This window comes from Thermobia domestica, chromosome 10 (genome assembly GCF_964235325.1).
Source record: "Thermobia domestica chromosome 10, izTheDome1.hap1.1, whole genome shotgun sequence".
In the NCBI taxonomy this organism is placed as follows: domain Eukaryota; kingdom Metazoa; phylum Arthropoda; class Insecta; order Zygentoma; family Lepismatidae; genus Thermobia; species Thermobia domestica.
The window spans coordinates 232520895-232662336 of record NC_137463.1 but is presented as its reverse complement, the minus strand read 5'-3'; the positions used below and the strand labels follow the sequence as shown (position 1 = coordinate 232662336).

At 36.1% G+C, this 141442-nt stretch overlaps 3 protein-coding genes across 7 annotated transcripts; all 3 read right to left on the bottom strand.

Annotated features, from left to right (window-relative positions):
• Nucleotides 1-4793: 4793 nt before the first annotated feature.
• Nucleotides 4794-6407, bottom strand: LOC145661842 (uncharacterized). Its single transcript, XM_081727181.1, has one exon. The coding sequence runs from the start codon at nucleotides 6405-6407 to the stop codon at nucleotides 4794-4796; it is 1614 nt and encodes a 537-aa protein (XP_081583307.1).
• Nucleotides 6408-7901: 1494 nt separating this feature from the next.
• Nucleotides 7902-9188, bottom strand: LOC145661841 (uncharacterized). The gene has a single exon (XM_081727180.1). The coding sequence runs from the start codon at nucleotides 9186-9188 to the stop codon at nucleotides 7902-7904; it is 1287 nt and encodes a 428-aa protein (XP_081583306.1).
• Nucleotides 9189-29267: 20079 nt separating this feature from the next.
• On the bottom strand, nucleotides 29268-140034 carry LOC145663070 (uncharacterized). Of its 5 annotated transcripts, none has more exons than XM_081729257.1 (5): nucleotides 139446-140030; nucleotides 126453-126602; nucleotides 116824-117176; nucleotides 71059-72251; nucleotides 36367-36503 (listed from the first exon to the last, which is right to left on the bottom strand). In XM_081729257.1, exons 2-4 carry the CDS (start codon nucleotides 126504-126506, stop codon nucleotides 71063-71065), a joined length of 1596 nt encoding a protein of 531 aa, XP_081585383.1. In that variant the 5' UTR covers nucleotides 126507-126602; nucleotides 139446-140030; the 3' UTR covers nucleotides 36367-36503; nucleotides 71059-71062. The 5 variants fall into 5 exon arrangements, with proteins under 5 accessions (XP_081585384.1, XP_081585383.1, XP_081585385.1 ...); XM_081729256.1 differs by lacking the exon at nucleotides 36367-36503 and adding an exon at nucleotides 64139-64278 and having other exon boundaries at nucleotides 139446-140027; XM_081729258.1 differs by lacking the exon at nucleotides 71059-72251 and having other exon boundaries at nucleotides 29268-36503; nucleotides 139446-140034.
• Nucleotides 140035-141442: the final 1408 nt, after the last annotated feature.

Sequence of the window (141442 nt, the reverse complement as noted above, 5' to 3'; positions counted from 1 at the left end):
AAAATTAAGGGAAAGTGAGAAGTGTAAAATGAAAAAAGAACGAAGAGTTATAATGGGAGTTAGGGTTCCGTCCCTGTGAAGGGCTTAGCCAGATATAAGAGTATTCGGTTCGTTCATTATCTGTTCCTCTGACGGAAAGCCAGATATAATGGTAGGCGGTTCGATACTTGCTTGTTCCAGTTCGAGAGGAAAAACTAATAATACTATCGGGATCCGAACCTTGGATCTCTTTAGAAATCTTCTTTATAATACCATTCAATTGCACAAATTAATGGATAATAGTGAGAAACTGGTAACAAAACAAATAACCTCACTCCTACGGTCCTGGGATTCGGGTGTTACACATACCAGAGGCGTATGCCGTATGCCCAACGTCGCTGATGCGTCAACCCAAAGGTATACCCCTTACTACCTGTAAGAGAATACTAGGTGGGACAGGTATGTGTGGTTAACACCAGACGAGTTGTGGGAAACGAAAGGAAACGTTTGCAATACACTGCTTAAAAATACCTTACCTTGTTATACACTCTTTAAGTTGCATACATGTTAACCGCTAAAAAGAAGACATAGCTTCTTAAACGCACCTTATTATCATTATTTCCACTTTCAAGAAAAATAACAAGAATCGTAGGCAAACTTTGTATTAATATTCACTTTCATTACACATATCACATATAGCTTTAAAACATAATAATATTTTCAAAGGATTGATAATACTTCACTAGGCCCTTACATAGCGGTCACGGGACGACGTTTTTAACGCGCACGATATTCGCGATCGGCATACGTGATGATTTCGGAACGACGATGAAAGTTTATGAAGAAGGTTTCACTTCCATTAGGCTACAAGGGATTGCGACCTGTTATTTTCCATTGTTTTCTTTTGTTGTCCTCATCGTTCGCTAATAGTTGAAAATGTTACGATTTGTTCGGTCATATTTTAGTGTTACGCTGCTAAAACCATCTTATAATGTTTTGATAATTTAAACACTAAAATCTTAGACACTTTACTGATCTTTGTAGAGACAGAAACTTAGTACACTCAACTCACATGTCGAATAATAGGAATCTCTCGCGCTTCTCTTCATGCGTCACATAGTTGCCTGTCAAACAGCGTAAGAATACACTAGCAGACTAAAATATAGTTCGTAGAAAACATTAAGTTTTTGCTTCTTTATTTTACTAATAATGTATAATGGATAATCCAAAGGTTAATAAAATCACTATAAAGGCACTGATAGTGATTTCAATAAATCACGAAATTAATTATTATTGATAGATTTTACATTATCACGTAAAATCTGTCATCATCACATGAGTTTTGCTGCGTGGGCGTTCAGCACGAGAGTAGCAAAAATTCTTTACCTTATTTAGACGACGGGAGAAGCAGGGCTGTCTGGAAAATTGAGGTACCTTTTGGGTGACAAATTCCTGAACATTGTTCTCCTCCAAATGTTAACTGGTTGCGTTTCATTTCTAAGAATTGGAGTTGAGGAAATACGAGGGTTGATTTAAAAGTTTATGTCTATCCATATCGTTATAGAGTAGGAAAAAGAAGATGTATATACGGGAAAATGTAAAAGAAAATGTAAGTGTATAGAGATTTCATTCAACTCTTTTCCACACAAGCAGCACAAACACGAGACATTGGGATAACGGATACACTCGAACTTCCAGATTAGTGATGAGTCGTTACTTGCGGAGTCCTTACAAAGTAACGACTCTTTTTGAGTACTCAAAGGATCGAATACTGAAAACAACTCAAAAGACCCGGATTCATATAAAGTTAGACATACGGGGCCTTATACAGAGTCGTTTTGACGCATGATTAGCTTCGTACTACAGGCCATACGCTGCAGGAAACATATGTTACTTGAACTTTTTAGTATGCACTAATCACTCGTCAAAACGACTCTGCATAAGGCCCATGATACCTGGAATCAATTTGCGTCTGCATTGGAGAGAATGACAAGATTTAGTAACGAATACTCATACGAAACACAGATAGACACGTTGGAAGCATCTGCCCATTATAGTGCGCATGCGTTAAGAAAAAAAGAAACATCTTCATTGCTTGATTCTTCTGCTTGTTGAGTGCTCTCTCCTCTTCAACCTTATGCACGCTTCGTAACCAGGAAGACGAAGCTAAACTGTTTGCCTCCCCTTTCTCACGGCATAGAAACTTTTAACATCCAACGGTCAGAAACCACGGTTTTAGCCATACAAGCGAACAAACAACAAAGTAATAAAAAAAAAGTGTGGTGCCGTCTATTCTCTAGTTATATACTAATTGTTTTTAAATGTATTTACAACTATTTACACTGGCAGTCTTCCTTACATATTTGCATATAAAAACAGACTTTGGGAGACTTTGGAAGATTGCGATCACCAGCGTGCAGTTAGCACCTCCTTAAAAAAAATATTTTTATGTCAATCGTGTGATCAGGTATGCTCAACAATTTTTAAGATTTGTTCAGATTTACTAACATAAATATAAGCTATATTTAGTAGGGAGGGACTACCTACATGCTAGTCCACCTTCACGCCTGAGTCTGAATTTTTCGATGCCAATTCAGTAGCGTCATTTCAGATTTGGCTTAAGGGTACAAGACCCCTTGATGTAAAATTTCGCGTTTTTCATTGACTTACTTTTATTCTTTTGGTAAAATCTATATAAATCTCAAACTCAGGGCTGGCAAATGCCCCTCCCTGTCCCCCTAAATGACGCCCCTGTGCCAATTGTTCGATCAGGTTTGATCAACGATTTTCAACGTTTGATCAACTTTACTAACAGAGAAATAATGATTAGAAAATGGGGGACCAGTCCTCCTACACCACTGATTTGACTTTTTCTTATGTCAATCATTTGATCAACGTTTTTCAATCATTTGATCACCAATTTTTAACGTTTGATCAGCTTTGGTAACATAAATATAAGCCATATTTAGTATGGGTCTAACTACACTCTAGTCCCCTCTCCGGCTATGGCTTAAGGAACCAGATATTTCACAGCAGCAGAAACAAAATGTCTCAATCTGTTGCCATTTTGAGCAGCTCCTGAATCCTTATACGGCTGTGTTCTAATTGTCAAATATACGGTTGTGTTCTAATTTTCTCGTACTTTTATTACATTTGTAATAAGCAAAATCGTTTTGAAATACAATTATTAGAATTATGTAGATGTAATATCTTAAAATACCGCAAAGATAACACAATTTCTCATTTAATTCCTTTAAATTCATTGTTCCAGTCGCTTTCTTCACACGGGTTTTTTGAATAGTAATTTGTGGTAACACTGCACATGTCTACAGATATCAACGTTAATGGTTGCTTTTATGCACCTTTTCTGGTGCATACCACGATTATCTATGATTAAGGTTATTCAAATTCCAATATTTGCTTTCATTTTTGACAAACTAAGAGACAAAAAACTAAAACGTTAAAATGTCATCAGATTCGAAGTATTACCTGCTCTCAAAGATTCTATTTCATCCTTAGGATTATAAGATTAGGAATTAGGTTTCTGGGCTTTCAGTGTGGATAGGTACGTTACCCCGTCACGTATAAGGGATGACGTCCTCGACTAACCGGGGGAAGGGGAAGGAATTAAGCGGTCTACGACCTATATATTAGGTACCATCCCGGCATTTATCTGGTGTGAATAAGGAAAAAACAGGAAAATCCAATCAGGTTGGCTGGCATCAGAAAGGTTTTACACTTTTTCGACCGAGTGTCCCCACCGGAAATAGAACCCGGGACCGCTCGCACCAAAGGCGAGAGAGTGTTAGCGACTACGCTATGCGAGACCACTCTTACAATTCTTGTGCAGAAAGTACCGGTACCTTAATTTTTTGAACCTTGTCGAATTTGTCACTTATAGTCAGTATGCTAATTAATTTATTTAGGGAGGACAGAACCCAAGTTCTATTTAGTCACGGAAGATTTAAATTTTTCCGGGGGAAAAAATCCAAGGTATTCTCCAAGCAGTCCGAACACTGCTTGTAGCTGTTGTTTGTAAAGGCTTGATTTGTAGTGGAGGGCAGAAAGTTTTGCGTTCTACATTTTTTAATCTCAAATTTCATTATATTTTCCCGATATTTTCTTACTTTCGAAGAATATTATCTTAATTCACTTCAAATTCATGTAAATAACCAACACTATTTTAAAAAAAAGTATATTAAAATACAGTGAAACACAGCCCTTCATTCCTTGTCTTATTTAGCCTCCCCACAGTTATTCACGATAGTACTATCAAACATATGGCAGTTGTACGTTGGGTGTTCATTAAGAAAGGAAGAATGAAAACAACTATTTTCCACCGCTCGCTGGTGTCGTGTCACTCCCTCTAAAGAGGATGAAGCGAGAGGTGCTATTTTCTTTTAAAGTCAGTTACCTAAAAATATTATTTCCTTTTCTCCCTGTCACTCACCCGAAGCACAATTCTACAGTACTTGATTACTTAATGAATAGCATGCTGCCGAAGATATACGAACTACTACGAAGCCAAACTGAATACATTGACGAAAACGAGGAAGAAGCTTTCGAAAACGTGTTTGAGCACGGGCAATCAGAACTGAGGGTGTTACAATAAAACGTTAATATTATATCATAGAAGGCAAAAAATACTATTTTTATTCTAACATTAGCACTTGCACTCCAGCTGATAGAAAACAAGGGAAAGAACAAAAGAAAAACAAAAGAACAAACCTCGGTACAAATGTTGCCATAACAAACCCAACATCCTCCCACCTTGAGTTACATTGAGGGGACTAGTAACTCAACCACAACAAACATTATTTATTTTTAAGTATACACAAAAGATCTAATCTGGTAGGAGGTTTCACTTTTCTACCAGTTCGAGTTGTAACAGTTTGAAGTTTTGTTTCACACTCAGTCTCTGTGTTTTTATCACTCACTCCGTCCATTTGTTCATCACTAGGATACACTGCTGGTTCTTTCAACACCTGTGGTGTCTCATTTGAATGAACTTCCAGGGGAAAAACTCGTTGCACTGGTCTCATCATCAATCCGGTACGTGTCTTCAAGCGCACAAGTCGTACTTCACCGTCACGTCCAGGTAATATTTCCACAACTCTTGCTAAAGGCCATTCTAAACGTTTCAAGTTCTCGTTTTCTACAAGTACAACATTCCCTATTTTGATTTCACTATGGTCTCTTCTAGATTTCCAATGCTGCACCAACTGTCCCAAATATTCACTGCGAAATCTACTGCGCAACTGTTCCCTGAGTTTATGACAATATCTCAACCGTTTTTGTAGGTTAACGGATTCCAAGTTGTCGAGATCCGGAAATCCTACTTCTCTAACTTGCTGCAGAAACATAGCTGGAGTTAAAGCTAATAAATCCGAACTATCATCAGACACATAAGTTAACGGTCGACCATTCATGACAGCTTCACAGTCACACAACACTGTAATGAATTCTTCATAATTTAGCGAAGCCTTCCCAAGTATTCTCCTTAACAGTCCTTTCATTAATCGAATTAAACGCTCCCACCATCCACCCCACCAAGCAGCACTGGGTGGATTGAATTTCCACTTGATGCGTTTCACAGTTGCAAAAGACGTTATACATTTCCAATCCAGTCTGCTCAATAAATTTTCTGTGCCAACAAAATTCGTGCCATTGTCACTGTAAATGACCGAAGGACGGCCTCGACGCGCTATAAATCTTCTAAGGGCTTGAAGAAAGTCACTAGTTGATAATCCGGAAACAAGCTCCAAATGCACTGCTCTATATACTGCACAGGTAAATATACAAATCCAAGCTTTTCCTCCATCTCGTAGTCTAACTGGTCCGGTAAAGTCCACTCCCGTTACTTCAAACACTGCTGCATCTCTGATTCTATCTTCGGGTAGGGCTACAGGGATTGGTTCCAACTTCTCGGCAGTATATCGTTTACATATGACACATTGCTTTATTATAGATCGAATAGTTTTTCTTCCTTTGAGTATCCAAAACTGTTCCCTAAGAAGACTCAACAAACCTTGAACACCAACGTGACAAGCTTCCACATGTTTATCGTACACTAACATTTTTACTACTGGACGTGTGCTTGGCAATACAACTGGATAACGGAAGGTTTCAACATCTGAAAGTTCTGTAATTTTGGTTTTTATTCTGATGAGTTTGTCATTGTCTTCGAACGGACACAAAGATTTCAAATTCTTGTCGCCAACACCCTCAAAGGAATCTGTTTGGACAAGTCTAATAACAGTCCTCTCTGCTGATATCAATTCTTCAACAGACAATTCGTTGCTTCTTCTTTGCTTAGAACGACAATTATGAATAAATCTTTTCATCCAACCTATTATGCGAACTAATTTTTCGTACTTCGAAGGATACCGATAATACCAGTCACTGTCCTCCTTTCCAACATTAAGCATAGCTGATGAGACCGTCTTTTTCTTTTCCTGTGTAATAATTTCTTCTTTATACTCATACTTCTGTTCTGGCCATTCCTCCTTGGGTCTTCGCAGCCACGAAGGACCTTCCCACCATTTTGACTCAAGCAGTTGTTCTCAAGTACATCCTCTCGATGGTAAATCCGCCGGATTCATGGTTCCTGGTACGTAATGCCAAGTTTCTTTTTCACTTAATTTTCGGATTTCTTGCACTCGATTCCAAACAAAGTATTCCATTGCTCATCTCGTTTAATCCATGCAAGAACTGTTGTAGAATCTGTCCAATAATAAATCTGTATACCTTCAAGATTCAAGGCCTCAATCACAGAAGTAGCTAGTGTCCCACCAATAGTAGCTGCCAATAATTCTAATCTTGCTATGGTTTATTTCTTTATAGGAGCAACTCTTGTCTTGGCTTGTACTAACTGCACATTAATGTTTTCTCTTGTAACAGTTCTAAGAAAAACTGCCGTAGCATAGGCTCTTTCACTTGCATCACAGAACACATGTAGGCTACAATTTTCTGAATCTCCTTGTATACATCTAGGAAATGAAAGTTCTTTCAACAAAGGCAATTCACCTACCCACTGTAAAAATTTCTTCCTTACTGCCCCTGGTACTTCTTCGTCCCAACTTAATTCCAATGTCCAAATTTCTTGCAAAAGGATCTTTGGATACAACGTCACTGGAGAAGTAATCCCTATGGGGTCAAATATCCTGTTTGCAAACGAAAAATAACCCTCTTAGTAAGAACGTCTGGTATCAACCCGTCGCAGCATTCTGGTCTTATAGCCAAAGTGTCAGATTTCGTTTCCCACTGTAGACCCAAGACCGGTACTCAGTTGTCTTGCTCCATCTCGCCAAAAGAAGTGTGCTCCCACCCTCTCAGCTCAAATCCAGCTTTCGCCATTACTTGGGTACTTTCATTAATGAAGTGATGAAGCTCCTCTTCATTCCTTACGCTGGTAACGCAATTGTCCACATAAAAACACTTCGAAAGCTGAGCGATGACTTCTCTGGAATATTGGCTTTTTCCTTCTCTTTTTCCATTTCTAACTTAAGATGATGTTCTATCACTGCACACAACAAAAATGGACTACAGTTCACACCAAAAACTACACGCTTGTGACGAAATATCTTTTCGTTTCCCTCCTGGTCAACCCACAAAAATCTCAAAAAGTCACGGTCTCTTTTACAAACACTAATTTGTAAAAATGCTCTCTTGATATCGGATACAACTCCGATTCTATTTAACCTAAACTTTATTAAAATTGAGGGTATCATTTCGATCAAATTAATACCCTTCTCTAAACACTGATTCAATGAAGGATAATTTTTCTCCCTGGCTGATGCGTCGAAGACGGGACGTATTTTCGTCGTACTGCTTTCCTTGACTACATGGCGATGAGGTAAAAAATGCCCTTCTCTATCCTTTTCTTCTGGTGGAATTCTTCTATTACGCCATCATATATCCATTCATTCAACACTTGTTGATAGTCTTCGTAACGGTTTTTCCTTCTTCAACTTAGCAATAAGTGTATTCAATCTTCTTTTGCACATCTCAATATTACTAGGAAGTGTAGGATGTCCTTCTATCCAAGGTAACATTACTTCGTACCTCTTCTCCTCATTAATAGCTACGGTCTTATTAAAGTAATCCATTACTGCTTGCTGAGCTTCCAATTTTGTCTTCTTTTCCGCAGGATCTGTGATACCAGGAACATCTAACCACCATAAATCCGCTATAGATGCTTCTTTACAAAACATGGACATCGTTGCCATAGACGAGTATTTAACATCACCACGTACTTTAACTTTGCCCATTAAAACCCAACCAAGCAATGTTTCCATAGCTACCAATCCGGACTTCAACACAATTCTTTTCCCAGTAAAAAGTTTTCCTGCAATGTCAGAACCAATTAAAATTTCTATCGCGCCAGGGTTCCTGTCGTAAATTTCTACACCAAATTTTTCTAACTCCTGTATCCAAGGACATTCAACTACTGACGTCACATTGCTACATATTGTATCTTGGTTCAGCGCTTCAAAATTGCATGCATAATCTCCATTCAGACTATACAACCTAACTTGATAACAACTATGTTCATAAGGTGCAGAACAAATACCTCCGAAGAGTGCATGCGTAACACTTTCTTTTTTAACACTTTCGTATCCCATTTCCAATGCGGTAGCTGTTCGAATGTACGATCGTTGGGAACCGGTATCTATAATTGCTCTTACCTCCCTTTCTGTCTCTTGACCCCTTACTTTTACAACTAATGTTTGCAAAAACGTTTCGGCATACACGTTATTAGTTAATGTATTTTCAATAACCGGTTTCGTTACACTTTGTTTCACTGTACCGTCATTTTCCTTGTTACCTTTTGGTCCCTTGCACATAATGTATGAATGTTGTCCCTTGCACTTGGCGCATTTTAATTTTACTCTACATCTACTGCTAATGTGCCCCGGATTTAGACATTTGAAACAACAACCTTTTGCTTTTAACACCTTTGTTTTTTCCTCGAAAGACCAGTTACGTGCCTTCGAACACTCTTCGGTAACATGAAAATCACTACAAAAAATACATTTCTCTAGGTCACTTTTACAATTAACTAACTCTGCCGCTGTTGGAACAGTTTCTGTGGGACTACTTCGATCCTTCCTTTTCTTTATCGCACTGGAAGTATCTTTCAAATCAAAGCCTGCAACTGCAAGTGCTATTCGCTCTTCACTTTCAACTTCTTTTCTCACAAACAACATTAAATTTTCCAGTCAATTTTCCACTGTAGATTCTCCATAGTTCGTAGTTCCTCTTTGCCATGCTCGCAAAAGTTCCTCAGGTAAACACGATTCCACTAGTGGGTACAGCATTGCTGCGCATTTGTCTGTCGTCACTCCTAATGTATTTAATGCTCGTAATTGTGACTCAATTTTGTCGTACAAGGCACTGAGTTCTAATTGCTTATTACTGTTCAAATTGCTTAACACCAGTTTTAAAAGTTCCCTCACATACACTTCTACCAATGTATCTTCACGACCGAAACGTGACTTCAAACCTTCAATCAAATTCGGATAGTTTTCTTCACAACGGGAAACTTTCAACAAATTGGCGTGCTCTTGAACCGGGTAGAGTGGCCTGAACTAAATACTGAAATTTGTCACTGTTTGCGATATTCGTGTCCGCATCGATTCGATTGAACTGACTCCAAAACGGTAACCAATTCTTTAAGTCACCATCAAACTTCTTCAATTCAATTACCGGTAACTTAATACCCCGTTTCTTACCTTCTGTCGAAACACTGTCTGTATCACGAGTTGAATTTAATGCATGCTTATCGATCAACTCTTGAACTTTCGTACGAAGACTATAAAATGTCAGAACATACTTATCTTGTGCTTCTGTTTCCTGAACCAAATCTTCGAATTCTTCTTTTAATAACAGTTCAATGTATTCATTGTGCGCTTCATCAACTGCCCTGTATTTATCCTCCAATAATTCAAAGTTCACTTTAAGTTCGTCAATGTTCACATTCGCGGCATTACAGCACTGTTTCACATTTTTTGCGATTTTTGTAAATACAGCTCTCGCCACTGTTCTCACTCTTTTTGCCTTCTCCATTATTTAAGTCGTTTTTCAGTCGTGTCACGGTCGCCAGATGTTACAATAAAACGTTAATATTATATTATAGAAGGCAAAAAATACTATTTTTATTCTAACATTAGCACTTGCACTCCAGCTGATAGAAAACGAGGGAAAGAACAAAAGAAAAACAAAAGAAGAACAAAACTCGGTACAAATGTTGCCATAACAAACCCAACAGAGGGAAAGAAACCCAAAAGGCAACTGAGTACAGGGATTCAGAGGGACACATGAATCCTTGTAAAATAACGAAAGTAGTCGTTACTTTTTATGATTACTTGCACTCAACGAATCCAAAGGAATCGAATACCAGAAGGGAATCAGAATTCCCATCACTATTCCAGATTAACCAGTCTTGTCTTGAGGCCATTATCGGTCAAAAATGTAGGTGCACCAGCATTGACGTCATGTGTGCTACAATTGCAAAGTTGTCTTATGTGTACCTCACACGGAATATTTGTGATAAAGGAACAAAATTGAATTAAATACAGGACACAATTAGGAAGAAAGGACACAATCGTGGAAAAGGTCAAAGTCAGAAAAAAGTCAAAATCGGGAAAGAAGTTCAGACAGTGAAAAAGGGAAAGAAGTTCAGGCAGGAAAGACAAATTAAACAAACCAAAAAGTTAGAGAAAAGTGGAAAGTCTAAAATGAAAAAAAAGTATAAAAAAGAAGAGGATATATGTACATATAAATGTAAAAGAAAGTGTAAGTGTAAAGGACTAGCTCGGGAGAGTAATGCTCCCGGAAGTAGAAACGAGAACCACAGTTCTGATTGGTTGGCGTTATCCACTTCTTGCCACGTTGCATTAAAATAGCAAAATCAAACGATAGGTGCTGTCCGCCTTCGTGGCCGAGTGCGCTAGCGCTATATGCTAATGCTAAAAGTATCTTTTGGCGCGAGTTCAAACCCGGCCCGAGGAAAGTTTTTTTTACATTTTTTTCTACATTTTTATAACACTTATTAAATTAAAATAATATGAAAATAATACTTAAAAAGTGATTTATTTACTTTTTTGCAAATAAGTAGTTGTAGTACTTATGCCCTTGTACTCCATGATATTGGGCTCGTTTTGTTCCCCTTGTGCTTCATGATATAAATTTTGTGATCAACTTAAAACAACTGGCTAGGATAGCGCGTAAAACAGCTGGCTAGAGTAGCGCGCGGGAAAACGTACTTCCGGGAGTATTACTCTCCCGAGCGGGTCGTAAGTGTAATGTAGGTTTATAGGAAATCCCACTCAACTCTCTTCCTCATAAATTTTTACCCCACACGAGGCACTCGGAGTAACGAGCACTGTCGAACTCCTAAATTAACTATGTAAACCACAGATAAACTCTTTTTTCCTTTTCGGTTATTAAAATATTAAAACTATTAATATAAATTTAAGTGGCTGCCGGAGAAGCCATGTTCTCTATTACACTGAAAACTTGTTAGACGCTGAGTAAATTGTATTAATCATTGAAGTTGACTACACTAATAAAAACTTGGTCATGACTCATCATAACTAAAATAGCCCGAGTGAAAACTCGAATTCACCCGTGTTAATCGAAATTTTTATAAAGTAAAAACCACTGTAGAAAAATATTGACGCCAGGGGTCTCCATGCACTATAAAGATTAAAATCAAGTAAATTAATCCAAAGAACAACACTCATAGTAAACGAAAATTGTAACTAAAACGGGAGGTTGAGACAACCCGTGCAATACTGATACCATAAGGCCTCGAGCTCTTTTCTTCGGTATCATGTTATCTCAGCGAGAATTACGCTCCCGACAATTATATTCGGTGACTTCAAAAGACAAAGATAAATGAACATGATAAACCTTTAGAGGTGGTTATAAGATGCAAAATAAAGCACATCGTTGTAAAGGTAGGTATTAAGCTTTAAGAATAGATGGCGATTTAAAAAAAGAAACAATTAGAGAATTCCATAAAATGGACACGGACACAGGTATTTATGGAGTATAAAGAGAAAACGAAAGCGATGTTGTAGACAAAGAGAATAGGAGAAATTGTGATGATTGACAATGCCACCATGCTGATCATAACTACAGAGAGGAGTAGTACGTTTTCCAAGTAGAAATAACCGTCGGTAGTTCAAAGGATATGAACTCTGTTACGAAGGAGGAAATGGGGGAAAGAGGGAAGGAAGTCATGCTGAATGAACCAAGATGAGGAACGGAGAGAACAGAGATGATTCCAATACGAGCGCGCCGTAGTACAAGAAATGTTATAAACAATCCAACGTTGGAAATGAAGTGTAGTGAGGAGCGGAAAGAGATTTATAAGAGTAAGTTCCGTAAAAAAAAATTTTTTTTAGCAATTGAGTTTCCAAGGATACCGACATGCTATTTTCGACGAAACTAGGCAAGTAGTATACTTTAGGGAAGTACGACGAAAGTCAAGTAAAAATCATTACGTAAAATAATTTACAACCGATTTTAAATTACTCTTAGGTAATTGTGCTAGATTAGGCTCGTATCCAGGAGATTTGGGGGTGGCCCCCTAAATTTTTACTGGCCCTTTAAAATTTTCGCTGTAAGCTTGCATATGAAATATATGGCTGGATCGGGCCCCGCTAACTTCTATCGGCCCCTCTACATTTTTGGGCTGGCTACGGATCTGTGCTGGATTGTACTATTTAGATATATTTTTCTTATCGGTAAGAAGGCTGGGCAGTGCATACGTTTCAAGATGAATGTGTTTTGATGAATCAAAACTATAGGTATGGAAAATGTATGTTATTTTCATGGTGGGATTCAGGAGGGTCAAGCTAGTAACAAATGTAGTACGAATTTTATATTAGGGTTTCCTTTGGTTAAGCTGTTAGTTATTTTAAATGGTCTATCCTTATAACAGGGATGTAATGGTTGGACATGGCAAAAGTAGGTTCATTAGTTTCAGCAGGATGGAGGCTAGGATGGTAAAGATGAAAATGTATCTTCATGTGAAGTGCTGTGGTGAAACGGAGTACGAGCTACCTAACTGAAAAAACATAAGGTAGGAAGCGGTCTACATGGTGAAGGTGGCAGCTCTTGAAGGCTGCTGCATACTGTTGGAAAGTTTGATGCGTGTATCAATCTCAAGACCACCATTCTTAAGTTTGAAGACCAGATTAGGGAAGATGAATATGTTACTGGAGAAAGACTAGATGAAAGGAGTTGGGTAGGCCTACTTGATGTTCTGGACTGCAGGATTGGTTACAGGGCTGGTGGGCAGTGGGTTCATATTAGGAAAATATCTACGAATTGAAGCCGAAAGAAAGATTGAAGTGATCATGAGTAGAGTATTTGAAGTCCAGATGTTTCATGAATCGGTTCATGTATGAGAGGCCAACTGAATACCCATTGCACTAACTCTGGCTTCAATATAATGCTTCTTTTCAAATGTGAAATTATTCGTGGTTGAAACGAACTAGGCTAGTCGGATTAGGAATTGAGTACTTGGTATTTGAGAATTTTTCAGGCCACTTAGACTGAGACTGAAATATTTGAACGCCTAAAAGAGGTTCGAATGGTGCTGGACGTAGAAATTCGATGACGGAACTAATAATGGATAGGAAGTAATTTGTATCTTTGACATATGATCAGAAAATATTAATATGAGGCGGAAAATGTTAGAAAGACAAGTAAAAAGGAGTTCAATGGAACAACCAATATTGGAAACAATGGATCTTTGTAGCTTGCCGGGTTTACTTAATTTTTTACAATGGTTTGTCTCATACACTTTTCATTCTCATTTATTTACATTACTATATTTTAATTCATATTTTTATTTTTCCTCTTATTCGAATATAATAAGGTCGTCCACAAATCAAAGAAAATGCTTAAATACCACGGTCGGATTAAGACCCTTGGAGGCTCTAAACGCTTACAAAGTTTTAATGTTCCCACATATGCGTTACTCAAAATATAAACTGGAAAATAAAAATTTACTTATCAAATTTAAACAAAATTTACAGTAAAGGTAGAAAATGTTTACATTTGTATACTTTTACTTTATTTATATTGAGTCGCCCAATTCCAAAACATCTCTTGTCCATTCTTTCGGAATGCGATTTTTTTCATGGTTTTTGCTTTGTTAATACCTAATTTGCGGTTCAAGATTAAATGGTGCCGATATAGGACGGTAACAACTGGTCAATACAATAACAAACGCTAATACAAGAAACAAACAACTCAACAAAGATAACAATATGTAAACCTGACTAAACATTTCCCTAACGAAATCATTTTAGGCGTATACGTATGTATTCGATACTAAATATTACTACCAATATTTTATTTTTTAAGAAACAATGTAATCAAAAACTCGTCTTTATGGCTTAAATCTCGCCTGCTTTAAAGCGTGTTATTCCACTTGCAACTGGTTAATTTCTAATATTATTTTCACACTTCAATTCCATTGTTTGGTTTCTTACATGTTTAGAATATAATTGAGTAAGTTTCTCATCTAGTTACCATAGGTTTCACGGAGCCGTTAATATCACTAGCAGTTTTAATATCTGTATTACTGTCACGGAATTTAAACATGGTCTACTATCACCGAATAAATGGCACTGATTGATTACCAAAGAAAAGGAATTTTCCTGACAATATTTAAGAAAACTCGCGCTGAAATAAAAACGGAAAAGTATACAGTGTCTCAGTATTATAGATTCTAGTATCTGAGTATAAGGGAAAAGGGGGACGGGCACAAAGGTAACAGCGACAGATTTATAAAGATATTTTGGTAGGGGCTTCTCCTAGGAATGTTTCGTGTATAGGAATCCCAAAATTTTGGGAGAAGGGGAGAAGGGGATGAGAAACATTTGATTCGTTTCCTATAGAAATCCTAAAATTTTGGAGCTCAGCCTCCCCGCCACTGCAGGTAACTGTGCAACAAAGAGGGTCAAAAATTGTTAAAAGCGCTTTGTACTTAACCCTAGACAACAAAATACTTTTTACTTCATGTCTTTATTAACATATATAAAGAAAATAATAAATATAAAATTGATTTATAACGGTGTAATAGATAAAGTGTATTGGAATATTACAATAATGGAACGGGTAGTATAGTGGGATTATAGTTCTAGTGCATTGCCTGTTACATAGAGACCATTACCCAAATGATTTATGGCATTTTATTTAGATGTGACAGATAGTAGAATAGAAGAGATTGAATAAAAATAATAAGAAGAATACATAATGTAATTAATATTTAGAATAAAAGAAGCATATAGCTTATATATAGCATATAGCATATATTTAGAATATAAGTTAAATGCACAAATATATTACGGTATTAAAAAAGAAGCATACAATAATTACGAAAGCATGTAAATTGCTAATAAATAATTTTAACTTGTTATATTATACCATATATTAGTTATATTTTTGAGTTTATACTTAATGTTTTCACAGTAGCTATTTAGAGACTTTGTGTTAAAGCTTTAAATGAAACAAAGTAAATTCAAAATGGTAAAAGCCAAATGAATGATCAATTAATTTCAAATAATATATTTTTGGTTTATAAAATTTATTTTTTTATACTGGTAAACGTTTTTGTTCGTTACAATTATTTGGCACTATATTTTTGAATTTTAAACCAGTTAAATAATAGTTTTTTGATAAATATTATTATTATGTATACAAATATAAAATGTTGGCTGTTTTTGGTTTTTTATTTAGTTTTAAAAAATCCGTATATTTGTCCACCAAAACATCATCAACTATTTTAACTTTTTTGCAAACAATAAATTAAATTACAAAAACACATATTGAGGTTAGCTAAATGTTATGTTATAGCTGATTATGGAAAAGTTTATTTTTTAGTTTACACAACCTTGGCCTCACGTTATTTTTATTTTTAAATGCTTTGTTTTTATACCTTTTGCGTACCAAATATTTGCACTAAACTATTAATTGTTTATTTTCTTTTATGTTAGTAAAAAAACTATACATTAAGTGATAATTCACTTATTATATAATACTATTATATAATACAATAGAAGTATGCTATACGCTTTTGTTTCATACACTATAGACTATTAAAAATCATTTGAATGACCCGCGGAATCGCGAAGCATACTGGGTGTTGGTGACGGTATCATGAGTGTTAATGGACAATCTCTTACTTTCTTACAAGTTTGTGCCATCTATTAATTATGTCAGAAAAATTGTCTGAACAAATCTCAATTATCGATATTGGCCATAGCAGACATGAAATGTTTGGTTGTCAGAAAATGTTAGGCCAGGGCACGTTAAGAAGAACAATCTCTGAGAAGACTGAAATTGGGTGATAATGAGAATTGGGAATCTCTGAAAAGCGAACCAAGTAATTCAACTAAGAGCCTATCCGGTTTGTCATAAGCACCAGACTGTCCAACGTGATCAGGTCAAAAGTCACGTTGCGTGCTAAATCGAGTCTGAAGAATCTAAATCAAGATGTGAGATATTTCAAGCACGTTACCTCTGCGTAGGGTGACCTGGGTAATTCGAAGAAGACACATAAACTTTATTTTTATTATTGATTTTACTCAACTTGACTTTTGAGAACGTTCTACCCATATTTATCCTATGTGCTATACATCATTTATAAGCTCTTCACTATGTCTTTGTAATAAGCTTTCTATTAGCCATTTCCTTATTACAGTTTTTGAGATAAGGGGACAACTTCATTTTTTCACTGATCTTCCATTGATTTGACTTACCCATGTTTCGTGATCTTTTTTGACTATGTTTCATCCATTTCTGGGCAGTTTCTTTTTTTGAATATAGAATCTGCACAGTATGTTCAATATTTAATCTAATTTTCAGTCATCTTCCTCTTAAGGTTTTTGAGATAAGTGGAGGAAATACTTGTTTTACATTGATTTTTCCCTGACACTAATGTAAAAGTTTCGTGCTTTTTGACTATGTTCTATCCATTTTATGACAATTTGCTTTAGGAATATAGAATCTGCGTAGTCTCTTCTACATTTGAGCTTAATTTCAGCCGTCTCCCTGTTTTAGTTTTTGAGATAAGTGAAGGAATTATTTGTTTTTTGTAATTTTCCATTGAGATTGTTAATGTTTCGTGCTGTTTTTTAGTATGTTCCATCCATTTTAGGACAATTTGCTTTTCGAATTAGAATCTGCATAGTCTCTTCCTTATTTAAACTGAATTTCTGCCATGTCCCACAAAATCTGCTTACATCATTAAAACCAGATAGGCCCTTTATTGTTCAAGTACTCTTCCAGTAATTTAAAGATTTATGGAGTGCACTGGGTATCCAAACTGCTAGGCCTGGGTGTCCAAGTGCTGGAACTGGGTATCCACTTGGATACAAAAAGGTAGCTTTAAAAATGACCTGGCTATAAATGAGAAACTGAAATCAGCATTGATCATTTTATTTTATTTACCAGTGACTGTCACTTCTTTAAAATTATCGAAACAGATAAACAAAAGTATATTAATCTTTACGTGACAATTTTGGATTTAGAAAATTAAATTTATTCTTTAAACTTATACTTCAACTAGAGGTAATTGCTTTAGGAAATCCATTTTCATTCTCAATAAGTGTATAAAATTCCTTGCAAGTAAATTTCAAATTTTCCCTGATACAGTCCCTATCATTTCTTTAAAGTTATCTAAACAGATGAGCAAATATTAATCGTTGCTAGATGGTGAAAGGTAACAGTTTTTGATTTAAAGAATTAAAGTAACTTTTTAAATCTATACTTCGAAATAGATGAAATTGCTTTGAATTTTTATAGATACAAATTTTAAAAACCTGACATAAAGGGGCCGGTAAGAACTTTGTACCGGTACCAGGCTTTAATCAAGATAACAGCAATATACCCGGCCAGGTCGATCAAAAACCGGCCAGTTGGCAACCCTATCATAGGCTGCAATTTATAAAAAAGACAGAAGACTTTTCAAATTTGTTGCCTAATTCCGAAAAGTTTCTTATTTATTTAACAGTCACCATATACAGCTCGGAGACCATTTTATACTGGATATCTAACAACAACAACAATGGAAATGATTTGGGAAGGTACATTGTTTATTTCGTTCATTTTACAGAATTTTTGGGCAATAAAGTTTTTCTTGTCTTATTGTAATTTCTACACATGAAAATAAGCAAAGTAAGTTCTTTTTAAAATATAAAATAAATACCTAACACATTAAATGGGATGAATTAGCTGAAATTAGGTATTACTTTTCTTTCTTAAAATCACTAATGGTTTTAATTAATGCTGCAGCCACAAGTCATGTCAGCTATTACACTATACATTGTTAAAAAGTATAAAATTGTTTTAAGCAAATTGATAAACACTATGGTTTTCAAAACAATATGGCGCAGATATGTCCGAAAACGCCCGTGTTAAACTAATTGTTGTACACTGTAAACATTGTAAAAAGTAAGATTAACGTTGTCAGGAATGTCCACACTCATTTAAAATTTGTTTCACACTAAAAAGAGCTATAAAAAATATTTGTACAAAATTAAAATTGTATTAATCCGGAGCTCGAGATGGACCGTCCTATATCGGCACCATTTAATCTTGAACCGCAAATTAGGTATTAACAAAGCAAAAACCATGAAAAAAATCGCATTCCCAAAGAATGGACAAGAGACGTTTTGGAATTGGGCGACTTAATATAAATGAAGTAAAAGTATACAAATGTAAACATTTTCTACCTTTACTGTAAATTTTGTTTAAATTTGATAAGTAAATTTTTATTTTCCAGTTTATATTTTGAGTAACGCATATATGGAAACATTAAAACTTTGTAAGCGTTTAGAGCCTCCAAGGGTCTTAATCCGACCGTGGTATTTAAGCATTTTCTTTGATTTGTGGACGACCTTATTATATTCGAATAAAAGGAAAAATAAAAATATGAATTAAAATATAGTAATGTAAATAAATGAGAATGAAAAGTGTATGAGACAAACCATTGTAAAAAACTTAAGTAAACTCGGCAAGCTACAAAAATCCATTGTTTCCAATATTGGTTGTTCCATTGAATTCCTTTTTACTTGTCTTGTCTAACATTTTCCGCCCCATATCAATATTTTCCGATCATATGTCAAAGGTATATATATAAAACAATGACTTTAGGTAGAGTCAATAATGGACCGAGATTTTATCCCTTCACCAATTTTATTATGTCTTTTTTGTTTACAAAACTTGTAACAAAGTGTCTCTATAATGACGAATGTTTACAGGTTATAGGAGCCTCCAGGCTTCTCAAGGATTCGGTTCTAGGACATTCCGCTCATAGCAGCCCTCACGAGATATGGTATTTAAGGTGATCCCCTTAGCTTCATGGCAGCCTCCAGGTTTAGTTGTGGTTAGGATTATCCCTTAGCTTCATAGCAACCTCCAGGGTTTAGGATATGTTACGATCAGTTGGTCGACTGATGCCTGGTCCCTCGGTGGTCGGGCTTTATCTGTCCTCTTCGGATCCTTCTGTGAGGTCCATCATCTTTTGGCATTCCTCGGTGTCTTTCGTGTCGGCTTCTCGTCTGCTACGCTGTTTACAATCAATAACACGTGTTGTGTTGGCATGTGCTTTTGCCGTGATGTGGGGATCCTTACAGCCCCCACGCTGGAAAAAAATAATCTGGAAGATTATTTTTAAGAAAAATACACAATTGTTATTAAAGTTATCTGCACCACAACACTGATACATTTGGAGATACTGTATAGACACTAGACAACGCTATAAACACTATAATACACTGAGAAATCACTAATAGAAAAATTGTTATGAGATATATATATATATATATAGTGGTAATAACACTAGTTTCGTCCCATCTAAGCAGTCACTATCATTTCCCTCAGAGTGGGCAGAAGTGTCATAACTGTAATTAATAAATGTATACTAGTTCACTAATTGTTGGTGTCTATGTTTATGTCACAGCCGGTGGTATAGTCTATATCGGTTGATTCTCACGTTCGTAGTAGTAGTAGTAGTAGGTGCCAGTGAATCGAATATTTTCCAATGACGAAGATATACTTAGCCAATTGGTTATGTTTTTGTTTTGTAACGGGACTTATCAGCGTTTTTAGAATTTAAATTTCTTGTTACTCTGTATAATGTTAACAAGGGCCTGATTTTATGAACATCCTGTATAAGGAGAAAAAATGACGTATTAAGCATTCAGGTACTTCGTATTGAAGAGGTGATGCTAGAAACAAGAAAGAATTGTATTTCGACCTTGCAAGGATTAATGACTTTTGAAACTAAAAAAGAAAGAGAAAAAATGTTGATCTTGCATTTTGCTAGAAGAACGGAAATACTAATGTAGCGAATTTAAATAACAGAATGAGATACAGCTTATAATGGAAATTAAGAAGTGCGATGTTATGTCAGTGAATCTTTTTTTTTTTCGTTTCTTCTTTGTTAGTCCCTTTTCGGTTTCCAGTAAGTACTTGGAATTTTGTTAAATTGAGGGGGTGAGAGCAATGGTGGTCTAACCCACATTTTATAAAAATGGAGAAAATTCGAGTTAAACACATGTGCTTTTGTACAATATACCAAAAGCAACCACAAGTAGATGAATGTTTCATACATTGTACATATATATATTGTACGAAAAACCACGTGTGTTTAACTTGATAGACCACTGTTGCGCTCACCCCCTCAATTCTTCTTCGTGAATTTGTGCCTAAATCTTAATTTTGTGTTCCCTCAATTTGGTCCTCGTAAAATGGTTTTAAACGGTCCACCGCAATTTTCTGAATTCTGTGCTTGAATTTAGATGGTAATTCGACTCGATATAAATTTGAATTAAATTTCTCCACAATTCGTACTGGTCCTTCGTAATGAATAGTAAAGTGTTCAGGTAAACCAATTTTTCTTGTGGGGTAATATACTAAAACAAGGTCCCCTGGATTATGTTGTTTGTCTATGGCGTCTGTCAAAATTGCTTTTGTTTGTTATATGCCTGTTCCAGGTTATTTTGTACTTTCTACCCGATGGCTGCTAATTTCTCTCTGTCAACTTGTATATGTTGTTTTGATGCGAGTGTACATTCTGTCGGGATCCTAGGTTCGTATCCGAATAATAAGAAGCTTGCTGAATATTTGGTCCCTCCTTGTACGTAAATATTGATGACAAAAATAACGTGCGGTAACCATCTTTCCCAATTCGTATGGTGTTCTTGTACAAAAAATTTGAGACAATTTTGTATAATTTTGTTGGTTTGCTCTACCAACCCTATCGAAGCATGATTATATGCGGGTGAGTACTTATAGGTGAAATTGTACTTCTGCGCTAAATGTTGCAAACGAGCCGCTCCATGTACTGGATGTTGGTCCTAATACAGCGTTGTAAATGCTCGGAATTTGAAAATTATATTCCAAAAATTTTTCTATTTTCCGCGTTTATGGCGTCCACTGTTTTTGCAATCACATAACGTGTAGCTAATTATGTGGCTACTAGTATTATTTATTTCTTCCTTTACTTGGGGAAGGGCCCGAGTTCGTCATATATCCATGTTGTTGCTATTTCTCCTACTGGGTGATGTAATTCGGCCTATTTCTTTTGTGGTAGCTTCTTTAGACGTTGGCAGTCCTGGCACGTACGTATTTTGTGAGTAAGAGTTTTTGAGATGCGGCATATAAAATTTCTTTATGACGGTACGATTTTGAGAAACCGAAATGTGGGCCAGTTGCTTAGCGATGGAAGGTTCTGAATCACAAGTTGGCTAACGATTTGGGTATGCATAGAATATATAATAAACCATAATCAGGATGGTTTTGCTTTATATAATATGCCATTTTTAAGACAAAAAATCTTGCTGACTTAAATGTAGAGATATTGTCCGGTTCTTTCCCTTCTAAAACAGAAATGATGTCCTTGTAATTGTCGTCCTTACGCTGCTCTCTTGCTATGTTTGGGAGAAGGTTGTTCTTTTCCACTTCTATAGTATTAACTTGAAGACTATATTATTTGACCTAAAGGCATAATAGTCTTCGCCTTTTTCGCTATTTTCTTCTTTTTCTTCTCGTTTCTTTATATCTCGCGTTTGTACGAGCCTACTGATTATATCTGCTGGATGTTTGGACCCTGGTAAATACTGTATATCGATATCATAATCGGCTAAGAATAGCTTGTATCTTGTATATTTTCCAACTTTATCAGGTTGTGTGTTCATCGTCGCTATGCACTTTGCGTCTACGTATAGATTGAATCTTCTGTTTAGCAAAAAAAAAAAAAAAAAAAAAAGCGGAATTTACGCAAAGTATATATAAGTGCGTATAATTCTTTTTGCCATATGCTAGCTTTCTCTTCAGTTTTCGTCAATCTTCGAGAACAACAGGCAACTACCTCCTCAGTGTGTTTTTGGATCATAGCAAGCGAGTATTCTGGCTATTTGCATTTGACTGCTATCGCTACAGACGCGGATTTCTAACGAGTCGTCAAAATGAGCGAGTGACGGGCGTTTAATATGTCTTCTTTCAATTTTCAAAGAAAACATCGTGCTCCTCTGTCCATTAAAATTTAGATGTTACTAATTGCTAGAAAGGCTCGATTTTTATCGTAAAATCTTTCATATGCGCTCTAAGGTATGAACACAGGCCGATAGAACTTTTGAAAATTCGCTTTGTAGTCGGTCTCTTAAAATTTCATATTTTCTTAGCTATCTTTGGAGATAGTTTAATGGATTCTCTACTAACAAGGTGTCCTAATACGTTATGCTCATGGTAACCGATGTGTGTCTTCTTGGGTGATGCCCGAAAATCGTGTTTTCTAAGCTTCTGAAATATTAATTCTATATTCTGCAAGTGCTGTGGAAAGTTATATGCGTTGCTGACAAGATCATCTGCAAACCTTGTAATCCTATCGGGTAGTCCCTCCACAATCATCCTCGTCGCGACACTGAGACTTTGGGAGCTTGTCTTGTCCTCCATTGTGCACCTCAAAAATTCGTATGATTTTCTGTTATGATTGAGCTCGAAGGTTATATTTTCAGCTCTTAAGATGCAGCAAAATTTGGAAGTATGAATTGGAGAGATCAACGGTTGTTATGAAGGTTTTTCCCTTTATAGAGTTTAGAACGTCCTCTGTTGATTGAAATGGCACCGATAAATACTTGATATAACTGTTACACTTCTGCATATTAAGAACTATCTGGAATTCTTGCGTATTAGGTTTCCTGAGCACCAGAAGTGGAGAGCAATATTCATTATTGTCTGTGGGCCTAATTATTTTAGGCTTGATAAGTTCTTGAATCTGTTTGTCTACCTGGTTCCTGATATGCAATGGTATTGGTGGGGAACGGTCGTGAAATACAGCAGACTTAGAAATCCTAATTTTAGGAACATATCCTCTAAAATATCCGATGTCGTCAGGGGCACACGTAAAAACGTCCCTATACTTGAACAATAGTTCATAAACTGCTTGTTTTTGCTTTTGTCTAAGTTGGGGTTGACGTCAAAGAGCTCTTTATCGGAAAGTTTATCTGTGTATTTTAAGCGTTCTTCAGTTTCTTCTTTTGTCTTAAACTGGTGCGCATTTTAAACGTACATCATAGATAAATGGTTTTATTTTTCTGTATGGCACAGTTTTGTACAATGAATACATACTGTTACTGTTGGTAAAGAACCCGCGAAGGCTACAGTGCGTCCTTTTGCATAAGGCGCCCTTGCGAAACCACACCAAAGATAAACGGTTTTATTCTTCTGTATGGCACAGCTCTGTACAATGAATACGTACTGTTACTGTTGGTAAAGAACCCGTGAAAGATATAGTGCGCCCTTTGCATAAAGCGCCCTTGCGAAACCACATCAAAGAGAAACGGTTTTATTTTTCTGTATGGCACAGTTGTGTATAGATGCAAAGATCATATATGATGAACGAGTGTACAAGAGATACTCCATTTGACACAGAGATTCCTGTATAATGCGTAAATACATATTGGGCAAAAGTAAGCTGCATTAGAATGTTTCCTCCTCGTAATATGCTATTTCGTGGAATTTAATACTTCTGTGCACAGAAGCTACAAAAATTGACGGAACACGAGATGTTGTATATGTTGCATAACGATACAAAGAAATGCGCTGGAACGGTATATCCCTACTTAATTTATCCATTAGGTAAATCTTCTTCCAGGGATACTTTCGATGGGCTTTTTCCTTCTCTTGGAGTTGGCAAACCACCCCTTAATCCTCAGCTACGAAAAACTACATTCTTATTGTGAATATACCAAAATAATGTAGCCCACTTATATTTTGATGTTTTCGCTGTTGAAAATATTTTCCAAAAGAAAACACATGCAACAAATGGTGGAAAAACTTTTTCGAAGTTTTCTATGTACTTTGGAGCTGGATGAAATACCTACACGGAGGAAAGAAAATGTGGCACTTTTGCTTAGACGTAGCAGCACTTACGGAATTATCGTCCCTTGTGTACCATTTGCGAGTGGCTCGCAGAAGGCTGTATAGCAGTTTTGATGTCGAAGGCGTAAATTAGCGTGGCCGTGTTGTAGTGGGCATCTGACGGAACTTGTGAGTGATATACAGAGTGCGATGCTTTGGTATTATGTGTGGACTTTCTGTATAACAGGATAGAAAGTGTTGCTTACAACGGTAGAGTGTTGTGTCCAGGTATTCACGATCATGTGAAACTGCAGATGTTGGTATTTAAGTATAATTGATTATATTAATCTGTACGTGCCTGCGCAATGGTAATTACCCTGCCCACGAGCAGGCAGATATACACCTCATTTATGGAGATGCAAGGGGAAATAGCCCAGAGGCGAGGCGTTTATGTCGTGAACGTCACCCTCAAAAGAGAGTAACTGTCCCATTTTTTCCACGCCTCCACATTCACCTTCGAGCTATACGGTCTCTTCAATTTCTCCTATTTGAAATCGGAGGAAATCGCACTATGTGGACAGTTGAATTTAAAGTCAGCGTACTGGGGAAGATCAAAGACCGTTCTGAAACTAGCAGTAGCCATGTGTAGGGCGTAAAAATCCACATGCAACTCTAGTGAACGATCAGCAGAGAGATTGTGTGAGCGCGCGGTGCGGTATGGTGGATAATTTTGTGGTAGAACCTTATTTATTACCTGCCTGCCTGTTTAGGAGTACGTATCTTTTATTTTTAAGTAATGTTCTCCCAAAATGGTTCGAACATGTGTCCTTGAACTTAAGACAGCAGATGTGATCCCAACATGACAGTGCACCTGCACATTTTGACAGGAATATGAAGACCTAGCTACATGAAACACTCCCAGATAGTTGGATGTTGAGAGATTGACCTGTGTTATGACCACCTCGTTCACCCTACCTCACGCCCCTTGATTTCTTATTTGGGGGGTTATGAAACGTCTTTTGTATGCAGCACCAGCCACGACAGCGGTAGAACTTGTTGCTCGAGTTAATATAGCTGCGACAATCATCTCCGAAATTTCAGGTGTGTTTGACCGCACACGGAAAAATTTGCTTCGCCGATGTCACCTTTGCAAAGCGGTCAATGGTTGACAATATCAAACAGTGAACTGTTATTCTGCACAGCAGTCTCGTATACACATACTGCATTGTATACATATGTACAAGATACTTCTGAGTTTTTATAGTTACCCTACTGTGTACGAAACAATAATTCGGTAGTTCTGTGTTTCTTTGTATCATTGTCCAACACGCGCAACAGCTCGTGTTTCGTCGAGTTTCATTGCATCTGTGTTCGAAATTATAATCTCCCACGGAATTACGTATTACGAGGAGGTAACCTTTTAATGCAGCTTTCTTTTGCTCAAATTGTATTCACATAATCTGTGGAAATCACTGTTATCATGTCAAGAATCACTTGTACTCTCGTTCATCATACATGATCTTTGCCACCTGACTGTCGTTATAAACCTAATCTGGTTCAAAGTTATTTTTTTCCGTTTTCACACTCTCATAACTTGGACAGAAAACAGTTCATTTGACATCCATCACCATTAGCCTAGAAGATACACCTGTGATACGTTAAAGACTTCATTTAAATTCTTCTCCCAAAAGTTTATTCTGTGCTGGGACAAAATAGATCAATTACACATGTGTATCTCTCTTTCTTTCGAATTCCAAGTGTTATTCTAACTTGAACGATGCACTATTACTTTTGATTGTTGAAATCCTGTGCTTGATTATTGTCCATTTTCCTCATTCAACTTTTGATAAAATACTCGAAGAAATACTCGTTTCTTTGGAAGTCACCCTTGCACCGCCATTGCACATCTTATTATACACTGATGGAATCTACGACTAAAAATAATGGACATTCCCTTTTACACAATTTCGATCCGACATTTTGTTCTCGAGTATGGCTGCTGCTGCATTTTCTCGAAAATTTTCGGGTGGTTATATCTCAGAGGCATTTCTACACCCAGGTTGGTCTATACTTTTTGTTTTATCTCGGTACCAGGAATCACATCCCGACGTTTCGTATATTAATTAAGTTGTTACTATATATATATATATATATATATACGTATTCATCTTTCTATGAGCGCCCTTTTGGTAGACTTGTCCACCGCCCTCCTTAGTATTCCGGCACGGGCCTGGTAACGGGGGTATACAAATGCCACGTCTAAAAACAACAGAACGCTTAAAGTGATTATTTCGAAAATAATGTTAATTGGGCTATGAAGTAAAAATACAATTGGTGTATAGGATGTCAAGAAAGCATTGTTTATTTTCCCTCAATAATAATGGAACACTATAAGCGGACACGTAAAGTTACGTTTTTTGTGAAGTGACTCCAATACTCCGGAAGTAACTTTTTTTCGCGTGCTACCCTAGCCAGCTGTTTTAAGTTGGTCACAAAATTTATATCATGGGAGTCAAGATGGAACAAAATGAGCCCTGCGGGGCTTCTATCCTGTTCCTACTACTACTACTCTTACTATTATTAGTACTACTACTTATACTATGGATTCGTGTAGCAAAACTGCACGCGTAACGTAAGTAAATCAATTTCTTATTCATTTTATGTAATATATTTTAATTCCTATATCTGGCCAGCATTTGGAGTAGATTCATTAAAACTTACCTGGCTTCAGCCTACATGGTGTAAAAGACGGCAAAATATAAAACAATTTTAATGATATAAATAGTTGTATTACCGTTTCTAAAAATTTACAAAATGTTTCCGAAACTTTTGTGTATCAAAACTGTTTACGCCTTGCTTTGACATTAGCAAAATCATTAATAACGGCATCAAAATCAAGATTAACAGTCAAGTCATTTTCGGTATCTAAAACAGATAGATGAACCAGTCTCTTCTGAGAAAAAGTAGATCTCTAATAGTTTTTGATTCTTTACAGTATGGAAAATGATCTGGTATTTGTTGAATAAAAAAATACACGCCAATTTGTAAAAGTACGCGTGTCGAGCTGCCTACTGCAGCCCGTTTCAGCAGATCCACCGCAAACTTATCAAACGACCATAATAACCAACTGACTTATGGCAGTATTTGCTACGACTAATCTGCTACAATATTATCATAGTAACGGCCATTTAAAAAATGGCTTTCGTTTATTTTATTGACTCGTTGATGAAATATGTATTTTCAATAGTTTTATAGTTTTTTAAAATATTTTTTTTAAATTGCCGCCCCTCAAAATTTTAAATCCGGTCCTGTGTATATTGTTCTCAAAATTTTGCACAATAAGCATAAAATGCTTGAGATTGAGGCACTGTGAAGATAACAATCTGTTGAACGGCAACATAATTCTAATTGAAGCTATTATTCAAGAATCGGGGAGATGTGTATTAAGCACTTTTAAATCATTATAAGCTGATAGTACAAAATCTGTAAGGCTTTTGTCAATATGTGGGTTATACTTTCGGTTGCGAAATTGTAGATCATCGTTGGCTAGTGTAAAATCATTTCAAAATTACTTAAAAGTGCGACTCTAATAATTCCTCGTAATTCCGATCAACCTACAATCAGCCTCAAACTTTTCGAGGAATGTGCTGATAAGGTTACCATCAAATCGACCATTACATTTTGTTACTAATTTTCCCTTAACTGATTTTTTCAGGCTGCATTCCGACTCATTTTCCGAATTCGGAATAGTGTCATATACCAGAGAAGATAGTACATTCAAACAATCTCTATATCTTTGTGTGCTTTTATTGGCATTCAGTTCTAAATCACTCTCATCGTAATGCTTTACGGCTTTTGATGTTCATTACTTGCCGGTAACAGCTTCACAATAAATGTCCAGATTGGTTGATTGTTCACAATTCATTCTTTTGAGACACAATGGGGAAAAAGGAACCGTTACGTTTGACGTGCCCAGAGACAGAGATAAAGGAAGCTGCTGGATTTGTTGGTGTATGGAAGTGGACTATCCAACGTGCCTATTAGGAATGGTCTAACACGGTATGAAAACTGTGATCACGAAAAGATCCTAAAACAGAAGATCTGCCGATGATTTTTATGCATAGTCGTTCTCAAATGTGACAGAGTCCATGCAGTTCGTGAATGCAGGTAAATTCTAACCAATTTCCGAAAGAACATTACAAAGGGAAGTTCATGCATTGAACATTTGAAGTCTACTACCACTAAAGAAACCATTTATCGCTTGCCACGTTCAAAGCTCCACATTTTCAACCGTCTCAAGATCATAAAATTGGACAGTAGCAGAAAAAGTAACGTGTTCGAAGTTCAGTTCGAAGAAAGTGTAGTTCGATTAGTCGTATTTTCGTCTGTATTCTAATGGACCAAGGCATAGAATGCTACACCGGAAGCTCAATGATGTATTTTACCGACATTGTGTGGTTCAAATTGAAGGTTCTGTGATGATCTGGAAGTGTTTTGCATCATGACTTAGCAGGTGAATATGCACATGAGTTAGCATATTTACCAAGATATTCTCTGGAACCATGTGTTGTGATTTCTTTAACTTCATTATGAATATGGAATTGAAATCCCTATATCTCCAAGTGAAAACTGACATGTTCACAAGCCTCAAAGCGTTTGGACATGATTTGAGGAAGATCATTATACTGCACTTAGTTTGGTATGCAAAGCTTCCAGATTTAAATCCAATTAAACATCTCTGGAATATCTGAAACAACAGGTTAAAAAAAAAAAAAATTACTGTGCTGGAACCACGAAATTTATTGATGAGCGAATGCAGTCACATCGCTTACTAAACTATCTGTAACACATCGCGGAGTTATTTCTAAACAAATTCCAGGAGGTTATCCAGTATTAGGTCCGTTTAAAACAGTGATTTTTTTCTCTGGTATATTTATACTTCTTTATTAATTGTACATATTGTTTATAGAATCATTTCCCGAACGTTTCTGCTCTTCAAATTCTAATTAATAGTAAATAAATAAATTTAGTTGCTTATTTATTTGTTTTCTTTGTCATATCAGAAATCAAGTATTATTTTACCTGAACTATGAAAATAAATGGAACATATTATATTGCTACCTTAAGAAGAAAAATGGGTTAATAGAGCTCAATTTTTATTGCATCCTTAGATCATATTGGATTTATCAAAATACAAGGACCATCATATTTTACTGCACTCAAAATTGCAAAACTCATGAACACTATAAAAACAAGTTACCAGAATATACTTTTCAAATAGTATCTTACATTTAATAATACTTTTTGTATGTTCTATTACAACATGTAACATTATAAATACACTACTGACATTTAAAATGCAATACTAAGAAGAGAATAGGAATAGCATCGAATGCGGTAGACAGATAAGGTATTGGTATGAAATGTATCACTGTAATTTGACGCTGCAACATACTAGCAGAACGTCCTGCGTCAGCAGAGTGGGGGTCCAAAATGGACGTCAATAAAAACCGTGAAACAGCGAGGCGTAGAGAGGATGAGGATTTGGATGTCCTTCTGGAGTATGACAAGCCATCCATCTGCGATATGTTATCAAAGTTCATTATCTATAGTTGGAGGTGGTCACTGGTGTGCGAGACGTTGTGAAATCATAGATCAAACGTATTTAATTGTAGTATTCAGGAAAAAATGCTATACTGAAAGTGTAGAGGGTGGTCCGGAAACGGGCAACCCCCCCCCCCTTTAGTTTCAACACTATACTGTTAGTTATTGTAGAATGTCTGTACACAGTTACCTTGAAGTCTTAAGAGTCATAACATCGGTATGATCACCATCTATGTCGTAACACAGCTGAATTCTGCGCCAAGTTCTCGCAGATGTTTTGCGGAGATACTCCGGAGTCACGAGGATGATGGCGTGTTCCACAGCTGCTCGTAATTCCTGCGTTGTGTGATATTGAGTGTTTCTTACTTGTTGGTTTATGAAACCCCAGAAAGCATTGTCCAGCTCTGCAAACTTCACTGCAAATTACTATTACCAAGCAGAAAACAAATGAACATGGATAGCAATGTTGCCAGACAATGCCAAGCAATATTACCAAACAAATGTGGGTAAAACCTAAAACCGTCAGAAAACACCAACTAGGGGTGCGATCACTTTCGGACCACCCTGTAGAACGTGACGTGCTACATCCGGTCACGCGTTATCTCGTTGGAAAGTGGCTCCATACATGACATACAGTAGAGGAACCACAACCCTTCATCAATGTATTGTTGGAAGGTCAAAGACCCATCAATGCGTGCTAGATGCGATCAGACACGGAATTCAATGTTACACTATTCCATAAGGTCCAGTGCAGGGTCAATGTGGCGATGACGAATAATTTTGTCGTTCAGCCTGTTGCCACGGTAACATCATACTCATACGTTGTAATCATGATTCTACAAACAGAAATGGCATTCGGCTCTACTTGCGTCTTCGTATTCCAGCTGAATACACCTATGACGCGCAGTACTAAAAGAGAACCACAGCAATAAGTGCCGTCCAGTGTCCACTAGATGACGTCAAACTAATCGTAGGGATACTGGTCGCTACATAGCAATCTAAATTCGTACACCAATGCTCGGAATGTGGTGTCCGGTCCATCATATTCACGTGCATGCGAAATATGTACTCTCGTTACGTGGTGTGACGCGGCTGTTGATATCCTGCACATCGTTTCTATTATCTTTCTGGAACAATCGATTCCAAATTGGACCATTATAGTTGCAATTTGCCATTATGTGCACTAATAACTCGAAAGAATAATCTGCAGTCACAATTCTTTCGCGATCAAAGTTAGAAATCTGCTTGAATTGTTATAGTATTCGGCAAGGCATTGTTTTACCATGTAGATACTCACACCAACGCTTGGCCATCACTGAACTGTAGGTTTTCTTGTCTGTCTCCAGAGTTTTCAGAGGGCGTGGCAAACACACGTGATGCATTACATACATTGCGCGAATTACATTGAATTGGGAAAGTTCAATGAACTGAGACCCGACAGGACACAGAGATCCTGAAGGTGCAATAATCCCAAATGAGACTGCCCTTCAACAAATATGGTTAACTGATAACAGTAAAAAACAAAGAATTAATTAAATCAATACGCTTAGCAACAATAATTAAATAAATAATGAAATTTGACAACAAACTCAACCTTTTATCCCTAAACATGACTTGGGGAGCAGGAATAAGCTTCCCGGCAAGGTGCTTTAGTTTTTTTTTTTTTTGTTTTGTTTTTTTTTTTTTTTTTTCGAAGGGAGAGATTTATGTTAAAATCTGCTTGAGAGGGAAATCCCTCACATCCCCGGTAATTCGCACCCCTGGTTGCATATCTGCACTGGTAATCAGTTTTACTTTCTTTCCATCGTCTACACATTCCGCAAATGGATGTGGGGGTCTATCTCACGCCTCCTTCTTGATGTTGCATTTTAATGTTCCATAATATAAAATCTATTATCCGCGTATACTGCGCGTGGGCACTTTTTAAGTATATACTATCTCTACATACAATAATATGGGAATAACCTCTTATATCCGCTTTATAATTTTATTCAAGTTTATTTAACAGAAAATCTTCAGAGTTCTGTTCTATATACACTGTAAATGATATAAAGTTTGTAATGGTAAAATATCAAGATGTTTAAACAACTGTCGACAAAAGTATTTTTACTTTTCAGGTTTTTTGTTTATTTGTCTAAACAGAGGGACATTCTTCCTAATATTGACCAGATATACACATTTTAATGTTGCATGAGAATAGGTAAGTATGCGTCCACATGTGCTGAGTGTAGAATATCTGGTGAAGAATATCTGGTCGAGTGAAGACTCAACACTTAGGCCGCTTGCAGATTATGTGGCTTTCGTCGCGTTCCGCTCCCGGCATGGCGTCGTGATTGTTTGATTACCATTAGTATATACGAGGCTTTTCAGATAATCCGGCCACGGCGTTTCACCGCTTGCACCCGCCGTAAACATCACGGCGCCCTTCAAGACGTGTTGATTACTCTTGTCGCTTATGGTTCTCTGCAGTCTAGACGACGTGCGCCTGATAAAGTTCTGTTTGCTAGTTTATTGTAAGGTGCTATAAGGAGTTGCTTTTGGCTAGAAGATATAGAAATATTAATTAGTTTGGTGGAGGAAAGGCCCATACTGTGGGACAAATCTTTGGATCCATACAAGTTCAAGTACGAATCAACAGCTGCTTGGAGGGAAGTTTGCACCACATTGAATTCCAATTTTAAGAATTTGAGCAACAGTGAGAAAAACAGATAATTTTCTTTTGATGAGGCGCAATGCGTGTTTTGTGTTGCATTTATTCTTTGCATAAATTAAGTAATAATTAAAAAATTATATTATAGCATTTAGTTTAATCTTGTATTAGTAATACTTTGGAGAATGTGATTTAGATCTTGCTTTTTAAAATTAAATTTGAAATTGTATTACTTGGGATATATATTTCCAAAACCAAGTTACAATTGGATACAAATATGTAAATATGAAAATCAAACATTTTCGAAATTAACCAACTATTTATCTCAGAGCTACGGCAAGTCTTTTAGTCGATGAAATGGCATGTCTTAAGTGGGTAAAATACGTCCTTTTATTTTCTCTAACAACTCATCAACGGAAGCTATCGACATACGAAAATAATTTTAAAAAACTTCGTTTCATCACTTCTTAAGTTACTAAATAAATAGCACAAATGCACCAGCTACAAACACCCAACATACTACCTTGTTGTGGCAGTTGTGCACCGTGAACTTGCGTAAGAACAGAGTAAACATGCGACCTCCACAGAGCGTATATGCTGTACAAGTTCAAACTGGGATCAAACGCCGCTACATCGGGGCGGAAGATATGCCAGGCTTTTGGTAAGGGTATCGTGACTACGCGGACAGTGCAACGGTGGTTTAACAAGTTTAAGGACGGTGACGAAACACTCAAAGACGCATCACGAGCCGGAAGACCAACACATGTACAAATTAAGATCTTCAGGCAGCAGGCGAACAGTAACCAGACATATGAGGAACTGGACTACAATTCAGTGTGAGTGAAGAAACCATTCGGTAGCACCTCCATTAACTTGGGAAGCACTACAAGTTGGGTCGATTGGTCCCACATGATTTGACTCCGGGTCGGAAGGGAACGCAAGCAGACACCTGTGTTTCTTTGTTGTTGGGTGCTGACATGTGATGACATGTTGGGTGTTGACATGTGATGAGAAGTAGGTCCTTTACGAAGCTTTACGGCGTCGTCATCATTGGTTAGCATCTCATGAACCGCTTCCAAAACAGCCGAAACCAGCATTGTACCAGAAGAAGGTCCTCCTTTCTGTTTAGTGGACTGCTTGCGCAATCGTGCATCGGGAACTGCTACCAGCTGGTTAGGGCATCAACGCAATTGTGTACTGTCAGCAATTGAGCCATGTTCGAGAAAAACTCAAAACTCTGGAGCCAGCACTTCTGAATCGCAAAGGGGTCCTTCTGTTACAGGACAACGATAAGCTCCACGTGGATAGGATGACCGGGATACCATTCTACGCCTTCGATGGGAAACACAGAAACAGCGTGGTTTCTGTGAAAAGAGAGTGTACAGACTGCTTAAATTCACAGGCGGTTTGTAGCAGTGTGTGGAGAGTGCGCTCCGTCACGCAAAACTGTATGCAACTGGGTATGACGGCGAATTGGCCGCACATCAACGGAGAAGAGAATCAATTCTGGAAAGAAAGCGACTGTGACAACACCAGTAAACATTTCAAGAGTTTAGAGGTTTATTCAGGATAACAGGTGCATCACGTTCATGGAACTGGAGGCGGCCACAGGACTTGCCAGAACCACTCTGCACAGCATAGTGCACAAACATCTTAAGATGGGTAAGGGTTTGCCAGGTGGGTTCCCAAATCCCTGAATGCAGCACAAAGATAACAGCGCAAGGACGTGAGCAGTGATCTGCAACGCTACAGAAGGATCCAGAAGGCATCATGTCCGAACTTGTTACTGGCGACGAGAATTGGCTGCAGTACCATGAGCCAGAGACCAAAGCCCAATTAATGCAGTGGAAGCATAAAGGCAGCCCCACGCCAAAGAAGTTCTGTGCACAGCCCTTCGTAGGCAAACGCATGGCCACAGTCCTCTGGGACAAGGATGGAATCATCCTCATTGATTGGCTGAACCTGGGACTACCATTATCAGCGAGTCATACGTGACAACGCTTTGGAGTTTGCGCCCTGTAATTCAGAGGAAATGGCCAGGAATATGGGCGAAAGGTGTGCTCCTGCAACACAACAACGCTCGTCCCCACACGAGTCGGGCAACCCCGACTGCCATTAATGAGCTGGGGTTCTACGTGCTGCCACACCCATCTTGTTCTCCTGACTTGGCCCCTTCTGATTTACCACCTATTCAGGGCATTAAAGAAACTGCTGCGTGGACATTATTTCGCCGACTTCCAGAAACTGCAAGACGTTGTCCGGACGTGCGTGCGACAGACTCCGAAAAAGTGATTCGAAGACATCATATAGAAGTTGCCACATCGGTGGCGCAAATGTGTAGTTCTTAATGGAGACTGATGAGAAAGTGGATGTATCTGCCGAGAGATAAAGGTTCTTATAAGTGTAAATAAATAAATAAATAAATAAAATGTAAATAAATACAGAACGCCTCTCGTAGCTTAGGCGGTTTGGCCTGGGCGTTGATCAATCAGTCAGCACTTTTTCTTTACCTAGGTATATATTCAGAAATAGCTGAAATTTAGAGATCTTTAAGTATATGGGTTTCGTTGACTTTCCGTTACGTCCTTAGTTATTATCTGCACTGATGTTATTTAAGTCGAGACTTAAAACACACAGTGGGATTTGAGTCACTCTTGAACTCCTCCCTAAACTGTCGTATTCCCAGTAGGGTTTGAACTTGTGATCATGTATGGACAAAAAAGCTTTTGGTCTATGAGCGAGGCCAATTACGGAACTCAAATCCGGAATCTTTCAGTTACGAAATTTCAACCAGGGAACTCTGTTCAGTTTTCCCATGGCAATGAAATTTAAAAATATAAATTCGGATTTCCAATTCAACAATATATTCAATCTGTATTCCTGTATCAAATTAAAGGATACCTAGACGTTCTTTTGCACATGACAATGCTGAGCATTGCCATGTGTTTTCATGTGAATGCTGAGACTCGCTCCACACAAAAATGCTTTATTGCATATAGTACAGGAATAAGGCCTTTCTCCTGTGTGGGTGCGCATATGGATTGACAAAGGAGTTTTTTGACTAAATGACTTATGACAAATATCACATGTATGAGGTTTCTCTCCAGTATGAGTTCTAATATGTTGTACCAAAATATCTTTTCGCGTAAAAGATTTCCCGCAAAACTCACAATCGTACGGCTTCTCGCCAGTATGAATACGGTAATGGTACTTGAAAGCAGATCGTGTTGCAAGCTTTAGGCCACAAATATCACACGCATAAATCTTTTCGCCCGTGTGACTTCTAATATGAATCTCTAGCTTATATCTTTTCGCGAATATTTTACCGCACATTTCACACATATGTTTCCTGGGACCAGCTGATAAATGCATCTTCTTATGCATATGAAAAGGGCCTAATCCACGAAATGATTTTCCACACGTAAGACATACATACGGAGAATCTATAGAATTTTGATGCGCAATAGTTTGATGCATCTGACAAGCTCTTGCATTCTGAAATAGTTTATCACACAAGGAACAATAGCAGTTGTTACTTTCAACATGTTCTTTTATGTGTTCCAAAAGAGAATCTGTCGTTTTTCCACAAATAGCACACGTGACTGTATCTACTCCATTAAGTTCAGAAACATAAATATCTTCTACTTTTTTAGAACTGTGTACTCTCTTAATATGTTTCCGTACACCTGACTTACTTTTAAAAACACCGGAACACATTCCACATTTAAATATAGCTTCATTATTTGAGTTCACAATATTATTTGAAAGGCACACAAGATTAGAGCTTTCTTTCGCTGTCTTCAATTTTGTACCGTTATCATCCACACTCTCTTCTTTATTTTCCGAAGTAGAACTATCACCTGTGATCGTACTGCACTGCCTACAAAACAAGAAAGAAAAGGGGAGTGAATATATTTTAAAAAATGAATTTCCAAAAGAATCATTATATAAATCTGTCTCATTAGAATATTAAGCGAAAAATATGTTCATTATGAAACATTTTTCCACATTGTCCTTAAAATAATCAGAATTTCATCATTTTACCTAATTTATACAAAAATGACTTATCTAAAGATGATGTATAGAACATAAAAAATTCAGAAAAATAACCGAACTTTTTTTTTCCATTTACACTAATAAGATGCCAAACATTGTACGTAAATTCTTGCCAGCTGGAAAGAACGAAAGAAAAAGTTAACAATATAATTTAAGCTAAAGGGAAAAAAGCTGCATCACGCAACACTAAGGAAGGATGTTTAAATTATTCAACCATATTATTTGATATCATGAAAAGGGAAAGAATTTTTAAGACAACTATATTGAAATAAAATAACCTACCCTAATTTTTAAGTTTTGTTTAAGTACGTATATTCAAGTTACTCTACTGAACTACTGCTGAAGATTGGTGATTTCTTTAGTCTTGCATTTAACATCATTTAGGAAAAAACTGAAAAATTTGCTGGTGCAAACATCCATATTTCACATTCTGGTTAGCTACTTCACATTCTGACAATATTTTTAAAAAAACACTATTTCAATATAGATATTACATATAGTTTGAATTATTACAGAGAAATTTTTAAAAGCTACATGTCAGAATTTTCAAGATTAGGAACATTACAGCAATGTGAAATAATATATTTTAATTTTCTTCTATTCAGCTACTCTTATAAACAATTTCCAAAACATCACAATAAATAACAAATGAAGGAATTCTACAGTATATTATCAACAGAACTTTCATTGTAATACATTTTAAATTCAGGTAATTTGAAATATGGTATATTATCATATTTGATGTCTTATTTTCTTTAAAAAAATATCTACAAGGTTTCTCTATATATCTATCAAAATAATTTCAGAAAAACTACATTACCTATTTGCTGATTGTATAACTGCACAAATATATATTCACTTACTTTTATCATTATCGTTGTGTGTGGAAGCACTGCACACTAACAGAAAAAGCAAGCGTTGTTATTTCTAAATATTGTTATTGTATTTGGAGATAGTCTCCAGTAAAAATGCAAGTTCTAGAGGTAAAAAAAACTGTATTACAGCAACTCGCTAATGCTCAATCTGAACCTTTTTTTTTTTTTTTTTAACTCTGCATACATTGATTCAGTAATTCAATTCCTCCCAGATCCGTTTCAGCATGTTTCCATCAACAGTTTGCACTGCAGCAGAAGTGCGCTCTTGCAGTTCACGGACATCCGTAAACGTTTACGCACTGCGAGCCATACAGTTGTTCGAAACATTTGAAGTTATTGATTAGGCTTCACTGTAGACTTTTGAGGGTAGCGTCGAACTCTCTTGATGTCTGCCTCAGACGACTTTCCTGCACCCTGTAGCCTTGACTTGATACTATTTCGATATTCTTTGATGGTAGTTCTTTAAGAAATTTTGCACGAAACTCACGCTGAACATTCACAACACACCGACTAGCACGAAACTATAGAACGCAAAATGCCTGCACCACTATAGCCATTGCAAATTGTCATTGTCACCTTGGGGAAGAAATTCGAAATTATTATGACTGTGCCAAACAAATCTCGAGGATGTGGTCGAAAGTATTTCAATACAATTTTAATCGTCAATAGAGTTTTAATGCTCATGGAATGATTTCGTTACGCAGGATACGTAACTGCTGGACGAATTGATCAATTGAAAAACAAATAATATATAATCTGTATGCTTAATCACGTTTTCTCCACTTCAAAGGAAAACTCAATTAAAACTGGTCAACTCGTTCCGAAGTTATTAAGATTATGTAAAAGTGTATACTGTGCCAGTGCACATATTATTAGTCATATTATTTGGTGATCGTATGAAACCCATAGAATGAAAAAAATGCGCCTGGGTTAGAGATCGATTGGCTGGATTAAAGTTTAGCGTTCCTTTCAGCATTAGAGCTACACGAGACGAAGATGGAATCCGAACCACTGTAATGGTGTTCAACTCTTCTTAAAGGCCCTCATACCAGGAATCAAACCCGGGTCATCGTACATCGAAATCGGGCGCACTAGTCATTAGACTAGCAAGGGATCACTCTTAACTTTTTGAATATATAAACTTTAACTTTGCATGTATTCACATTTGTCTTATCGCATAAATGATGTTCAACTTTTCCATACAAATAATCACAATTCATGTACAAATATCAAAGTGTAGCAATGAAAAATTATTTTCTGAATAAAATTTTATGTTTTTAAGTGTAATAACTGAAAGTTTTACATTAAAAATAATTTCACAAATAAAAGTTTGAAGCTTTGGATAGGAGAACTTTTGTAACTAAAATTGTTTCCATATAAGTCTCAATAGTGTTTAACTATAAACAATTTTTCAAATATAATAATATTAGTTTTAATGTATTAAAACAAATAGTTCTCGTAAACTGTGATAACTGAAAATACTGTGTTAAAAAATAATCTTATATTAAAATTATGACCAAAAAATATAAACTATCTACCTTTTAACAAATAATCTTCATGAAGGTTTCTTTTTAACGTTAGTAGTAGACTAGTTTAACATTTACACATTTTAAAGAAATATCTACTCTTGATTTGTGTACAATGAAATTATTATTACTAAATTTGATTCCTAATAAAATATCATTTTCAAAATAAATAAAAAGTATTATTTTTTTCTTTAATGTTTTGAGGGATTCCTACAATTTAAGATTTAAATCCCTTCTGTACTTTATGCGTTCTAATATTTCAAGAGTTGCAATGTGTTACGAGTTCAAGATACACATTATTCACGCAATTAGGAGAGCCTTTTAATTCTGTGCTTTCGTGCTCATAGTTAAATTTCTACGTACTGAATTCAAAATATATAGTCATGTAAAGCCAAAGAAATCGAGCTCGGAAGATGTCATAATATGTGGTGACGAATAAACACTTGAGAAATGAGTTTGTAAATTCTTGGAGGATGCTTTGTTCTGAAATTTTTTATTTTGTTTTTTGACTCATAGTTGTTATAGAACTAAGATGAAGTTTACATATACAAATTTTATGTGCAGCGACCCAAGAGAGTTGAGTTGAGTTGATTTTAGTTTAGCGTCCCTTTCAGCAGCTAAGCTATAAGAGACGTGGGCCTACTGATTAACGTGGAATCCGAACCACATGAGCTCCCGCCGGGAATCGAACCCGGGTTTCCCACGCCAAAGGCGCGTACGCTAACCGCTTAGCCACGAAGGAGCGACACAAGAGATGAGGGAACATAGAATGAATCATACAGTACCGTCCTCAGAATTATAACACTTTTTACTTAAGCACAGCTGTTGTGTTTGTAAACAACAAGCTACAATATTGATAGATGAGTTAGTATTTAGCATTTTTTTTTCCTCTGTTAAAATTATATCATTCAAAATATTCACAAATCGTTAAGAATTATTCATAGTTTAATTCACTAATGAAAAAGAATTTCACGAACAAATCATTTCAATTTGAAATCCTATTATATATCTAATCCCTAATTGGAGGAGTTATTTTTGTTTCAATGGCGGCTTTAATGAAGGTGACAGAGGAGCTACTTACACTACGAGTAAGACACTGTGATATTATATAACAGCGTTGAAAATATAAATGAGTTTAAAAATAAAGTTAGTCAGTAAGAATCCTACTACCAATCAGACAGCCCAGATTCTCGTTCCACCCTTATTTCAATGAGGTTCATCTATCGTCTGTAAAATAGGTACCAGAGCGTGGTCCTATTGCTGTATATGTCGAGGCTGAGTGCGCATAGACCTCTATCTTCATAGCATTCACGTGGCTCAGTTCGCATATTCCAGATAGGAGTATAACTTCACCTTTTTTTTACATAGAATTAAGTAACCTTATAGTTACCTCGTCTAGTCCCGAGTTCGATCGCTAGAGGAACATATAATGTAGATTTATTTTTTATAATAATTTATCAGACTTATATCTAGAAAGCAGGAAATACCGAAACAACGTACGCTGAATGCGAATTTCTAGTTGATAACGACGTGTTCATATATTTCTTCAGGATTCTATAAATATAACGAAATAATGTGCACCAATAACACTGCAATTTTCACATAGTATTGCTGGACAATAAAAATTCAAGCTCAAGAAGAGTTAGCAAGTCGAAGTATGAAATAATTACGCTTACCTCTCTATGTGAAGAGAAGGGCCGCCAGAGGTTAACAAAAAGCTCAGAGGTTAATGGTGTGTTAACTAATGTTAATTATATATTTCAAATATGAAAAATTCTGTGTATGACTGTACTTTAAATCAGGGTATTTAAATTTAAGAAAAAAGATTTTATTTTAAACTATGAAAGATGAAGCAAATCCCAACTGAAAAACATTTCAAAAATAATCTACAAGGCTAGATTACGTATCAGTTGATTTTGGATATCACGCGAGTGAAAGTGGATTTGAACCAGCATATAAAAAGTGACAATGAAAAGCACATCACATCATACCAGGATCCGACGTGAAACTCGCCCATCAAGACAAACTACGTTTATCTCAGTGTAAACTTTGAGATATGAGAATGCTACCGCTTCTCTCTACTCATGGAAGTTTTGCATATTTTAAATTATTGAATTTGCCTTAAACTGAGAATGTGCCCTGTACAAGTCTCATGGTCGTCTCTCGATAGGCGCAATTTTAATAACTTCATTTTGTTCAATGTTCTTTCATAAAGCATTCAGAATCATGAAAAATCATTGCATTTTTAAAAAGTGTACTTACTTACTAAATCAGTTATGAACACGTCTGATCAATATGGAACATCACGATTCCATATTGTAATAAACAAATATTAATTGAATTCTTTGAAAATCAACCAATGCAGAATTCATGTTTAAAATGTTTTGTTTTTCTTATGAATAAGTTAACAGTTTAGGATACTTCTATATTACTAGCTCTTGTCTCAAATTGGAAATGTATTACTTAACAACATACCTAACTAAACTCAATAACTAAAACAATAGTATGTGAGTCCAATCTTGGCATCCAGAACAGATGCGTCACAACAAGGTATACAGAGCATAATACCTTGGATATCCCTCTAGAGCATGTCAAGCCACGCGTCTGCGATAGTTACTAAAACCTCATTGTAGGCCGAGGAGGTCTCTGGTATGCGAGGCGTTGTGCAATCATGGACGAGACGTGTTCAATCAGTGAGAAATTATTTACGAACATCGTGCTAATCCAGGAAGTAAATGGTGTTTCGTTCTACATGTAGTAGCGAATTACTCGGTTGAAAAATTGCCCTTCGCAGGACTGCAGTAAAGAAACCACAACCGGGCTGGGATAAAAACCAATGCATACCAGACGTAAGTAGGCACGGAATCCTAATAGCACCCTATATCATAACGCCTGGTGCTGGACTGGTATGACCCAGCGAATTGGCCATTTATTTGCTCTTGCTAGATAAGTAACATTTACATTTGATTCTTCGTTTAAATCAGTATGAACATCACTTGTTCACATCATTTAATCATTTTTCCATTCTTCTAACTATTACAGATGTACTATTACTTATGTAATATGATAACCTTTTAATCCTATCCTAGAAACGAAAATGATTTTTTTCTTTTATAGAAAAGTTGTTTTATCATATCTCTCATTAATGTGTAGTTTATCACATAATAGTATGTTTCTTAAATATCATGTGAAATGGTAATGCACGAGCAACGAATCAGGCTCAAATTATGTTAAACTCCTAAAATAACTAATTCTTCATAAATAAGAATAATATGCTTTCTAGTACTAAACTTCATGAATGGGTGATCTGACCCTAACTTGACACATTATGTTAGTTTTCAAAGCTTTCATTCATAGTCTTATTTCCGAGGGCTGTAGTACATGAAGCTTACGATCATCCTGATGATGAAAATTCAATAAAATATTCAGTTATCGGGATTAATAGTGACACCATTTGCGGCTTTCTAAATTATATTTATTACCTCTTAATGAATACTACACTTCCTCCTGCTGTAATGAATCGGGATTCTAGATTATCAACTCTCCTGGTGCTGACTCGTACAGCTTTTATTTCTGGTTACTGTAGTCTCCATGGAAGACTGAATTTCCACATGTCGTACACCCAACTGGATGATCAGATGTTATGACGTTGATTCTTAATGTAATTGCTTCTGGTTTTTAAAGTCAAAATCAATTACATCTTCTTCTTTATTTTTCTTAATGCGACAATATATGACAATTATACTCGGTCAAATGGCGCACATTCACCTAGATGGTGACTGGTGATAAGTTGTCACATCATTGAATTTACCTCAACAACATGTCCCCCGAATATAGGTGACCATATAGGGAGGTACACCAAAACAATTTACTTCGAATAAATTGAAAGAAAAATACATAAGTAATATGAATAGTTACAAGTAGTATGTGTATCACCATTACGAGGATAAATCAAACAACAATAAGATACAATTTGCTTCCTAATAGTGCATATTTTTCATAAATAGTACATAAATAAATATTTTATAGCAGCAGAATAAAAACTATCAACTGTATGGGATTAGCAACGAATGATGTACAAGAAGCAGTCAAAAAGTTCCCAGAATTTCGTTCTAACTATTTATTACCACAATATAGAGATACATATTCACTTAATCGCCTTCAAAATATGCTCCTTGAAAATACACACACTTGTTCCTCTGTTCCTGCTATTGCTGGAAACAATGCTGAAAGTTCTGTTTTGGTGTGTTCCGAAGTTCAGCCGTCGCTTTGGTTTGGATGTCTTCTACGGTGGCAAAACGGTTACCTTTGAAGCCCTTTTTGATCTTGAGATGAGCCACGAATCCGCTGGTGCTAAACCCGGTGAATAGGGAGGTTGATAGAGGAGGGGAATGTTCGTTTCTGCACGCAGTTTTGCCACCGTAGAAGACATCCAAACCAAAGCGACGGCTGAACTTCGGAACATACCAAAACAGAACTTTCAGTGTTGTTTCCAGCAATAACAGGAGTGGTGGAACAAGCGTGTGTGTTCTCAAAGAGCATATTTTGAAGGCGATTAAGTGATGTACCTATATTGTGGTAATAAATAGCTACAACGAAATTCCGGGAACTTTTTGACTGCCCCTCGTATTTTCTTGACGACATACAAATTAGCTTTCCTCAATATTCTCGAACGCTACACATGATATAATAATGGAAGGAGGAAAACAATTGATTTTTTTTACACAGTATCCTCTGTAGGTGTGAATTCAATAATACACAAAGTGAAAAAGTGAATGACTGGACCGAGACTCGAACCTAGGATCTTCGGCATATCATGCCGATGTGTTAACCACTACGCTACCCAGTCCGCTTCCCAGAACAGCCAAATTCTGTTACTCCTGAAGTTGGTGCTCTCCAATCAGACCACAGGGCTTGTACCACAGCCTAGCTGCTGTGCTTAGACAACCCAGTGTTCACATATTCAGAGCACCGCTTGACGGTTCTAATTTCATGTACATTAATGAAAGAAAACAACCGAATTTTTTTCACACGCTAGACCCTCTGTAGGTATGAGTTCATTTTTTTAACAATCGTCAAAAGGTATTCTCAATATATGGAGACTGGATTGTCCAAATACAGCAGTTACGCTGTGGTACAATCCATGTGGTCTGAGTGACGCACCGACTTCTGGAGAGTGAGAAAATATGGCTGTTTTGGGAAGCGGATTGGGTAGCGTCGCGGTCAACGCATCGGCGCAGTATGCGTAAGATCCTTGGTTCGAATCCCAGTCTAGTCATCACTCTTTCTGTGTTACTATACATGAGAATTTACCCTCAAACATCTCATTTTGTTCAGCGTGATATCATTACCGATTTACATATGTCTCATCTTTGCTTAATTTTATAGTCAAACAAGAAATAAAATTTCAGGGTTAATTAAAAATTTGGCTTATATCTCATTAACCATCTGTCATAGTGATAATATCAAAATAGAAAGCTTGATTAAGCTATACTTCAGATCACGTAATTAGTACGTAACTTTATTTTAATAGGTGACGCGGTTCTCGTAAAGCATCACTTTTAAATTTTAACTAAAGTTCTCAATAACTACGCATGATGATTTTCTCACCTATACTATTTTGTTCAGTTCAATGAGTTCTATCAATTGGTATATGTTTCATATATTTATAACCTTAAGCTCGTCACGTATGAGGAATGATGTTCTTTGGGGAGCACACTATCCGAGGAAGGAAGCGACTTCGGACCTGTACAGCTACCATCCCGATATTTTCCTGGTGTGAAGGAAAACCTCGCTTAGTATGGCTGACCTGAAAAAACTGTTGCACCTTTTCAATCGAGTTTTCCTACCGGGAATCGAGCACGGGAACGCTTGTATCAAAGGCGAGAGCGTTAGTTACATTTTTAATAACAGTGATATTTGAAAAATTATAGTATTATACTGATTATAGTTCAATTTGAATTTTTACAGTAATTTGATATAACAAGATCAAAATGTCATGAACTTTATTTTCTTCGAACGTGCTTAAAATATGATATTTCTAGACATAGTTTCTTTCTATCTTTCTTTCTTCGTCCCCTTTATAAACTCTTTTAACTCGCATGTCCCACTCATTGGTTCAGTTGCCTTCAAGCTGGGAACCATTGAACCACTGTACGCTATCACCTACCGTATAAGCCTATATAGTAAACGTTTTCTTAGTTACCTGTATAGTTTTGGCTTGCTTCTTATTCCAAGGGTTCGTCTGCATTAGATACTCTCAAATCCAGCACTCGACGCCCATGTTTTTAAGAAAATAATTTTTTCAGAAATGCAATATATTCTACAAAAGTATAGCGAACTTTTATAATCTCTCCGGATATGAAGTCATGGATTCTATATGAGTAGTCTTTTCATTGGTAATAACTGAAAACGTTGTTTAATAAACTTTCAAGTGTGACGACATACAAATTTTTTATCCGCAGACCTTCAGCCCTGCTCCACTGATCCAAAGATATTTGCAGTCGATTCCTAGAATTCCAATAATTTGAATTCTGATTATCTTCATTTGGAATGATGTTAATAATAGTACGAATTTTCTTTTTTATACCATGAACATTTAAACATTTCTTAGTATATACTATGGTTTTTACATTCGTACAACCAAAGCTCAAAGAGTGTTCTAGTTTTCAGATACTATGGGGTATCGGTACACGGTAGATGCACGATGAACTAATTGAGACGGAATGTTGAATTTTATATCCTTTGTTAAGACTTCTCTTCATCGACTTTCTTAAGACGTTTCCATTCAGAGTTACACATTTCTCCCTCTGTTTTTGATTTGTCTAAAGCTGTCACTGTAGAACACTGCAGATCGCATGGGAAAGCTTTGTTCCACCTCCATGATGACGTCATCTGTATTGTCAAAATGTCGACCTAGATAATTTGTGGGAACAGGCAAAATTCTTTTGGTGTCGGATCAGGAAAATAGGACGGTTTCGACAATATTTGAGAGCTACATGTAGCAGCTTCCACAGATGCTGCTTGGGATGTATGAGCGGGTGCATTGTCCGCAAGGACACGGATCCATTTGGTGAACACACACGATTTTGCTTAACAGAATTTCGTAACTTCCTCAGAAATGACCAGCAGTATTCCAGTAATAGTACTACTTTTCTGAAGGTGGTCTCTAAGAATGACCCCAGGAGAGTCTCCACGGTAGACTTTTGCACCTTTGCCTTTTTTGGGGTGGGAGGTGAGCAGGAGTGCTTTCAGTCCTTGCTCATCTCCTTTATGTCTAACATTCGTCTATAGTTATTAAACGGGCAAAAAATCCTCCTCATCTTGCTCCAAAAGATTCAACATGTCACGCCGTGATTGTTTCTAAAGAGGAGTCAGCAAACGCAGAACTCAACGTGTTGGCACTTTACACATATGCAATTCTTTATTAACAATTTCCACACTACCATAACTGAGTCCACTTTACTGCATGAAATTATTAATAGTTATTCATTGGTGCTCCATATCAGATTTTCAATGTGGTGTCGTCGTCCAGGTTTTAGCTCATCTCCAAAAGAGACACGTGATTTGTTTAAAAATTTCTCTTTCACCTCACAACAATGTCATAAGATGGACAATTATCACCATACACAAACTTCATTTCACTAGGAATTCGCTTGTCACTCTAACGCTTCAAATGCAAAAACTTAATCACGCTACTAGCTTTTATTTTCTCTATATTGGACTTTACTAACAACTAGTGCCATCTGTAAGGAAAGTAAATGACATATATGATTTAATTAAATCATACATGCCACTTAATATTCACACAGGCCAGGTTACTTCAAAATCACTCAACAACTCCTGGGAGATTATTAAAATTTTCCGATACCCTATTCTATGTGAATTTGCTTCCCTTATGTAAGAAAAGCAGTTTCATTTGAAACCAAAATTAAATTAACCTTTGTGGCATATTCTTGTTTGATAGCGGATTACCGCCTGGGCAGTGACGTTTTGAGTGTTATTATGATTGACTATAATAGATTTTAGGTCTAAGCCTGATGTAACCCTATTGGCATCATGATTGAGCATTACTCATCATTTGTAAGTGACCTAATCAAAAATGTTCAAGTACCTTCTCTGTTTTAATAACTGGATATGCTATATGTGATAAATATACTATATAACCTCGTGTGAAGGTATAGTTAGTCAAATATTATATGTAGGGAATTGGATCAGTTGCTTATGGTCGCCCATGGTCGAATATAGGTTTCGAACATGGGATTCTTTAGTTAAAATATTTGTTAACGGAGGAAATGAGAATATTCTTTTATATATGTAGAAATTTAGGGAGCATGGTGTCCATATAGTTGTTTCCATTCGGAGGGAAGGGGAGTGCTTGTACCTTGTTTTGTAGAAGTTCTATAAAATAGTGTACCAAAGCATGTATTTTCCCTTCGAATAAAGTATAATACTACACTAAGACGCACAAGTAGCTATTTTATAGACTTCCAATACAAAAAACTTTAATATGGAATTACCACATCCATAATATCTCAAAATGTTAATAGAATAAGTACAATAAGATCCGCGTTACATCTTATAAAGATACAGTAATATGTGAAATACAAATAAAAAAGGAAATGTTTAGACGTACGGTACAATGTAATTGGTTTCAGATTTCTCGAGTTGTTTGTATTCTGGAATAGAGTGTGTCTAAACTACTGTAGATTTGATATATAAATAGAAATAGTAACGTAAATTCCACAATATCAGCGTTGAATGATACATACGGTATATATATATATATATATATATATATATATATATATATATATATATATATATATATATATATATATATATATATATGTGCCGGAAAATGCCGGGATGGTACCTAATACTCACTGAACTGAACAGAAAAATGTAGCATCATACGTAGTTATTGAGAACTTTTTTTTTAACGCTATAAATGTCGGTAATGCCCACATATACGTATAAATAAAATAAAAATATAACAATAAACCCAAGAAAACAAAATTACCGAAATATTTTGATGTGACTTACAAAACGATTGTAAAAGTTGAATAAGATATAAGATCTACACAACATGATATTTTTGCAAATAATAGTGTCTCAAAAGTCTCAAAAATGTAATAAGTTCAGAAAAATAGAATTTCCTGCGATTTTTATCTTCATAATTTATTAAACCATTGTAAAACTTGAAACTGATTTATAAATTTCGCAAAAAACATGATTTTTAAAAAGACAATGCTTTAAAAATGTGAAAACAAAACTGAAAAATAAGTTCACAAAATTGTGATTTCCAAAACAATCCATATTTAAAAAATCAGATTGGCACATTGAAAAAGAAATAATTAATAACAAAATACCGTTAATCATTCTCTGAAGTTACGAGGCCACTATAATTACGATAAACACTATGTATCAAACAATATAATTCAGAGTGGATCATAATCCTTATAATGTGTATGATACCAGTTGTATTGTTTTTCGAAAATATGAGCAGCCCAGAAGGAATAAAATTCCTGAAATTTTGATTTTTATAAAGGAATTTATCAATTATGAAAATTCAAACTAATTCTATTTTTTGTAATCTACTCAGTCTTGGGAAGTAACGTAACGCAAGTAACGCGTTACTTGTAACGCGTTACTTTTTAAGTAACGTTTCCTAGTAACGCGTTACATTTTTTCCAAAGTAACTGTAACGGTAACGCGTTACAAATTTTTAAGTAACGTACCTACTTTGCGTTACTTTTTCGCGTTACATTTCGGATGAGTCACTACAATATATGTATTTTTTTTCGGAAACAAATGTTTCGTTCCTGTAAGTGAATTTCTAAGAATGGAACAATGGAGCATGAACGATGTCAGTGACCGACAATTCCTGCACTGTTCGCCTTTTCCCGTTTCGCCTTATGACCTCTAGCAATGAAATTAGCATGTAAAACCTGTTATCACTTTTCATCTTAATGCAAGGCGAAACGGGAAATCTCGATGTGCATTTTCCCGTTTCGCCTTACGAACTTTACGTTGGTAGGCTTGCAAATACATTCATAGATACAATTTGATTTGTTTATTTACATAACAAAATATTGTGTCACTTGCTGCTTTTGGAAGATGAGGACAGCCTCAGGGAAATCACGTGTACTGATTGTAAGCACCTGGAAGATTTTGTCTTAGATTTTGACAGCTCCAAATCAATACATTCAGTGAGTGAACTACGAGTGCAATGGTACTGGTAGTCTATTTTACTTTGAATGGTGTTGTTTTTATAAAGATGGAGAACGAAAATATTTTATCGTTCGAACATTTGAAAGAATACTTTTTCTTAAAAGCTGAAGATAATGGTGAACAGCAGTGGCGTATTTAGGGGTGGGGCTTCCGGGCTTAAGCCCCCCAAAATCTTACTTACTATAGTAAAGTATATAAAATATCTTGCAGAATTTTCACATTTTCAGGCAAAGCCCCACCGAAACAAAATCGTAAGTACGCCACTGATGAACAGAATTTAAAAGTAAAGTGGTGCCCCGGCGGGAAATATTTATCAACAATTAGGGTGCCATAATGAACGACATTCACTAAGGGTTTAATAATATGAATAAACTGTGTTCTGATGAGCAGGCCTACTTTATTGATGTAATGTTGATGGTATGTAATATTAGGGTTCTTTTAGATCAGTTTGCATATCCTAAAGTCCCGTTGATTATAGAGTTTGGAACAACTAGCTTTAAAAAGCATGTATCGATTTTAGAGTTATTGGCAATTTTGATTCACCTCCAGTTCATGTGTTCTCATTTCGTCAGTTGTAGTGTAATGTTTCTCTATATTCTGTATTTTTAATTTTACATAGCAACATTGTTATTATTATATAATTAGTTTAGCAGAATAATAATGAGCAACCATTTTTTCTAACGCATAGGGATGGGCACGAGTCAAGCTAAAACTCGACTCGAATCCAAGTCGAGTCAAAAGTAATATTTTCGAGTCGAGTTCCGAACCGATTCACTGTTTTTGGCATCGAGTTTCGAGTCGAGTCGAATTTGATAAGTGGCTAGCTCGTTTTAACTCGTTTTGAAATCATGGGCTGATTACACTGGAAAGCGAAAGCCATGAGAAATGTAAGCTAAGCAGTAATATGGAATACTTTTAGTGTTTCTCACGAGAGGGAACACTGCTCACATCTCGTCTCGTCTCGATAGCGAGACTACAAGATATTGTTTGTAGCAAGCTTAGCTCAGCTCGGCTTAACTAAGCCGATGGCTCGAGCCGGCTCGCTTGGGGTGAACCATCGGCTCGAGCTGGCTTCTTTGGGATAAGCCATCTGCTCGGTTCGACTCAACTGAGCGAAGGGCTCTAGCCGACTCGGTTGGGTGAGTTGTTGGCTCAGCTCACTTCTCGGTTTGAGTCGATTGTGAATGAGCTGTGAGCCGATCTGCTCGAGTAGTTGACAATTCTAAACCCGGGCCGAGCAGTTTTGAAGATATTTGGCCAGTGCCCTATAACTTTCAACAACGTTTGGCTCGAGCCCGAATACTCAACCTAGACCCTCAACCCAAATTCAGAAGCTCGTGAACAATGTCCTTTACTCCTAGACTTCACGGCTACCGAGGTTGGCAATCAACTACTTTTTTAGTAATCATATATAAACCGAAATATCTTTCATGTTTATACACAGTGTTGTTATAATAATAACAACAATAATAATAATAGAAGAAGAAGAAAAAGAAGTTGTAGTAGTAGTAGTAGTACCATTGATAATAATTATAGTGTCTATGTAAGATACTTGAAGAGTACTCGAAACTATACATCAGATTTGACTCGACTCGAAACTCGACCCGAATTCGAGTCGAGTTGGAGGAAATTTTTCAAGCCGAGTTCTCGGGTCGAGCTCAAAGATGTCTGTTTCTAGTCGAATCGAGTTTCAAAGAAAACTTGTTCGAATTCACTCGTGCCCATCCCTACGAGTAACGCAGTATGACATTTTAGTCAATGTTACTTTACATTAAAATATTCATATAGTTGTCAAGTAAAAATTTGTCCTTGCATTTACATAAATCGATTCAGAACGTGCAATAATAATAATAATAATAATAATAATAATAATAATAATAATAATAGCGGTAGTAATAGCAGTACGGAAAACTGAAGTAATAAGATTTATTCTACATATTCAAAGTTTCGGACCTAAAAGTAACGCATTAGTAACGCGTTACTTTCGAAGTAAAGTAACAGTTACTTTTTTGAGGCAAGTAACGCGTTACTAACGCGTTACATTTTAAGAGAAAGTAAAGTAACTTGTAACGCGTTACATTTTTACAAGTAACTTACCCAACACTGAATCTACTTGGGTTTAAAAATGTTTCGAAAGAACTATCTTACGCCAATGATAAGTCACGAAAGTTCGATAAATTCCAAATTGTGCTTTTTATACTGATTTGACTAAATCTAAAAGAATTATTTTTAAACACAACCATCCATAAGGTAGAAGAAAAATAACCTAAAAATTTGAGAATCAATAAATACAAATATCTCAACTTTGAGGGTTTTTTTCGTCAACAACCGGAAGGGGCAACAGTTACCAATACTTCTTATTCATATCTGCTCACAAACTAACTTCGCCCGGCAATTCGGAGTAAACGACGAGGACTTCTGACTTCAGGTGTATTGTTACAGCATAACAACGCTCGACCGCATACTGCCCGTTTGACACTTGAGACTTTCCAGGATTTGAAGCTCGAATGTCTCCCACACTCATCTTATTCACCAGACCTCGCCCCTAGTGACTTTCACGTGTTTGCACTGCTCAAAGAAATGTTAGGAGGCAAGCATTTCAGGAGTAATGAAGAGATTAAAATTGCTGAGCACGAGTGGCTACAGTCACAACGAACAGACTTTTTTAAACGTGGTATTCATACACTTCTGAAGCATTGGAATACTTTTATTGAACGTCAGGGAGACTACCTTGAAAAATAATAAGTATTCTTTTTAAATTCTTCTTCGTGCGTGGACGTTGGAAATTCTGAATCGTGGCTAACATTCGATCTGACACTTGTACTCCAAATTTTGATAAACGATGTCCCAACACTATCAAAGAATAATGTGCGATCTTTGTCTTCTCGGGAGACAATTTTAGTCCCCGTTCTCTAAGTTTTTCAAAAAGGACCTTGCACCAATGCACCATCTCGTCTACAGATGACGCGATAATGTAGAAGTCGTCCACATAATGCATAATATTTGTACTTGGAACGCCTGCTAACGTCAATTTGACCAGTCTATTAAGCGCTGCTGCGGAAGAAATGTGTCCCATAGGTAGGACACAATATTGATAACTTGACATGCCTGGTATCGAGAAGCCTGTACACTCTTTCGACTCCTCTGTAATCGGAATTTGGAAGAATCCTTTGGTCAAATCACTCGAGGTATAAAGGAGATGTCCTGCCATACGATTGATTATGTCATCCACCGACGGTGTCGCAAAGTTCGAAGGATGGGACTGCTGATTTAGACCCCTCAGATCACTTACGAATCGGAACTGATTATTACGCTTCCTAATCAGCAAGATGGGATGGTTCCAGGGCGAGATTTTTTCCCTCAGAATCCCTTGACGAAGCATCGTGTCTAACTGCTGCTTGAGTATTCCACGAAGATGATAAGGGACTGAGTAGGGCGTCTTATTCACGGGTGTAGGATCGGATAGACGAATTTCATGAAGGTAGCCTCGTGCGAGTCCTATGTCCTCCTCAGACCAACTCCAAACATCAGGAAATTCTCGTATGAGACTGTAGAATCTTTCTTTCTCTTCTGGAGATAGCTCGGGGTTGACATCGACACGACTAGGATCACAAAGTCGCCTGGAAAGCTCCATCTTCTCCGGGGACGGTAGGCTTTCTTCTACCGACGAAAAACTCCTTTCCTCAGGCTCCTCTGGGACCTCCTCAAAATCTTCAGCATCCCCAAGGTGTGTACCTTGTCGCAGTTTGATCTCCTTAATGGTGGGATTCGTAACATACACCACGGGGCATCCTCCATTCACTATCGCACATGGAATAAAAATGTCCAGTATTTCTTCTACCCGGCGAGAGGGCGACAATAATAACTTCTTCCCCGAAATATCCCAACAACTGCGTAGTTTCACCAGAGTATGCGAGCGAGGTGGTAAAATCGTGTTTTCCAATACTCTAAAAATAGCCCGAGATCCCTGCGCAAGCCTGGATGTTAAGACTTTTGACAAATTGACTTCTAAATTCCTCGGAGGTAACGTTTTTGAAGGAGGGCGTCCGAATCGAAAAAGAGTTAAATTTTGCTTATTGTAATCTAAAACAGCCCTGTGCTTTTCCAAAAAATCGGCGCCAATCAAAGGCCCATAATCAAAATTTGGAATAACTCTGAATACATGAGTAAACCATTTTTTACCAATCCTAAATTTTAATAAAGCTATCTCAGAAACTTGTATAGACTTCCCTGTTACTCCCCGAAGTCTAGTATTAATACGGAAACGTTTAGCATTTTCCGGGACCAAATTTTCCCCCAGACAACTGATCTGGCTGCCGCTGTCAATCATCAGTTCTACGTCTTTCCCGTTCATTAAAGCTGACACATGAGGCAATTCGTTAAAGGACACTATAGGGACTGTAACGCAACCTTGAGTAGATTCGTCCCGACCATCTACTCTGTCTGCGTGTTTAAAGAAGGCATACGACAATATCTCGCAATATGATTCGGTAATTTGCATTTATAACAAATAATTTGGCCTCTATCCGGAGTCGAACCCTGACCTGGCGAAGAATTACTATTATTTGAGGACGCAAAATCACTGCTAGACTTTTTATTAGTATCAGCATTATTATTCTGACTTCTGTTGTTTTGATTACCGTTCCGTTTTCCTTGGTAATCCTGACCTACATTTTTCGGCTGATTAAACTGATTTTTCCTATATTGAAAATCATCGCTTCTTTCACAATTTGTTGAAGGAGCTAAGGCTGAAATCTGCAGCGTCAACTTTGACAGTTGTTGCTGTATGTCAGTCAACGGGTCGATTACCGGTTGGTTCTGTTGAGTCTGCTGGTTTTGCAAGTATGCTGACTGTGTATTATATGGTTGAGCAGTAATCGAACTTTGAACCCTTACTTCAGCATTATTCTGAGTATTAGCATCTATGCTAGTCGGAGAAAATAAAGACGACTGCAAAACAGCAGAATTCTTTTTCAAGAATTTCTCTAATTCCTTACGCTTCAATAACAATTTAGTCCTTTCCTCGATAATTAGGTCGTTCAGAAGGTCACTGACCGTGTTGTACTCCTTTCGTACTACAACTTTAAAGTAATCGGGTAAAAGTCCTTCCACAATAAATTGTAATTGTTTCTTTTCATTGGCAGTCGGGTCTGCGCGTAAAATCAAATCCTGCTTCGCATAAACGTACTCTAGAACGGATTCTGATTCATTCTGATCACGGGCTCGCATCTGAGCTTCAGATAATTGTGGCACCAAATTGTCCTTAAAAGCGTTTATAAAAGCTTGCTTGAACTGGTCGTAAGTCATTTGGGCAAATTCTGGCTTTCTTTCTATGCCAGCAAACCAGTTTTCAGCGGGGCCACGGAGTAGGCTCCCCAGCACCAATTTTCGTCTCATACCATCCCATGAATTAATGCTAGCGATGGTCTCATATCGTCTGATGTACGTGTTTACATCGTCACCCAACCGGGCATAAAAAGGCTCCGGTTTCACAATCGTGCCGTGCATGGACGGAGGTGGATCATTTCCTCCTGTAGCCATACTGTTAGAACTAGAACCACGAACAGTTACGTCTAAAGAATCAGGAGAAATATCCGAAAATGATTCCGAAAATTCTAGCTTCTTTTTAAGTTGCTCTAAATAATTACGTGTAAATTTAGTCGATTTAGGAGACGAACAGGCCGCGGGATCGAAATAGACAGTATCACTTAAGTTAAAAATATCCTCTAAAGGAATCAAAAATTCGTCCGCTAATCTTCGCAACATATAACACAAGTAATAAAACTATTGGGCACAAGTCAAGACCTTAAATATGCTATACCTACACTAAAAACTAAATACAACACATAAAACATACACAAGAGGTATTGGGGCTCCACCACTCTCCGAAAAGGAGAGAAAAAGAAAGGTAATTATAGAATAGCATAAGAAAGATTGCTCAAAAAATAAAAAACAAAAGAGAACAAAACTAGTTTCATAGAGGGTTGGTGGCGGGGAAGTTGGAGGTGATTCTAAAAAGCCTAAAAAATGAAGAGAAAACAGTTTAGAAGTTTGAAAGACAACTAGCATTGATCACCTTCTTACGCTGATGCGAGAAAAAAGATCAGCATCTCCATCATCTTACGCTTGTGCATTCGGTAGGAATGCTTTCGTCGTCGTTTTGAAGAAAGAAAGGAAACTATTATCGTTAACTTGGGAAATATAGCTCACTGGTAGAATTGAGAGGTAACTGAGAAGACGACGAGCGTTTTAGTTTATAGGGCATGTGGGTAGAAATAAATAAAAACAAATATTTAAAAAAAAAAGAGAGTCGAGAGTTTGTTTAGGAAGAAAGAAAAGGAAGGTTGTTTGGGCGTTTAGGACCTTGGATGTGTATTCCGTACCTCCGTTCCTGGTCGTCGACTGGTGGTCTCCATGTCTCGGCTTCTGTGTCGAATTGGCGAGGAACTTGGTATAGGTCTCTCCTGTCGTTGCTCACACTCGCTCCTCGTGAACTTTACCGCTCCTCGTGTACTTCACCGCTTCTCGAGTGCTACTCCCCTCTTCCGGGTCCTGGGACGTTTTTATATGGAACAAAGTAGGAAGATGGCCGACGAAATTACGGAAAAACATCCAAAGTACGCACGTGTAGGATTCAGGAAAGTGCAAGGTAAATGGATTTCTCGACTTATTTAATAATTTGTCAACAGTTACAGAACGCTTTGGTTACATCAGATTACATAAGTTACATAAATTTACCAAGAATGAAGAATGAGGAATCGTCTACTAAAGAGAATTTTGAAATGTTTGCTGACTGTCTTATTATTCCAAGTTGTGTCTGTCTCTCATCATCCACAGAAAATAAAGAAAGAAAAAAAATAAAAAATAATATCGTTTTTAAATCTTGATTTGTTTATATACTGAATATTAAAAATATTAGGGAAATCCAATATCTCTACAGTATATTTTTTCTTAATTGTTATAGTTCAAGAACGGATGTTGGGCAAAATGCCTATTCTTTAATATTAAAGGTATGATCAAAAGTAACGTTTTAAAGTTTATACAGGGATTTGTAGTTTCGATTTAAGCCAATTTTATTTTGCCTATTTCACCCCTTACCGCCTAAATAATTGTTTTAGTTCCTAATGTTGCCTATTCTATGCATTTTCTTCAAAATAAGACTTCATTGGGAAATTATATAATATAAATAACATTATATATATATATACAGCTGGGGATCCAGATATGAACAAGAGAGGGGCTAAACCACAGTTTGCCGCTTTATCCAGTGTAAAGAAACTAGGACTGAAGCCCATTTTATCCAGTGTATACTTGAGCGTCAAAAGGGGTTATAGTCCCTATAGCCTTTCCCTTGGATCCTAGGCCTATACACGAGGTTTGTCCGGAAAATACGAATAAATGTTGAATAATAGCTTTATTTTACAGGTTGCAGTCACCGCCAGGTGGCACTACTGCTGTAGCCAATCCCATTAACGCTCAGTTCGAGTCAGAGCGCTCTGCGTGTCAGTAGGAGTGTGTGGCTGCTTGTTGAAAGTTACCCTGTTTCACCTGCCGTCGGCATGGAGCTCTCTCTGATTGAGGAACAGCGCATCAACATAAGTTTCTTGCAAAGCTAGGTAAGAATGGCCGAGATTTTTGAGTGTTTGAAACAAGTGTACGGAGACAATTCTCTGAAGGAACCAACCGTGAACAAGTGGTTAAAAATGTTTCGGGAAGGCCGAGAAGACGTGAAAGGAGACCCTCGCCCAGGACGCCCGTCGACATCGAAGTCTGATGAAAATGTTGAACGAATTCGGACTTGTGTTCTTAAAGACCGTAGATTGACAGTCAAAATGATTGCAGACGAGCTGTCAATTCCCAAAACAATCGTTCACGAAATTCTAAAACAAACTTGAAATGAAGAAATTGTGTGCGAAAATCGTTCCGAAGCTCTTGACTCGAGAACAGAAAGCAAAGAGGGTTGAGTGCTGTGAGGATTGGTTGGAAGCAGAGGAAAGAGAGAACTTTCTCAACCGAGTCATCACTGGAGACGAGTCCTGGTTTTACGAATTCGATGTGGAGCTCAAATCTCAAAACAAGGAATGGAAGCTACCAGGAGAACCGAGAACAAAAAAGTCGCGAAAAGCAAGATCCAATGTAAAGACAATGTTGATTGTTTTCTTTGATTCTAGGGGCATTGTTCACAAGGAATTTGTCCCTCCCGGCCAGAGTGTGAACAGACAGTTCTACGTGGAAGTTTTGAGACGTCTAAGAGCTCGTGTGGCCCGAGTTCGACCGGATTTGGCACAAGGGGACAGGTGGATCCTTCATCACGACAATGCGCCCGCTCACACGTCGCTCGTTGTGCGTGAGTTTTTGGCCCGAAGCTCAATCACCGCGACAGACCACTTGCCTTATTCACACGATTTAGCCCCTTGTGACTTCTTCCTGTTCCCGAAATGCAAAATGGTGCTTTAGGGGCGGCACTTGGGAGATGTGCTGCCGTGTCACGACAAAATGCTGTAACTTGAGTTACATTGTTTTGTCGCTATAAGCATTTTTGAATTTCCCGCCACCGGTATTTATGTTCACCAGGCCCAGCATTGAGCTGAGTCAAATACTTTTGAAAGTATACCAAAGAGAATTTCGATGTAAGTAGGAAATTAGCCGGTCTGTGGCGACTTCTCAAAACTGCTCCGCCAAAGTTACAGCGTTTTGTCGCGACAGGGCAGTGGAACCCTTCAAGGCAGAAACGACACGGCAACTGAACAGCATCCCAACTGAAGACTTTAAGCAATGTTATCAACAGTGGAAACGGCGTTGGCAGAAGTGTATCTTGTCTAAGGGAGAGTACTTTGAAGGAGACCATATTGTAATACCTGAATAATTGTAAAATAAAGAACTTATTCAACTTTTATACGTATTTTCCGGACAAACCTCGAATATATATATATATATCAAGCTTTGTTTTTATACGTACAGTAAAAGAAAATATTAACAAAAGGTATATTTCTGTATTCTTTGAACATTATCTATGACTTTAATCTATTGTTTAATTGTATTGTGTGTTTTGTTCATTATTTCGAGTTACATTTTAGTGCCTATTTTACTACCTATTTTCAAATTTTAAGTGCCTATTTCCCAGGTTTTTAATGCCTAAACATCCGGTTTCTAGTAATATTTACAGCATTTTTAAGATCTTCATTTGAATCACCCTTGTAGTTTTTTCTTCAGAATACATTCTTAAGAAAAAAATAAAAAATTACTTCCAATTTTTATTATTATGAATTATTATTATTATTATATATAAACGAAAGTTCACTGTTAGGAATGCATTCAGTTTCTAGTTCCTTCCGATTTTGAGAAAGAACGCCTGTCGTTTCTTGTTCTTTAGAAAGGGACTAATTCGTTGCATTATCCGAGCATTTCAGTCTTTTACTCTATGAAACATAAGGGAATAAACATTGCTGAAGCGTGATATTGACCATATTACCTTGTCTACGTTCCAAAGTTCAGGAAATGTGAAGCTTTACCTTCACACCGTGCGTGGTCTTATTGAAATATAATAATGCAAAACTATAAGGGTCATTTCATTAATAATGTACAGGTTGTCAACATTGTTCAGTAAATGATGCAATCACAGTAAACCTTGTGTCATTTGAATTTTAGTTCATGAGGCAGCAGGATGTGTACTTGTGAATTCTGGGGTGCACATATCTTGGCTGTGACAAGTTTTGGAAGTGGAGGCTGCAGATGTTTCGAGTTCTGTGTATGTTGATGATCAAAAGTCATACATTAAGGTTGAAGTTTTACGTGGCAAAAACCCGATAGAAATTTACAGAGCTTTACGTGAAGTTTTCAATGAGTTAACAGTGGAACGTTGTACAGTTTCTCGTTGGGCTATTTGTTTCCGTAGTAATCGTGTGAGCATAAACGATGATGCAAGACAAGGAATGACAAAATGTCGACGAGATTTTTGCTTGCGATTACCAAGGAATCGTCATAACCGAGTCTCATGTAAAAGAAGCGTTACAGTAGTGCATTATAGTGATTACTGCAAACACCTCGACTTCGAGGCTTCGACATGCTTCACGGCAACGCTCAGCCGCATTTCGGAATACCCCAAGTGAAAAGCTATCGGTTGAGTGTTACCTCGTGCTCCCTACAGTGCGGACGTGAGTCCACCAGATTTCACTTTATTCGCAAAGTTGAAACATCCCATGCTTTGATGTCGTTTTCCAACTCTAGAAGAGCTTTCTACTCCCGTTACCCAAGCCATTCGACAGCTGAATAAAAATGTCATTTTGATGAAATATCGAAGCTTTCCAGAAGCTGGGACTCGGTCACTGAGAAGCAAGGAGATTACATTGAAGAATTATAAAAAGATATTATAAAAAATAACCATGTAAGTAAAGAAAATTAGTGTGCATTATTTATGAAATAACCCTCGTAAAATAGCACTTGGTTCACACAAAGGAATGTACGAAGGTATTTACCATTTTTAAATGTTCTATACCATAGTTACGGAATATAAAACCACATGGTGTGTTCGAACTGAATCTATTCAGAAGTAAACTAGTATAAAATAAGAGAACTCTAGATACTCACATTATTTTACTCTAGACTCACAATAGTACATAATTAAAATATAGTGCATTGTAGTCATTACTTGTAGCGGAGCTACTGTTGCCAAATACGTGTAAGAATACTTTCTATTGAAAACTCCATCCAAAATTTTACACGTCCGTGTTAAAAAAAAATACAAAGTCATACGTAAACTTTAAATATGAAGTTTTAAAAGAAAAGAGTTTTTGCAATTCATGTTCCTTTAAAATACAAAGGAAAGTGTTTCGTTCCTACAAACTGAACAAAGTGCTTCTGAACAATAGGATACAATGCATTCTCGTGAAAAATAGCCCACACAGTCACAAGGCCTACATTCATTTCACAAGCTACTTGACTTGCACAAGTACAGAAATCATTCGCAATGTTTTGTAAAATATTTTCCTCTGCATTCAGTGTTCGTATAACATGCAGACAGCTATAGGCGACACGAATACGGTTGAGTGGTCATCTCACAGACAGATCGACGCACAAGAGTAAATGTATTGTGAATCAACTACCATTGTTCAGTAAATCGTTTGTGGCACATCCCGGCAGACTCCCTCTAATTGTTATTTGCTCGTTCTTACATAAGAATCAACTCTGAATGTTCTTGGTATGAATAGCGAACTACCCTGCTGTTCGCTTAACCAGCAAATTGAGCTACCCCTCAAAACGAAAAGCTTTTATGTACATATGATCATGGGACCTTTCTTGTTTCTTGTGTCAAGAATTCATCTTTCCACACAGTAGGAACTAAAAATACTTGTGTTCGTATCGACTAACAAATGGCATTGTTTCTAGTTTCTTGAACTACTGTTCGCTATCTTATTCAATTAGTCAGTCTACATTTATGAAACTGGTCAACCCTAAAAATCTCCTTTTTTAAGAAGTTCTTGCTTTTGCTAAGGAGTCAATTCATTTTAAGTGATTCAACACTGGTTGCTCGACCCTACCTTAGATATTTATAACTCTCTTTTTCTTATGATAAAAAGTTTAGGATACAAGCCTTCGAAACAATATTATTTGCTTACTACTTCTCTCCATCTAAACGCTGCGGCCATGTTTGTATTATGAGCATGAGTATTCACGCTAAATGAAACACCGGTACTTCAGCTCCGAATCATGTGCAGGAACTGAAACAAGTACCATTCTTTTAAATGTGTTTCAAGCTATCCTATCCTAATATTGGCTTTAATTAAGTGTTCCTCATGGCTGACATTTAACGTGCGAATATAACAGCGTTTCTACTTTTATTATTATTATTATTATTATTATTATTATTATTCTAAAGCAGGGGGCGCGGTGGCCCAGTGGTAGAGCGTTTACCTCCAGTGCTTGGGGTCCCTGCTTCGATCCCAGCTCGCGCTGGTTGGACTTTATGATGGATAAACACCGTGCTCGTGGGTTTTCTTGGATTCTCCCGTTTCATCTCACTTTCTTCATTCCACCATTTCATTCATTTCTCTTCTCATCATCAGCCTAACCGGCATAACCGTGGGTCGTAAAACTGAAATATATATATATATATATATATATATATATATATATATATATATATATATATTATTCTAAAGTGGAAGAGTATTAGTGTTTGACTCTTTTATACGGAAGAGACAAGATGCATTGGACATCGTGTAACAGTAATCAGTCCGTATGCTCTCCACTTTCTTTTCTAGAGGAGTCATTTTCAACCGGTTAATGTATGAAGCAAAGGAATGTTTTTACGATAGGAGAAACGACAGAGAAAAGCAGTTAAAGGACGAGAAAGGACGATGTAAAATTGAAGTAACGGCTCGTTTCGGATCATGCACAAATAAATAAATAAACGAACAAAACGTCTGCTCGTATGTCCCTACTGAGCCATATCCGAGAGTTACCAATATTTGTTACAGAGTTTCTTGCTGCCGCTTTTGCTGCAATGTTGTACTACCTTAATAATGTCACGATTTACTCTGACAACATGGCTGTGGTGTATTGTTTCACCAGAAGAATTTGTAGAGTTCACTATTTGTTACCTATTGCACATATTACATACTTGTTAAACAACTTTGTATTGGTTCATGTAAGAAGTCATGAAAATAAAGCGGATGGAGTCTCACATCCTACAACTACCTTCAACCAATCAGAGCGCTCCAACTGGCAACCACATTATCAAAACCTGGAAGCCAGGTGGGAGCAGTTCAGTTCGAGGAAGTCGGAAGTAGAGGTAGGATCAAGAGAAGCGCACGTGGGACTTCGACTGATTGAATATTGTGTTAAAGCACGAGGAACTAAGTTGACGGCCATAAAGCGTTTCAAGACCGAAGGCAACACCGAAAGGATACAACCTCTAAAAAAATTCTTTTTATACACCACATGGAGAAATAAAACTACAGATATATAGACAGAATGTGTATTATCGGGCTTCGTGCATAATCAATTCTCATTATAATTTGCAAAAGGACTAAGAACTGAATAATACAGTAAGTCTGTGATTATCAACTCTGATTTAATCATCAACTATGTACAGACATATTAAATAACATTTCATTTTACAAAGTAAATTTTTCACATACCTTCGACGAAGATTTAAAATTAACCACTTTATATTCTAGCCAGGTTCACTGGGAACTTAGTCTCATTCAATACATGAAAATTGCACTCTCAGGAATCCGTACAGCATATTAAAACTGTTTAAATCTATGCAAGTGGAACTCTTATCTTTCCCTTGTCCCCAATATTTAAAAATTATAATTTGAATTCACTGGGTTTTTAATTTAAAATTTTTAAATTAAGATTTCAGATTAGCTCGTTTCCGAATTAATCTTATTACTATAATCTTTTACAGTTTAAATACAAGCGTAAATAGTATCCTGTGCAGCAGAGCGACAAACATGTGAACGATCTTATGTTTGATCTCTGCTGAATAAAATGTTCGCATTTCATATTTAACTTTATTTAGAAAACAATAAACAATAAATTAGTATACTTTAACAACACAAAGATATTACACTAATTACATCGTTTTGTTGATTAATTTCGGTAAGTTTTTTTTTTCTCAAAAGTCTACAACATACATGTTTGCCTTAAATCATCTTACAACCGAAAAAGTAATTGACAATGTTAAAAATGCCATATGGCATATAACGTTCCCAATACAACAGATTCCATTACGTTGTAGCTTTCTAAAATGCCAAATAAAGAACAAAAACAAAAAAGATACAATTATTGTACTTCTTTATCCTCAAAAACGACTGTGTTAAATATTTATTTTATTTTATTTATTTATTTATTTTGCATTTACTTTCTTGCTTTCGGTGTATTTTTATGTGGATGTTAAGACTTGATCCACATGAAAATGCTTTACTGCAAATATTATAATAGGGCCTCTCCCCAGTGTGACAACGCTTGTGTATGGACAAAGATGTTGATTGACTGAATGATTTGTGATAAAAGTCGCACTTATGAGGCTTTTCCCCAGTATGAATCCTAGTATGCTCAATTAAATAGCCTTTTCGTGAAAAAGATTTCCCACATATTTCACAAGTATATTGTCTTTCGCCTGTGCGTATGAGTGCGATAATGATACTTAAATGTCACGCTTGTTGCAAGTCTTCGACCACAAATTTCATAAAAGTCTTCTCGCCGGAATGGCTTCTCAAATGTCTTTTGAGTTGGTCTTCGTTAAAAAATTTACCACAAACTTTGCATACAAAATTTTTAGTTTTAGTTTCGGAACGATTATGTAGAAACATGATAGCAAAAACTTGGCAACTTAGTATATATTACTTGACATATACGGTACTGAAAGAAACTTGTTTATGTGAGTTCTGAAATGTTTGCTGAGAAGTACAGGGTCTTTGAAGTGTTCTCCACAGACATCACACGACGTATTTGATGGCTGTAAATCTTTCGGTTTATCTAACTCCAACAAACGAGATAAAGGATATCCTTTATTACAGATATTACAATAGAACAAGTACTTCGGATGTATCAACTGTTCAATCTTTTGATGCTTTGTGAGATTCTTCGCTCTGTCAAAGTCTTTACCACAAATCGTACAAAGATGCTGATGGTCTCGATGTTATTTCTAATATGTTCTATTAATGAATCGTTGACCTTTTCTCCGCATATAGAACAAATATCAGACCCTGGAGTTATGCATTCATCTTCTAAAATATTAACTTCTGGATGATCAGCTTCATTTAATTTTCTAATATGTTTAATGAATTTATTTTTATTATTAAACGTCCGATCACAATGTTCACATTTGAATTTTGAGCGTTTCCTATCATTCTTTGCTTTTCCTTTCTTCTTGAGCCATGTTTTTATTTTAATTTCATATGGTATCTTTACCTTTTCTTTTATCAAGCCAGAACTTCTGTTAAGTTTTTGGCATAACCTAGAAGAAAAAAAAAAAAAAAGAAAGTAAACTAAATACCCTAACTAGTACACTTTCTACCCAACCTTGAAAATACCGAGGAAAAAAAAAAGGCACATAGCAAGGAAGTTTGATAATTTAAGTCTTCACATCTTTTAAGTTTATGTATGTAATTTTAAATTACAAACAACCGTTACGGTAGTTGTTTACTTCGCTTTGAATTATTGACAAAATTAAATAAGTCTCTCCATAAGAATGATTTGTAGTTAATGATAAGGGAATCAGTTTCTTCAGCATATCTAAACAAACTTACACGGCGAAGGCGGTTTATTGTTGTATCTTTATGGCGGAAGGAATTTCAGCTGCCTACTTCAAGACCACTTACAATGAAAAAAGGCTGGGCGAACAACCCTAACTAATATACATTTTAAGAATCCGACAAAGTGGTAGGCTCTTCCCCTGCAGCAGTAAAATAAATAACTAGTCTCCTTCTTCTGCACCTAAATAAACATCGTTCGAGTTCTCTTTTTTGTGCAGGTGACAGGTTTGATCCCCACTACAATTACATAGTTAGGATCTCATGCAAAAATACAGTTTCATTTCACATATTGCTTCGCTACTGAAAATCGACATTTAATTCTAAACCACCAACTAATCCAGCATCCACTTCATCCTCTCTAGCGCCGTTTCCATTATCTTTTTTGATCAATATTACACGATCTTCTTGCACTGCAATATTATTTATTGTATCTTTAAGTTTTACGTACAACAGTCTACCCTTTAGGCTAAAGGGAATAATGATTCAAGAATAATAATGAAGTGAATCGTGGAGGGCCACAGGATTCGAACACGCGACAAATAGGTCTTCAGATAAATGGTCTAATGACAGACTGCGAAATATATCTTTTTAAAAAGTATTTTCTATTAAGCAAGTATTGTGACAAATGCTTTCATACAGGATATGTAAAAATCTCAGGACACCCTTCTTTCTTCAAAACGCAGATGTTGGCTATTCCGGGTTCATCATTTTACATGAGGATAGCGGCCTTGTATTTGACAGTACTACCGATTCATATCGCAATCGCGAAATCCGTCACATTGGATCGTAGGGCTTGTCTTTATGTACTCACATTTTACACAGTTGTCAATTAAGAGTTATGAGAATAAGTTCCATCCCGACCTTCATCTTTTTATTCAAAGCGGAAATTGTAGAAGTCTGTAGTTCTCGTTTTCAACACTGATCGCCAAAGTTCAAAAAATCACCAGTAGATAGCGAGAAACTTTATGATGTAGATTTAGTGCCATATATATAGGTTTCACTTCCGACTTTTTCGTTTATTGCAACCATGAAATTACTACCACTTCCTGTTCTAAGATTGATTTCCATGGAGAAACGGAGTCAGTGGAGAAATGGTGCTTTGATATCAATTCAGAATCCTAAGAATAGATTTCATCTCAGCTCTTATTTTTGTACTACAACCGGAAGTAGAAAAGCTAGTACAACTTCTGGTTTCAATATTGTAATAATTGTAAGAGATATCGAGAAGCTGTTTCTGGTATAGATTCAGAAGAGAAGGTTTCATATCTGATTTTATCCCTCTATTGTAACTAGAAGTTGCAGATCTACTATTTCCTACCTCAGTATTGAATTCACATAGTTTAGAAGTCCACCGTAATTCGACAACGTGAAATGAAACTCTTTTGAATTCAAACATACAATGTACAACAAAAACTTGGTAGCAAAATACGGAGGGAGTCAAAAGTCCCACGACAGAATGAAAGTGTCGGTCATTCCGAGCTCACCGTTATAAACGGAATAGGGACCTTGTTTGAGATTGCTTGTAATTCATGGCCGCCAATTAACATCTGCCGTATTGGATTGAGGTCTTTTTTTTTTTTTTTTTTTCAGATGGAAAGAGAGTCTTGTAAAGTATTAAATAACACTAGAAAGTTCCCCTGAATCCACTTGTGTAATAAGACTTGATTATTTGTCGTCATTGAGAATTTGGATCACAGAGTCACAACAGAGATTTCCTTTCTTACAGGTAAATAACATAAATGAGAGACAAAAGAACAGAATTGATTCTGTTATCTGGGAACCGGAACTGCAGTGTTAAAGCTGCTGGGTCTACAACCGCCATCCATGTACATTACCAATTTCACATAGTACGGATGCATCCATAATAATCAAATTCCGTACAACGAGAAGGGTAGTGCACAATCCTTGTAGTGGTAGGCTTAAAACTGCTACTGATTATGGAATTTCAATAATAATGTTCGCAGTATTCACAAAAAGTCCAACGCGCAATACACGCCACAGGTCAGCACAATCAGAAGTCATCAGACATCAATCCAATACATCAATCGAATGAAATCGGTATTACACAAAAAGTCGGTAATGGAAACGGTAAATGAGAATTGTGGAAGTCGGTATGACACAAGAAGTGAAATATATTTAAAACCCACCACCCGCAGCAGAAAATTACCGAGAACGACCGTGACGTATGAAGTTCTGCATCTGGTATTCTTCAGTTGATGGAGTTGATTTTAGTTTAGCGTCCCGTTCAGCAGCGAGGCTATATGAGACGTGGACCTACTGATTAACGTGGAATCCGAACCACATGAGCTCCCGCCGGGAATCGAACCCGGGTCTCCCACGCCAAATTGGTATTCTTCATTGTCAAAAGACATTCTCACCAGTAACGCCAATATTTTTGTCAGTGTGGAGGTTAACCGACAGAATCAGGGATTGCAGTGATCGTAACTCTTACCTGACTGTCATCTTCAAAGAGTTGCTTAAGACAGTTGCGGTGTGTTGTGGACTGTGGAACACCATTCTTATAGTGTCGAATATGGGACCGATATTCATTACTGAGCGGTATTAGGAAATGCTACAGGCGACAATGTTTGTCTCCCTGTTAAATGGAGATAGAAGTTTCTACTGTTACTTCCAAAGGGATGGGTTCCCACCGCACTGTGTGGAGGTTTATGGTGCATGGTTGTTCAATATACACTTCTTTTGGTCATCGAATTTGGCACCGGAATGCCTTCTTCTGTAAGGACTAGTGAATGGGTCGGTCTCCAATGGGTGAAGAAACTGTTGAGCACGTGCAAGGAACTTAGCCCACAGAAGTCGACGAATAGAGTAAGCAAAGCAAACAGCTGAACATTCCACAATCAACCATTTGGAAGATTCTACGGAAAAGATTGAAACAGACGCCATAACTTGCAACCTGTATAAACCTTCCGCCTAATGATGAAGTGTATCGCTTCGAGTTTTCTACACGAATGCAACAGATGATAGAAGAGGTTGATTTTGAAATAAACTTACTTTTATTTTAGTGATGGGGTATTTTTTCCCTCCACACGATATGCGAATCTTAAGACGGAAAATCCCCCTAGTATCGTGGAACACATGTGTGGCTCACCAAAAGTTAGTGTGTTCTCTGCGGTCTCAAAGTTTAAAGCTTATGATTCATTCTTTTCCTGTCTACAGACCATCAGAGGAAACGTACATCTGAATAAACTGGAGAACTGGCTCATGACACAGCTGGAGACCAACCGTGTGGACTTCATCTACCAACAGAGTGGTACTCCTCCCCACTTCCACTGAAATGTTCCTGCATTCTAAAATGCGCGATTGGGAAACCAATGGATTGGTCGTGGTGGGGATGATTGACATTCCGGTCCTGGCCTTCATGCCAGCCGGACTTAACACCCTACGAATTTCTGCGGGGGGAAGAGGATGTGAAAAGTTCCAAGTTTAAGCCTCCATCACCAGCAGATCCCACAGGATTGCGAGCTTGCATCAAGAATTCTTTTACAGAGACTGATAGAAAGGGCATGATTATAGACTCGATATATGAAGAATGAGTAAGGGGAGACATACCGAGCAATTGTATTTTTTTTTCTTTTTTAAGTTTCTTTACATTATTGTAAAATTTCGTGATTATATGTAAATACTATAGCTACAGCAAATTCATGAAACCACTCCAGTCATTTATAATAACCATGTAATACTGGAAGCTCCTGCATTCCTATAACAAAACTTATTGTTCGTGCTATTTGGGAAGATATCTGAAGAACATACTGTCTTTTAGACTATCAATGAAATCCATGAATATTACTTCAATATGCAACTGTGGTTCTATTTCTTGAGATAACCTTATCAATCTTTTGCAAATTTAATAATTATATATTGTATTACTGTAATCATACTATTATAATAAGGAGACAAAACCAAGGAATTGTACTGTTAGAAACCCACCCTGTCTTTTAACAGATTCTAACATTAACTTTCCGAGAAGTGATTTAAAAAAATAATTTCCATATGGTCGTGTATGGTAAGCCAATTTAATTCAGAATCGAGGAAGTAATTATCAAGAATTTTTATCTTCTATTGGGCATAGCTTGTAATTCATACATGCGTCTCTGAAACAGGAAAATCAAGATGGCATTGTAGCTGATGGAAAAAGTTTTTTTTTTTTTCATACATTAAATAAAATATACCATCACATACGTACAGATGTAAGTAAAGATCATTTAGTCTTTTTTTTTTCTTTCTTTAACATACTTCCTCGAAAATTTAAAATTAACGACATCGCACTCTAACCAGGGTTGAAAAGTTCTTAATATTCAAGCTCAACACATAAAAATTACACTCTTGAGGGATTTTTACAGCAAACTAAAAATACTGTTAAAAAAAAAAAAAAAACTTATTTTACCCTCGTTTCCAACATTTCAAAATTATCCTCTGAATTAATTCAAATTCTCTTCATAATCTTTATACAAAAATTTCAGGTTTGGTCGTCCTGAATTTCCTTCTTATGATTTGAGTTCTTGTGTCTTACGACCTTATACAACAACAAAGTTATGAAGAACAGGAATTGTACTAACGTGGGCTCCGGACCGAACCAGACCAAGGCTTGAATAATCACCGTAACACTATAGGGTGTCTACTAAAATTCCAAAATTAAATTTCGTGACTTTTTCGTAACCTTTTCTTTACCAAACCATAAAATTTCGTAACATTCAAAAACTAATAACAGTAACTATATTCCTCAGCATTTATCTTTATCTTATCTCTACTTTCAAAGGCTGTTCCTTGGAGTGATAAAAGGTTGGTATTTTCTCTCAGTTGAATAACCTGGTTAGATGCGTTGGTGGTTTCGGCGATGCAATGTGATTTGCATCGCCACTCTCAATGATGTCAGCTGAAGGACAGTCTCAAGAGCGAATTTGAATGTGAATGAAGCCAATTTTCATGCATGCGATAGAAGCGTGCTTTGCTTGCGATTTGGTAGCGTCTAAAGCCGACGATAGACATTTTTGACGGGAATTTTGACGTTTTATACAATAAAATTTTCCAATCTGTACTTATATTCGTACAGATAAAAGAATCATGTCCCTGAAGCTAAATTTCGTTATTTTTTCTTGACTTTCGTGACCGTTTTCTGATTTCGTGACTTTTTCATGACCTTCGTGACTTTCGTGACCGGTAGACACCCTGCACTATCTTGGATCTTTAAAAAAGTTAGATTACAGAGCCACGCCACCGATCTCAGCACAACTTCTTTAGATTTAAAATGAAAAAATAATAGCATTCTGAGTAGCAAAATGATTGGCACTCGAATGATCCCAGGTTCGATACCTACTGAACCAAATATCGTTTGCATTTCACGTTTCAAGCAAACGGAATATATTAACCAACATACTTGAACCGCTTCCCTGTCCACTTTATCCAAAGTAATCAGGTCCTAACGGACCAACCCGAGCTATTACGTTTTCCACTTTTACTTCAATTTAGACCAGCACGCGTAAATTCGCATTTTGTTTCGTCGACCGTTCTTTCGTGATTTATTGCGAGATATTTCGTATACAACAAAGTCACGCAAAAGGGAAGAAAATTCGACGTGAATCTCGCTTCTTGTGTCCAGACTGCAACGCAGCACTTTGTGTTACCCCTTGCTTTTGCGTGTACCACACAGTGGCCGCCATATATGTGTCAACTAGAAAACGCAATTTATGCTGTATACGATCAACAGCCACGATTGCTACAGCATAGAACTCAGCATCAAATAAAACATCAGTGCTTTTTCTACAAATGGTATAGCTTGCACCTTAAACAATTAGGGCTCAAATATGCAAAATATATAATCACACTGTATATTACTGTTCTGATATTACGTTACTAGTACGAGTTAACTCGGTTTAGTTCGAGCATTATTTTATGAAGTCAGATATCTTCACAAAGAATTTTGTCAAACTGTAATCCTTGTATTTGTGATTCTTTATACCTATCCAAAATAAATAACGCCTTCTTGACGACAATGTATACTTATGTGTGTTTATATTTTCCATTTAGGAAAGGTACGAGTTAACTCGGGTTAGTCCAAGTATGGTTTCATGACGTCACATATCACCATAAACATTAACGATTTTCAAAAAGAGAAAGACAGTATGCGCAAGTTCATCTTGAAATTGAGCTAAACAATGAATAAAACAATGTGTGTTTTTTTTTTTTTTTTTTTGGTACAAATCCTTCTGACTAATTAAACCACACGTGACCTAATTAGTAAAACGAAATAACTCGTATTAAACCGGGACGCGGTTAACATAAACATTTTAGGGATTTTTGTAGATTAATTTCGGTGTGACTTCGCTCCTTCGCTTCGCTTCACCTTACACATTTTTGCTTTAAATCTTTCTTTGTTAAAACAAGGGAACTAGTAATGTATCTTTTAATAGAAATGATGTTACGGAAATTCCGTTGTGAATTATTGAATAACGAAACTAACTCACTTCTTTACGCTAGAAAATGTTCAAATGTTAACGATGGTTCTGTTTGAGATCCAAATTCTTCCTTTCGTGATCGACCTTGATGATTGCCATGTGTTTTCATATGAATGCTAAGACTTGCCCCACACAAAAATGCTTTACTGCATATACTACATGAATAGGGCCTTTCTCCAGTGTGAGAGCGCTTATGTATTGACAAAGTAGTTGTTTGACTAAATGACTTGTGACAAATGTCGCACTTGTGAGGCTTTTCCCCAGTATGAGTCCTTGTATGCTGAACTAAAAAGTCTTTCCGCGTAAAAGATTTCCCACACACTTCACAACTGTATGGCTTTTCGCCTGTATGAATGCGGTAATGGTACTTAAAAGCGGAGCTTGTTGCAAGTTTTCGACCACAGATGTCGCAGGCATAGATTTTTTCGCCAGAATGACTTCTCAAATGGTTTTTGAGTTGCGTCTTCCTTAAAAATGATTTACCACACACTTCACACACAAGGTTTCTAGTTGCTGTTGCCGAGCGTCTATGTGTATCCATATGATAGCGAAAACTTGACATCTTAGTATATATTACATGACACAAACGACATTCAAAGACATCATCATTTTCGTGGGCTTTGAAATGCTTTCTGAAAAACACAGGATCAGTGAACTCTTCTCCACAAACATCACATGAGATATCAGCTGCCTGGGAGTGCTTTTTCTTATGCAACTTCAATGAACGTGAACTGCAAAATCCTTTATCGCATATGTTACAATTAAACATGTACTCTGGACGCATAGAATGTACAGCATTCATATGCATACTAAGAGCACCTGCATTTCCGAAATCTTTGCCACATGTACTACAAAAATGACGATTTTTATCGATATGATTTTGAATATGCTCTAACAATGATCCATTAACTGTTTTACCACATATAGAACAAATATCTATCCCTGGTGCTATGTTACCATCTCCCAAGCTACTGATTTCTGGATTAGTAGCTTCGTGTGCCTTTTTAATGTGTTCAGTAAGTTTCTTTTTATTACTGAAAATACGTCCACAATGCCCACACTTTATTTTTGAATGTTCTCTATTTACAATTTTCTTTGTCTTCCCATCCGTCTTGAATGATATTTTAATCTTAAGTTTATGATTTGATTCGTTGCTCATTTTTATTATCGAGCCACTGCTTCTCTTACGTTTTCGAGATAACCTAGAAGAAAAAGAAAAAAAGCAAAGTAACTTTAATGCCCTACCTATTTCATAAAATGCTTTAATATAACGCAACAAATGATCGGGAATTATTTTCATTTTTCAAAATAAAGTATCTACATATAATGCATACGCAGTCAATTCTTCACTCTTGTTGAATAAATCCCCTATCCTAACATTAAAGCATGTGTTCTTTCATATTATATGAAGTGGCTATTAAGTTTGGAACCAAGGGCGCCAACATTACATTAAATCAGCAGCTTTAAGTCCCAAGACTTTGCCATTTGGACTAAAGGAGACGACTACTAATGAAGATGGAAGTTTATGAAAATAATTAGTTTGATACGAAAATGAGAGGAACGATAACTCAATAGAAAACTCACGGACACGCTGCTGGCCACCGCTAAACTTACATGGCCTGAGATCGAACCACGTACTACTCGCACCATTTATGAGCGCTACATTACTAAACCACCGTGCCCTCCTTTCGGCAGAACTCCTAAGGAACTGATTGAATAATAGGGTTCCCATACGCTAGACTGGAAGGAAGGGTCCTCTATAGTGGGAAACGGTCACCTAATTTCAACCTAATACACTCTGCCTTATAACTAAAATTTGAGGTGCATGCTGTGAAAATCTCAGTTCTGGATCATCATTAAACAGAGGGAAACCACTGCAATGGACACTCTGCACCCTTCATACTGAAAAAAAAAAAAAAAAAAATCAAAGAAATAGACTACAATATTTGAGGGAGGGTGTTGAGAATGGTGAGGACAGGCAAAAAACATTTTCGATTATCTGCTGCTACTATTAAACTCAAATGGTTTGTTTTAAGTTAAGTTTCCATTTAACTTAAGAAATCATGTTAAATGGAATTTTCGCTGACATACGTTAGAATTGTCAGAACGAAAAAAAAAAATTTTAAACTACATTTTTCAGTTTTACGCCACATGAACATAACCTTTAGGCTAACGGATGATTAAGAAAGAACTCGAGAATGAAAATGTGGGAGGAAACGAGAGAACCTTTAAAAAACCCACAGACACGATGTTTTCCACCACAAATTTACAGATCCCTGCACTAGAGATAAGCGCTCTACCACTGAGCTCTCATGTTACGAAAAGGTTTCAGCAGGGATAGGGATGTATGGGGATTAATTACATATGAAATAGAAATAAACAACAAGAAGTTTTTGGTTACCTGTGCATATAACTTTAAATTTTAAAAATACTTTAACGTAATGACTGCCACACTAAAAAAGAAAACCCCTTTCTACGGGAATACGGTGTTTTATTACGAAAATAGATTTAAAACTGCAAGAACAAACTGCTTTTCTGCTCCAATGAAAAAAAAATATTTTTTACTTTTGTATTTCTATGAGTTATACAAATATAAAATTTTGCGCAGATGCCACCCACCAGATTATGTAAATGTTACAACATGGTAGCGTGAGTTTCTGCTCATTGCGCGGCTCTCAAGGTAAAGATACGTGAGAGATATATTTGGCTCACAAGGCACCGAGCTTATAGAATTAGCGTGAGTTGAATTCAATTAATATAGCAGTTAAGATCTTAACTATTTTTAAATTCATATGCATTTTTCCCACACATTTTATCCTAACTAAACCTTACTTAACAATACTGACAGCTGTCAGCGAAATTTCGACGTTCAACATGTTTGCTTGAATTTGACAACACGACACAATAGAGCAAATTGAGTAACGTTCAAGTTTATTAATAAGATTGCTCTTCTCCATGGACTTACATGTTAAAATCAAGTTCTCCCATTAGTTCCACACTTCATAGCCACCGTGTATACACATATACGCACGTGATTAGTAGTTCCAATGCACACATATGGGAATCAAAAATAAAAGGCATTTAGACGTTATTTATACTACAAATGTTCAAAAAAGGGCTTAATAGACATCAAGCTTTTGAGCCTTGGAACGCACTTCGACGAGATGTAGAAAGACAGTAAAAAGAACACAAGAAAGATCGATCCGATTGTCACGGTCAGCCATTATTTTCAAGTCATTGACTTCCATACGTCAACACTGGAACTTCTTTCCTCCCAACTACACACATATAATGAAATTTAATGAGTTAGCTGAACATCGACCTTATAAAGTGAAAATGTATGGTTGGTCTGGAGAAGGACTAGGTACAATAGCGGTAAACGCATCTCTCTTGGAAAACTAGGATTTGATCTTCCGCTCAGCTTCACATTTGCAAACATTAAATTTCATATTATCTATACTAAAGAGAATAGTGCATTAAAAATATTGATTAACTTATCTATTTGGTCAATCTACAAGTAAAAAGATCTGAAAAATCACTATGTTTCACATTAATAACTGTGCAAATTTCTATTTCTTTTGCCACTTGCTCTGCAATAACATTTTCGTCATCAAGAAATATAAATCGAACTCCTGAAAATGCAGAATTCAATGATAACGAATTTAGTCTTATTATTGAATAATTTTCGAAAACTGTAGCCAGATATGAAGATTCCAATAAGCATTGTGTCATCTTCTTACACAAATTGCTCTTTTCTCCATTTCAAGAAACGTATGATCATGGGTCTGATGAAATCCAAATCCGGAACCAAGAGGGTACGATTATGCCTTTTATCGCAAAGGAGACAGATGATTAATTAAAGTGAAGGAATACGAAATTAAATTTCTGTTCTCTCTCACCGGGAAACGAACACAAAAACACATTACGGACTACGATTAATAATTAAGAATTCTGAACTTTTGGCATCTATGGCCATTTTAGTCCGTTACGTATGAGGGATGATGTCCCACAGTGATCACACTGTCCGGGGAATTGGTGAGGAAAAAAGAATTGTGGAAAGAAGGAAGCGGTCTGGGATCATACATTAGTAACCTTCCGGTGTTTGTTTCGCATGAATGAGGAAAACCCAGGAAAAACCTTACTCAGAATGGTTGGCCTGAAAAAGTTATTATAGCTTTCCTACCGAGTGTCCTCACCGGAAATCGAACCCGGAACCATGTGCATCAAAGGCACATGTGCTAGCGGGAAGGGCTAGGTGCTATTTTGCGTACAGGATTATGAAATTTTGTAGGTATAAGATCAAGAATAAAAACGAAAACTAAACCGCCATACTGGAAAAGTATAATTTACTTCCATATTCTATGTAGGCTGATAAAAATATACTTTACTTCTATTTTTTAATTGTTTCTTTCAACACTATTAAGATGCAGGCTTTCTTCCAGAAAATTTTATCTGAGGGAGGGGGGGGGGGCAAAATCAAGTTACACTAGTCGAAAAAAAAATACTTTTTCTCTGGCACACGGAAGAAAATACCTAATTCTAATAGAACTTTTCACGTAGAATTCGAATCTGCAATCAGTTTTTCTCCATCACCCTCAATTTTCCCGTGAGAGAGGGATTTTCGGGAAATTTCCCCTAAGCTGGGGTACCCTTAGGTATATAAACACATAAATTATATTGTATGTTAGCTTGATTTGTACTTAGTAAGCCCTCTAAGTTTCATAAGAATCGCATTATTCTTTCTAGAGAAATAAACATATTTATATAAAAATATGCTATGTACACTGTTCATTTTACCATATTCATTAGTGCAGATAAAATCACATATAACTTCCACGAAAATTACAATATAAGCACGGTTTATACTTCATTGGATTTGAAATAAAACATATTTTCAATGATGTATACACCGTGTCACCATTTTTTGTATGAGGGAATTTCTAGAAGGATTTTGTGGGAAATTCCCTTCAAAAAGTAGTTTATAAGATTTTTTTTGTCTTAACTTGCTATTTGTATACAGTAATACAGAAACAGGAACTGCACTAAAACATAATTTTATGTCTACTTAATAAATAATACAAAAGAAGTAAGTGGTATCTTCTTAATAAATGAACAATTACTTACCTTAACTAAAATGTTTTAGTTGTCGACTTTCTTCTGTGTTTGGCTTCTGGAACATCTCTTTTGAGTGTCCAACAGTAATCAGCTAGCATTTGTGAACTCCACTGTCCCTGGTATTTGATGAAAACATTCCCCATCCTCATCACTAACGCCACGAAGATTTTCAGGAAAGAAATCCAGGTGGGAGTCTATATGAATGATTGCAGGAAATCACTCACAATTTCACGGTAATTTGGGGCTTTCTGGTTTACTAAAAAATTCTCTGTTAAACATTTAAATGAACACCAAGCTGCTTTCTCAACCGGAGTTAAGAGATCCTCAAATTTTTGGTCACGAATCAAACATCTTATTTGGGGGCCTACAAAAATCCCTTCCTTGATTTTAGCGTCACTAACCCGAGGAAATTTTTCCTTGAGGTAACAAAATCCTGCCTTACTTTTGTCCATTGCCTTAACAAAGTTTTTGAAGTGCCCCAACTTTATGTGAAGAGGAGGTAGAATTATCTTATCAGGGCTCACCAGTGAATAATAAACAACATTCTTCTGTCCAGGAGTTAATACACGCTTTAGCCATGCCTTCTTGATGTAGTGTTCCGCTTTGTTCCTGCTGTCCCATTCGCAGAGGAAACAACAATATTTCGTATAACCAAGCTGCAAACCCATTAACAAAGAAATAACTTTTAAATCACAGCAAATGGTGCACTTGTATTTTTCATACTGAATTATTTCTAACACTATTTTGATGTTTTCATAGGTTTCCTTCATACTAGTTGCATAAGCCAAAGGCACTGAAGGAAATTTGCTGCCATTGTGCAAAAGGACAGCCTTAAAACTAGTTTCGGAAGAGTCAATAAACAATCTCCATTCTGTACTTATATGTGCATGTCCGAGTGTATCCATCACAGCACAGACATTATTACAATACACTAAATCATATTCTTGAGAATAGTAGTTTTGAAACTCTGTATGACGGTTTCGAACAATACACACTTTAGTGTTACGATGGAACAGATTCCAGCCTTTAAGTCTAGAAGCAAGAAGTTCTGCCTGTATCTTGGAGAGTTTTAAATCCCGTACGAGGTCATTTAGTTCATTCTGAGTTATCAGATGGGGGATCCAATGTAGATGTGCTTCCTACATAAGTAGGATCATCTTCTTCATTTGGAACTTCAGTAGTTGCCTGAAGTACGTAATCCTCATTTACTGTAAGATGAGCAGAAGGTATTGGTACAGGTAATTCTGCACTGTGTGGAACTGGCCTAATTGCTGATGGCAAATTACGGTACTGTACTGTGTGTTTAGATTTACGGGTTATTCCTTTTATCTGTGTCATACAAAAGTAGCAATCTGAAGAATGATCTTTTGGTTCCCTCCAGATCATCGGTACTGCTAAGTTCATGTTTCGTTCACCATTTGCCTACCCAGTCAGACGTTTCATGCAAGTACAACAAATGTAGTGAGGAGCCCAATTCTTATCTTGGTCTCCTACACAGCAACCAAAATATAACTGATAACACTTCCTCACAAGTGGAGTAAAACATCGACGTTGCGATTTAAATGTCACCTCCCCACATACATAACAGAAATTGTCCAGGTGATTTACACACTTCCTCGGCATCTTGAATCCTGTAAGGTATCACACACACATACACACACGAATATACACTCCATCAATCATGAAGCAGCACAAACGTAATCTAACTCAGTGCATCACCACACAACACAATCTATTCGAACTCCACAATGCACAAACACTTCAACTTACAGGTGGCCACACCTAAAACACGTCCAGCTTGGACCGTCACTCAACGCTACTAACAGTCATCAGGCTACGTGAGTCATCATTTTTTTTTTTATGCATTGTTGCCAGATTAAAATATTAAAAAGTATTATTTTCCACAGAAAGCATGCGTGTATTTGTGCGTGTATTTGAGTATCCATGTGCCGACAATAATACGTCAACGTTAGGATTTTGTGTTTGTAAAAGTCTTGCATAGTATATTCTTTATTACCTATAAATAAGACACAATAGTTTATATCTCTAGACAGAATAATGCAATTCACATGAAATTAACATTATTTATTAAGTAGACATAAAACTATGTTTTAGTGCAGTTCCTGTTTCTGTATCACTATATACAAATAGCAAGTTGAGACAAAAAATCTTATAAACTACTTTTTGGAGGGAATTTCCCACAAAATCCCTCTAGAAAATCCCTCATACAAAAATGGCGACATGGTGTACACATCATTGACAATATGTTTTATTTCAAATCCAATGAGGTATAAACCGTGCTTATATTGTAATTTTCGTGGAAGTTATATGTGATTTTACCTGCATTAATGAATATGGTAAAATCAACAGTACACATAGCATATTTTTATATAAATATGTTTATTTCTCTAGAAAGAATAATGCGATATTTATGAAACTTAGAGGGCTTACTAAGTATAAATCAAGCTAATATACAATACAATTTGTGTGTTTCTATACCTAAGGGTACCCGAGCTACAGGTACAAAAATTGTAAAAGGAAAATTTGAGGGGAAATTTCCCGAAAATCCCTCTGTCACGGGGAAACTGAGGGTGATGGAGTAAAACTGATTGCAGATTCGAATTCTACGTGAAAAGTTCTATTAGAATCAGGTATTTTCATTTCTGTGCCAAAATCTTGTTGACTAGTGTTATGTAAGAATGAATTGGGCCACTATTTGCTATAGGACATGCCCTACACAAAACATGCCTTGCCGCAATTTATCTTAGCTCTGCGGGAAAAAGGAGCTATATCTGGAAGGAACACTGTTACAATGGTCCAAAATCGACTGCCTAAAAGGCATCCAAAAGCAACCACGAGCAACTCACTCTCTGACATGATGGTTGTAACTATTAAACTCACGAATACGTTTTAATTTTTATTAATGCTGAAATTTTCACTGGGAAACTTCACCTTTGTCAGTGACTGGTTTATTTACATAAACACACATTGCTGTTTCAATTACATCTCATGGCTTCTATCATATATTAAAAAATCATTTTAGGTACAGTTAAGTTTACCTTTAACACCCTGAAAATAAAATACGTAAACCATACCATGATGGATAAAATAGCTTCAAGTAGCTCAAAATAGCTTGTTGTTTCTGTTTCAACCACTTATTAGATTTGAAGACATGCAAAATTCTGAAATGGCTTTGTTGTTTTTCAAAATATTCACCTTTTGCACGTGCTCAAACTAATTTTGACAGTACTCTTTCCACTCGGAGGCTGCTACCTTAGAAACCGCTGTTGGGAATGCGCCTACAACTGCTTCGGACAACACAAATCAATCACCTCGCATCTTGTTTTTCATGCGAACAGAAAGAAGTCAGGTGATAAATCACGTGAGTACGGACAATGAGTCACTAATTCAACATTTTTACTGGAACAAACAAAAAAAAAAACAAAAAAAAAACAGTGGATTGGAGTTTAGTTTTGGGTTCGTACGAATAAACCCAAATTCTGACTTTTTCGGTGTTAAACTACATTTAAAATTATTGTGCGAAAGTGTTTACGAGAAATTTCCATTTCTCACACAAAACTCTTATTAAACTGATATGACAAATATACGAATATGTTCAAACCAACAATCGAAGATAATTTAAACATTCGTTTAAATCTATTCTTCCGAATTTTATAATAACAGAACACTAGCTGAACACTAGAAGAGAACAGAACACTGTTAGTGGTAACTTGTAGAAATCTTTCTAACAGCCCTCGTACACGTCGAGCTATACTAGTACAGAATTAAATACATTAGTCTTCCTACAGTACCTTATGATGCGACGGTAATGTTATATAAAGTATATAACCGAAAATCAGGATGTTACACGAGATACGAAGAATAGAGAGAATTAGCTGGGTCGAGCGGAAAACGAACGAGAGTGTCTTAGAAATGGTGGGGAAGAAGATAACAATTTTAGATATGATTAAGAAGAGGAAGAGAGAGTAGTTGGAACATTGGCTACGAAAGGACTGTATCATGAGAGATATGCTAGGGGATATGGTGGCAGGAAAGAGGGAGGGGGCGAAGGAGATTACAATTAATGGATGATATCAAAACAGAAAAGTCATACGCGCAAACGAAAAGGTTAGCGGAAGACCGTGGAACATGGAAGCTTCTCAGCTGCGGCAAGTGACCTCTAATACTGGTAGAATACCTATGATGATGAGGACACGAGGTGCACGCCAAAATTATACAATTTTTTTCTAAAGTCCACATTTTTTGTCATTTCAGGAAAGCAACTGTGGCGTCCGAGACCTCCATCCTTTATCTCAAGCAATGCAGGTTTTGTTTACTAAATGGCAGCAGTTGACTTACAGTGCCTGAACAAGTAAAAACGTGTTTCTGATACTGCCCAGGGTGGAATTTTCGCTTGAAGAGCAACAGGTAATTGTGAAATTCCTCACCGCAACTGGATATTGCGCAGCCGATATTCACTGCCAATTGAAAAGTAAGTATTCTGATAGTGCTCTTGTAGAAAACACTTGTTTCGAAGTAGGTGCGTGAGTTTAAAGCAGGACGAACGACTGTGAAAGATGAGCAGAGCTCTGCACGTACAAAAACAACATCAACTGACGCTAACATTACCCGTGTTGAAAATTTCATCATGGAAGATAGGCGTGTCACATGCAGTAGATTGTGTTACACTGGGGTTAACAATGGCACAATGGCAACAGCAGGACGAATAATTACGAAAGACCTAAGACTAGGAAAGTTTCTTCTCGCTGGGTTCTATGAATGCTTAATGACGACCAAAAGAAGGCAAGGATTCGTTGAAGTGTTGTGACAGTAGATGAATCATAGATTCCATTATTCAACTCAAAAACAATAAGCAATCGATAAAGTGGAAACACATAGATTCCCCCCTCTCCCTTTTTTTTTTTTTGACAAAACTGACTGAGAAATGACCATAAATGGCAAATAGCAATGTTATCCTCCACATGTACATTCAACGCCATACCGTGCTAATGTTATGACCTCATTCTTGGCTCACCACGTTATTGAACTTCTGCCATTCACCCTATTCATTAAGACTTAGACTTCTGGTTGTTCCCAAAACTCAATGATCCTCGTCGTAGCAAGATTGTGAAAAACTTAAGTTTTAGTGGGTAAAGTTGCGTTTTATTAAGTTTTGTACGTACATTTAAAGCCGTATTCATACTTAAAACAACACTTAAGCATTCATGTTCTGTTGTACATATTTGGAATTAAACTATAGAATTCCCTTGTCACATACAATGAATCCGTGAAGACCCATCCACGTTTTGTGGAGTATATTTTATACTTCACATTCGCTTATATTTCGATTTTTAGAAAGGAGTCCCTTTCACACCTGGCAGCACAATTATGTACATTAAATTGTTTTCCTTGTTAGCTTCAACTCCTTAAAATTCCTACCTTTTTAGAGAAAAATTTTGACTTTCAGTTGAGTAGCTACTGCTTCAGTACCATTCATATCCGAGTATTACTGTTCATACGTTATTCTCTTCAGAATAAAACAGGCTTTCAAATGGTACTATGCGCATATGTGCGTGATATACGAGAGAAGGGGAGATGGGGTAAAACTGAAATATTTCCCTGCAAAAAATCCCTTTTGTTAAGCTGTATACCCTCTAAAGCGGACACCCGAATATAATCTACCTTGAAAAATACTATAGCCTATACGTAATGTGTATACCGCAGTTTCGTTACAATATCTAGAATAGTTACGCGATTGAAAATATTTCTCAATCCTATTTGATAATACAAATGAGATGCTGTGGGAAAATCGAACCCAATAACAACACTTACTCTTCCAGTGTATCACGCATTATAATCAAATTACACCACCCAATTACCATTCGGTAACAAAACTGCAAGAAATCCACATAAATAGCAGCAAAATAACACTCACTTTCCTGGTTTGCCTAAAAACTATCATCAAACATTACTGGTAAGCTTTCTTTCCCTTTCTCTTTTGCTAAGCGTAGACAGAAATATCTCTACACTACCCTAAACATGTAGTTTTATTTCAAGCCTAAACTTGAAGGGACATCATCAACTTATATTGTCGAACGGAAAGAGCGAAAACTGCATTTTGTTATAACGTCAGACACTCTGGATGTAACAAATAATAATAATAATAATAATAATAATAATAATAATAATAATAATAATAATAATAATAATAATAATAATAATAATATTTTTTTAAAATCACTTTGAAGCAACCATATTATAGGTCGTACGGGATAATTGATATATGTGCGTAACATAGCGATTGTGTCAAATGGGTTAATAAACCACTTTTTTCATCCCTGGCTCCTGACCTGAGGTACTATATTAGCCTGGCATGTTTTGAGGGAAGTTAAAGCATCTTCAGTCTGGACGACAAACTCTTAAATCCTGAGTACAATAGAGGATTGTTTACTATTCTATATTATACGGAATTACCCACTCTTTCGTTACTCTACAAAATTGTCTACTTCCTCCTTTCTAGAAATCGAAATATAAGCAAATGTGAAGTACAAAATATATCCCACGAAACGTGAGTGAATCTTCACAGATTCCCTTTATCTGACAAGGGAATTCTATGGTTTCACTCCAAATATGTCCAAAAGAACACGAATGCTTAAGTGTTGTTTTAAGTATGCTGTTTTTCCGTTTCAACAGTATGTGGTAGAGTCTCCCACAGAGCAGGCTCAGTGCAAGCCCTAATCAGGTTAATGCGCAAGATATTGATCTAGCAAATGTCTCATTGAGAGTAGCGATCCCGAACTCGCTAGCGTGAGCCTCATTGAGACTACAGAGAGTAAGATAGTAAATCTGAGCCCGAATGAACTCTGATTACAAAATGACCAAGAGATTAACATATGAATCACGATACTCGGATGATTAGTACTGAAGAAGTAGTTACTTAACTGAAAGTTAAAATTTTCCTCAAAAAATGTAAGAATCTAAAAGGATTAACTGGATTTCTTTTCTTTTTGAAGAACTGAAACTTTGGGATCTCTTGAAATATCGTTTCCAGTTGCCAATTTCCTGTCTTACAACACATTTTACGATTAAAGGACCTTTGTAACATTTGATAATTGTACTATACACCACATATTCCACGACATACGCAAGAATAAATCAGGAGTTCCCAATCTCTTTTGATGCAGCTATTTTTCGTTTTTATGTAATTATCCAGATGTATTGCTGAGAAAATAAAGATAGAGCTTTAGTAATTTCATTTTCTAAGTGACGCACTTGGCGTCTTTGATTTGTATGTGTGTTATCATGCGAGATTTTGTTTCCTTTTTCATGCAACTCTTCTTCATTTGTGTGTGCGTGACCACCTAAACGTAGCGCTGAAAAATTCTTTTTTAAGTTAAGTATTTTCCATTTTTAATCAACTGACACATGCAGGACATTTTATTATTTATTTGCACTAATGCGCGAGTATGTACTTTAAAAAAAAAAAAAACGGAATGTAGTCGCATTGCTTTTTGTCTCAGATTATAGTCAAAACACCGTTATAGTAAATTTGTGACATCAGTAGATTATAGTAGATTTGTGATAGTATATGTGTGATAATATAGTAGATTATAGTCAAAACACCTTCAAGCACCAACTAAATTCGTTATGCACGATTCCAAAAAACATATTTTTCAATGGTATTCTACTCTGGGGATGTCCTTTTTGTAATAGATCTGAAACTAGACGTATACTGAAAAACACTACTGAAGAAACTATGCTCACATTAAGGTTATCATTCCAATCTAAGTATCGAGAAATATTTGTATTTTTTTTTTTTTTTTCGTTTTGTTTAATTTTTCGATAGAAGATACAGAGAATATGTTGAGGATTTATATGAGAGTAGGGAGTAGGGACAGACCCTATGGTCTAGATGTTGAAGTAGAAAATGAAGTACGCCAGGATGATAAAGGGATTACTATTCTTCGGAATGAGTTTGAAAATGTTATATCCGAAATTAGGAGTAGAAAAGCTACCGGGATAGATAATACCTAGGTATACCAATAGAACTCATGAGCTCCTTCGTGGCTGAGCGGTTAGCGTGTATGCCTTTGGCGTGGGAGACCCGGGTTCGATTTCCGACGGAAGCTCATGTGGTTTGTGTGTAGGTCCCGTCTCATATAGCCTCGCTGCTGAAAGGGACGTTAAACTCAAAATCAACTCAACTCGAACTCATTCAGAATATGGGAGACAAGGTCAAGAAAGAATTGTTCCGATTCTACAATGAAATATATGAAACAGGACATTGGCCATAAGACTTCATGACGACGATCATGATTACCGATGGCTAAGAAATCGAACCCAAAGAGATGTGAGGATTATAGAACTATTAGTCTCACATCGCATACAGCAAAAATTTTCTTCAAAAACTGAATAGAAAGCTGTATGGAAGAAGTTGAGGAGGAAGATTTCGTGTTTAGGAGAAGTAAGGGCATAAGAGATGCAACTGCATTATTAAGGGTGATCGGTGAAAGGTTTGTAGAAAAAGGGAAAGACGTGTATGGTGTATTTATTGCTCTAGAAAAGGCTTCTGACTGTGTGAATTCGGAATTGTTGTTGGGATTTCTTTAAAAAAAAAAAAAAAAAAAAAAAGGATTGAGTTGGAATGGAAAAATCGAAGATTCATAAGAAACTTATATATGAACCAGCAGGTAAGTGTCAGAGTAGGCGAGGAAATGACAGGAGAGTGCAATTGGAAGGGGAGTTCGACAGGGATGCTGTCTCTCGCCTACATTATTTAATATCTATCTAGAAGAGATGGTGAAAAAGAGCCTACATTGTGACGGGATTTCAGTAGGAGGTAGAACTGCTTTCTACTGTGTAACAAACCCAACACACTTTCCGTACGCCTTGAACTTTTCATACCACTTCTTGATATTTGTCTCTGCTGGAAGTGGTTTCCCATACGTTATTTGGAATTTTGTACGAATCATAATGCAAGATTTGAAATCCGCAAACCACCGCACGACTGTGCTTTTTCCTGTACGGATACCATCTTGAATCACGTGATCACATGATTACTACAGCAAGTGTCATTGAGTAGTGTGGTTAGAACAAAACTTTAAACTTTTCTTTCCCTCACGCAAAAATTTAGATGGACTATTTACCTTGATACGTTATTCAACTTACAAATATAAAACGCTGACATTCTATACCATGCAAATATCCACAGGGGGGAATATATCTGTCACACTCTGCGATGCCATCAGTTTAACAATTTTGCCAACACAACGTTTTTTTTTTTTTTTTTTTTTTTTTTTTTTTTTGTCGTTGTTTTTGTTTTTTCAAATAGCACTACGTCAGGTTATTACAAATTTCGAGTCTATATGACAACAACAAACAAAATTAACGATATGACATTATTATTCAGAGTTTCAAATCAACCATGCTAAACAAATGGTTCACATTGACGAATCCTAGCATCTTCCATTCACTTTGCGACTCCCAACACCATCGAAGGCGTTCTAAATGATAAGCAGATGTCAGGAATAACAGTGCAAAATGAATACGTGAATGTAGATCTGCCTACAGCAACTGATTACTCAACAAATAATAATAATAATAATAATAATAATAATAATAATAATAATAATAATAATAATAATAATAATAAATAATGGGAGACAACGTGAAATGAAACGCACGTAGGAAAAACAATGTAAAAGAATAAAAAATAAACTGGCAAAGATAACAAAAAGAAAGACAGAGAAAGAGGGAAACGAAATGAGTGTAACGATGTTGGATATTACCAGGCGACGGTTCGCAGATAAGATAGGGTGCACTTTAAATATAGAATTATGAGTTAACCAATTGTTAAGAAATATTTATGTAGACTTTTCTTTTTAAAAAATCTAACAAAAAATCTGTTTCATTGGTTTAAAAAGTAGTTGCGCATTTACGTTGGGAATGTTCGAAGTAATTCTTTTCGTGTTTTTCTTTCTTTTTTCCCCCAAGAGTTGCCAGTCTTACCGGGACAATGCAGGGTGTTAATGAACTATACCGACAAACTTTAAAAGGTGATTCCTCACATCAAAATAAGAGAAAAGTTCATATGGACCTATGGCGTAAAGTGCATAGTTTAAGAGCTAGGGCTGTCCAAAATCGCGAAAAAGCCAAATTTTAGGAGGCCCTATTTCGAATTCTAGATACTGTGAATGGTAGTCCTTATCAGCGTAAAGGAAGTCACGCATACGCAATCCAAAAATCATATTTCATTAATGTTCAATGAGTGTACAGATTATTCCCTGCAAGATGAAATTCCCAGACATGCCATCAACCAAATTTTCAGATATGCTCTAACTTTATGATTGGTCCAAAGTAAGCAAACGATAAGCCTTGATATCAGTGAACATGGAATCCTTTTGCGCGATGTCGGAAGTGTTAAGGATCGTCAGCAGCACGGTCTCTTGTACTCTGGAAAACGCATGCTGCGATGTTTTCTTTCACGCTTATAAGTGAAGAAAACGTGAAATATACGGTGACGAAATACATATCATCACACGTTATTCCGAACATAAAGATACTTGGAGATACCTGTTCCTAACATTTCAGCCTTCCCTCCGAAACACTGGATGTCCATTGTGAAGGTTTATCTCCTGCCTACTTTGGGCCCTTCTTGAAATCAGGGCAGTGTTGAATTCAGGCATGTTCAAGGGGGTGCTGAGCTCCCTCTAGAATATATATGCGCCCCCGTTAGAATATCTACACACATGCATATATTTCTTTCTTTGTTTATTTATTTCGGAAATAAGAACTCTTGAAAACAAATACTTTTATTTTTTTTTAAAGAAAATTAGTTTCTTCTTTTACCCAACCTAATCATTCTAATTAACAAACCGCGTTAACCGCGTTTTCATATAAAGTCGAGGTTAAATAAAAGCTTGGAAATTAGATACAAACGCACACAAACACTTTAAAACATTAATTAGGTAAAAATGGCAATATGTTGATTATTGCAACCTAGCAGACAATAATAAGTCTCAAGTTTTGTTGCGACAGATTCCTGCTGCACTATTGGAATCTAGAACAGTTTCCCCATAATTTTTTATTGCCCCCCTGTACAAAAGTCTGAATTCAACACTGAATCATGGTATATCTGAAAACTCTATTGAAAACATATCTGAGAATTATACTCTGTAGGGAATACCCTCTACACCTATTGAGAATTGATGAAATATGCATTTTTGGATTGTGTTTGTGCGGCTTCCTTTACGCTGATAATAACCACCATCCACAGTTTCTGGAATTCGAAATAGGGCCTATTGAAATTAGCTTTTTCGCAATTTTGGACAGCCCTAGCTCCGAAACTATGCAATTTTCGTCATGGGTCCATATGCACTTTTTCTCTTATTTTGATGTGAGGAATCACCTCTTACAGTTTGTCAGTATAGTTCCTGAACAGTCTCTATATTTAAAAATAAAGTGATGAAAAATGTTTATAGAGTAATTCAGTTTTCACAGTAAATCTTGCAATAAAATTAATTCTAGACGCAGTATTACAACCACCAACAACAACATAAAAGATATGATTTAAGTTTTTCCCTTTCTTTCTTTAAAATGATGGACGTAGTTTGGTTTCCTCCACCATTGTATTGGCTGAAATTATCATAAAATCATGAATCGTATTTCACTCCAACAATACATCTACTCATAATTAATTAATTAACCGTTCAAGCGTAAATATGTGAATGACACAGAAGATATACGTTGACCAACTGAGTCCCACAAATTCCTAGAAAGAATAAAAGGTAGCAGATGCTGCGATGATAAATGATTTCTTCAGTTAAAGGAATTCAGTCTTGTTTGTTTCTTGGTGCTGTTCCGTGAGTTACTGTCCCCTCTCACTATGCCAAGGTCGGACTTTCGCTGAAGGCAAATTTGCCACCTTTGTAAAAGAATTTGGACCAGACGTGTTTTCACAAGAGGAGCAGTGTTATTTTGCAAAATTTGTGAAAAATCTGCTGAGAAACGTTATTTTGTGACAGCATTAAGTTTTGAAGAAAATGTGTGACCGTCTTGTTATAGTAGTAAAAACCGCACAAAATTAGAAATATTTCTGAAGTTTTGGAGGGTGAGAGCACGGTTGGTGTGTGTCTGGATCCACAACTTTACCCCCGACCCTCGAATCAAAGAGAACATCGATGGAATGGATGCATACCACATCACACCACGAAAGAAGGCCAAGGTCCAACCTTCAGCAGGAAAGGTCATGGCGACAGTATTCTTTGACATTGAGGGTGTGGTGCACGTGGAATTTATGCTGCAAGGCACGACAGTCAAACGTCGCACCGGTTGCGTAACGTAATTCAAGAAAAGTGGTAAGGAAAATTGAGTGCCGGTGTGATTCTGTTGCACGATAACGCAACACCTCACATGGCCTGACAAACGTCCGAATTGCTGTAACGATTCAAGTGAGAGGTATGGCAACATCCTCCATACAGTCCGTACTTAGCGCCATGTGATTATCATATGTTCGGTAAGCTGAAAAAGGATCTCGGTGGACAACAATTTCGAAACAATGAGGAGGTGAAAGCAGCTGTCTCCAGGTAGTTACATAGCGCTGGAAGTGATTTCTATGCATCCGGAATCAAAAAGTTGGATGACCGTTACGAGAAATGTTTATAGTCTCTTGGTGACGATGTGGAAAATGAACGTACAGCGTATGTTGTCATAACCGTGTTGCCAATGTGTAGGTCATTTCATAAATGGCTATAACTAGGAAGTGTAACTTACTTTTTGATTCGCTCTCGTACTACTATATACACTTTTCTTTAACTTTGATGTGTCCTGTTTTCTCATAATTCCAAGATCATGAATTAAATTAGTGATACTTGCAATGATTATCTTATATCTCATAATTCCAAGATCATGAATTAAATTTGTGATACTTGCAATGATTATCTTATACATCATTATTTTGCTATTAATTCTAATAATCTGAGTAGTTATTAGAGATTTTTTTTCCTATGACGAAGTCTTAAAAGTAAAACGAATACGCTCATTTCTGCCACATAAAGTGCATTTTTGGGATTTATTTTGCCATTTTTAGAGCAATTTTGGGAATTTATTTTGCCATTTTGCCTGCCATTTTTGGTGTTTATTTAGCCATAGCTTCCGGTCTTTAAACATAACCAACCTAACCTGAACCTGAAATTCCTAACAAAAAATATTTCTCGAATATACATCTACGTCATTGTTTTATATGTCATTTTAAAGCTTCCGCTATTACGAAAAATAATGATGTATATGTTTTCCACTACCGTTTCCATTTTGAAAAAAAATAAAGAAAGAAAACAATGGTACGTAACAATTCCTGCAATATTATTTATTATATTGACTTAAAACTTGAATTACTTGGTATATTACTCAAATAATAATGATAAAAGGAGATAGCGAGAAAGTCACAAAAAAAAGTTAATTACAATCTTACACAGTTTGGAACACTGTTGATTCTGAAGAGAATAAGATATAAATTATTTTCGTTACAGCCGAAGTTACAGCTAATTACACTGATCTTCTCTCAATTTTTTTCTTAGTGTGGATAGAAATTAGAGTGGAACCCTAAGGAAATAATTCAATTTTCCGATACTTTATCGACTATTCATTATCAAGGACTACAAAGGCTTAAGAACATATTCAGTAATAATATCTTCAGAAGCCTAAAGCTTCGAGCTCAGTGGATTTTTTTAAGTAATGTATTTTAGAAAAATAAAAACACTGCTGAACAAGACTGCACTTATTTAATAAAAACACATTTACACGTGACGTTTCGATCTTCTAGCCAAGATCCTCATCAGACATACCTTGGCTAGATGAGGATCTTGGCTAGAAGATCGAAACGTCATATGTAAATGTGTTTTTATTAAATAAGTGCAGTCTTGTAAAACAGTGTTCTTATTTTTCTGATTTTATTTGCAAGACGTATAACTATGATTGTATGTCAGTAATGTATTTTAATAGCTCATTGTATTTGCGGGGCCTTGTGTATGCTTTTCCCCTTTTTAGAAGTTAAGCTTAGTGTAAGAGCAATTAACACTAACAGATTTTTAACTATTGCAACTGTTATCTTTTGCAGGTAACTACAAGCATTGCCATCCACTACTCACGTAATCTTCAGTCTCCTATATAAATACACTATGGAATCCAAACGAAATACGATGTTGTTAAACCCTGCATCCTTGCGCAAAAACAATATGTAATTTTGGTAAATATCAAAATTCACAGAAATTTGTATACAGAAGTTTATAATATAATAAATTATTCATTTATTTAATACAAATTCAAATAATCAAGGTATGTGAAATAAAATTCAGCTGTTGTAATTTGAGATTTCAATATATGTTATAGTGTGTCATTAAATCTTGAAATCCAGTACTGTATATTTAGTTTTCTCCCTATTTAAAACAATCTAAGGATCTAGAAAGTTCTTTGACCCAATAGAAAAGCTATTTTGGGGACGAACTTAAAAAAAATGCATATACGAAATATCTTGTTCCCGCCTAGATAGTTATATAGGTATGACAACAAGAATATCAACATTAGATTACAGGAGTTCCGAGAAGATAAAGAGTTATTCACGCATTTTCAACAAGACAAGCTTGCTCCGAAGGTCGGCCAATGTTAGTGCTTTTACAAATAAATCACTGAACATAGCGTCGTTCTTGTTGTCCCCATTAAACACCAGTCAAATCAATAAATGTAATATTTATATGCAAGTGCAGGATGGACGCCGTTTAAATATTAAACAAAATAGAACTGCATTTTTTCAAAGCTGCAATTCTGAGTTATATATATTTTTAGATATTTTGTCACGTACAGGGTAGTAGATCACGATGGTCTCGTACGGGAATTAGGAAAGATTATAGAGTCCTTACTAGTCTATGAGAAATTCATACCAGGTAAACCTAGAAGGTAGAGACTAATAAAAAGAAGGATCTTTGGAAGGTGAAGATCAATGATTTCAACTGGATTCGATTGGCGCAGGACACGATCCAGTGGCAAGCTTGGAAATTAACCTGGATAAACCGCTTTCACATCAATCTTCATATTTTTAAACTGATAAATGAATTAGTTATCATGTTAGGACTGTAATATTGTATTCAGAATATAAACTGTAGAAGATTAACTACCAAACCTCTGAAGGTAATTTTCTTTACCACATAAAAGAAAGAAAAAAAAAAAAAGATATATATAAACACAGATCAAAGAACAAGTTCTTTTACAATACAATCTGCTGCAAGTGAGAAAACCTAGCTTCTAACTTAAAAACTATGGGACCTAGCTCAAGCGGTATAAAGGAATTAGAAACAAGCCAGTGTGATATCTAAATATCATGTTTGTGAACCGCATAGCATCGACATCATGCGTGTTGAAAGAGCAAGTTGAGTACTGTCAGAAATACTATACTTCTGATGCCAGACCTTATATTCGAAAATGTGTTGCGTAGGTACAGTATGATATTTAGATTGAATTACAGTAGTTTATCGCACTTTTAGTAGCTTATAGCTCTGAAGCTAAATGTTTCCTGACCCATGTGCATTATTCTTCTTTTTCATTTGATGTGAGAAATGAGCCATTTCCCTAATTCTAGAGGAAGACATAAAAATAAATAAATCCTGATAGATGATGTTCGGGCCTGGGATAATTTGTATCATTTTACTTTGATGGTGCAAATTAGGGGAGAGGGTGGGAGGAGATATATGTAAAAATATGAAAATGAAAGTGATTGTCTTTCTGACTTCATTACTCTTGAATAGCCAGACCGACCTCAATCAAATTTTCAACATAGATGAGGTTCAGACCTGAGATGGTTTTGTCATATCACTTTGACGGTGCAACTTAGGGAACGAAAGAGGGTGAGGAACATTTATACATAATCGAAAACGACCGATATTAGTGTCGAATCTATAGTTTTCGGGGTCGCTGACATGAACGCTGACACTTCTGATACCGTGCCCCGCAACATGGAGGAGGGGGATTATATATATATATATATATATATATATATATATATATATATATATATATATATAATGATCGAAAATGGCCGAAATTAAGAGTCTAATCCACAGGTTTTGGGGTCGCTGAGATGAACAGTGACACTTCCGATCCCGTTTAAAACCAAATTCCGCCCCGCAATTTGGGATGGATATACATATACAGTGCCGGCAAAAAAATTTTTACGTTGTGTGGCAAAAAAAAATCTTTACATGCAAAATCCACGTAACGGGGTCAAGCGCCGTTCCCGCCATAAAAATGTGAAAGGAGCCTGATGATGACAGCAGTCATTAGCGCGCCACTTGCAATCTTCCCTCACCCAGCAGAAACTCAGTGTGCCTCGTGGTGTTGTACGGCTAGATAGTTATTTCTTTGCTCTGCGCAGCTAGATTTTGTTTAAGTTATTAAAAGTTAGTAGTTTTATTTCTTTGTTCTGATTACACACAATGGGTCGTAAAAAACTGACAATGGCAGAAAAATCCCAGACCTTAACTCTTCTGGAGAAAGGTGGCTCGGTAATTGCTGTGTCCAGAGATCTTGGAGTGTCAAGAGAGAATATTTATCAGCTAAAGCGTTCAGCGGCGTCATTGGCTCCTGGAACTGTACCACGTAGGAAGTCCGGCTCCAGTGCACCTAGGAAGACTTCACCAAGGACTGATAAAGTAAGTAATGTCAAATCCTTCAATAATCGCTGTAGAATTGAAAAACAAGTACCCTGAGCTCCTCCAGAACGTCGCAACTAGGACAGTTCGTCACCGTCTGCAAAAGGATCTGGGCTCGCCAAGTCACCGTGCTGCGAAGAAGCCCCTGCTCACAGCAGCAATGAAGAGAAAAAGGCTCGACTTCTGTAAGAAACATCAAGATTGGACATCTGAAGAGTGTAAGAAAGTGATGTTTAGTGATGAGAGCACTTTTAGGTTGATTCGGGATGGATCCAAAATGGTGCGCCGTCCGAGTACTGCTTCACGATATGACCCGAAATTTACACTTAATACCGTTAAATACCCTGATAATGTAATGGTGCGGGGTGCATTCAGTGGTAACAAGGGCAGGGGTGGTTTGTACTTTCTTCCCAAAAATGAAACCATGAAAGCAAGCAATTATATTAATGTTTTGGAAGAACATTTACTTCCTTTTTGGAACATTCATGAGTGTGATTAATTTATACAGATGGGGCCCCGGCACATATGTCCAAGGCCTGCAAAAGTTTTTCAGTGACCATAATATTACTCTGTTAGAGTGGCCAAGTAATTCTCCTGACCTTAATCCAATCGAAAACGCCTGGAACATAATGAGAAACAAGGTTCAAGAGACACGACCGACCAACACCAAGGATCTAAAGGAAATGATCAAAGCACTATGGGTATCCATGGACTCTACATACTTCGCCAGCCTGGCCGAATCAATACCTAAATGATTGAAGATGCTGATAAAATGTAAAGGCGATATGACAAAATACTAATTGTAATGTATTAGCCACAATAAAATACTTCAAATTATGAATTTGTAATGATTTCTTATTTGTTTCACAATTTTTTTTTTTTTTTTTTTTTTTTTTTTTTTTTTTTTTTTTTTTTTTTGCCGGCACTATATATATATAAATGATCGAGAATGACTGATATTAATGTCGAATCCATAGTTTTCGGGGTCGCTGAGATGAACAGTGATCTTTCCGATGCCGTTTAAATCGATGCCACTAAAAACGAAAACAGCATATTTCACGGAACACCAAACGAAACCACCAAACACGAGATACGGAGTTGTGCATATAAATTTTCATTTTAACCCGGCGCAGCGGATAATCGGTGCTAGTTTCAAATAAATAAATAAATAAATAAATAAATAAATAAATAAATAAAGATTCTCCTATAATCATAACGTGCTTTCTGCTCAGAGTTGTGAAAATCCCAGTAGTTAAAAAAAAGTATGTTTTATTGGGCAAAATTGGGTTTTATTAAATTTTGTACCTACATTTAAAGCCATATAACTACTTAAAATGGCATTTAAGTATTTCAAGTTCTATTGTATACATGAAAATATGGAACTGCTTTGTTGCAGAAATGGAATCCGTGAAGTCTCATCCGCGTTTCGTGAGAGACACTTTGCACCACCGACACTTGCATATATATCTATTTCTAGCAAAAAAAGAAGTAGAGCAACAAAGAGGTAGGTAATTTTTCTATATAATATAGGACTCCTATTACACTCAGGATTCAAATCCTCGACTAGCCACCCTGACTGAAGATTTCTTTAGTTTTCCTCAAATTACACAAGACAAGCATTGGAGTAGTACCGCAAGGTCAGGACATGGACACATGGTTTCATTATTTATTTAAAAAAAAAAAAATAATAATAAATCGGCTTTCTTGAAAGAATTGAAAGAACTGAAATGTCCGAATTTTTTTTTAATCTCATTTCCAGTTGCCAATTTCCTTTTTTACAACAGATTTTACGATTGAAGGACCTTTCTAACACAATAATCGTACTATACATCACATATTTTACCAGATATGTAAGGAAATTGAAGTTTCCCCATCTTCTGTTGAACACAATTCTTTCTCGTTTTTATATTTGCAATTGTTGAAGTGTCGTGTTGAAAAAATAGAGATAGTTCAGTAATTTACTTTTTTTTTTAAGTAATGCATTTGTAATATCTTTGACTCAATTTATGGTATTAAAAAAATCTGATTTGTGCATTTGCAATTACCTTACGAGAATATTACGTTTTTTTAAAAAAATAGAACACTTTATCACTTGTACGTGTATAATCATCCAAATGTAGTGTTGAGAAAATACATGTATATCTTAAGTAATTTGCTTTCTTAAATGAAGTGTTTTTGATTTGTAATTAACTAACACAAGGAAAAAGACATTTTATTATTTATTTGTACTAATACGTGAGTATTTACTAAACATACAATGGGAATGTAGTCGTTCCAGATTAGTGGAACAAGGTTACAGTAAATTTGATCGCGAATAAAATTCATTATGCATGGTTCACAGAAACATGTTTTTTTTTTTTTTTTTTTCAATGGTATTCTGTTTCGAAGATCTACTCTTAATACATATATTTTAAGCAATTATGAAACTAGTAGTATATTGTGAAGCACAACTGAAGGAAATAATTATAATCAGATTAAGGATTATTTCAATCGACGTTTTGAAATATATTTTTGGAGGTGATTCTTTTATTATTATTTTATTTATTGCAAAGTACTTTTGGGCTGGGGAAAACTCCAGTTTCTGCATATTGTACAATTACCACAAATAACAAAAATAAACAAAACAAAGTTTCTTCAATATAGAAAACATTTATTTAAACAGGAGATACTATGATCTGAAACACTACAATATTCCACAGAGGTTCTCCATTGTTGAGGTAAAAAATCCCAAAATCTATGACATAATAATTGAAAACCTCCTGCAAACAATGACTGTGTTGCAGGATTTCTTAATCAAAATAAAATTTAAAAATTGTATTACTTATATTTATTTTAAATTTCGGAAGGCGTGGAAGCATACTATCAAGTTCAGTAAACACTCTTAATTTCACAGCGTTCTTGAATAAAAACAAAATCAATGTTCTTTATATTCTCACATTATACACTGTTTCAATGCGACGGAAGATCAAGAATTTGTAGGAGTACCACAGAGATCGTTATCTCCACAATAGAGGATTACGAAGCTTCAATTTTGGTTAGAGGTGTTGTTGATAGATTTGTTCAGTTGTAAACAGTAAATTTCTAGTGCGCAGAATAAAACTGAAACCAAGTGCGTTGGTTGTAGTCAGTATCTGGATAACTAACTGTTGGGAAAACCAGACAGTTTTGACAAATTATTTCAGTCTTACCTCCCACAGTAGTTTTATTATGTCATAAACAAGCCCTCCTTATCGTTGACAAGAAGAGTGTCCTTCTTGTAAATGAAATGAAATGAAATTTATAATTTTATGTTCCACGATTACCCTGTAAACTAAAGGACGACGGATTATTAACGGAAGCGAACAATTATGAAATAATCGGTGAATGTGGGAGAAAATTGGAAATCTCTAAAACTCAAGGACACGATAATGGCCACCATAAGATCGTATAGCCCCAGATCGAACCAGGGACCACACACGAGAGGTAAGATCCAATTATTAATACCAGATCCCAAATTTATAACTATAATCAAACAATAGAAGAAGCATGCACATATATACGATAAATTGAAAAAAAAATAAGCAAATACAAATACACAAAAATCAAATAAAATATTTGTTTCGGTAAAAATCTATCTTATTCGTGGATCAGAGCCGGCTCTACCAAATATGAAACACGTGCATTTGCACTGGGCGGCAAGTTTCAAGATGCGGGAAAATTTGTCGTAACTGCATTATTTAAAATAAATATTTCTTGCTGGAAACAAGACTTCATGATAATGGTAGTTAAATTTACTAAGCTGACCTTCTATTTGAATACTATATTTATATATCATATTTAGGTCGCATTAGTTTAAACTCAAATGGACAGTGCTAAAGCAAATGGTCAAATAAATCCTAGCATGAATTGCTTGATTGTTGTAAATACAAAAAAACAATTATCGACCAGGATCGAACATCTATTCCATTTTAGTTATCACGGTTTTGATATGAAAACTAGTCTTGTATTTGTCACAAACAAGTTCATCATCACTGAAGGTGGAAACATGTTTTTTTTAAATTTTTTAACAGATGTAGAAGGAAAATCAAAAAATAAAGATAAAAGAGCTAGTTGCACTAGGATTGCAAACTGATACATTAAGATTGAAGCTCGATATTGAATTCTATAAAAATAATTACCGTATTTCCTCTGCGGGTGTGTTTGCTTTATCTTTCATTAACGTAACAGATTATTATTTCAACAACAACAACAAAAATAGAGAGATTCTATTTATAGTATTCAGGCTTTCCTGAGTGCGAGTGCACTTTTCCTCTTCTTCGTTGTTCATGATGGGGCAGCATACTTAAAATCGTGGCTTTTAATATTTGTTCTTTCTGAAGAAAGGAGCGGAAAATGATGCCATTACCGAGGGCCAGCCCTGTCGAGGGTGTTACAGTATATAACGAAAGCCATCCTAAGATTTTCTTGTATGAAGCTCCTACGTCTGACAATGAAAAGTGATTTGTACAGTGACAATTTCTTTCCACGTCACAGTGGCACGCGAAAAGCAACACAATTCTTTGCTGAATTATTCTTCTCTCCCAATATCTGTTTCTTCATCGGAAAACTTTCTAGAAATTTTACACAGTACTTTGTAATCACGATTTGGTAATACCTGAGTTTGTCGAATGCAATTTCAGCACCACCATGAGTCTCTGAAGACAACATTACTGAAATTTCTTCTATCACAGAAAGCAAACATTGTAAGGAAATATTTTGAGCTTCCAATTGTTTTTAAAAGTTAGGTAATTTGGAGAAGAGTTATGGTTATACTGTATGTTTTCTTGGATGCTGTGTTCAGCAAAACATTCCTGGGTTGTGGCAATGTCTTCTGCATCTTTTGCATCTAAGGAATTTTCCGTTTATTCTGTTTTCAGTTCATTCAAATGTTTCGTGCTCGTGTAGTAAGATACACCCTGTAACCAGGTACTCCATCGACTGAATACTAGTTGAAGAAGCAGAAAAAAATTGGGAAAGAGGTCTCGAGAGTTTTGAATCCTAATCGGTGCCTTTACAAACACATTTTTCACACTACAGACAAGAAGATTCACATCTTTACACTGACTTCTAACAGTCTTGGAGACAGAAAACCGTGAGCAAAGTACATCAAGTGGATCAGCTTAAGTCAAAAAACTTTTAATCCATCTACTACGTATTTTAATAATACCTAGGTAAATGTAGAAGCATTACTAAGAAATAACAATGCATTGTCATACTTTATTCCTTCCGGACACAAGAAAGCTAAAGGGTCATTGAAAAATGTTGCACCGGTGGAATGATTAACTTGGTCAAGCATTTATATAAAAAAATGAAAGTTTTACGTCCCACGGTTATGCCGGTTAGGCTAAAGGAGACGGTGATAATGAGAAATGAATGGGGGAATGAAGAAAGTGGGAGGAAACGGGAGAACCCCAAAAAACTCACGAGCACGGTGTTTGTCCACCACGAAGTATACACAGCGCGAGCTGGGATCGAACTAGGGACCCCAAGCACCGGAGGTGAACTCTACCACTGAGCCACCGCGCCAGCATTTATATATTAAGAGAAGTGATCTGTTGCCTGCTTTCATATCACGAACTACAGAATTACAAACGCACTGTCCTAATCCGTGGTTTTGTCTACAGAAATTCATATATATATATATATATATATGTATGTTCAATGCTTCCATGTAACGTGAACATTACAAAATTACATTTTGAAAACATTATGGTAAAATAGTTCTTGCGCAGTGCTGAATTGTCCAGGACTCCATTGTTTTTTGTATTTTTGTAAGAAAGACCGAAACTGCACATTATTCAATTTTCACAGTGGTAGGTCGAAAGTAACTAGTGTTAAACACAAGTCTTTGGAAAATATATCACTTGAACACGATTGTTCAACTATACTGCTCGTAATCAATTGCTGATCTAATTTTGATTTATTCTTAACACAACAGACGAAAGGCAGCTTGGGACCTCTGACTTGGAATACTACGTTGAGAAGCGAGACGCACGAGGGGAAGAATTCTGCTAGTCAGCCAACAGAAAGACAAAATCTCCATCCCCACACTTCAGTTTTGCAACGTCTTCTTCCTAGCAGAAATAATTTTACTGGGTCAATAAAGCATTTTTCTTAGACGACCTTGTTTTGTAACCCGGGCTGTCCTGTTATACGTATCTAGACTAGAAGCATATAAATGTTACACTGAAAAACTTTCACTGTTACCACCGCTCGTAAAACAGTAACAACTAAACCTTATGGTTTATGGTTATTAAAAAAAAATCAACCCATTCAATAAATACTATTTCTACTACAAAGATGGTTTTGCAAAATCCATTTCTTCGAGCAACAACAATTGATTTTTCACTCAGATGGTTAAGGTGATGTTAAAGACTTTTATTAATATCCGTAAGTTTTGTCAAAAATACGTTACGGAGTTACGATGATGGGTCGATGCAATGAAGTGCTTGTGAGTATGTATTTACAGGGAATGAGACAATGAATCAAATGAATAGCAAGGTACTCGGTAAAGGACTTACAAAGGAAGACATTGCATTCTGTTTTTAGTTTCACATGGACAGCAGTCTCGCTAAACATTCTACAGTTCGACGTCCACAATCATAAAGATAATGTTGTTGTACGAACAACATGTACTGACATCAAATGTTGTAAATAGCAATTCAATATAATACAGTATGTAGAAAAGCAAAATCAACTAGTTAAAGGTTTTTGGAAGTATGAGTCATTATCAAGTATTGAGAACATGAAATAAGTCAGAATGAAGAAGCACAACAGAACGAGTTTTCAGTTTAGCCATCTAGTAAGTATCCGCACGTTTTACTACAGGAAATATTTTGTGTTCCTCTTCCTTCATCCTTCATACAGAATTCGTCTGAACTCAAAGTTGTAAAAGAGCTTCCTCGTGGCTAAGCGGTTAGCGTAAGCGTCTTTGGCGCGGGAGACCGTGGTTTGATTCCCGGCGGGAGCTCATGTGGTTCGGATTCCACGTTGATCAGTAGGTCCACGTCCCATATGGCGTCGCTGCTGAAAGGAACGCTAAGCTAAAAACATCAACATCATCAAAGTTTTCAACGTAATTTGAAGCCTCGTATAAGCAGTGAACCGCTACCACAGCTTTCTGTCCCCTTATAGATCAAGTATTAAAAAGAAAGAAAAAAAAATGAAACCTGTGTTCAATTATTTAAAATGCGAAGTACAAATACAATATTTCAGGTCTCTAACCTTAAGGGATTCCGAGATGTGGACATCTTATAACTACCACAATCTCATTTCATTCCTTCCACGTCGTATTTCCAATCCCTTTTTCTTCCCTTCTATGTCAAACATTGTGCAACATTTAAAAAATACCCAGCTTTTATCTATCAGTCATCAATACTCGACTTATAGGAACAATTTACTCTCTATCACTCACTTTTGGTAAGTGCCCACTTATTATTTAATTAATTCAGATATCTCAGAAAGAAACAAGTACAAATTTTTCATAGAGTATTCCGGTTTTTACTCTACTCCCGGTTTTTACACATACTACAAACTACACTACTTTTTAGTGAAAAGCTCACTTTTGCTAGACGCTTTATTAGATAGGAAGGGTGGTAAAAAGTAGCGACAATACAAAGCGAGAAAAAATAAGCAGAGAAGTAGCTATAAAATGTTCACGCCGTATTGTGATGTCTTTCAATGCACCTCTCCACAGATCAATGCTCCTGCTCTTTAACTGTAATGTTCTTCTCTTTGTACTTCTTACCCAAGCTACTAGGTAAAGCGTTTAGTGAAAGTGTATAGCCTTCGTTTTTTATGCATAACTACGGTTTCATTATTTTTCTTAAGTAATTCATTAAATATATATTTACAGTAAATACCTTAAGAAAATACAACTTATCTAATTAAAACCGCGTAGGACCACTGTTAGTCTGAAGACAGCTCTGATTTGTCGTAGAATGGAGGCATATAAATCATGAATGGTTTTCACGAGGATATTGTAACATTTCTCAGGAAATACAGCACTCAGTTCCGCCAGCGAGATAGAGAAATATATTTATTTGCCTCTAAGTCTGAGCTTTAGAACTAATCACAGACATTCAATAATGTAGAGGTCTGAGATTTGGTGGGCCTAAAGGCGCGTTGCAGTTCACTCCAATGTACATGGAATCACGCCTCAAGAGCTTTAGCAATATTAATTGGCACTTTCTTATCCTAGAAAATTGTGACGTTGGCTGGAAACATCCTGACCTTAAGAAACAAGTAGTTACCTAAAATGTTCACATTTTCACTCACTAGCGTAAGCATAAGGCCCAAGAAATACCAGAAAATGGCTGTCCACAGCATTACAAAGTCGCCACTATGGTTCACACTGAGTAGGAGACTATTTGGACTATAAAGTTATTTGGGCATTCGGCGTACATAAACACAGCCCCTTGTTGTAAATAAGGAGAAAATTGACTCATTGGATCATATTACCCGCTCCCAGACATCGGTAGTCCACTTTGCATGGTCCCGGAACTATTTTCTTCACACTACAATCCTATAGGCGGTAGCAATTTGGAAAGTGCAATTCGATGTTGCATGCATGCATGTAGTTAGGCTATGTAACTTGCTTCAAACGGTGACGTAGCAACAGGCTTTCAAATGTTGACTAAGCAAACCAGTCACTTTTGCAGTATTCGCTCTACAATATTGCTGATAATCATCTTCAGTGCTCGACGATCTCTGTTACTGACTAGGGAACCTATCCAAGTGTAACTCTTGACTTCGAGTCGAGACTATGGCCGTTGGATTCCTTGTCCCAAAAGAACATAACACGAAAAGGGGTACATCCTCAATCTCAACTGTTGCGGAGATAGAAGCGTGAAAAGTTAGAAATTCAACTCCATACTATACATTACAAAGTCAGATTCCGGGTCAGATTTTTCGGAAACGGTCGGGTATGGAAACTCAGCTGATACGTATCAAATTAGTGTTCGTGTAGTTTGTGTCCCCAGGGCACTCGCAGGGTCCAACTCAAAATTTGCAATATGAAACCGAGGGTCAAGTAGCATATTGTATGAAAGCTATTGTTAAATAAAAGAACATAGAACAAATCTCAACTCTCTACGATAACATTGTGCAAAAGGGCAACTGGTCAAAATGTCAATACAACCTACATCAGAAAATCTATGGCCACGCTTCTAAATCCGTTAAGATGCGACAATAACAAAACAGAAAAACACGTTTGAAAGTGCAAGGTATAAGTAAAGCAAATTGCTGCAGAGTCTCTCACAGAGTCGCACAACGGACCTTATCCAAGTATAAGTGTGACTTCGAATGACCAATGGACCATAGAATGACCATAACCATTGGATTTCGTGTCCTAGAAGAGAAAGAATACATTGTCAATCGCAACCGTCGTGGAGGGTGAGAAGTTCGAAAGGCAACGGTATATGCCTCGCGAATCGGGACCCCAAATTCGCAGATTGCACCGTGAAATTTTTATCGGGGGATTTGCTGAACGAGAAACATGATGGTAAAGACGAAAAGGAGTGACCTTGAAACTGTGGGGCAACTTGGAGATGAGTGGAGTTGGAGAAAACTGGAATAATGGTGCAGAAATAAAATATGTCGGAGAGTGCTTTTCTAGGGCTGTAGGGAATGGTCAAGAATAATATTTCGTTAAAATATAAAGTTGAAAACCAGTTTGGTAATTGTCAACTCGGGAAAGAAACGATAACCAAGTGGGGTGGGAGACGAGCCAACACATCTTTATTGAAGTAACATTCTGTAAATATACCAACACGTATATGCGAAGTTGTATATCTATTTTCTTTGGACATAGTTTTGTTTACTTATATTTCATCCACATATTCTTTCAATAAATTGCATATTGCTGCAAATCAATATTGTATTGTCACAGGGGATTTTGTGTGCCAATATTCTATGAAACACTATCTTCTGGTACGTTCACTATGTTCTGAGTTGGACCCTGCCTGGGACCCTGCGAGTGCCCCGGGGACACAATTTTTTCATTCAAAAGGTGCTAGGCTCCCCACACTAATTTGATATGTATTCGCTGATTTTCTTACCCGACCGTTTCCGAAAAGTCTGACCCGGAATCTGACTTTGTAATGTATAGTAAGGAGCTCAATTTCAAACTTTTCACGCTTCTATCTCCGCAACGGTTGAGATCGAGGATGTATTCCTTTTCGTGTTATGTTGTTTTGGGTCAAGGTATCCAACGGCTATAGTCTCGACTTGAAGTCAGAGTTACACTTGGATAGGTTTCCTAGTGAGACTTTTATTCCGCCCAGTATTACTCTTAGTATATATTGTTTTGCCCCATCTTAATAATATGTTGGCCAAACCTAATAATATATTAGCTACTTAATATATTGGCCATATTAATTACACTTGAGTCAACTAACCGTGCACCGACAATTTGGCCTCTTTGAAACTCAGAGAGGTCTTCCATATGTATCATCACCGTCTATCCCAGTGGTTCTGCAAGCAAGGGGCGCGTAAGCTACTGACAGAAATGATCTAAATAACTAACTCTATGGCCTATGGAACCCGGAGGTTCAATGCCGCGTTCACAAAAGCTCTCCACTGACTTCTATCCTTAGCTAACTGCATCCAGTTTCTACTTTGTATTCCTATCTCTGCGAGATCCATCTTAATATTGTCCTCCCATCTGCGCCTAGGTCTTCCTAATGGTCGTTTTCCGATTGGTTTTCCTGTCAAGACTTTGAAAGCGTTTCTACATTCTTCCATTCTAGCTACATGACCCACCCACCTAAGCCTCCTAGACTTCACGACCCTAACAATGTTGGGTAAACCATATAAATTATGTAGTTCCTCGTTATGAAGTTTCCGCCATTCCCCATTCCCGTTCCTCTTGGGTCCGAATATTCGTCTCAGGATCTTGTTCTCAAATACTTTCAGTCTATGTTCTTCCCTCAGAGTAAGTGACCATGTTTCGCAGCCATACAGAACAACAGGCATGATTATCGTTTTGTATATTTTAAGCTTCAAATTTCTCGACAGAATTCGCGACGACAAGAGATTTTGAACCGAATTCCCTGCTTTTAGTCGACATTTAATTTCTCCGTGAATATGATTTTCCTCTATTAATATTGATCCTAGGTATTTGAAACTATCCACTTTATCAAAAGTATTATTTAATATTTTAACGCATCCATAGTTTGCTGTATTCCGGTCCCGACGCACTTCCATGTATTTAGTTTTCTCTGCATTTACTTCTAAACCCATGTCCCTGCAAGCGTTTAATAAGATCTCTGCATTTCTTTCTATTGTTCTCCTATCATCACCTATTAAATTTACGTCATCAGCATATGCCATAACCTGGTGAATACCGTTCAATTCTAGGCCCTGGTTGCTATCTTTGATTTTCCTTATAGCGTATTCCAGAACGAAGTTAAATAATAATGGCGACAACGCATCTCCTTGTTTCAGGCCATTTTCGACGTGAAAGCTCGTGGACAAAAATTTTCCTACCCGGACTTTACTTTGGGATTTATTTAAACATATCTTAATTAATCTAATTAGCTTTCTCGATATTCCAAGTTCTGTAAGGACGTTGTATTATGTTTCTCTCCTAACCGAGTCGTACGCCTTTCTAAAATCAATAAATAGCTGATGTACCGGGGTATTGTATTCCCACTTTTTTTTCGAGTATTTGGCGAATGGTAAATGACAGAAATGATCTACATTCATAATTGCAAATATTGCGAATGTTGTAACAAAGAGACGTTAAATAAAATACCGGGAAAATATAAAAGAATAATTGGGCAAGAACTGTGGTTCCATTAAGAACAAATCTGTCAAAAAAAAAAAAAAAAAGCTGCATTGCAATTACATACAGTTTTCCTATAAATAAATATAAACTGGTGATTATTATTATTATTATTATTATTATTATTATTATTATTATTATTATTATTATTATTATTGAAGATTTGAGAATTCAATGCTGCATCTGGAATCGCAGAAGTCAGATCAACGACTGGCAAAGAGGGGGATGGGGAAGGGCATGAAGAAGCGCCAGCTAAACAAAATTTGAAACTACTGGTCTACCCACTTCAACACGCACTTTCACTATATTCTGCTTGACGTACTACAAACTATCACTTTACACACCACTAACAACGGCCAGACACTGCAATACATTTTCAGTGCTACCACCTCACGTATCTTACGTGTTGTAAACTACAGGTATAGTGGTTTTCAAAGCTAAACCAAGTTTTCTTATCAGCAGTAAAACTGTCAGATAGTTGTTAGCGGCCACGTGCGGTTTGTCAACCAGTTGGATGTTGCCGGTATTACAAAAGCTTAGCCGCTCTCCCTGTCGCCAGGGTAAACAATGAAGTCTCGAACTATTCTCCTTTGTGAGTGTTGCAAACCAATAAGCAGATACATAAAACTAGAATAACCATTTAAAATAGGGATAAAATACGTACAGGTCATTCAACAAGTAATTTTCTCTCCTATTATTATTATTAATAATAATAATAATAATAATAATAATAATAATAATAATAATAATAATAATAATAATAATAATATGATAGTTTTTACGTCCGAACCGTTTCGAGCTACTGTGCATTTTCGGTAATGCTCGGAAAATAAAATAGATCCTGAACCGCACGTTGGACCGATATTGTATTTTTACCCGTATGAATCGGGTTTGCCCGATTGAACCGTATGAATAGGGTTGACCTGATAACCACGTTTTTATGAAAACAGGCTTAGTCTGTCACTATTGTAAATGATATGTTGTTTCACTTTATCATAACACAAATTGTTCTAATTATCATGTACGAACTCATAACGAGTCTATCGGGTCAAACGGTCCAAACAGGCCAAACATGGATCAAACGGGTTTATCAGGTCTAAGGATCGAGTAAAACAAACGCAATGGGTATCGGGTGGGTACAGTTTACCCGGAAAGTCCAAGCACTAATTATAGGTTAAAGTCAATGCTTAAGAGCTCTAATTGTTTGCATTCACTTTTTTCTTTTCCTTTTTTCTTTCTTTTTTATTTTTATTTTTTTTTTTAATTTTAGTTAGCCGACCAACGAACTTGCGGATACATAAATATAAATGCTCAAACCTAAATTATTGCATTATATTATTACAATGAGCATCAACATGATTTACTATTAGGAGTTAGCGTGATGCACTAATGTTAGTCTTTTATAAATATTATTATTATTATTATTATTATTATTATTATTATTATTATTATTATTATTATTATTATTATTATTATTATTATTATTATTATTATTATGAGATTTGGAACATAGAATATTAGAAGTCTTTATAAGGCAGGCGCGTTAAAATCTGTAACGAGTGAGTTAGAGAAATACAGGATGGACTTAGTAGGAGTTCAGGAAGTTAGGTGGGAAGGAAATGGATCTGAGAATTCCGGAAATTTTACGTTCTTTTACGGGGAAGGAAATAAAAATCACCAGTTAGGAAAAGGGTTTTTCGTTCACAAACGAATATTACCAGCAATTAAACGGGTTGAATTTGTTACTGACAGACTTTCTTTTATTACTCTTAAGGGACGGTGGTGTGATATTATTGTTTTAAATGTACATGCTCCAACTGAAGATAAGGGTGACGATATAAAAGATAGTTTTTACGAAGAAGTGGAATGGATATTTGACCAACTCCCGCGATACCATATGAAGATTCTATTAGGGGATTTCAATGCGAAGGTAGGACGAGAGGATATTTTCAAACCGATTATAGGGAACGAAAGTTTGCATAAGGAAAGTAATGACAACGGTGTTAGACTCGTGAACTTTGCAACATTTAAAAACCTAATCGTGAAGAGTACAAAATTCCCACATCGCGACGTTCATAAATACACTTGGACATCACCAGACGGAAAAACACAATCAAATTGATCAGGTTTTAGTAGATAGAAGAAGACAATCTAGCATAATTGACGTCCGGTCGTTTAGAGGGGCTGATTGTGACACTGATCACTACCTGGTAGCAGCGATAATACGGGAGAGATTATCGTTGAATAAAGGTAATACTCAGTGTCCGAAAACGGAGAGATTTAATTTAAAGAAATTAGAAGAGAGCCAGGTAAGAGAGGAATACCAGATTGAAGTTTCGAATAGATTCGCGGTTTTAGAAGACTCGGAGTGCACTAGTGTTGAGGATACTTGGATTGAAATTAGAAATAGCATTAAAAGTCCAGCAATAGAAAAATTGGGACACGCGGAAATACGTAGGAACAAACCATGGTTCGACCAAGAATGCATTAAACTAGCAGAGAAGAGAAAACAGGCAAAATTACGGTGGCTACAAAATCCGAATGAAATAATTACACAAAATTTCGCAGATATCAGGCGGGAAACTTCCAAAACTTTTAGAACAAAGAAACGGGATTTTTTGAAAGCTAAAATTAAGGAACTTGAAGATAATAGTAAAAATAAAAATATTCGGGACATGTATAAGGGGATCAGCGAATTTAAGAAAGGCTATCAACCTCGTGCTTATATATTAAAGAAATCTGACGGGACAGTTCTCACTGATACGGATAGCCTCTTAAATAGATGGAAAGATTTCTTTGACGATTTGCTGAACACGCAGCCAAAAACTAAGGTGCGTGGAGAAAAGGAGATACACACCCCAGAACCGTATATTCCAGAACCCAATCGAATAGAAGTGGAAGCCGCTATAAAGAAATTAAAGAAACACAAATCTCCGGGTGTAGATGAAATTCCGGATGAGTTAATTTTAGCTGGAGGCGAAAAATTGTGGAACAAGATACACAAACTCATTCTCCTTATCTGGAACAAGGAAGAATTGCCACAAGAGTGGAAAGAGTCAATCATTGTTCCAATTCACAAGAAAGGCGACAAAACTGACTGTAATAATTATCGAGGCATTTCTCTTCTGTCAACATCCTATAAAATCCTTTCAAATATTCTGTTAGCAAGATTGACCCCATACGCAGATGAAATTATTGGAGATTATCAGTGCGGATTTAGACGAAATCGATCAACTATCGACCAAATATTTACCATTCGCCAAATACTCGAAAAGAAGTGGGAATACAATACCCCGGTACATCAACTATTTATTGATTTTAGAAAGGCTTACGACTCGGTTAGGAGAGAAACATTATACAACGTTCTTACAGAACTTGGAATACCGAGAAAGCTAATTAGATTAATTAAGATATGTTTAAGTGAATCCCAAAGTAAAGTTCGGGTAGGAAAATTTTTGTCCACGAGCTTCCACGTCGAAAATGGCCTGAAACAAGGAGATGCGTTGTTGCCATTATTATTTAACTTTGTGCTGGAATACGCCATAAGGAAAATCAAAGATAGCAACCAGAACCTAGAGTTGAACGGCATTCACCAGGTTATGGCATATGCTGATGATGTAAATTTAATAGGGGATGATAGGAGAACAGTAGAAATAAATGCAGAGATATTATTAAACGCTTGCAGGGAAATGGGTTTAGAAGTAAATGCAGAGAAAACTAAATACATGGAAGTGCGTCGGGACCGTAATACGGCAAATTGTGGAGGCGTTAAAATATTAAATAATACTTTTGATAAAGTGGATAGTTTCAAATATTTAGGATCAATATTAACAGACGAAAATCATATTCATGAAGAAATTAAATGTCGACCAAAAGCAGGGAATTCGTGTTACTATTCGGTTCAAAATCTCTTGTCGTCGCGAATTCTGTCGAGGAATTTGAAGTTTAAAATATATAAAACGATAATCATGCCTGTTGTTCTGTATGGTTGCGAAACATGGTCACTTACTCTGAGGGAAGAACATAGACTGAAAGTATTTGAGAACAAGATCCTGAGAAGAATATTCGGACCCAAGAGGAACGAGAATGGGGAATGGCGAAAGCTTCATAACGAGGAACTACATAGTTTATACGGTTTACCCAACATTGTTAGGGTCGTGAAGTCTAGGAGGCTTAGGTGGGCAGGTCATGTAGCTAGAATGGAAGAAAGTAGAAACGCTTTCAAAGTCTTGACTGGTAGACCCATAGGAAAACGACCATTAGAAAGACCTAGGCGCAGATGGGAGGATAATATTAAGATGGATCTCGCAGAGATAGGAATACAAAGTAGAAACTGGATCCAATTAGCTAAGGATAGAAGTCAGTGGAGAGCTTTTGTGAACGCGGCACTTAGTTAGTTATTATTATTATTATTATTATTATTATTATTATTATTATTATTATTATTATTATTATTTGTTTATGCCCTTCATGCAGCTTAGAATCAATCTCACATAAAGCACTATATCAGACCTGATTGAACATTATTTTGAAAATTCTCACATAAATAGATAAAATAAACAATTGGAACTTAACACTTCAAGAGTTGAAAACATGTCCTCGTTTTAGTTTTCCTCAACTTCTGTGGACGATTAATCTATCTCTATGACAACATGATCTTTGTCTCCATCAAAAATATTTTGCAAGACACGATAACTTTGTTCAATGTCCTGGGAAAACATTATTATTATTATTATTATTATTATTATTATTATTATTATTATTATTATTATTATTATTATTATTATTATTATTATTATTATTATTATTATTATTATTATTATTATTATTATTATTATTATTCGACGAGCTATCTAATGACAATTTAAAACTTTTTTCTTTAAAAAAAGAAATGATTAAAAAGTATTCTATTAAGTACCTAGATCCTCATATGTATTAATGTATACAGGTTAATATCTGAATAATAAATCTATCATTATTAATTTCCTGTGTATAGTATCCTAATTTGTAGTTTGTCTAGTTTTTATATACGTGACGAATCACATTAGAAATAAACTGATCAATTATATATTGACCTGTCTAACTATATCTTAAAGTTAGAAATAATATACTTACAAGCAGAGCAGATAAACAGGCAGAATCTTTGTTAAGCCTATTACTAATATTACATTGTAATGCGCCGCTATGATATAGCTGTACCGTCACATTACATAACATTTTGGAAGTATTGAGAAAGATACCGATCTGTATCGGATGATTCAAAAATTTAAAATCTAATTTAAATCTTCAACTTTTTCGCATCGAAACTCGTAAACAAACTATTAAAAAAAAAGATGGCCTGTAAATCACATATAGTGTAGATGACATTTTGTGATCGTTAACTGGTAATTTAGTTTGAAAATATGAACATGTAAATGGGTAGAGCCTCGGATCCAAATGTCTAGTGATAAAACCAACTGTAAAATTACATTTGTGCTTAGATCTATAAATAATACCGAGATAAAATTAAATAATTAAAATTAGATCGAGCTGTCGCAATATGTCCATATTCTATTAATGATTTGCAGTTTTACAGAAACTTAGTGATTTATATGCTTTTGATGATATCTATATGCATATATACATTAAGAATATAATTCTAATTTTGAAAACAGTCATTTACAGAATTCGATGAAGAAATACGAGTGATTTTAATAGTACGATAAAGTATGAGAATCATGTATAAATATAAAGAAGATTATAATATATATAATGAATACTTTATAATATGTAAAAGCTGTGGAAAGATTTCAGAATTGATCTTAATTAAAATATGATATAAATATATATGTTTTCTTAATGCTGCATAATCTGGTCGACATTTTCATAGAGTTTAATGCACAGCTTGAGTATTACTAGTCAGACGTTCTTCATTGTGGGAGTTTCTCCATCAGTACACGAACCTCACATTACGAATATACATTAAATGTACAAAGTAACATTATTCTGAGAGCAGGTGAGTTACAAAAATGGCGACCGTTGACACAGGACGTTGAGGTGCAGGTGAAGAGTACGCCGGCAGTGAAGACAAATCTAAAGAAATACAGTTGGAAGCAGCAGCAGATGTGGATCCGAGGTATATTATTGAACATGGTGTTAAAAGACAATAATATTTCGTTACTGAATAATATGAGTGATAAGGATATAATGCTCATGATGATGAAGCAAATAAGTATGTACCAGGAAGAGATGACAACAAACATAAAAGAACTGACAAGGGATATGAATGCTTTTCGTGAGGAAGTGCGAGGAGACAAGAAAGCAGTGATTGAAGCTATCAATGCTGATAAAAAGAAATGTAAGTTAGGGGAAGAGAGTACGGAAGGAAAACTGATCGAAGTGGAAAGTACGGTCGGAAGCTGGGAAGAACGCCAAACGAAGACTATAGTTGAAGTGGTTTCTGATAAAAAGACAATAACTTCTATAAATGTTGAAGAAGAACCAGTTCAAGGGTCTTCAACTATGAATAAAAATACAAACAAGAATAAAACTAGAAACGAACTTTTCAAGAAGCATAGAAAGACGAAGCAGAACAAGAAGAAGCAGAAGAAGAAGAAAAAGGAAAGGAAAATAAGTGGAAGGAGCCGAAATAGAAAGCAAGAAACAAGGAAACAGAAAGAAAATGAAAGGATAAACGATAGTAGAAGGAGGAGAAGGAATAGGATAAAGTTACGAATTAAAGATTCAAGGAGAATTAAGAAGAAAATAATATTTAGGAAACAAGAAAATGAAAAGAAAGAAGTCGAAAATATACCAGAAGCACGAGATACATAATAGGAAAACATTCCACACACGAAAAGAAATAAAAGGAAAAAAGAAACAATCACTACGCTGTAAAATGAGAGTTAGGATAATATTGATTATTAGTTACATGAAGAAGAAAAGAAAGAAGGTTAGCATTCGAAGAATACGACGTAGAAGAAAAAGAAACAAATGATCATTGTAGTATTTATTGGACGGTATTATGGTATTGTGATTATATTATTTGTTGGTGTTATTTATTTTGTGTTTATTTGAAAATATCAATAATGTCAGTAATGTTCATTTTAAGTTAATTGATTGTTGTTAATTGTTGTTATGTTATGTTATGTTACAAGGAAAACTGGTTACTGTTAGAAAATCTGAATTAGTTGGTCCGTATATAGTTCAAAAATTCTATAGAAATGATACGTGAAGGAAATTAAAGACATTGGGATTTGTGAAAAATTTTATCCGATGACAATTTTTTTTTTTCAGACAAAGGGGAGTTTGTAATGCGCCGCTATGATATAGCTGTACCGTCACATTACATAACATTTTGGAAGTATTGAGAAAGATACCGATCTGTATCGGATGATTCAAAAATTTAAAATCTAATTTAAATCTTCAACTTTTTCGCATCGAAACTCGTAAACAAACTATTAAAAAAAAAGATGGCCTGTAAATCACATATAGTGTAGATGACATTTTGTGATCGTTAACTGGTAATTTAGTTTGAAAATATGAACATGTAAATGGGTAGAGCCTCGGATCCAAATGTCTAGTGATAAAACCAACTGTAAAATTACATTTGTGCTTAGATCTATAAATAATACCGAGATAAAATTAAATAATTAAAATTAGATCGAGCTGTCGCAATATGTCCATATTCTATTAATGATTTGCAGTTTTACAGAAACTTAGTGATTTATATGCTTTTGATGATATCTATATGCATATATACATTAAGAATATAATTCTAATTTTGAAAACAGTCATTTACAGAATTCGATGAAGAAATACGAGTGATTTTAATAGTACGATAAAGTATGAGAATCATGTATAAATATAAAGAAGATTATAATATATATAATGAATACTTTATAATATGTAAAAGCTGTGGAAAGATTTCAGAATTGATCTTAATTAAAATATGATATAAATATATGTTTTCTTAATGCTGCATAATCTGGTCGACATTTTCATAGAGTTTAATGCACAGCTTGAGTATTACTAGTCAGACGTTCTTCATTGTGGGAGTTTCTCCATCAGTACACGAACCTCACATTACGAATATACATTAAATGTACAAAGTAACATTATTCTGAGAGCAGGTGAGTTACAACATATTATTATTAGCACTAATAATAATGGTAACTAAATTTCTGGCGCAACAGCCTTTAGAAGGTCTGGACTTACGGCACTCATTTCTGTGGGGTAATGTGTTCAGAGGTCTGCACGGGCTCGGGCTACTATGATAACCGCGATGGAATTAACCATACTGAGAGCTTTATACAGTTCTACCTGAGTTGGAGTGGCAACGCCGAAATCTAGTTACAATGAAGGATTTATGGTAGGGGCAAGTAAACCCTTAGATCTTGACCTTCGAGGAAAAAATTGGTTATGTTTTGTCGCGTACTATATTTCCATTATTGTAAGTATATATCGACTCTTCGTTCTCTCCTTTGTCCATATTTATACCTGATGTGTTTTCTGTATATTTCATGTGGAATTTATGATTCTCTATAAAGATTCGGACTAAGAAATTTAACCTGCTGTTAATGTATTTTTCAATCATAAATCATATATGTATTTATTGAATGTATTGATCGAGAAAAAATGTAATTGTGATACAAGACTCTTGGTATCGAGAAGAAACTGAGTATAATTTCTAAAATACCTCAGATATATGAGAAAAAGCTATAGTTTCTACACAAACAAAACCAACTTTTTTTCCTCGGTCAAGATCATTAATATTATCCAAGATAAGAACAGGTTAATCTCCCTTTTACCTTCTGTGACAATGGAAAGCTGAAAACACTTTATAATGGAGGCAAAATCAGACTCTTGACAGTCCTAACATGAATGACGCCCTTTTGACAGCTACTGCTAGTAAGAAAAGTCAGTTTAGTTTGTAAGTCCACTATAGTTATTTCTTACAAAAGAGGATACCCAAGATTATATAAATACATCTGTCACACACCAGCATACATTATGCGAATGTCGAACAGTCACTGCAATTATTAAAAGATACTTAGTATATCAAAGTGAAGCCATCATTATTGCATTAGGAATCTCAATTAATTACACATTAAGCAAGATTTGATAAGTAAGAAATCAACGTGATATGACACTTGTGTGGTTAGGTAAGACTGTAGTTGTAGTATTTCAACAACGTAAGTAGCATGCTTGTTATTCTTACAACATTAACCAATTTACTATGACTATTTTATCACAATAATATTTTCAGATGGAGCACTTACTTGTATCAATTTTTGGGAAAATTATACATTTTCGTATACCAAATAATATGTTGAATTTTATATATTTGTTTAAATTTTATATATTTCAACGTTTCGATGAGCTGGATTTTATATCAACAATTGCTGAAAAGCTTTGTTAGATTTCAGAGTGTTTCTATTCTTCAAACAACTACAAGAACATTTAAGTGAAGTTATCAATAAATATTATGTTAATGTACCATTGATGTTGCTATGGCATAAGTAGCAAATCGAACAACAAAATATATTGAATATAATAAATTTGGATAACATTTTTGGACAGAGAAAGAGAGCCCGAAGATGGAACAATCAATAACTATTTTAAGCTTCTACAAACCCTATTCTGTCTCTAATTCGTGACTTGGCCCGCAAGGAAGAAAAATTCGAGGTCTTTCCTTATGTGACTGAAAGAAATTGGGAAACTTATTGTTGACAATATCTGCGAACAAAACTTGAGCTAGGACGTCAAACCATGATATAAACTGACCAATTATTTCATGTACAATTCGCACCATTGCTTTCCTAATGTACTTGTTTGTAATGTTTGGTTAAGAAAAGTAAAATATTTTATTAGGATTAGTATTCCAGTTTTCTTAATTTATTTCTCTTATTATGGGTATCTATTCTATACACCGATTTCATACGTATTATATCAAAGCAACGTTCTTTAAATAAAATCATGAGAAAATGTTACATATAATTATCGTACATAGTTAGACAGTATTAATAATCCCCCGAATAGTCGAGTAGCATGCTTTCTGTGATTGTTGTTCCAAATTCAATTTTTGTTGAGAAATTGTGGTATTACGCGACTCAAAACTACCTTAAAATACATCCTCAACGCAGGAAATAAACAAATTTCGAACATATACAAACAAATATTGAAACCCATCTCATTATTTCTTGCAATATTCTTTTTATCAGTGTGTAATGTTGGTTATAGCTGTAAACTTCGTCAGCTCCTGTTCTTAAAAAGCTTGAGTCATAATATACCGTTGTGGATATATTTGTAGATACCGTTTTCTTTGAAAAATAAAGGATCATCTGAAATATACCTTGTAGCACTTTCTCGTTACTCTTATATTAGTCCATGCTATTATTAAAAAAAAAAAAAAAAAAAAAAAAAAAAAAAAAACCTTTCTATCGTAGACTTCTTAAAATGAGAGCTGTTTTTGGCTTTTGATAATTCCTCTTTAATGTGTGAGCATAATGAGAAAATGTTCGGATGATTTTGTTTTCCAAGTATTTTCACAAGATATTGTCTACAATGGTTATGTAATGAATCAATTTTTTAAGAAAAATAGATGCTGATGAAGATCACAATGATATCCAGGGGGTCACGGTGGCTCAGTGGTAGAGCGTTCACCTCTGGTGCATGGGCTCCTTGGTTCGATCCCAGCTCACGCCAAGTGAACTTTGTGGTGAACAAACACTGTATGTGTATGTTTTCTCGGGGTTCTCCCGTTTTCTCTCACTTTCTTCATTCCATCGTTTACTTCATTACTCATCATCACCGTCTCCCTTAGTCTCGGTGCATAACAGTAGGAGTTAAACTTACAGATTTCATTTATTTTTTTCACAGTGATACCCAACATTATACACTGACAGAAAGAAAATTGTATAGATACAGAGATGAGTCTGAACTACGGTTGCCTGATCTTATGTTTTTCTGGAACGTATTACGTTACAGGTTTTATTTTCCCCGTTTTCTGTGTCTTTTTTTTAAATAAATGAAAGATATGAGAGTCCCGGACACTTTTAAAATGTTTTTATAAGTGAGTGCGAAAGAAAATTAAGTAGAGAAACTAGTTTCTCACACACTGCTAACAACGCATTCCAACGATGTAACTAAGTATACACAGAAAAAAAGCAACGGGCTGTGTTTTTATTTCAGCATCTCAGTCTTCGTCTGTGAACACCGTCTAAGTCATGGTGCAATTTCGATTAATCGTGATATACAGGAACAGAAGTTACTATCAATTAATAAAAACAGAACCCCAAGTGGTTGTGAATTTACATATGTCCTGCACAGAGTTTTTGAACGTATTAAAAAGGATGGGACAAGAGATGCAAAGTCATTTTTAAAATACACTTTATTTAAAGGCAACAAAGATTTGTGTAATATACTTGGTTCGTTAGACTTGAGTTTAGCGTCCCTTTCAGCACCAAAGCTGTATGAGATGAGGACCCACATCCTAAAGAACCAAACCACACGTTGTCCCACGAGGAATTGTAATATACTTTATTGTGTTTTTGCGTATTGCAACTATTTTAAATGAAACTCTCCCAGTTTTCAGTTAAAATTATTATACGGTACAAGTGTGGAAACCATATATGTATTTGTCACACGTAAAATCTGAATATTACATACCTTGCTCCTTCTCTCCCTAAAAGTCGTAAGAGCTTCTATTTTTTCTCTTTCTAAAAACTGAGCAACCCTAGTATGAACATTCGTTTATTTGTTACGAGTCCTACAACTTCATTAATAAATAAGTTACTCCATAATATTACTGTTTATGCTAGCGAATCGTATCGTGAAAATATACCTAATAGGTATACAGACAGCAAAAATCCATAATATTCAAATCGTAAAATAATTTCCTATAAAATGTGTTTTTTTGTCATTTAGCGCGCTACGCTGGAACTTTTACAGTAGAGTTCATTCTAGTCCTAGTTTGATGAGCTTAAACGTAGTGAGAAAAATTATCAAAGTTATTTACTCCGCGAACTGAATTTAAAATATATCAATCAATGACACATAATTAATTACAAAGTTATTCATCTTCGTGATTATGAAACACACTGATGCAAACGCTCACGAGACCTAATGTAATAATGTCAAACTTCACTATTTACTAAAATAACTAAATAATGTACTCACGGTTTTCGAGCAAGCTCCGTTTCTTTGTCAGGTTTTTTAGAAGTAACTTTCTTAATTCGTGTCTTGGGAATCTTTTTGGATGGCACATTATCTGGTAAACTTGAAGGTCCTGGTTCATCTTCAATCACAAAATTAATGAGTTCAACTTTTGTATCTCCAGCACTGACCTCGTCATATTCACTATTTAAGTACTCTTCATCACCTTCCTCGTCTCTATCCACTTCTTCCTCATCTTCTTCTTTGTTTAATATTGCTTGTGTTGGCAACAAAAAAGATTCAGGTTCTTCTCTTTCGTCAAACGACTGAGCTTCATCTCCATTCTCTTCCTCATTTATCTCCTCTTTAATCAACACCTGGAATAAAAATTTAAAAAAAAAATGTCAGTGTTATCGATTGAATAAACTAATATACCGCTAAGGTATTCCGAACTTCAGCAAAAATTTAATCTAAGGATTGGCAACGAAAAAGTCTATATCAATATATACGAGTATCGTACCGTTTCGGAAATATATAAGGTGAACTACAAGACAAAGTGTATGGAAGTAGTGGTGGACAGACCTTCGGTGAGAATGAGACATACACTGATATGCTGGAAACTTGGAAACAGCCATCAGAGTTCGGCAGGCGTCGGTGCGGTATTACATATATATGGAACTGAATGGGTTGGTTGTGTGTTCCTTCGTTTGGTAGGTGCAGGTTGCTCACTCATGTAACTAGTTTCATTACTCTATGTATTTTTTAATTATTATCTCCACTTAATATTTTACAAATCTTGGTCTAACTTAAGTCTTGGCGCTTTATAGACAATTAAGGGATTTCAGAAATTAAGCTCTAGGTTTAATTTTGATTCCTAATAAAATTGTGCGATCTATGATTATGCGCAGTGTTCTTTTTTAATACCTAAACAAGTAGGTTTTAATTCTATGCATAGTGCACTGTAAATATAATTATTTAATGTAGTTGTAACCTAGAAAATGTAGGTAGACCTAACCATTTCTTCCAAACTATTTCGGTTTCAGGTTTGTATGTTCGAGAAGTTCTTTGTACCTAATTTATCACGTAAACGACATACTAAATAGACATGTGTGAGATGAACGCTCCGATACACAAATGCGGCAGGATTATTTTTTATATTGGCGATTAGTACGCTATGACATTTGCATATTGCCCAAAATTGGTATTACGAATGAAGCTTATTTTTGTTGCCCTGGTTTCAGTCGATATGTCAGTGAAAAACATGCGGTGGACGAATATACACAGAATTCGGACCACGGAATAGATTGCTCTAGTGCAACGTCCGCCAATGCGGAGTTTTTGACGGCAGTGTCAGTACCTCGTTTCCCCGAATGCCGACATCTCTTGACACCCAGTCACAACAACATAGTCCAGTTGACGTAAGTGAGGACATCTGACAAGGAGGTCTTGTACATGGATATGTTCATTAATACTAACGATATTCTGCATACTTTTATTAACGCTTTGAAAGTTAATGCAGAGAAACACACGATAACGCTAATTAACGCTGAAATGCATAGTTAAGGGCAAGTTTAACAGCGAAGTCGATGTACGGTCATTTCTGAGCTATCGTTGTCCATGACAAAGGCATAGCCAATAGAATTCACATTTTTGAAACCACCCGCACACTGAAATCGAGGTTCTACTCTAACAACGCTTTTGTCAATATTTCAGGGTACTTGTATGCTAACTGGCGTGTGGCGCCAACCGAACATCAAACTTTGACGAAAATAAGATGGAATAGCACAAACATGGTGGATATTAAATCTATTTAAAAAAAAAAAAAAAAAAGCCACACCTTACATTTTTTAACATGGACATTATGATAAAAAGGCCTTGTGTCCATCTTAAACACAAACTAAATACAACTTTCTTACAAGGCTGTCTATAATCTTTATTATAAATTAATTAGAAATGTTACAGTTTCGGAAGTATATCACTCCCTTCTTCAGATTACTACTCCAACTGAAATCATAAATAATATTACATCATTAATTATCTCTACCAATCAGGAATCACTTTTCATTAAAATTCAATATATATGTGGTTTGAATATTAATGAAGAGTGGGAGGACATTTTGAAAAGAGAAGAAAGAAGAAAGGTAGAATATAAGGACAATATAGGGTTAAATTTATTTATGTTTTTTTTTTTTTTTCAATATTTAGGTAGAAAATTTCAATATTTAGGTAGTTAATTAGTGTTTATTTTAGTTAATATATGTTAAAAGAAATATAAAGATTTGTTAACAATGTATTATGTCTGTTAAGAATTTAATTTTATATATTAATATTCTGTAAAATTTAAAATGTCACAATAGACATATATATTGAATTTTAATGAAAAGTGATTCCTGATTGGTAGAGATAATAAATGATGTAATATTATTTATGATTTCAGTTGGGGGTAGTCTGAAGAAGGAAGTGCTATACTTCCGAAACTATAACATTTCTAGTTAATTTATAATAAAGATTATAGACAGCCTTATAAGAAAGTTGTATTTAGTTTGTATTTTTTGTTCAGTGAAAATCAAATATTAGAACTGGAATCGACAGATTTTTACAACTTTTGGTTTCAATAGAGGGATGAAAGCAGAGACTGAACCTATTCTTCCGTGGCCTAGCGTAGTGTACTTGATAACGCTCTCGTGTTTGGTGCGAGCTGTCCAGGGTTCGATTCCTGGTGCAGACACTCGGCGAAAAAGTGTAAAAATGCTTTTCCAGTCCAGTCATCCTGAGTGTGGTTTCCCTCATTCCCACCAGGCAAATGCCAGGATGGTACCTAGCATACAGATCCCAGGCCGCTTCCTTTCTTCCTCAATCTTTTCTTCTTTCCCTTTCCTCGGATAGCGTGATCGCCAAGGGACATCATCTCTCATACGTGACGGGTTAGCATGGTCATAGATGCCGAAAGCCCAGAAATCTTACTCCTAAATAAAATTGGATTTAATCTATTCTTCCGAATCAAAGAAATTATTTCTCACTATCTATTACAGTTTTTGCTTTATGGGAATGAAGATGGAAACCGTAAGTAGTAGTAGATTTCTACTATAAAGGTAACTAAGAAAGTTCTGTCGCTTTTTATGGAAGTCTGTGTTCCATTTGCCCTCACACCGTAAGCTGAATACGAATGGAGATAATGCGAAGGTTAGTTGTTCGTGTGGGTATATCTAACATACTACCTGGTTGTGGCAGCTGTTACGCCCAGGGCTGTAGTCGAGATACACGGCGGTACACCCCGTATACCTTCTGCTTAATCTTAGTCATTAGAAGGTACCTTCTGCTTCAAAGTGTATAGTACTCTTTACTTTCGTTTCATTTATATTTATTTATTTAATCGAGTCATGACTCCAATGATAAAGTGACTATATCACCTTTTTCTCATATTCTTAACAAGTGTTCAAATATATGAGTTAAGAAAAAATCCGGCGCAATCTCTTCTGTTCCTTCTCCATACCTACAACCATTTATGTTATTAATGGTGTGATTTAAGTAAGGAGTGTCAAAGAAATATTATGAAGTGCTTTTAGACTATATAAAAGTAATGTATTCTTTATATTTTAATTGAATTGACTAATACATAAGATTTACATTGTTCATTAAAATGCCTTCAAGTCTCTTACGACAATCATAGATGATCACAAAACAGCGTATACCCTCTGAAAATTTTAGGATTACAGCACTGGTTACGCCGTGAACTTGCGTAAGGACAGAGTGAACATGGGACCTCCACAGAGCGTCATAAGAGGGTGTATGCTGTACGAGTTCAAACTGGGATCAAACGACGCTGTAGCGAGCCGAAGATATGGACGGTAAGTCCTTTGGTAAGTTTAAGAACGGTGACGAAACACTAGAAGACGCACTACGTGCTGGAAGACCAACACATGTACAAAATGAGGATATTCAGGCAGCAACTGAGACGAGCAGTGACCAGACATGTGAAGAAGTGGGACTACAATTCTGGAAGTGGGCCAGACATGTGTGGGTGGAGAAACCATTCGGCAGCACCTCCATCAACTTGGGAAGTACTACAAGTTGGGTCAATGGGTTCCACATGATTTGACTCCGGGCCAGAAGGCAACGCGAGCAAACATCTGTGTTTCTTTGCTGTCTCGTCTGAGGAAGGAGCCATTTCTGGACAGGGTGTTGACATGTGATGGGAAGTGGGTTAGTATCCTGTACGAAGCTCCACGGTGCCATCATTGGTTAGTATCCCATGAACCGGTTCCAAAACAACCGAAACCAGCTCTGCATTAGAAGATCCTTCTGTGAATGGTGAATTGTTCGCGGCATCGTGCATCGGGAATTGCTACCAGCTGGTCAGAGCATCAATGCAACTGTGTACTGTCAGTAGTTCAGCCGTGTTCAAGAAAAACTCTGGAAGCAGCACTTCTGAATCGCACAGAGGTCCTCATGTTACAGGACAACGTTAAGCCCCACGTGGCTAAGATGACCCGGGACACCATTCTATGCCTTGGATGGGGAACGCTATTGCATCCGCCATACTCCCCTGACCGTCCGATTATCACCTGTTCCATTCCTTGGACAATCACCTTAGAGGACGCCAGTTCAAATCCCTAGTAGAGGTGCAAAATGCACTTGATACCTTCTTCGCTTCACAGACCACCAAGTTCTACCGCGATGGAATCCATGGCCTTCAAGAATGTTGGCAGAAGGTCGTCGATACTGATAGGTACTATTTTTGATCTTCCAGGTATGTTTTATGTGACATATCGATGTTCGAAGGTGATAGGTGAAAAAGTGACAGAACTTTCCTGGATACCTTTATATTTCCGGTTCCAATAAAGGCATTACAGCTGAAATTGGACTTATTTTTTGGACAGTAAACTCACATGAAGAGACGGTTCCACGATATATATATATTACTGTTTCTGCTGTATGAAAATCAATATTCAAAGCAGTAGTAGTGGGCGAATGGTGTCTGTCCTTCAAATGCTGAAACAATAATAATAGGAATAAAACATCTCTCGGCATCTCGCACTGTTCTTTCTCTAAAGAGATCAATACTGATAATGGAAATGAAATTTCTGCCACTTCCTATTACACTGGAGGTACTTAATCCGGAATTGAACATACGTGTATTTTTTTTTTTTTTTTTTTTTTTGGTCAAACACTATTTACCGCCACTATTGCTCTATATGAATCAATTTAATTTCAAAGTAATTTCAACCACTTCCGGTTTTAATAGAGTGATAACGGCAGAGAAGGGTCTATTTTTGAATGTTGAATCGATTTGAAAATTAAGTTCTTGCTGCATTTTATCTTTTTTTTTCTATTGCAATTACCGTTTAAACTAGAAACGATATATTTATACAACTTCCAACCGGAGTATACAGAGAGAAAGACGAAACTAAAACCAATTCTTGGGACCTGAAATTCATATCAAGAAACCGTTTCTCAATACTTCTGACGGTTTCTGCTGTTACGATTAATACTGAAACTGAACAATGCAATTTCTACTATTTCCATTTGTAATAGAGGAAAAGAACGTAGGGAGCCTATTCTTGGCACGGTGAATCCATGCCAGGAAACCATTTATCGCTCTCTCTTATTGCTTTTGCTGATACCTGTCGACAGACAAATGGACAGACACAGTCGTTCTATAAGACTTCTATTACTGCTGCATACCATAGTTAGGAATCTAAAACAGCCAAATCCTTGTCTTACAAGAATGAATACGGTAGCTATTACCATGAGTAAACGAGGGTTACGAAATTAAATACAGATTATTGGATCTCCTCTCAAAGTTCTTTCTACTTCAGCGTCTAATGACCGTTCTATTACATGAAGATATGTATTACAAGATTTAATTTTGTATGACCGCTATTGCAACTGGAGCTATTAATCAACAAACTAAATGGGAAGCTTGCTTAACTTTAGATTTACGATTGCGTATGTGAAGAAGGGATAACTCACTTAGACCTAAATGTTAGATGATACATTAACGACTCTTTTATTCGTTATTACTATAACGCACCCGAGGTACGCTGTAAACAGGACGATATATTTACAGTTAGCAACTCACATTTTCGTTTACAGCTGGTAATATATTGGCGCAAGGTCCAGTGAATACGGTGAATGGCACAGTATCTCCCAGCCAAGTTTCTGAAGGTTCTTCCGGATCTTCTTTGCCACATGTGGTCTGGCATTGTCGTGAAGGAACAGCATACATATACTTACGATTCACCAATGCCGGCTCCTCCTGCTACAATGAAAAGTGCACCCTTTGCAACTGCTGAGAGCAGAGGTCAACAATAATGGGCTGACCAGGCGGAAGGAGCTTGTAATGCATCACTTGACAATTCCACAGTACAGAGAGCGTAACCTTTCTTTGGTGAAGAGGTGATCTTGAGGTGTCACGAAAAGGATGGCGACAACCAATGTCTGGTGCGCTTAGGAGTGTCACAGAGAACTCACTTTTCTTCACAAGTGAGCAAGCTGTCAAAGATAGGTGTGTTCAGTTGCGAGTGAGCAAAGACGAACAAGCTATCACTCGTTGTTCCTGTGGCTGCCGACAATGTGTATGGACTACCCACTTACTTAACTTGTATGATTTCCCTATCCCATGCTGGTGCAGTCTGACTGTTTCAGCGGAAAGAAACCTTTCTGCAAGTTCATCACACATTGGACCACTGTTTTCTTTGATGGCTACTTTCAGGATCTTGTCATCGAACATATGTGGATATCCACTGCAAGGTTCGGCGGAAAGTCTCACATCTCCCGAACTAGATTTCTGGAACCAATGCCTGGCATTGCATTCGTTCACGGCATTCTCTTCAAATGAATAACATATGAGGCGACTTGATGAACTGCCGTGAACGCAACATTTGTATATCCCACGATAAATTTCCTTGTCTATCCAATGCTAAAATCAAAGATGGTCTATTTGAGGGTTCTCAGATTCGAGAACTCCAACATAATCGAAGGTTTGAAGCATACCTAACAAAGAAAAATGAATACGGAAGTATTGCTATAAAGTAACATAAGAAATTAACTGGAAGTATAAAACAATCCAAATACAACGAATTTGTGAATCAAGTGATCAAAACTTACAAATATTTATGATACTACATGTCTTTCAAAGTGCATTTCAGGGATTCAAAACTGGCTTCTTTCCAGAAAGTTGCAGTGATGTATCGTATGATAACGAGGAAAGATTTCATGAAGATATAGCAGCGATAGGTAAACGGTATGAAGGAAAATTGATGCTTATAATGTTAGCAAAGTATTGCTGAACTATAATTCGGGGCATTCCGTACGAAAGGAAGAAATAAGACATTCTATTCAAATTCTGTCTGTTGTTTGTAAATATTCTTTTAGAATAGCTTCCCAAGACTAAATATATACGTGAATAAAACGCAATAGCTTGGAACTTTTCTTGGGAAGAGGAGGCAAGAATTAATATTTGGCCCCCTAAGAAAAATATGAAATCAATCTTTCTTAGAGAAATAAGAAATCCCCCTCCCCTAAAATTTAAAACCTCCCCTAAAGTTTAACGTCCCAAAATTATAAACCGGGGCTAAAGGAAACTGTAATAATGAGATGGAAGTTAATGGTGAAATAAAATGGGAAGAAACGGTAGAACCACAAGAAATTCCAGCACACGGTGTTTGTTAACCACAAAGTTCATTGGGTGTGGGATGGGATCGAACCGGAGATTCCACGCGGACATTTATGTTCGTATCGTATCATATGCACTAAAAGTTATCTTGAAGGGGGGAGCGCTCGAACAACGGTGGGAAGTTCAAACGAAAGACAGTTCCTCCTCTCGCCACACACACACACAAGTTGCGGCACTGAAGAAGATATGTATTCAGTTTTGAGCAGTTACTCTTAAGAAAATTCACAAACAATAGACAAAATTTGAACAGAATGTCTTATTTCTTGCTTTCGTATAGTGTATCCTTGTTGTCCCGAATTATATTTGATTTGATTTTCAATTTAACGTCTTTTTCAGAAGCGAAGCTATATGAGACGTGGACCTACAAATTAACGTGGGTTCGAAACCACATGAGCTACCGCCGGAAATCGATCCCGGGTCTCTCACGCCAAAGGCGCGTATGCTAAGCGCTTAGCCACGAAGGAACTCTGTCCCGAATTATAATCCACTAACACACTGCTAACATTGTGGACATCAATTTTCCTTCATACCATTTTTCCATCGTAGCTATATCGTAATGAAATCTTTGTGATCGTGCGACATATCACTACAACTTTCTGAAAAGAAGTCATGTGAATCCCTGAACTACACTCTCAAGGACATGTTGCATCACAAATCTTCTTAAGTTTGACAACTTGAGTCATTTTTTTTTTTTATTTGGACTCTTATATTTCCACCAAGTTTTGTGTTACTTCATTGCAATACTCTCATATTCGCTTTTTTTTGTCTGTAAGATATGCTTCAAATCTCTGATAGTGTTGAAACTGTTGAATTTGAGGACCAATAAAAACCCCACCTTAATTTTAGAATCGGGTAAGCTAGGAAATTTGTAACCTTTATAAATGTTGTTTAATTAGGCCCAATTTCACATGAAGAATGCAGAAATCCATCTTTACGAAGGAACAGATTTTCCCAATGCACATGGGAAAATGCACCGCACCGTACCATCGCGTAGGAACTACTGTACCGTCACCACTTACTTAAAAACAACTAAGTATAAACACAGAAAAAAGAATTCAAAGAAACTACAGATATGCATTCACACTGACCTTGTATCTCCAACGACTCCAAATAAATCAATTTTAAATTTGAACAAAACAATGCTTTCTCGCTGTAACTTACGTTAACATCTAAAAAAAAGAATCAGAAATGTAAAAGTAATGTTACTAAATCTTACACAAATCCCTGTATTTACTGCAAAGAATGTTGAATTATATTGCCCATATGTTCAAATTATAATTACTCCAGTTAACCGGACTTACTGGAGAACAACCACTGACAACGAAATTCTCATTTTAGATTTGAATTTATCGCTGTAAATTCCTATTGTCCATTCATTATCGTTATGTTTAAATTACAATTAATACAATTATTGGAAATTGCTATGCCTGGTGCAGAGAGAGAAAGAAAACATATTCAGCTCTCATTTGACTATAAGTAGAGGTCTGTGCGGATGTGGATATCCGCAACAATCTAGCTTTTGCAAATGTAGTTTCAGTTTCTTTGCGGATAGCGGATAAAATTGCTGAAATTCGTGAAAAGGCGAGTATGGACGTCGTGAACTATGCATTTACCTTTAATGACCAAATAACCGCAACAACAACAACAAAAAAAAAAAAGTGCTTTGCTGTATTTTCTTTGACTTTTTTCTTTCTTGCGGAAACCTTTGTTTGCTTTCTTAAGCAACATAACAGAATTTTAGAATTAGGATCCGTAAGAGTATGAGTTATCTTCTACTATCTCTATCATTTAGTCTGCTTGAGGTACTTTTCTTCCAAGCTTTCTTAGGACTTCACGCACTCTGTGCGTTATTTCCTACACCAGAATAGATACTACATTTATGTTTCAAAAACCATTAAACCATAAAGCTGCTACGAATTATCACATAATAAAAACAACGTGCATGACACAATGTTGAAAAATGAGAAAAAATTACCTGCAAACTGTTTTGATATTGCCCTTCTTGTTCTTCTCGTTCTTCTGTCTCCATCCTTTTCAGACCCTCCCCTGATTTCACTGTGTAATGACGATATAATTTTCCTTTCAAGTTTCTCTAGGATTGTTTATACACTCATCTGTATATAACCTACACAAAAAGAGAAGCATACAAAAGAGTTAAATCTCAGTTCTAACACAATACTGTACTTAGTGCTTAAAGCTAAGAATACATTACAAAACATTTTATACTTTTCTGTAGGACCACATTAAACAATAATTTCAAATTCATGTTGTTTTCCGTACTTCTTGCATTAGTTGAATTGGATTCCGATTAGTTGATTACTTTGCCCTTCTAATTTCACTTCATGTATTACTATGAACACTTAATCCTCACAATAATATTTATTATGCACTGTTTAGTGAAACAGAGTGCTTCAGTGTATTCAAATGATAAGCACACGTGATCATGTTCCCTTCTCAATGAAGACGTATATTTTTGACGTTGATCCGAATTATGGAGTAAATTACGATACTACTTGAACTACGAGTTTGTGAACTCAAGTCTAGAAAGGCAGATATAACAGCAGTGAGAACCGACGTGCTAATCACATATTATCAAGGGTCTGGTCGGCGATGGTTCTTTATGGGTTTATCAGTAGTTTTCATCAAATTACAGTATTTTTGAATATTCATGTAGTTTTCAACCTAAAGACAATTTTAACTTAGTGAGACGAAAATAAATAAATAAAAAAAAAACTCATCAGGAACTTCGAATAAACAAATGTTGGTACTCTCGTCTAACTTGAATATTGCATTAAGACTACATGTCGAAACAGTAATTTCTGGATGTTTGTTCGTCTTGATATATGTACACCCACCTTGAGACCTACCCTAAGCAAATATCAAATTTAAAGTTTCTATGAAATTCAGACTTCCGAATTTTCTAACCCTAGAAATAAGAAAAATTTACTGGAGAGTGAAAATCGACAATCGCTAATTTCTCAAAAATGTTTTTAACGATTTTATTTATATTTCACAAATCAATATTTCATTAAGAAACCTGTATTATAAGTCTTTCTTTTTGTTGAAAAAATCCAAAAGCGATAGTTTACTTTTTGAGGTTAGTTCTTGTTTAAAAAGATACTTAAGCCGACTCTGTTCATATTTCATAAATAAATTTTTCATTAAAATTCCTTCAATATAGCATGCCCATAGGGTTCAATATGGCCTTGAAAGAATTCTCATATGGCACTATACCTTTTGCTTGTTTGTTTGTTTTTTTTTAACATTTTATTAAAAATGACTCAGGCGATTTGTTCACATTCATACATAAATTACATTAAAGCCACTATTATTCGTGGAATTGGGTGGCCAGGGCACAGCGGAAATCGCGTATAGCCTGAAAAAAAAAAGAAAAAAAAAAGACTCAAAATGAAGTGCAAACATGAAAATAAAATTCACTATAAAAGCTGTTTTATTATAGAAGCAGGCCCGTATTTAGGTAAGTGCTATTCTGTGCTCCAGCACAGGGCGGCAGAATTTAGGAGGCAGCAAAGTTTTGGATTTTTTAAATGAAATGAAATGAAATCTTTAAGTTTGCGTCCTACGGTTATGTCGGTGAGGCTAAAGGAGACAGTGATGATGAGGATGAATGAAATGATGGAATGAAGAAAGTGCGAGGAAACGGGAATACCCCGAGAACACCCACGTACACGGTTTTGTTCACCACAAAACATACTTGGCGCGAGCTGGGATCAAACCAAGGACCCCATGCATCTAACGTGAATGCTCTACCTCTGAGCCGCCGCGGCCCTCAGGATTTTTTTTTTTTAAATTCACAATAAAGTAATATTTAGAAATAATGTAAGTAAAATGCTAATAGTCATCTCAAGAAACAAACCACATCACTAGGAAGTACTTTCGAAGAACATCTTCATCTTCAGTTTAGGCATACTTCGAAAAGGATTTAAACTTTTTTTTTTTTTTTTTATGGATAGATAAAGTTGGTTAAAAAGAATTTTAAATTTGCGAAGCAAAGATCTTATTGTCACTAGAAATAGACATATGTTAATAGTAATTCACTTGTCACTGTTCACTGTTGCAACTGTTTTTTCATTACCTTCCAGACGGATGAGTAGTAAAAACACCGCTCCAAATGGCATTTATGTCACCTTTATCTAAATTGAGTATTGGTTTCTCCTTATGAATGTAATAAGCTTCTTTAATTTTCCGTTAAGTTGCTGTTTTTGCTTTTTTGATAAAACATGAATTAGCAATGTCGTGGTTATTGTCTTTGAGATGTGATGCAAATCCAGATAACTGTTGTAAACTACGAGATTTGGATGTGCGAATGTGCTCAACGATTGTGGTACAAATATTCCTTTTTGTTTGACCTGTATAGATTTGGTTACATTGACATTTAACCCGATAGACTTTGTTGAGGATCAGTAAAAAATGATCTAAAATTTGTAATATATATTTTTTTCTTCCTAGGAAGTACTTTCGAAGAAGATGAAGATGATGTTCTTCGAAAGTACTTCCTAGTGATGTGGTTTGTTTCTTGCGGTGACTATTAGCCTTTTACTTACATTATTTCTAATTATTATGACCGCTCGCAATACAGTGATAAATAAAGTAATATTATTTAAAACTAGCAAAACGCAGAGTCCCGGTGTAATTACAGTAGTTACTAATTAGCTAGCTTATCTCATTATTTAAAAAAAAAAAAAAAGTCATCCTCTCCATTCAACGGGGCGAGAATAAACTTTAACATCATGAAAACTGGTACCGTTAAACTCGGCGATCTCGAAAACTATAAATTAAACAATAATATCTGTCGTTTTCTATTACTTTTAAAACCTCTCCCCCCTCTCTGGGGAGTAAAGTATGAGCTTGAAGTTGCAAAAACTATGAATTTAACTCTAATATTGATCGTTTTCGAGAGGGGGCGGCAAATTATTTACAGCACAGGGGCGCACAATATATAAATACGGGGCTGTATACAAGAAACATAAAACTTGTAAAATATGTACAGTGGAGCAGAAACCTTTGCTCTACGTTGGAAATATTGACTTTTACAACGCAATTTATTTTTATGATTTAGAGCATATAGTACTTATTTGCATGCGGAGTGTCAGTCCGCAGCGTCTACTTATGAAAAATAGTTAAGCGTGACTGCACCAGTGTTAAAAATTTTTATGGTGGCACGTGCGGATAATCGGTGCTTTACTGTAGTTTAGTAATAACTGCAGCATGCCATGCTTTAATTTAAGAAATATACGAGAGAAAATGTTAGTGCGGTAACCCGTACGTTGTATTGTCTTAGAATAACGAAACGCTTTAAGAAGAAACTCAGAATGTCTATATTCTTTTGGATACTTTAATTTTTTAGTAATAAATTTTCTAACATAAATTCGTTACTGAATTGTATTTCCTTAGTTTCCGTAATGTTATAATCGCATTCCCATAATATTATAAAATGTATTGTTTAGTCGTCTGTCCATTGATCTCACAATGCGTGATTTTATTCTGAGCACCGTTTCTCTGTAACTATTAAAATTATTTTGTGTGGTGATACGATGCACAACATGATATGTTCACTTGTGAAAAATAAAATCTACAATGAAAATTCTATCTATTATTTCAGTGAATACAGCGTCATAATCTGTTATTTGCGGTTTGCAATTGAATAGCTTATTCAAACAAATGAGAATGTAATGGCTTCTAAGAACATCAGTAGGAGAGGTGGTCCTACCACAGACAACTCGGGAAATTGTGTATAGAATGCACCGGCCTTGTAACCAGAGCACTAAGACACTGGATCTGAAATAATTTTTTGTGGGACAGACTTAAGTTCATTTTATATTCAAACATTCACATGAACAAACAACTTAAAGTTTCAGGAGGCTTAAGGTGGTCGAAGGGTGCCTCAGTATCCTGGACGCCTCCTAGCTACGGAGCTGGAATACATAGACATTTATTAAAAAGGAAAAAAGAAAGGAAAAAATGGGATGTTTAAAATTCAGTTTCAATCGTATATCCTGCTATATTTATTTTGTAGTAAACAGCAGCCTCCTTGAACAAGATACTATATATATGGGTGATTCCACGAAAAAGGGAAATTTTCACTTGGAAAATTTTTGTTCCGTTGATGGTCGCCTATTTCGAAAAAAAAAAAAAAAATATATATATATATATATATATATATATATATATATATATATATATATATATATATATATATATATCAGATGCACTTACTACCACTAAGTAATGTTAATTAGGTGTTCAGTGGAGCTGATTCGTTATTGGTGTAGTAAATAAATAATAATAATAATAAACTTTTCAGCACCCACGGATTTGAGTCCATAGGTCACGAAGTAGAGATTAGTTAACACGGAGTTGAAAATTGCTGTGGAGCTGAGAAACGTGATACATCTGGGTGATAAGTTTTGGCTTATAAGTGATTAAGCTTATAATTTACATAAAAATTGAAATAATTTTCCAATAATTTTGTAAGTTAGAATTATTCTCCTTATGTTGAATAAAATTCTAACAAACTAGATGACACGTAATTTGTTATACAAAAATACTCCAGAAAATACTGCAAACATATGAAAATATATCTAATGAAGGTTCCAAAATTGAGTACATATATATATATATATATATATATATATATGAATATGTGACGTACAATAAGAAAAAAAGAAATACACATGCACTTATCAAATATTGAAAAATTATTGCGCTTTCAATATATTGACTATCATATGGAGAGGACAGACGTTTCACATAAGCTTACGAAACAAATGAAGTAGTCACTAAAACTGTCTATTGTCTACTTCATTTGTTTTCTGAGCTTATGTAAACCGTCTGTCTTCTCTGTGTGATCAAGCCAACACGTCCAAAGTGCAATACTTTTTCAACATTTGGTAAGTGAATTTGTATATTTGGTATATATGCAAGGTATTTCAAAACAATACAGACATCGTTTATTTTGTAGACCAAGATAAGACGAAAAGTATAGACAACTTGGGTGTACAAATGCTTCCTTTCGGAGTTATAGGCTGCCGAAAACATAAAAAAAGAATGAACTTTAAAGGTCCAAAACTCCAAAACTATGAGACCTGCCGTAGTCGGGTCACGACTTCACTTAGGAACTACTATGTGCGCTATCCAAAAATATGTTTCAGAATCCTGAGGTACTCACGAAGCAATTTTTATAGAGGGAGTTTGGCTACGGACATATAATCTGAAGTACTCATCAACTACTTCTATAAAAGTTGTTGTGGAAGTCTGCAGGATTCTGAAACATGGATATTTGGATAGCGTACATACTAAACGGCGTGACAAACATCTTGGCATTTGAAGGCGGCGCTCCAAGTTCCCTTTAAATGCAGCTAGCAAATGAGAGTCCAGCGGTATTGCCACGTTTATTTTGTACACGTCCATGTCTATCCTCTGCCACCTGATCGCGCTGTAGTTTGTCTGCTTACCTATAGCCACACCCCTTTACCACTTGGCAACGTCACGCGAGAGCTTGTGTTTTATTCGTTTAGCTGAAATGCCAAGATGTTTGTCACAGGCCTTAGTTCCTAAGTGAAGTCTTGACCCCACTACGGTAGGTCCCATAGTTTTAGAGCTATGGACCTTTAAAGTTCATTTTTTCATGTTTTCGGCAGCCTATAACTCTGAAAGGAAGCATTTGTGCACCCAGATTGGTCTATACTTTTTGTCTCATCTTGATGTTAGGAATCACCTCCTAAACGTTGTCGGTGTTGTTTTAAAACACCCAGTATAATGAACACTAAATAACAGTGTAAGGCACTCATCATTTCTCAGTTTTTCTTTGGATAATTCGATGTTCTTTGTTAAGTAGCCCACATTTTCCACTCCAATGAAGGGAATGTCTTGAGGAGACGGGTAACGGCTGTTATAGTCTACACAGAATGTCAACTGTCAACGCTTTTTGAACGTCAGGTTTAGTGGGCCAGGAGAAATTTCTCCCGATCCACGTCATAAAATTGACTGTCCGTACATTGCCTTAGACTCTTCGACAATCCCTGAAAAGAAAACAATTAGCTGATCATAAGATAAGATTTAGTAAGTCCTTGCAATGAGAAGTTTTCGCCAAATACCATAATAATAGAAGCGAGAGTTTTTAGAGTGCTTTTAAAAGTTAAAAAATAATTTGAATTTTACGGGGGTACCACTCATCAAAGTATATAACTGCAACTCAGTCTTCAGTTTTGGTGGATTGTCATCTGTTAAACCAACTTCACAAGAAATGTTTACATGTGAAGAAATTGTTGCCCCTGATGGTGGAGAATAGTAGTTAAGTTGCCCGAGATGGAAATGAATGCAGATATCTCCTGCTAGACACATAAACACGAAAGAGAGCGGAAATTAATTACTTGTGGTGTTGTGCTACACCATGTTACTTGATGTGCTTTTGATGTTCCCACAAAACGTTTCGTGGTGAGAGGAAGCTGCTGTTCGACAGATGAAATTTCTTCCTTTGAAACAGTGTATATCTTGACATCTCTGCAATGTTTTCTCATTTGTTCAATTAATGTCTACATCATATCCTTGAGCAAATAGGCATTCTGCGGTTCTTTCAAGAGTGGCCCCGACCCCATCGGAAGCACCTTTCCCATGTCCAGTTTGGGAATAGTTCCATGTAATATTCTTGCATTTTATAATTGATGTTGACAGGTAAGTAACAAATTTTTCAGCAATTTGTGCGGATTTTTTCCTTTCGTAATGTTCTCTTGATGATGGTCGCCATCTTTTTCTCTTTATTCTTTGTTCTCTTTCGGATAATGACAATATGCCTTTTATTTTTCCTTCTTCCTTCCTCTTTCTCCATCTTTCTTGTTCTCTCCTCTTGAACTCTTCATACTTAATAGGATCATTCCTGATTACCAACCGACGTTTCTTTTCGGCTTCCCTCTTTCTTTCTAGCTTTTCTAGCTTTCTTTCTAGCCTACGTACCAAATTGTACGTACCGAATTTATTTTTTCGGAATTTTTAATAAGCTTTTATTGAGACTCATATGTGAAAAATAATGAGTTGGAAAAAGTTACAAATTAGTTACGAAGAAATAATCCAATATCAATTAATCAATCAATCAAGTGATGAAATAAACCAATATCAATTAATATACGCACCTGCTTTCCACGCACAGCTTCTTTAAAAGCTTTTCGTTGGTGCGCATAATACTTATAGATTGATACAATAAGTTAAAAACAGACATCATCCATCTTAACGTGACTGAAGTTTTACTTCCGGCTACCTGACAGCCGCAAAACTGAACTTCCGCAAAACACTCCTTAAATGGGCTAGGACCCACCAGCCGGCCTTTGAATGTGAATGACACGTGGTCAGCGTGTCGGCTCCTACGGCCGTTGTGATGGTCTGCGCGATCAGGTTTCAGTACATCTCTACTCAAATGAGTTCTTCAATTGCCTCACTGTGGGAAGTAAACACCATTAATTTTTGAGCCTCCACCGGGAAACAAAACCCAGAACCACGCACGAAAGGCGAGCATACTAGTCACTAGGCCATAAACGAGCTTTATTTCTATCAATATGTTGAAAGAACAAATATTTGGAAAAGCATGAGCATAACAAACACTATAGGATTATTAACTCCGTGAACTTGTCTCAACATCGTGGATTCCTTAGTTTTCAGATGGACATGGAGTTGAGAAAATTGAATATAATTTATCTTTACCGGCACACTTTTTAACCAGTACATGTGAGTAATTGTGTACGAATTTTCTACGTTAAGGCGTAGGTTTCTCAAGGGAAAGAAGGTATATACCATACAAATACATACAGTAATAAATGCCATGGTGTTGAGTAACAATTAATATACGCACCTGCTTTCCACACACAAAAATATTTTTCCTATAGCTTTTAACACATGCACACAACTTTTTCTGTTCTTCAGTCAAACATGTCTACCTTGTCTTCTTGTGGGTGTTGCCAATGTGGACGACCATGCTATCTGTTGAGAGCAATGATCATTTTTTCTATTGCCATGGAGTTGAGACGAAATAGAGGTGACAAAAACGAAGCATAGTCAAGCTTTCGAAAATAATCGTTATAAAGGTTTACTTTCCATAAAACCGAAACACTCAAGTGTTCTCTTCCATTTAATTACCATTAAATGATGTTTGATTTGCGACTTCAGTTGTAATTTATTGATTAAAATCAGTCAACTGTAGTCTGTGACAGCCCACGGTGTCGAGAAATCTGGGTAATAATTAATTTTTTAAGTATGTTTTGTGTTATATTTGTAAACTATTATACATGGCATACCTACCTTGTGACGGTTACTGCCGAACAAAAAAGAGGTGATTCTTTCTAGTAGTAATTTGAAGAAATGCCCGTGACAGAAAATTTCCCTTTTTCGTGGAATCACACATATATATAAAACTACCACAGAACTTGGGAGCTCGAACTCAACCCACTGGTGAAATTCAGTAAGCCCTATATATTGCACTTTTCATTCTACTAATTATCGTCCTACTTCATTAAATATCCTGAGAGAATGATTGGAATACTGGAACTTTTCTTCTTTTATATATAAAATGTTGTATAGATTAGTAATATTGTTTCTGCAGTTGGCAATAATGGAAATAATAGCCACTACGTTAAGAGGGAGGAAAATTGCCTCCCCTCAATTGTCAACGCGCAAAGGTAAATTTCTAAGTTGTCAGCCTATAATTAGCTTTTTAAGTATATCAAATCCAGTAAGAAAATTGTGCAATGTTTCCGTCTTAACCGAGTTGTAGGTCTATCTGAAATCAATAAATAATTGTTCTACCGGGTTGTTGTATTCCCGTTTCTTTTCCAATATTTGACGAATGGTAAATATCGCCGATAGGTGCTTGCAAGGGACAAGTTTTACTTGCTTGGTTTTAAGAATGTATTTGTTCCAGTCGGTTTGTTACTGTTCCTTATTGATGAATCACATGGTATACTGCTGATGGTTGTTCATCTTCTGTTTGCGTGAGGAAGTATGAATATGATTGATTTCATGTGCTGTGATAGTGTATTTTGTACGTTATTTGCTAAACCGGTACGTGTATTTTGTACACTCATGTCCAAAATGATTGTCGCATATCTAAAATTGTCTTCTTGTAAGAATATAATTTGATAATGATTTTGCAGGGTACTTTTGATACTGATACTATGTGTATAATCGGGAAATGAATATTTGTGGTAAATTTCATAGTAAAAGAATTATGAATACGAAAATTAGAATGAGTAAAACAAAACGTTGCTAAGTGAACAAGGAAGTTTTATTTTCGTTTTAATGTTCTTATTTACTGCTCTTTTGACATGAAATTTGTCACATACATATCTTTGCCGATTATACACATACTAACATTGTAAGAAATACCGGGCGCATTCGTTATCAAATTATATTCCTACAACATATTTATAGACATGCGACAATAATTTTGGACATGAGTGTACGTGTTGCTTTCTACTGGTTACTGGGCTATCCTGGCAGCAAATGTCTAATGAGGTGGATTATTTTTAAGAATACAAATCAGAATTTGAATTTACATTGATAATAAAACATTAGCGTGTGAAATTGAAGAAGACAGTTGCAGATTTTGTTTAAATGTCAGTTTATTACAACTCTGTAAGTTGTAGTGAATGTGAAAAAATAAGTTATTATTATGTACAGTACGAGTTGATGGGGTGAAAGTGAACCTATGTTAACTATAACTGAAAACATTCATCACTTTTAAAGAAATCATGTGTTAGGAATCGAAGCTTCAGCAGTAAATCTAGATTGCAGGTACGGGAAATTCTTCTATTAACGTTATATGTTCGTTTCTGGCGTATGCATGAGTGTTCTTTTTGTGCTGTCTTAAGCACTAGAACTGTATGTGATCGGTTACATTTTTGCACTAGTTATTTTAGAGGCTGTGATTACGAACTTTGTATGTCTTATTGGTGGATCTGGTATGATTGTTGAAGTTTAAGCACTTTTTTGGGTGACGAAAGCATAATATAGGGTGGTTTAAAAGACAAGTTTGGATCCTAGGTGGTATTTGTAAGGAAACCGGTGATACATTCTTTAGTGAATGTCCAGGTGAACTTAACTACTATTACAGATTATTGGAAAAGTTACTCGTCCCATTTTTTAATGGTCAATGCAGACATTTAACTGGAACCACCTCTGTAATTTAGTCGATTTTAGTACTGGGGCATATTTATAGAATACTGGGAACTTTTGGCGTCATCTGAAAAAAAAAAAAAAAAAAAAAAACTTTACAGATGGTTCAGAAGGAATGCTGCTGCAGTTCATCTATTCTGGCGTGGGAATTTCGTTTCGATTATATTCATGAAGCATGCTGAACTATATTCAGCAAATGAAAATATCCGATATTTATTTCATTTCTTTCTAAATATTTTTTTTCCTTGATTCTAATATAAATATATTAGTTGGGAAGGTTCTAGATTACTGGTCCCGCAATATTTTTCATAAATAAGAGTATTTGCTTACCTGATACATGCTCCTTCTTCTTTATGCTTGCGATGATGATGTTTCTTTAGTTGCTTTGAACACTATTCATTATGAATTATATTAACCGTTTTGACAAGTCATAACTTCATGTTGTTGTTCTTCCACCATATTTGTTTATAGAATAACAGCTTTCCTTAATGAATATTTTATTATTGTTGGAGAGGTTTGCCTAACTATATTTTTAAAGAATATTTTAATTTCCTTTTCGGGGAATATATTACGTTATTAAAACAATATGTTCGTTTTGGGAGGGGTTAGAGGGTTTTGCGCCATACGTGCGTAGAAATGTTCATTGTTTTCGGGGGTTAGCGGGCTTGCCCCAAATCCATGCTTTGAAGAAGTATTTAACTTTTTGTAAAATAAGTATTTAGCTTTTTTTAAATAGTCGAAGGTTGTCCTGCTACACTTTCATAGAAAATTGTGTTGTTGTCGGAAAAATGAAATCTTTGAGTTTTACGTTCCACGGTTATGCCGGTTAGGCTAAAGGAGACGGTGATGATGAATAATGAATGAAATGGTGGAATGAAGAAAGTGGGAGGAAACGGGAGAACCCCGAGAAAACCCACGCACACGGTGTTTGTCCACCACAAAGTTCACTTGGCGGGGGCTGGGATCGAACCCGGGACCCCAAGCACCAGAGATGAACGCTCTACCACTGAGCCACCGCGGCCCCGTGTTGTTGTCGGGAAAGGGGGGGGGGGAGATGCGGGTCAATGGTATAGGTGACTCGGAAGATCCGAAAAAGTGTATTGTTTTCCTCTGGTAATACAAGTTTTCGGCTCTTCTGGATCATCTATATCAATGACCCGCATCCAGGGAAGGGGGACCAGTCATCTAGAACCTTGCCTATATAGTTCATTTTGGTAGGGAGTACAAGAACTTGTCCACCTTCAAAAAAATCATTATGCCATTCGTACTTTTTTTTTTTTTTACTATAATTGTCGTTCCCTTGAGTAAGGAGGCTTGTCTCCCCATGCAAATAGTTTGACATATATTTCCTACATTATCCTTTATGTGTTTTTTCTACTTTAATTTTCATGCCTTCATAGACTGCTTGTTTTCGTATTGCCTTGTGCCCTTTTTAGCAACCGGGAAATATTGTGGGTCGGTTTCGATTTTACACAATGTATTTTAAGTTTTGATAAATTTAGAATTGTGATACGATAGGAGGTGGTGATCTTAATGTATCAACATTTGAAGCATGCGATGCTCAAAGTAATAAGAGAAACACAACAGTTCGAATCACCATGATCTCTAATGATAAACCATCACAAATGCTACAAAAACTCGTCACAGCGAAAACTCACGTGTTTTCACTACACTTTCTCATGCGGCAACTCACCATCGCGATCTCCCCTAAATCCATCGGCGGCTCTGGAGCCGGTACTCTGACTTATATGAGCCGTTCTAAGCGACCTCGTTTAAGCGTATACTCACCGTCGCTGACGCGCCTACCACAACGCACCCTCCAACTACCGCTTGTCCTCCCGTCTGGGCCCCTGTTTTTACTTGGTTAGGTAGTATTCGTGGTTTAAACTGGCTGCCTAGCGCAAGTTGGTTCGTTTTATGCACTTTAGTTTATACGCCATAGGTCCACATTGATCCCACAGAATGACTAGCTATATCTTAGTTAGAAATAACGAACTGTAATCGTTACCAAATGCTTTGGGGAAGAAACTAAATAATACTCCATCATCGCTGATAGGAAAAGTTCTAGAACACGTATCCTTCTATATAGATCAGTAGTTAGGTTGGCTGCTTTCTGTACCGAAGTTTAATATTTAATTTACATAGTATTGTCGAGCGAGTGAAGGCGGGTTAAGAGCCCCGGAGGGAACGTTATTTTGTCTTTAGTACAACTAAATGGGAAGGGAAACATGCAATGTGTTCTAGAACCTGCCCCGTTGATGTTCTCACCCCCTACAATACGCCCAGCTCCGCCCTGGTTAGATGGCATTCGTTCTTTTCAGTGGCCCCCTAGCACAGGTTAGTGTTTCCACTGCAGTTTTAATGGCGTAAGTCCAGACGCTGTACTTTTATTTAAATCGTAAAAGAATTACTATATTTTAACTATTACTTCCGGTTACTCCCTTGAACTTTATCTAGGCTGAGTGGAGTACCGCCATGTCGCCCAGCGCAAATCTTTTGAATAATTCAAAGGAAATTAGTGATATTATAATATCTTTTCAACGATTATTTCGAGCTGTGTACTTTAATTTGACCTGCATGAATCTGGTGGTTCTTTAATTTCGAATAAAACGCCAATATATCCTCTTAAATCGTACACCCCGGTAAATGGTTCCTGCTACAATAGCTTCTTGAACTGCATAGGTATTCTATATTTGAATAAGGATACTAAAACGCTGTGACAAACTATTAATCTCATTAATATTTTTCTCATACTCTACAGGTTTCATTCACCACTTCGGTTACTTACCATTAAGAACAAAACCATTCGTTATCATGAACCTCTATACTCCTCAAAATGACCACGTTTGATTATTTCTTCAGATATATTCCCCATCACTTCAGTTCACCACTATTATAAATGTTTATATTCTACACCATCGCCACAAGATACAAATACTATCGTCTATTTGTATGGTTGTAATAAGTCCAAAAGTAACGAAGAGCGTTTACTTTGTTTTTATTACTAAATATGTTTATATATAATTACAGTAATATACATATAGATATAGATATATATGTTAAATATACAGTCTCAATTTACTTTGTTCTCCCTTCACTTCAAATTCTCTAAAACATGTATACTATACAAACTTATCTTCAGATTGTTTGGTGCATGTAAATAAATAAACCACCGAAGCTATTCTCGCTATGCAACGGGAACTTTAACATAAGAGTGTTTTCGTTTACTGGCGATGGTAGCGTCATCACGCGGCCCCACTGGATTAGGTTTTTAAGACTCGATATAATTCAGTATATAGCATAGAGTAATAATAAAATACTTTCATTAATATAATTCATAATATAGGTAATCAGTGATGTAGGCCTATACCTTTAAGGGATGATCGGGAGTAATGCCATTAGACTTCAAGATTCACCCCACCCCACCCCAAGAAAATTGTTAAACTCTAGGATTAACGGGGCGGCTTTAGGCTGCGCCTCCATTGCTTTCGAATGCGATTGCGAATTTACCAGCACGTGTAAATAAATTGGAGTGCCTCGACTAGTTCAGACCTGCGAATTGCGAAAACCGATGAAAAGATGCGAATACGAACGATTCCAACATGCTGGGATTGTTCGTCCCGATTCGTGCGAATGGAGAGTCGTCTGCAGAGAAATTGAGCGCTACGTGAGAGAAGAAAGTTTCTTTTGCTTGAAAGCAGACGACGTTGCGAGGTGCGGAAATAAAAATAAAAATTAATATAGATGTTGATGCTTTAATAAATTGTGTTTTTGATAAAGTTCTATTGTGGATCCAGGCTCATCCAGATTACCACAAACGACACGTCGTGAACAAATTATGGGCAGATGTACGTAAAGAACTTGGAGTGGAAGTTATGTATAATTTTCTTTGTTTTATCTCTAAAATATGAAGATTTTAATTAATACACGAACCAAAACTTTTTATTCAATTTATATTTCCTCTTTGCTCCTCACATAATGATTTTAAGAATACATGTAATTATTGACTAATATGTTTGAAATAGCAAAAAATGGGTTTTTAACTGATGGAGAAAATTTTCTTAGAAAGTGTGTTGATTTTGCAATCTCTAATTTTATTTAGTTAATTTATTTTAAAATGAAAATAGCGGTTACCACAGAAGCTAATAATAATAGGAGAAACATTCACTCTATTTTGCACACAAAAGAAATTAATATATTATTATTATTATTATTATTATTATTATTATTATTATTATTATTATTATTATTATTATTATTATTGTAACCATCCGGAGTTCTGGTCGCTGTTCGTGGTTCGTGGTCCTACCAATAAGTATTCTCCTGAGACTGGAACTTACCTGGACAGGAGGATGAAGGACCTCTCCAAGAAGAGTTACACACTGTTCCCAAATCACTCGACGGTCTCAGTAATGAGATGAGCATTAGGCGCCGAGAGGTTCGGGTGTCTCGTCTCGAAAACCTCACGGACGATCAGACGATCATCCAGGCCATAGCGCACACAAACATCACTCATACAAACAACGAAAACACACTGGATTAAATGACACTATACTTATTTATTAGAACACTATCATATATTTAAAAAAAATAGCGAAGAGGAATGAACACAACATTGAACACTGAATATGTAAAATAATTTTCGTCACTGAAATCACACTTTGCCTTTTCAGTGCGCGATAGCCCTTTAAATATATGATTATAATTCGGATTTCACAGTAAATGCTTCTCTCACATAATTGACACACTTGGGGGATTAGCACTGGGGAAAAGTTGTCTGGATCG

Bases quoted from the DNA above. Each gene is read 5' to 3' on its own strand.
- LOC145661842 (XM_081727181.1), bottom strand. From the start codon at position 6,407: ATGCTTAATGTTGGAAAGGAGGACAGTGACTGGTATTATCGGTATCCT.
- LOC145661841 (XM_081727180.1), bottom strand. From the start codon at position 9,188: ATGTTGTTTGTGAGAAAAGAAGTTGAAAGTGAAGAGCGAATAGCACTT.
- LOC145663070 (XM_081729257.1), bottom strand. From the start codon at position 126,506: ATGGAGACAGAAGAACGAGAAGAACAAGAAGGGCAATATCAAAACAGT. The intron at 117,177-126,452 runs GTAATTTTTTCT...TTTTTATTCCAG, and splicing joins AATATCAAAACAGTTTGCAG to GTGTTGATTAAAGAGGAGAT. The intron at 72,252-116,823 runs GTGAGTACATTA...TTTTTCTTCTAG, and splicing joins ACGGAGCTTGCTCGAAAACC to GTTATCTCGAAAACGTAAGA.